Source organism: Gymnoscopelus braueri (assembly GCF_963280865.1).
Source record: "Gymnoscopelus braueri genome assembly, chromosome: 8".
Taxonomy (NCBI): domain Eukaryota; kingdom Metazoa; phylum Chordata; class Actinopteri; order Myctophiformes; family Myctophidae; genus Gymnoscopelus; species Gymnoscopelus braueri.
The window spans coordinates 33,630,874-33,775,052 of NC_137609.1; the positions used below are offsets into that span (position 1 = coordinate 33,630,874).

A 144,179-nucleotide genomic window follows, 5' to 3' on the forward strand; every position below is an offset into this window, starting at 1 on the left:
GGAAGAGATTATCTTACATTTATTACAGCGGAGCAAATTAAACAACGGGAGGTCATTATTTTTTATCTGGAGAGGAGAGGAGAGGAGAGGGAGGAGGAGGAGACAGGAGAGAGAGAGAGAGGGTGGGGGGGAGAGGTCTATTCTTAGCTCTCGTCCTATGCCTGGTTGACGTGATAGATAGATCTATACTTTTTGCAGGCCTGTAATGCACTGTATCCGGAGTGTTAATTTACTCTGAGTGTGTCATTTGTACACACTCAGATTTAAATTAAAGGAGTAGTTCACCGAAACAAATACTTATTTTCTATCAATTACACACACCATGAAGCCTTGAATTCATGGAGATTTCTTTTGTTTTTGTCGCATTCCTAAGCCAATAATTCGATGACCTGGTGGCTGCTCAGTACCGGATAGACTCGGCCGGTCATCAAATTATTGGCTTAAAAAAAATAATCTCCAAGGCTTCATGGGGCGTGTAATTCATAGAAAATATGTTTTTTGGGTGAACTACTCCTTTAAGTCTTTTACTATGCGAGCACGCACACACACGCACGCACGCACGCACACACGCACACACACACACACACACACACACACACACACACACACACACACACACACACACACACACCTAGCTCCGTGCACAGCCAACACACACGAAGGCAACGTATGCAAGTGCATAGACACACATGTGAAGTCTAGATATAAATACTGTGAGGACAGAGAAACCTGGCTCTTGCTCTTGGTACGCGGCCCCTTCTAACGGCTACACCATGCAGCAAGGCTGACTCCTGTACTCTGTGCTCTGTTTTATACAATAAACCAACTTAAGGAACTTGTACTTGTCTGGACCTTCCAACTATGTTTCACACTTGTACAATATACTACACATATCTTCATATAATTTAATTGGTCCTCACTAATGCTCATTACAAGATGCCATGGCACCATTTCTGTCTATTCCCACCAATGAGATGCAGACTAGTGAGTAGATGGGAATTGTGCCATCTTACAACGGCATGTGTGAGATATGGCTGATTAGATTTGACCTTGATGCTGACCTTATTGTTTGTTTTCCTCCGGGACAGCACATGGGATCATTCCCACAGAGGTTCATAACAATATACCCAATCGTCTTATTTTGTTCACACACCTTTCTCAAAAGCACTTTAAGGGACAGGTCAATTTTTAAAGAAGGGTACCCCTGGAGAAAATGTATGTGCCCTGATCTAAAATGCCATGACCCTCCCTTTGACAAAAAAAAAATCAATGACCCTCCCCAAGTGATTAAAAAAAAAAGATTAACCCTCCCTGCCTATAGTGTCACGATATATTGTCCCACGATATAGCCTATTGTGGTATTAAAATGTGACGATAGGTATTGTCATGATGTCAGACTGTATCGTAATATTTTTTAAATTATTTTTTTAATTAAAAAATAAAATCTTTTTTTTGCTGGTGAAAGTTATAGGAGTTCTTACTGTATGGTGTATGATATGAAATGTAAAGCTTATCATAATCACAGTAATTGTTAATCATGTCTTCCATCATATTCAAGGTATTTTGGAGAGAAATGAAACAGACTCCAGTCACTTTCAGTTTAAAGCACTGCAGAGGGGAGGTGTTGTGTGTCAGCTGATACTTGTTGACGCTCGTTAATGTGACATGCATCAAAGCAATTATGCCTCTGCACTCTCAAATAGGCCTACATCTAATCTAAGATTGTTTACTGTATCTGGTAGTATAGACCTACATCTAATCTAAGATTGTTTACTGTATCTGGTATTATAGATTTTTTTTTGTGTTATGTTAACACCCCTCCAATGGCTTCCAAATGCTTTTAGAATACATTTTAAGATTTTATTGATTGCTTTGAGTTAATTAAAGGGGACTGGGCATTTGCCCAACCATTCATATTTCATACAGATCCATCTGTATCTTCTTTTACAATGACCTACCATTCATAATCATGTGTTGTTGTGAGGGTGGGGTATGGGTCATGAATGTATGGTTGGATGGTGTTTATATACGCTTCTTATGTGTGGGTGGAGGGTAGGAGGGGGAGGAGGTACAGTACTGTATGTATGTTTGTTGTAGTTGTTGTCTTTTAATGAGAAAATGACTTATAATCCCACATCATTTTATTATTCCATACATGTATTGAAATATATTGAATGTTCTTACAGCATTTTCACGATGGCAAGCGAAATCAGTTTTTGCAACTCACTCATACAGTATACTGTGTTTTACCCAGTATAGATAGATCGATCCTTGTTAATGGTCAGTACCTGATATGATTTATACCAGTACTCATGACCCTTCCAGGGGAGGAAAAATGCCTCATGCTTAGTATGGACCTTGCCAAGTCCATACTTGTTTTTCCCCACATAGACGCCTCTTCCAGGACAGGTCTTGACGGAGTGTGGAGGCACCGAACCATAGGAACCTGCCCTCCACTCCAGGAACGCAAAATTGTCCTTGTTGGCCAGGATCTCGAATTGACTGGAATAGTGCTCGCGGTTTCCCAAAGGGTAGTGACAGTGAGAACCCAGGCTTGGGTTGTAGAACCCAGCATCGCATCGGTATTTACAGACGTAGTCAGTGCGTTTAGCGTAGTCGTTGTAAATGGCCACAGCACCTTTGGGGAGGAAACCGGTCCAAGTCAGCCACTCCAGATTGTGGATTGACATGGAGGTGCGCTGCAATTCTGGGTTCAGCAGGGACAGACAGAGACGACATGGCAGGGTGTTTCATTTGCAATCAAATCCAATTTACCAACATGGAAATAAATCAGAATGAATCTCTCCAAATATAATCCCTTAGAGGGTCATTTACCTCTTCTGTGCCGTGAGCTCCGCCTCACAATGTCCTGCAGGCTGGCAGAGAACAGCCCCAACAGGGATAAGAGCACCAATGCTGACAGCTTCATCTAGGGACAGGCAGAGTTTTTTCATAGTCTTGCAATATACAGTACATATAAGGAAGCTAACCAGAAAGCCAATGTTAGGAAGTTGTTTTTAAATAATGTCAAATGGTAAATGGTAAAAATCCATCTGTCATTGTGGTCTGCACTATACTAATACTTTATATTGAATTTGTCACTATATGCCATGATATGATGCCATCATATAGATGTGTTTTTTATGATATATTTAGTATTGCAATATTATAAACATCTTTACTTAATATTTTATCATAACAAGGGAAGACAATTCAATGCCATCTTTCTATCTCTGTCGGTTACACTGTTAACTGTAAATAAGTAATTACAGAGAAATGTAACAATATTAACTTGTGTCCATTATGTCCATAAATATCGAGCACTTTTAAGTCATATTCTTCGGCTCTAGCGAGCAATTCTATCTCTGGCACACCAAGCACATACCATTCTAATCACAGAGTTATAGAATTCCATTATCATTATACACTGTATCTCTCTCATGGGCCTAATACACAACCCTTGGAGCTAAAAAATACAGGCAGTGCACTCACCGTTACAGCTGTCCCCCAGTGTGTCTACCTCTTGTCAGCAGCAGGTTTATATAGTTGCTTTATGGCCAACCCATAAATCACAGCATGTTACTCTCACTCTCTGTTCTGAGGTGGACCAAACTAACTGGTGGGTTTGTACACACACACACACACACACACACATACACATACACACACACACACACACACACACACACACACACACACACACACACACACACACACACACACACACACACACACACACACACACACACACACACACACACACACACACACACACACACACACACACACACACATGGATGTAAGGTGGATAAGAGAAGGAAACTGACAACAGTAAATAAGTCTGTTGGAGTTTTGCCTAAAGGAGATTGGAAACCACCTCTGTCGTGTTCCATCTGTGAAAATGAAGTTTAATATCTAGTTTGGGTATCTAGTCAACCTACAATGCTCTCATTGTAGGTTGATAAAGTCATGCTATTGCAATACTTTCCTCAAATTTCCGCATTGTCATTTATTGTGCATAAATTATAGATACTCTTCATTGATCCCTGTGTGTCATCACAGCCCGCAGTAAGTGTGAAAAACACGACAGGAACAGCTAAATAACTTAATAACAATAGAAGTACAAAAACACAGTGGTGTAAAGTGACTAAGAACATTTACTCAAGTAGGCCTACTGTACTTAAGTACACTTTTTAGGTATTTGTAGTATTTCCAGTTTTCAGTACTTTTACTTCTACTCCACTACATCTAAGAGGCAAATATTGTACTTTTACTCCACTACAATTATTTGAAAACTTTAGTTACTTGTTACTTAGATTTTGATTATTATTACAAAACATACATTAACAACTTCATCTCTATATACATTTCGGCCATTTGAAAATGGCCGGTCTAAAAGCTCACAATGCCTCACATTGCGACGCATTGTGAGCTTTTAGATCAGCTATTTTCAAAAGATTTTTATACATTTGAAAACTTTTATATTGAGTACTTTTTTACTTTTGGTACTTTAAGTACATTTTGATACCAATACTTTTGTAGTTTTACTCAAGTCAATTTAGAATTCCAGAATTTTACTTGTAACAGAGTATTTTTCTACATTGCAGTATTGATACTTTTACTTAAGCAAAACATTTGAATACTTTTTCCACCACTGCAAAAATTTAATAAAGACAAAAATAAGAATAAAACAGGTACTTAGTGTCACGGTCCGCTCCTCGGGCCGTGGACTTTGATGTTATTATTTAGACCGCCATTGCCCTTATATGGTCGTGGACACTTTAGGCCTGTCACGGTCCGCTCCTCGGGCCGCACACTCTGACTTTATTATTTAGACCTTCCTGCCCTTATAAGGTCTTGGACTTATTAGGCCTTTGTTCTGTTCTGTATGTAGTCTTGTTATTCTGTTACTCTGTTGTTGTTGCCCTGCTTTTGTTCTGTACCTTATTTTGTAGTATTGTTTCCTGTTGTGCCTAGTTACTGTTACCTGTCTTGTCTCACCTCCCTGTTGATTAGTCATGTTCTCCTCCTGTGTCCTCTTAGTCCCTCAGCCTATCCCAGTGTTGATTGTCTGTTGAGTTCACCTGTGTCTTATTATTTCCCTGTCTATTTAAGCCCTGTGTTTGCCACCTGTCCTTGCTTGTTCATTGTATTATGTTGCGTGTTGTTCCATCGTGAGTTCAGTCCCTTGTTTGTATACCTACCTTTTGAGTTATTAAACCCCTTAAACCTACCCGTTATGCCTCCGTCTCTCCTGCTCTTGGGTCCTACATTCCGTCCGGACTCAAACCGTGACAGAATGAACAAGCCATTTGGACCCAGCGGAGAGAGGTTTTTTCAGTTTTTAGTTTCTTGCCAGTCTGTAAGCCAGCCTAGTAGACCAACTGCCATGGCAGACAATCCATGGTCTGCCTCTGCTTCTCTTCGATCCTGCACCTCTGTTGACCCCGCGTTCCCTGAGCCAGCCTTTGTTGAGACGACTTCATTCGTTTGTTGGGTCTCCTTTGGCAATCGTCAGGGGGAACCGGGCGAGGGGGCGTCTTCGTCATCATGGCTTCCCACACCGCCAGCTGCCGAGCTTCCAGGAGCCACCGCTTCCCAGCTCGCCGCTGTCCTGCATCCGGGAGCCTCCGCTGCCCAGCATCCAGGAGCCTCCGCTGCCCAGCATCCAGGAGCCTCTGCTGCTCAGCATCCAGGAGCCTCCGCTGCCCAGCATCCAGGAGCCTCCGCTGCCCAGCATCCAGGAGCCTCCGCTGCCCAGCATCCAGGAGCCTCCGCTGCCCAGCATCCAGGAGCCTCCGCTGCCCAGCATCCAGGAGCCTCCGCTGCTCAGCATCCAGGAGCCTCCGCTGCCCAGCATCCAGGAGCCTCCGCTGCTCAGCATCCAGGAGCCTCCGCTGCCCAGCACTCCGCTGCCCAGCTTACCGCTGCCCAGCATTCCATCGTGGTCCACCGTGGTCCTCCGGTTCTTCGCCTGCTGTCCGGGCCTCCCCAGCCGCTGTCGGCTGGACCCCGGCGGCTGTCCTGGCCTCGAACCGTTCTTCTCCGTCCCTGCCTGCTTGTGCCCTCTGCGCCGGTGTGCGCAGAGCCCTGGCAGTGTCCCCCCCCCCCCCCCCCCCGGCTCCTCGCCTGCCGTCCGGGCCTCTCCGGCCGCCTTCCGGCTGGTTCCTGGCGGCCGTCCTGCCTCGAGCTCCTCTTCTCTGCCCCGGTTCCTCGCCTGCCATCCGGATTTCCCCTGCCGCTGTCCGGCCGGACCCGGGTGGCTGTCCCGGCCTCGACCCGCGCCTCTTCTTCCTGCCCTGCCTGCGCCCTCTGCGCCGACGCCCTCTGCGCAGAGCCCTGGCAGCGCTCCGCTCCGCCCCCCCCCTGTCTCTGTCCTCTGCCGCTTGCGCCCTCTGCGCCGGTGTGCGCCAGAGCCCTGGCGGTGGTTCTGCCCCCCCCCCGTTCCTGTCCTGGGACGCCTGGAAGTCGTCCCGTGGAGGGGAGGTACTGTCACGGTCCGCTCCTCGGGCCGTGGACTTTGATGTTATTATTTAGACCGCCATTGCCCTTATATGGTCGTGGACACTTTAGGCCTGTCACGGTCCGCTCCTCGGGCCGCACACTCTGACTTTATTATTTAGACCTTCCTGCCCTTATAAGGTCTTGGACTTATTAGGCCTTTGTTCTGTTCTGTATGTAGTCTTGTTATTCTGTTACTCTGTTGTTGTTGCCCTGCTTTTGTTCTGTACCTTATTTTGTAGTATTGTTTCCTGTTGTGCCTAGTTACTGTTACCTGTCTTGTCTCACCTCCCTGTTGATTAGTCATGTTCTCCTCCTGTGTCCTCTTAGTCCCTCAGCCTATCCCAGTGTTGATTGTCTGTTGAGTTCGCCTGTGTCTTATTATTTCCCTGTCTATTTAAGCCCTGTGTTTTGTTTGCCACCTGTCCTTGCTTGTTCATTGTATTATGTTGCGTGTTGTTCCATCGTGAGTTCAGTCCCTTGTTTGTATACCTACCTTTTGAGTTATTAAACCCCTTAAACCTACCCGTTATGCCTCCGTCTCTCCTGCTCTTGGGTCCTACATTCCGTCCGGACTCAAACCGTGACAGTTAGTTGAAGCAGAACATATTTTAAAGCAAAAGAAAATAATAATAATATGGTCCAAAGTTCCAAACTCCCTTGTGGTATGTGTCACTATATATATATATATATATATATATATATATATATATATATATATATATATATATATATATATTATAACAGTTATATGTTCTCTGCATTTAACCCATCCTAAGTAACGGGAGCAGTGGGCGCTACAGAGCCTCAGGGAGCAGTTAGGGGTCAAGTGTCTTGCTCAAGGACACTTTGACACATGGCTGAGGCCTGGACTCAAACCTGGGACCTCTGACTTCCCAGGCAGGCTCTATAACCAGGGAACAAGGAATAGATTTATGCATATACTTATTTATTTATGAACGAGTACTGTACATGCTGTTTTTCTACAACTGTTGTCCTGTACCTCCATCAAATAAAATGAAATGTAATAAAATAAACTGGTGTTAAATAGCTGGTGGAAAAGAGAAGTAAACGGGCACTGATAAACACATCACAGTTGAGGTGAAGAAATCGTGAACTTATGAGGAAGAGAATCAAACTGATGGTGGAGGTTGAATGAACAAAAGTCAAATAGCCAGTTTGTCAAGAGAGAGAACTCTGTGTAAATCATGCTGTACAGAATGTCCATGTTGCAAGTGTGAAGCGTGTGAGGTTGCGTGACAAGGAAACAAATACATTTTCCAAAGGTTTCCCCTCTCTCTCTCTGTATCTTGTTCCATCTGTGAACATCAAGTTGATCTAGTTTTGGATAGACAATGGTCTAATTGTACAGTACAGTACTCAAGTTCTGTACTTAAGTACACTTTTTAGGTATTTTTACTTTACTGGAGTATTTCATTTTGACCAAGAAGTCTGTGCCCAATATATTACGGTCCCTTGCCTGCTTTTGGGTGCCGACCCACTGGTTGAGAAACAGTGCCGTAGAGCAAGGGTCTTCAATGTTTTTTTGTTTTGTTTTGTTTTTGTTTGTTTTTTGGTGACCTTTTTCATCCCGCCGGGGAACTTGTTTTCAGCTTCACCCAGTTGAGTGCTGCCCACAGACTAGCGCGGAGGATGAAGCAGTTCAAATCAAATCAAACTTTATTTATAGACTAGAAAAAGTGCTCCTCGGAGCCAGGTCAGGTAGGTTATTGTTACCTCCTGGTGGCGCTATAATAGGCCAATGTGAAAAGGGTTGCTTCTTAGGCCATTCACGGCAATCGGACACTGCATTCATGATTTGAGGCATTTTGTTCCAAATGTGTTTTGCTAAATTAGACCTGCTGGTGGAGCTATAACAGGCCAATGTGAAAAGGGTGGCATTTCTTCCTTGGCCTGGTGGGAATATGCATGCAAAATGTCACTGAAATTGCATGCTGCGTTCATGATTTGAGGCATTTTGTTCAAAACGAACCAATCCTGCAAACTTTGGAAGCCAATCTTAGGCAATCAGGATGGAATATGGAAAATCGGACAGATCCGTGTTGATAACATGACTATAGAGATACTGTGTACCGATTTGTGTGATGTTTGGATAAATTCTGTAGGAGTACTATCAACATTTTTTGTTGTTGCACAAATCGGCCTCCTGGTGGCGCTATAACAGGCCAATCTGAGGCCAGAGGTTCTGAATTGGCATCCAGGGAGTGTGTGTGCACAGTTTCGCAGTGACCGGGCCAACGGTGCTGGAGATCAGCTGCTCACAGACAGATGGAAACACGGACGGACGGACGGACGGACAGGGTGCAAAACATACTCTCTCGCCATGCCTTTCGGCCTGGCGGAGACAAAGATCAAATGTATTATTGTTTTCCTTTAGCCAATTATGAGCAGACAGTCAGGGAAGAGCAAGTCAGTCTATCTGTTTGCTTTGTTAGTGTAGGATGTAAGTGTATGTTCTGTGACTGTTACAGCGCTGTAAATAAATCTTTCTATTATCCTCTAATATTGTATCTGAGTCAAGGTTTTGCTGATCTTTTGAGAGTTTCAATTCCACTAGACTTAAAGACTGGAATCAATAAATTAAACAAGGATTTCTGATCTTAGATTACTGAGGCACTACACTGTCTCTCTGCATTTGAACGTGTTTACCTTGCTTACTGTAAGTCGCTCTTGATAAGGAGTGTCTGTTAAATGCCTAAATTGTAAATTATAGTTGAGAACCAAATGGACCCTGTCCCTTACAGGATCCTTACAGGTCCATTTGTCAGCTACAATCAGTTTACATTTTGTCAGCTACAGTCAACACCACAGATTCATATGTTTTTATTTCGCTACATCAGCCTGTGTTTGTCCTTGGACTGTGTTCAAACGGTCAAACTTTTGTTCAAGAGACTGGGGAGTGTGTGGGGGAGTATCTGTCTGCTCTCTCCCAATCATCTGCATGCATGAGGTGAGTGTAGGAGGCTGGAGCAGAGAGTGGACGCTGGATGCGTCCTGCTTACAGTCTGTAGGTCCTGCTCTGTGGGTCTAGGTCGGTTTGCGGAGTCGTGTACGAATAATTCTTATTATTAACTCATTAAGTCGTTCATTACCATACTGAACTTGATCAAATGTTAAGTACATTCAGATCCCAGCTGGTAAAACCCTGTCTGATATATCAACTATCCAAATGGACTGAAGATGAACTATTTAGGGTTTTCAGAAGAAAGATGGCCTCCAAAAGCTTTTCAACAGTGTCAGAAGAGGAACAGCAACAGATCTACCATGGACGCAGGCTGCTCGAAGCAATGCTGATGCCCGAAATGATGTTACACAGAACAGGTATGTGCTGCTTTTATGTCACTTTCAAGTCTCCCTTCATCTTCAATAGGCTACAACCAACAGATACAGAACTGTTATATTAACACTGGACAGAGTAGTGGAGTATGCTTCCTTCCAGCAGAAAATCAACTGTAGATAAGAGCTGCAGACCACAAAATTGAAGCAAAATGTCCTCCCATCTCACCAGAGAATTTATATACAGGAGAGAAGGAATGTGAAGGGAGTATTATAGTGTGTGTGTGTGTGTGTGTGTGTGTGTGTGTGTGTGTGTGTGTGTGTGTGTGTGTGTGTGTGTGTGTGTGTGTGTGTCTGTGTGTCTGTGTGTCTGTGTCTGTGTGTGTGTGTGTGTGTGTGTGTGTGTGTGAGAGAGGAGTTTAGTCTGTGTGTGTTTGATTAGCATAGTACCAGTACTATATAAGAGCATCATTTCATGGCAGTGGTGGAAAGTAACTAAGTACATTTACTTGGGACAGCAGTGGCTCAGGAGGTAGAGCGGCCGCTGGGAACTGGAAGGTAACTCCCCCAGAGATACGTCCTTGACCTTGAGCAAGACACTCCCCAGCCGTCAGTGAATGTGTGTGTGTGAATGGGTGAATGTAATGCACATCACAATTTCCTTGTAGATCGGCTGTTTTCGAAAAAGTTGGACAAATTTAGAAAAATCTGAATACTTTGACGTTGGTGCGCAATTTCCGAACGCACCCTATGTAAAACATGTGTGCACTTCTTCCACCACTTTTTCCTTGCATTTTAATGGGCTGCAGGACAGATCAGTCACCAGGCTAATCTGGGCCTGGCAGTTCCTGTATAACAAATATTGTTGCCATCAGGCAGAAATCTCAAATCTCCATATTTCAACTTTTATTTCTTTTTGGAAATGAATGCCCTACTTTGACATACAAGTTACAACAGTGAGTTACACACAAAAGGATCTGCTAGGGTCTGCTCAAATAACTACATTGGATCTATTGGAACACAGGTTCTTTTTTCCATTTTCTGAAAAGTAACAGTTTTGGACACAAGGTTCCCACCCAACAGTGATGGTATGGTGTATTAACTGGTTAAATGGTGCATATGAAACAGCCTACTGTATCACCTACTGTATCAGTTTGAAGAAGGAAGTAGTGCCAGATGCTTTTACAATTAGAACACTATCAGTTGGTAATACAACAGCTTCCATGTTATTTCTATTCATTTTATGGTTTATTTATCTCCCCTCATTCTCCATTCCAGAGGTCTTTCCTGCCCAACTACCAGTGAAGAAACAATTCTGCTGTGACCAGTGTGGGAATAACTTCTTCAGCAACAGTCATCTCAAACAACACCAGAGAATTCATACAGGAGAGAAGCCCTACCACTGTGACCAGTGTGGGAATAAGTTCTTCAGAAACAGTCATCTCAAACATCACCAGAGAATTCATACAGGAGAGAAGCCCTACCACTGTGACCAGTGTGGGGAAAAGTTCAGCTATAGTAGTAATCTCAAACGTCACCACAGCATTCATACAGGAGAGAAGCCCTACCACTGTGACCAGTGTGGGGAAAAGTTCAGCCGAAGTAGTATTCTCAAACAACACCAGAGCATTCATACAGGAGAGAAGCCCTACCACTGTGACCAGTGTGGGACATGGTTCAGCACTGACCATGGCCTCAGATCTCACCAGATAATTCATTCAGAAAACTACTACTTCTGTGACCAGTGTGAGACATTTTTCAAACACCACAGCTCCTTAAAGAGACACATTCAAGCAATTCACACTTGAATGAACCGTGTAAGAAGGGTTTTAACCAATATGATGCTTTAAAGAACCATCAGAGAATTCACCCTTAAGAGAAGACCTTCTGGGCTATTGTGAATTATGTGGGAACAGTTTTCAATGGAGGAAAAAAATGTGCATTGAGCTACACCGATTGGCTGATATATCATACAGTATATCGGCCTCTGAATAAAAAAAAACTGTTTAACTGTATTTTGTATCTATCAAGAAGTTACTATTATTAAAGGGGTTCTAGGCAATTTCAGAGATAAAAAAAAAGAATAAAACTGTTGTCAAACAGCTGGGCTGGATTAGTACCGTTGACTGACAACCCCTTCAGCCAATCAGCAGTTCGTTCCCCTTCAGCCTTAATCAGCAGCTCATGTGCACACACGCACACGCACTTCATTTCATTTACGTCCCGGACACCTGGATGTCAAAACATAAATAGTAGGGAAAATACGGATTTCAGAAAGAGGACTGTGTTTCAATGCAGGAAAACACCCCAGCATCATTATATAGTGGCTGATAGAGGGGAAAAAATGCTAAATATAAATACATAAATAGTTTTTTAAATTTAGGTTTCAAGTTACCTAGAATCCCTTTAACTTTTATTTTGCTCATAAGTTAAATGTTCTCAAATAGCAACTTGAATTAAGTCAACGTTTTTTTTTATGATTGTTGCACATTTTGACAAAATATTGGTTAAAACATCAGTAATCGGTTGTCTGGGACTACAAAATCGGGATCGGCATTTTGAGAAATGTTTACTTTACTGGAGTATTTCCCATTTTCAATACTTTTACTTCTACTCCACTACATCTCGGAGGCAAATATTGTACTTTTACTCCACAACAATTATTTGACAGCTTTAGTTACTAGTTACTTCAGCCCTATATATATTTCGTCCATTTGAAAATAGCCGATCTACAAGATCACAATATTGTGAGCTTGTAGATCTGCTATTTTCAAATGGAACTTGTGAAATGGGACATTCTGCACAATGAGTACTTTTACTTTTGGTATTTTAAGTTTGAGAGCTGAGAACATGCATGGCCTAAAACAGATAAGGCCGGAAAAGGGAGTTCAGGTCGGCAGGTCACAGCTGCCAGCAAGTCAGTGGCCCCTTTGTTTTATGGCTTTGCAGGGGAGATATGTTTTAGCACGAACAAGCTCAGCAGAAAAGATCAAATGTATTATTGTTTTCCTTTAGCCAATTATGAGCAGACAGTCAGGGAAGAGCAAGTCAGTCTATCTGTGTGCTTTGCTGGTGTAGGATGTATGTATATGTTGTGTGACTGTTACAGCGCTGTAAATAAATCTTTCTACTATCATTTAATATTGTATCTGAGTCAATGTTTTGCTGATCTTTTGAGAGTTTCAGTTCCGCTAGACTTCAAGACTGGAATCCATAAATTAAGCAAGGATTTCCACGTCACGTGATCTTAGATTACTGAGGTACTACACTAACTCTCTGCGTTTGAATGTGTTTACCTTGCTTACTGTAAGTCGCTCTTGATAAGGAGCGTCTGCTAAATGCCTAATTGTAAATTATAGTTGGGAACCAAATGGACCCTGTCCCTTACAGGATCCTTACAGGTCCATTTGTCAGCTACAATCAGTTTACATTTTGTCAGCTACAGTCAATACCACAGATTCATATTTTTTATTTCGCTACATCAGCCTGTGTTTGTCCTTGGACTGTGTTCAAACGGTCAAACTTTTGTTCAAGAGACTGGGGAGTGTGTGGGGGAGTATATCTGTCTGCTCTCTCCCATGAATCATCTGCATGCATGAGGCGAGTGTAGGAGGCTTGAGCAGAGAGTGGACGCTTACAGTCTGTAGGTGCTGCTCTGTGGGTCTAGGTCGGGTTTCTTCTTAGTCAAAGTGTAGTGGTGTACGAATATTTTTTATTATTAACTCATTAAGTCATTCATTACCATACTGAACTTGATCAAATGGTAAAACCCTGCCTGAAATATCAACTATCCAAATGGACTGAAGATGAACTATTTAGGGTTTTCAGAAGAAAGATGGCCTCTAAAAGCTTGTCAACTGTGTCAGAAGAGGAACAACAACAGATCCATGGACGCAGGCTGCTCGAAGCAATGCTGATGCCTGGAATCACTTTACAAAGAACAGGTATGTGCTGCTTTTATGTCACTTTCAAGTCTCCCTTCATCTTCAATAGGCTACAACCAACAGATACAGAACTGTTATATTAACACTGGACAGAGTAGCGGAGTATGCTTCCTTCCAGCAGCAAATCAACTGTAGACTAGAAAAAGTGCTCCTCGGAGCACAGGTCTCCGCCAGGTCAGGTACGTTATTGTGGCCTCCTGGTGGCGCTATAATAGGCCAATGTGAAAAGGGTGGCATTTCTTCCTCGGCCTAGTGGGAATGTGCGTGCAAATTTTCACGGAAATCGCACGCCGCGTTCATGATTTCAGACATTTTGTTCAAAACGGACCAATCCTGCAAACTTTGGAAGTCAACCTTAGCCAATCAGGATGGAATATGAAATATCGGACAGATGCGTCTTACTCACATGACTATAGAGATACTGTGTACCGATTTGTGTGATGTTTGGATAAAATCTGAAGGATTAATATCCAAAAATGTATTTGACATAAGTCGGCCTCCTGGTGGCGCTGTAAAAAGCAGATGTGAAAAATGCAGTGCAGATGTTTTTCCTTGGCCTCTAGGGAGTAGGCGTGCAAAGTTTCACGCAGATCGGTGCAGTTATAGTTAAAAATGCAAATCGGCCTGTTATAGCGCCACCATGAGGCTGATGTGAAAAGTTTTAAGTGCCATTTCTTCCTCGGCCTAGTGGGAATGTGCGTGTGCAATTTTATGCAAATGCCAAGCTGCGTTCATGATTTGAGGCAGTTTGTTCAAAACGGACCAATCCTGCAAACTTTGGATGGTAACCTTAGCCAATGAGGATGGAATATGGGAAATCGGACAGATCAGGGTTGATCACATGACTATAGAGATACTGTGTACTGATTTGCATGAGGTTTGGTTAAAAACTGTAGGAATAATGGGAAAAAATGGGTTTTGCACAAATCGGCCTCCTGGTGGCGCTATAACAGGCCCATGTGAAAAATTTGAGGCAGAGGTTCTGAATTGGCATCCAGGGAGTGTGTGTGCACAGTTTCGCAGCGACCGGGCCAACGGTGCCGGAGATTTGGTGGTAACACACAGACAGGACGGACGGACAGACACACGGACACACGGACGGACGGACGGACAGGGGCGAAAACATACTCTCTCGCCATGCCTTTCGGCCTGGCGGAGACAATAAGAGCTGCAGACCACAGAATTAAGGTTAAGGTTTGCTTAAAAACACGCTGAATCACTACACTGTGTGAGAAAACTTGAAGCAGAAGCAAAAAGGCCTCCCATCTCACCAGAGAATCTATCCAGGAGAGAAGGAATGTGAAGGGAGTATTGTAGTGTGTGTGTGTGTGTGTGTGCGTGCGTGCGTGCGTGCGTGCGTGCGTGCGTGCGTGCGTGCGTGCGTGCGTGCGTGCGTGCGTGCGTGCGTGCGTGCGTGCGTGCGTGCGTGCGTGCGTGCGTGCGTGCGTGCGTGCGTGCGTGCGTGCGTGCGTGCGTGCGTGCGTGCGTGCGTGTGTGTCCACCTCCTGATTATGGAGGTGGGCTGTGTCTTTGATTTATACATGGACCAGGCTGGACCAGGCTTTCCAAGATAAGCATTCTAAGTATCAACCGCTACTAAGTACCAACCGCTACTGAGAATCATAACAAACCTTGGGTACAGATACAGATTCTCTGTACTCATAATTGGAAGCCTGGGCCATGTATAGAAGCTGACCACGCGTGGCCTAGCAATTGCTGGCATGACAAAAAGCAAAGCCAAACAACTTACTAAATATTGCTCTGTTTCAGCTGTTATAGGCAGTTTGTCTGTGTGGAGGAGAAGGTGCCATGTGTATCCTTAGGGACCATGAACCAGGGACGTGCTGGGCCCCTAATTCAGCCTGGGAATCTCAGATAGAGAGGCCCGTAAGGTGCGCGGCCATCGATTTTTTTAACTTAATTTCTGCCGTTTTTTACTTAATTTCGTCCGCTTTTTATCAAACGGCCGGCCTGGTCGGCCTGAAATGGAGAGGATAGTTCATGGCCAGCACGTCCCTGCCATGAACTATCAACCCCGCTATATTTGTTTCCCTGTAAATTAATTGTAATTTGTGGATTCAAATAAAGAATTAAAATGTGTGTGTGTGTGTGTGTGTGTGTGTGTGTGTGTGTGTGTGTGTGTGTGTGTGTGTGTGTGTGTGTGTGTGTGTGTGTGTGTGTGTGTGTGTGTGTGTGTGTGTGTGTGTGTGAGTGAGTGAGTGAGTGAGTGAGTGAGTGAGTGAGTGAGTGAGAAGAGTTTAGTCTGTGTGTGTTTGATTAGCATAGTACCGGTACAATATAAGAGCATCATTTCATGGCAGTGGTGGAACGTAACTAAGTACATTTACTTGGGACGGCAGCGGCTCAGAATGTAGAGCGGCCGTCCCGGGCTCCCCCAGAGTTACTGTCGAAGTGTCCTTGACCTTGAGCAAGACACTCCCCAGCCGTCAGTGAATGTGTGTGTGAATGGGTAATGCACAATGCACAAGTGCCTTGGATAAAAAGCGCTATATAAAATAGACCATTCACTATTTTCTTGAGTACTAAGTGCAATCTTGAGGTACTTTTACTTTACTTGAGTATTTCCATTTTTCAATACTTTATACTTCTTCTCGAATACATCTCAGAGGCAGATATTGTATGTTTTAAGGCCTTTGCAGACAGGGTGCGATTTTTCGCACGGAAAAAACTGACAATATCATTTTTTAAATGAACACATGGTTCTCAATGACTTCATGCACACCGGCTCCGAATTTACCGTGCGGCGATGCGTTTTTTTTCCAATCGAACCCAGTTCGATTTGTGCGTCTTTTCGCATGCGGTAAAAACTGATTGACTAATCGCACCCTGTCTGCAAAGGCCTTTACTCCACTACAATTATTTTAAAACTTAAGTTCAAGTTACTTTGTAGATTTTGACAATTTTGATAAAACATATAATAACCGATTACACCCAATTTTATACTTTGGCTATTCAAAAATAGCCCATAGCTCAAAATGTGCGTTGTGAGCTTGTAGATCGTCTGTTTTCGAAAAAGTTGGACAAATTTAGAAAAATCTGTATACTTTGACGTTGGTACAAATGAAAAGTATTAACAAGAGCTGGTGAATAAATAATACAATAGGGTCTGCTCAAATAACTACATTGGATCTATTGGAACACAGGTTCTTTTTTCCATTTTCTGAAAAGTAACAGTTTTGGACACAAGGTTCCCACCCGACAGTGATGGTATGGTGTATTAACTGGTTAAATGGTGCATATGAAACAGCCTACTGTATCACCTACTGTATCAGTTTGAAGAAGGAAGTAGTGCCAGATGCTTTTACAATTAGAACATTATCAGTTGGTAATACAACAGCTTCCATGTTATTTCTATTCATTTTATGGTTTATTTATCTCCCCTCATTCTCCATTCCAGAGGTCTTTCCTGCCCAACTACCAGTGAAGAAACAATTCTGCTGTGACCAGTGTGGGAATAACTTCTTCAGCAACAGTCATCTCAAACGTCACCAGAGAATTCATACAGGAGAGAAGCCCTACCGCTGTGACCAGTGTGGGGAAAAGTTCAGCCGAAGTAGTCATCTCAAAAGTCACCTGAGAATTCATACAGGAGAGAAGCCCTACCACTGTGACCACTGTGGGGAAAAGTTCAGCCAAAGTAGTAGTCTCAAACGTCACCAGAGAATTCATACAGGAGAGAAGCCCTACCGCTGTGACCAGTGTGGGGAAAAGTTCAGCCAAAGTAGTAATCTCAAAGGTCACCTGAGAATTCATACAGGAGAGAAGCCCTACCGCTGTGACCAGTGTGGGGAAAAGTTCAGCCTAAGTAGTAGTCTCAAACGTCACCAGAGAATTCATACAGGAGAGAAGCCCTACCGCTGTGACCAGTGTGGGGAAAAGTTCAGCCAAAGTAGTAGTCTCAAACAACACCAGAGAATTCATACAGGAGAGAAGCCCTACCACTGTGACCAGTGTGATAAATGGTTCAGCACTGACCATGGCCTCAGATCTCACCAGATAATTCATTCAGAAAACTACTACTTCTGCGACCAGTGTAAGAAATGGTTCAAACGCCACCGCTCCTTAAAGAAACACATTCAAGCAATTCACACTTGAACCGTGTAAGAAGGGTTTTAACCAATATGATGCTTTAAAGAACCATCAGAGAATTCACCCTGGAGAGAAGCCCTTCTGGGCTATTGTGAATAATGTGGGAACAGTTTTCAATGGAGGAAAAAATGAAAGTCTCTCCATGTGCATTGAGCTACACCGATTGGCTGATATATCATACAGTACAATACGCACAAGGACATGAATGCGGAGCTCACCGCAAAAATGCTGCACATTAGGGCTTGGGCGATATGACTTAAAGTCAATATCACCTTTATTTCAAACTTTTGCCTCAATATTGATTCATTAACCCATTAGGACCGGGAACACATCTGTGTCATTTTATGATTTCTTTGGCTATTCAAAAATAGCAGATCTACAAGCTCATAAAGTGGCACCGAGTGCAGCGCTATGAGCTTGTAGATCTGCTATTTTTTGAAAAATCGTGGAAACTTTGTGCAAAACTTTGAATATATGTTTTAAGACGGATTTTTTTTACTCAAATCTTTGCTTCTGGGGGTCCCTGGAACAACATATTTTGATATGGGTCCTGCGGCCAAATGCATATAATTGTGGGTGGTCCTTGACATGGAAAAGTTTGAGAACCACTCATATAGTGACATATAGTTTTTCAGGAAAATGTTAGGATTTGGAAGACATTTGTAGAATTCCCCAGCAGCTAAGATTTGAGTTACAAATGTTCGCCTTAGAAATATATATATGCACGATAAAAAAAAAAAAAGCAGATCTACAAGCTCATAGCGTGGCACTCGGTGCCGCGAAAAAAAATGACTCAGATGCGTTCCCGGTCTTAATGGGTTAAAGATGATTTTATACAATTTTTTTTAACACTTTTTACTTTGGGCTATCAGGAGTTTGTATGTTTAGTGGATATTTGGTTTTAATAATGAAATGACAGCTTGTTGGGTAATAGGTTCCAAGATCGGTCAAGTACGTGAAGAGTGATGTGTGCATAAAAGGTTATGGGTATGACAGCAGGGAACACCCACCGGTTAATTCTGGAGTTCCTTATTGGAGATTCAACTCCTCTTAGCAGGTGTCTGAAATACTGCACAAACACAGACAAAGTAATACAGAAGTAAGACAGAGGTAGCTAACTTGTAGTTCAGCTATTTTGGCCGAATGTTCGCCCGAGAATAGGGTCACTAGGGTTGATGTGATTTTAAGAGCATGCATGGTACCAGTCTCACCTCGTCACTGTGACAGAACATGGGTGTGAACACTCTCTCCAGCAGGGACAGGACGTGTTCGTAGGCCTGGAACAGACAGGGCACGGTCTGCAGCTTGACCACCTCGCTGTATGGACCCTCAGCAACTGACAACACAGAGATGCTCCGCTTATATCTGACAAACACAAGCTCAGAACTTTACGTCATGGTTTATTATAAATTATTATAATACACATACATTTTAAATTGGAACTCGAATAAAAAAAAATATCATACAAAAACATTTGGTGTAAGTGAGTGGCTGACATTATTAGTTTGTTCTACATTTCTGTCTGCTAATGTTTGACAAATGGTTAGTTAAACAGCATTGTTTTTCAATTTCTCCTCACAACTTAACACATTCCCTGCCATTGACGCAGATCTACGTCATTTCAAATCCCCCTGTGCACATCGTGGCTTCCGTGGGTCTCCGTGGATAGTCAAAATAAGGTAAAAACGCTGGCAGTTTTGGATGGATAAAATGCTTGCTTAGGCAATCTTCTTCATAAGAGACAAAATGTATGGAGTGAAACATTTTGTAGTTGTAGCAGAGAGACACATGAGAACAGGTTGGACAAAATGTAAACAAAGAATTGTTGATTCAAGTGTTTCTGTCATTAAATACATCAATGCAGAGCCAAACACTGGACATGAGGGGGTGTGTGTCCCCTTACTGTTCTTGATCTCCTCCACGATGGCGGGCTCAAAGCGGATCTTGTCGATGCTCTCCTCCAGGCAGTACGTCTCATAAATGTGCTCGACCTCACCGTGTAGGCTTTGCTGCTCATTGTCACTCAGCTCTGGACTCAGAATCCTATTGTTAAACTAGAAAAAGTGCTCCTCGGAGCACAAGTCTCCGCCAGGTCAGGTACGTTATTGTGGCCTCCTGGTGGCGCTATAATAGGCCAATGTGAAAAGGGTGCCATTGATTCTTAGGTCGTTCACGGCAATCGGACACTGCATTCATGATTTGAGGTATTTTGTTCCAAAAATGTGTTTTGCTAAATTAGACCTGCTGGTGGCGCTATAACAGGCCAATGTGAAAAAGGGTGGCATTTCTTCCTTGGCTTAGTGGGAATGTGTTTGTGAAATTTCACGGAAATCGCAAGCTGCGTTCATGATTTGAGGCATTTTGTTCAAAACGGACCAATCCTGCAAATTTTGGAAGCCAACCTTAGCCAATGAGGATGGAATATGGGAAATCGGATAGATCCGTGTTGATCACATGACTATAGAGATACTGTGTACCGATTTGCATGACGTTTGGATAAAATCTGTAGGAGTAATATAAAAAAATGGGTTTTGCACAAATCGGCCTCCAGGTAGCGCTATAACAGGCCCATGTGAAAAATTTGAGGCAGAGGTTCTGAATTGGCATCCAAGGATTGTGTGTGCACAGTTTCGCAGCGACCGGGCCAACGGTGCCGGAGATTAGCTGCTAACACAAGGACACACGGACACACACACGGACGGACGGAGGGTAAAACATACTCTCTCTCGCCATGCCTTTCGGCCTGGCGGAGACAATTACATTTATTTACAGCCAAAGATTGCCCAAAGTGCTGCACAGAAAGAAACAAAAATATAAAAAAATGTGTTTTACATAAGTCGGCCTTCTGGTGGCGCTATAAAGGGCAAATGTGTCTTGGGTTCAATTCCTACCGGGGGCGCTGGGGGCGTGTTCTCTCCTCCGCGTCATCAGTGCCTATACCCTAGGTGAGGTTCGCGAAAGGGCCTTTCTGTGTGGAAAAGATCCCCCAAAAAATACAAAATAAATGAACAAATGTATTGAAAAAAAACCTTACGCATTAGGACAATATCAGTCACTAGAACCAAGGACACATGTTTTCAATGAATCTAACATGGTTAAAATGGGCAACTTAAAAACTGTCTGCTCACAAAAGCCAGAGTAGACGTGAAAATGACCCCAAACATGTTTGAAAGTAAACATGCCTTTAAGTCCTATTTTAAACTTTGTAATATGACGTTATCGCATGGCTAAAATTTTCAAGTTTTGGAAGATTTTGAAAGCTATAGATTTTCTGTCTAATCCAGTTCTATATTGAGCTTATCAAGAGGTCAATGGTCACCGAATTATGGTCATTTGAAATGTTTGAAATTGCTCTAACACTGCTATAGTGACCCACATGTGTGCATTTTTTTAAAAGCTTGTTTTTGGTGTGACTATTATCATGGTAGATCCCTGACCAGTATTTGTGCCATGTTTGGTGATGATTGGAGCAACGGTGTGCCTGTGGCCCCTGGGGGACCCTGACATGGTCCCTGGTATGATTGTCATGGCAGACCCCTGAACAGTGTTTGTGCCAAGTTTGGTGCAGATTGGAGCAACAGTGCACTTGCAGCACCCAGGTCCACTGTCATACCTGTGCGACCTTGCATTCGGGAGATAGGGGCAAAGAAATGATCAAAGCCACCACTTCCGGTGGTCGGATCGACTTCCGGTCTTTACCGTTGGATTCCTTGTACGTGGGGGGGGAGGGGGGGGGGCACTACGGGAGGGTCACTACGACCACTTCCTTGTAAAACCAGAAGTGAACAGATCCAATTCCGGGTTGCACCATTGAACTCCTCCACACCCCTCAGAGAGTGTGTGGGTGAAGTGAAACTTCACCCACAATCCGACAAACCAGAAGTAGGAAGGAAAAATGGAAGGGGTTATTTTTGATTAAATATGAAGTTGGTGGGACCATCCTCCAAGTTTGGAGCCTGTAGCAATATGGGAACTGGAGTTATGGCTGTTTAAAGCCCAGGCAATAGGAACACAGAGGGGGCGGGGCGTCAGCAATTACAACCTGTCCCATAAGACCACCAACCAAGTTTGAAGCCTTTAGCATAAGGGAACTGGAGTTATGGCTGTTTAAAGTCCAGAAATAGGAACACAGAGGGGGCGGGGCTTAAGAAATTACAGCCTGTCCCGTAAGACCACCCACCAAAGTTTCGAGCCTGTAGCATGCTGGGAACTGGAGTTATGGCTGTTTAAACCCCAGCCAATAGGAACACAGAGGGGGCAGAGCAATGGTGCGTCTGAGGCCTATTCTGATGGCAGTGTTGGCGCCAAGTTTGGCCCGCCCACCCGTTAGACAATTTTGGGATGTTGTCAAAAATAGGGACCTAGTTCAAAGTGGTTAATTCTCAGAGATGCGACATTATCAAACATAAATTCAAACATATCAGATCTATCCCAAAAGGAAATGCATGTATTTAATACAGTCTGACCTGAAGCAGGGATAAAACATATCCCCACCGGCCATAAAAATGAATGACTTGAGGGGGATATCAAATGCGGATTCCCTGTCCTATTGCTCCCCATCGTCCCTGAATAAGACAAAAATAACATGGGTTGCGGTTGCTCAGCCACAAGTACAAGTGTGCCACTGCGCTCTACAAAGGTGAACAGAGTGTTTGAGGAGAATGATTGCCGTTGGGCTTGTCGGCTCGAGTGACCCTCACCTTGCCCTGTATGTACCTCGCTCGCTCGCTCGCTCGCTCGCTCGCACACACACACACACACACACACATACCAAATTTAGTAAGCCCCCTCCGCAGCTGAAATTACATCAGCTCTTAGAATACAGTAGCCTATGTGATTCTCGCCGTCTTTTTCTTCCAAAATTCAAATATTCAAAGGGGTTTATGCATTATGCATTATGCATTATGTATTATGCACTCTGCGTCAGCATTAATCATTTCTGCTATGGGCATATGCTCATGCTCGAGCATAAACATAAAAGAATGTAGGCTACTGTAAATGGGGCAGAAAAAAATTGTTTCCCTTCCAACAGAAGTGAAGAAACCCTGAGTCATGCCAAAGCATCGTTTATTTTTAACGTGTCACCGTATTAAACATTCAAACAGCCAGGCTTCAGCGACTATGATTTACTGCCAGACACCGCTGTGATAGTCGATATAACCTTGCAGATGTGGGAGAGCAATTGGGACGTAGAGGACTTTATTTTTACATGAGCACCTGAGGTATTCCTATCATCTGCATCATGTATCAGATGTCCTTCTCAGAAGAGAGGGGATGAAAGACAGAGTGAAGGAGGCGACTAACCAAGAAAACAAACCCCTTGAGGGCAGGTGTGGTGAGTAACACGGGGGGTGGTGGTGGGTGCATGTGGCGTTCAGGGATCTCAGGGGAACTGATGCACATCATGCACTGCAAAATTGTTCAGTGAGTGTTAACGCTGCAATCCGTGACTTAAGTTCCATGTCCCACGACCTCCCACCAGGATCCGAGAATCGAACCAGTGTCCGCCGCACAAGCGCCAACATTTCTACCGTTGAGCTAATACACAAAGCCTGTCTGGGAGGAGGAGGAATTCCACTTTGAGAGTGTGTTGTTAGAGTGTTAACATACTCATACCGTACAGATTGGTCAAAATGACATTTCATTCACAAAAACTAGGTTATGGATCGCAGCTTTAATTTAACTCTGAATGTAATCTATGTGTGAGGGCTATTACTGTACAGTACGATGATAGAGGTGGGGAAAGAGGTATCTTCTGTACCACAAAGGGCTGACAATGGGCTAGAAGGTTGATGGGTAAAGTGGTGAAAGGCTCCCCTCCCTTAAGGCTTTACCCCCACCTTTCTGCTATATTACGGTGACAGACAACAACCCCCCATGGAGTTCCTCTACAGCTTAGAAACCTCAGGCCACAGCAGAGAAATGTCACACATTGCTCCACACCAACAACTCATCCCACCAGAGGTAAGATAATCCCTCGTGTTTGGGGACGTGGTGCTAAACCTGTTCAAGCAGAAACATTGTTCCTAATGATAATGGGAAGACGAGCATGGTAGTGATTGGTTTGCTGTGGTCTTGCTGTTTGATAATTACAAGGTCACCTAGAGGTGTGCTAGCTGAGCCATGTGTCTCATCCTCTCATCCTTTGGGGTGCATGCATGGTAGGTAGTGTGTTACACACAATGTGCGTTTAGGCATTTTCAGCACCCTCTGGTGGAGAAATGTGTGGAATTTACATACATACGTATAAGTTACATACATAATACTGTAGCCTACATACCTTTGTACATACATACATACATAATTACATACATACATACATACATACATACATACATACATACATACATACATACATACATACATACATACATACATACATACATACATACATACATACATACATACATACATACATACATACATACATACATACATATACTTACATGCTGTACATACAGTATGGTAAATATACAAGGCCAAACAGCTTAATTACAATATTCACATTGCTTTGTGCCTCAACTAATAATAATGTAATAATGGCAATAAATATAGATATAGAATATCACCCAGACATTTGTCATTGCTCGAAGTTATCCAACAGAGCCCAGAGTGGATTATGAGGGTAGCGATAATTTGTTTATCACATACCCATAGCCTTATTTATTCACAACATTGCTGATTAAAGCTGCAATATATAACCTTCCTCTTCTACCCCGGATTTAAACCCGCTTTCCTGCGCAAGTGCTGATTTTTGTCTCCGCCAGGCCGAAGGCATGGTGGAGAGTATGTTTTACCCTCTGTCCGTCCGTGTGTGTGTCCGTCCGCTCACAGCTAACATTGGTCAAGCTTCAAGTGACATCACAATATGTAATATAAATAGGTAAGGCAGGATTAATCAGGAACAGTACTTTCTTTTACCACCTCGCCTGGCGGAGACCTGTGCTCCGAGGAGCACATTTTCTAGTTTTCCTTCTTTTTCTTTTTTTTTTTACTATTGAGCTAATAGAGCCTGCCCGCTTGCTCAGGGGATAAATTGCATCTCGACCTTCAGGTCAAAATTCGTGTCAGATCCTGTGTCTATGTGAGACGTGACCTTTGACACGATCTAAATGTCTCAATAGAAGAGCAGGGAGACCAAATACAACCACCCCAATTGTATAAATTATATTGAATTAACTTACTCTAACTCTACCATACAGACAACATGCCATTTTATTCATAAAGAAAAAGTTACATAGTGCCACTTAACTCTTTGACTGCGGACGACGCGATAACGCGTCAAGTGCTACTTTGTCCAGTTGGCCGTCGACGCGCTCGACGCGCTGGACGCTCGTTCATTGTTTAATCTCTGATTGCGCTATGCTGCTTAATATTCAATGTTATTCTCGAGTTCCACTTACTTCACGGACATCTGCATCCGGTTTCATGACCTGGATTCCGTTTCCGGTTTTTGATTCTTTTCCCCAGTCATTTTCGTCCAAAATAGGTAAATAAACGGTCTTTCACACGGTATGACGGACAAACGGACAGTTTCTCTTCTATAATCTATGGTCTGGGTGACGATCAGTCATCGCCGTCGTATATCACAACGTAATTTTCGCCGATCAAAACAATGGGGGGGACGTCACATCCGTTTTCATGTTTTTCCTTGTCTAATCTATGAAGAAGGGTGAGAGAGACCCAACGACATGATCAAAGCTGTCATGTGCTGCGCTCTAGTGGCGGATTTGTGCTGGGTCTTTACATTATGTGTCCTTAAATTATTTTCATGAGAAAAATTCAAAATATAAAAATAAAAAAACACGAAAATTGCTGGCACTGGGGGAGTACTTTATGAAAATACTCTGGCAGTCAAAGAGTTAACCACATAACCACTTATAACCTAGCATCTGTGGCAAACATTCAGCAAAAAGTAGCAGATCTACAAGCTCACAATGTGTCACATTGATCTTGTAGATTGTAGACTAAACATTTCAGCTAAAATATAGGTAGTGAGACTAGATTCCCCAACACTGGATAAAAGGACCAAGAGGGTGAAAAGCCATATCAGCGCTGTCCACTGACCCATCTGCACCTAGTGATGAGCAACATCACTGCTGAATCATCACCATGTCAAAAACGGAGGAAACTTGGCCGACTGCTGTGGACTAAAGGTTCACAGAATGACTGCTTACCAACAAGGGAGAGAGCCAGCAGCACATGCTGTGCATCCTACTCCAGAAAGCCCAGTGGGACTACATGTACCGTTTTGTTCGGTCAGTTACTTGTTGACAGTAATGTTAACCACTCAAACCCTACATGCTTTGCTGACCCCCAGGGCTCTATAGGTCATCATGACTCATTAGATTCCAGCAGGGCATAATTATGCAACCAGCGTATGACCCCATCACAGCCCCTTCATTATCTATGTCACTCATATCACAACAAGATTAACCACTTAAACCGTATAACTCAGATGGCCTGATTCCCAAGGGCTCTATACTAGGCCGGACCCCCTCCAGTTTTCACTCTATTCTAAATATCTTTAGGGGATGCTAAGGTTCAAGTGACACAGTCCAGAGTCGCCAAAAGGACGGTAAAATATTGCCTTCAGTGCTACCAGTTGCCACTGCTCACTGAACTGTTACGGCAAGAGACAGTAGGCTACTGCTGCAGGAACTTGACATGTCAAACATGTCGAAACTCAGTCGCCAAGATAGTTCACATTCTGGCGAGGCCGGCCGAGTTTTCAGTCAACTCCCCACACTTACATTCCAGTGGGACCACGCTGGGGCCGTACCATGTAGCAATGGTACACTATTTATTCAAAGAGTTAATACTATGCAGATTAGGCTATCTTTGTGAAAAGATAAAGGATAATCGGTATGTGATCATCATTACAATGATACACCAATTATTGTCTGGCTTCCAACCTCAGGCAGGCTGCCGCTGGCCCTTGGTTGGATAACCAATGGCCAGCGGATAACTATATTTATCATTATGACATTGACATGAGTTCATACTGAAAGTAAAAGTCATTATAACAGGCAATTCCATGTTACATAATAGCCTACCACCACCAGCACATAACTTAATTCTTTACAATGACTCATGTCGTTTCAAAAGTGGGACTCTCAAAGTAAGTGACTTGAGGTCAAAGTTCATCGCCATAGTGACCACTCTGTATGTATAATTCATGTAGTTACGGCTGTCATGTCAATGTCGGGTGACTGCCAGTAAAGAGTTTGTCAGGCCAAAGTGGCCAGCAGTAACTGTGTGGGTCTTTGTTACATATGGTGACGCACATCTTGTCATAGAATAGGCTACACACAGGGTAGATTTTCCATTTTAGTCGGACGATTTTAATTGCATTATAGAAAGACATCTGATAAGTCTAAGATCACAGCCGTTAGAAATGGCTTCAAGTAGCGGTGCACAGTAACAGATAAATCTTCTGAGATCTGATATCTGAGGACCAGGCACGTGGGTAGACCCTTTATGCGAGCTCTCCATTACAGTAAATCCTTCCTGTGTCTCATTTGCCCTTCCAGTTGCCTTCAGCTCTTCCTTTCACTGGCTTTCCTTCCACTATAATATGGATTTCCTGTTGGCTGTCTGGTGAATGTTCCACACAAACAAACTCACTCACCACACCACACCACACCACACCACACCACACCGCACGCACGCACGCACGCACGCACGCACGCACGCACGCACGCACGCACGCACGCACGCACGCACGCACGCACGCACGCACGCACGCACGCACGCACGCACGCACTCAACGCACGCACGCACGCACGTGTGTGTATACAGTATGTGGCTGTACTTGTGGGTGCACTTCTCGAGTACAAAATATTGAAGTACTCGTGTGTGTGCGTCCATCCATGCAAGAATGCATGCATGCATACAGTCGTGTGTGTGTGTGTGTGTGTGTGCGTGTGTGTGTGTGGTGACACTTTTATCCAGAGCAACGTACAAAGTGCAAGAACAGACTTAACGGCAGGTCTACAAATGACTAGAGTGCAAAGAAAACAATTCAGTGCTACAAAGTAACTACAGTAGGATACCAGGTATAGTCATCAAATGTTTTTAGACATATTAATAACATAATAATCACATGCCATCTCAATAACATACTGTACATAGCATATGTGGACAGGCAAACACAATACATCTATCTCATCTATTTATCACACATATCACTGAACTGAAATGAATGACCAAAACTCCTGATAGAAGAGTTAAATCTAGGAGTCAGTATGTATCTTTAGCTTTTTACAAAATGAACTAGGAGGAGAATATGAGATATGTGAGAGCACATTAGAGGAAAAGAGGGGAAGTTCGCGCATTGTTAGCTCCAAGTAGAACATTTGATTAAATATTTAATATATTTTTCTACTGGGAGCTAACAGTGTGCGGACTTCCCCTCGTTTCCTCTAATGTACGTATTGTTGTCCAGCACCTGATACGTTTTTTTGGGATGTGTGTGCTTACCTCTGGACTCTATATGTGAGAGCACAGGCATTGGTAATAATGTAACTATCAGGTTAAAAGGTACACATGTTACACTTGGAGAGTGTATGCCCATGGTAAAAGGGGTGTAACACAGAAGCTTTAGCCTGTGAATAGCTACATTATGTTATCTCTAGTTCTGTGCCCTTGGGGCAGTTTGATCTGCTTGAATGCCTCCAATAAATAAAATATCAGATATCTGATATGCTACACAGTGTACACACACAACGAATAAAGTGGATGACATGGAAAGCACTATATGTAAATACTCTATTTGTTCTTTTGGAGCCAAGGCCAACTCTATTAAGAGATATCTATAGATTAAATTAGATAGATTAGACAGACAGACAGGCATATCTGTTTCTTTCCTTATACTATCCTTAAATATAACTACTTATTGTTTTCCAGTGGCATCAGATGATTTGGTGTTCTCAAACAAAATGAATAAATTGATGAATACATAAAATAAAATGCACTTCAACATATCAAAAATGTAACAGGGTCCATGAGAAAATCCTTTTGCCAATTAAAAAAGTGGGCTCATGTGTTAACTATGCGTTAATTACTCTGAAAAGTTTAATAATGGCTTTGGGTTTCAGCCAGCAGCATTACCGCCAGAAGGTCCTGGAACCCTCCAGAGAAACTCCTACAGCGTTATCATCTCCTTCTGACTTTCAGTTGACCTTAATTTCAGCCGTTTTTAATGGCTTTACTACAGTAAATCCTGAGTGTTAATTTACCGCTGAGTGTAAAAATGGACACATAAGCACCTCTTTTTTACACTCTTGTACTTGCATTGACACTCATAATTTGGCACCGCAACAGTCTGATTTCACTGAAAGTTACACATTATCTACTTCGGTAGCTGCACCCCCTGCGTCTGCAACGGCCCCAAGTTAGCCTCTGACCTTGACTTTCCATCTGTGACCTGACCTCGAGGGACATCTGACTCTGCAACGGCCCCAAGTTAGCCTCTGACCTTGACTTTCCATCTGTGACCTGACCTCAAGGGACATCCGACTGGCAGCCATCCAGTTCGTCCGCATTGCTCAGCAACACTTCCTCCTCTTCTCCTCCTGACAGTGAGTGAAGGTTCATGGTTCAGTTCTCATTCTTTCATACTTACGTTAAGGCCTGATTTATCCTTAGTCGTACAACGGTGTCTCATGCCAAAAGTGCTTGTAGATCTGCTAGTTTCTTACAACGGTATATAACTTAGTGCTGACTTGAAGCGTTCATACATGCTTCGGTGTACCAGAGGCTTTTTGTGACTTGTATAAACCTTCATGTGCAGTATAAACAAAATGTACGTATTATGGACAGCAGCAAAAAAGGGACGACAATTATAAAACATTTAACACATTTTATTTAGCTTCAGAACGATATAAATTGTATAGGTCAGTTCAAGAAGCCATGCCATGTTCCAACCATGCCCCCTCTGTTAACACACTGGCAATAGCCCCATCCCGAAACTATGCGAGACTGAATTTGTCAATGGAGGCTGCCACCTCCTGGCCAAGAGGTGGAGCTACATGTATGTCATTTCTGGCTCTTTCCATATATCAACTCAAATCACTCATGTATCAACTCAATCACTGACTCCTTACCAGCAGGGTGCAAGAGAAGATTGATGTGTCCAACTTCACTAAAAATACAATAAAATACAAAAATATAACATTTCCATGTAATAGACTGTACACAGGTCTTCATCTGGGTCATCCCCATCATCCCCAAAAATAAACATGGTGTTGTATTTACATAAGACTACCCTTGCAGGCAGTCCTCCATGGCTTGTAGCTCAAGTAGCTCAGGGCACTGAGGGCCACAGTGGAGGCAGAGGAGTCTTCTGGCTCTTGGGATGACAGAGAGGGCTGCTCCTAAGGTGCCACTGAGAAACACAGAGACAAATTATTAACCACTTCAACCCTAGTATCCACCTGGAACACACACGCACGCACGCACGCTGGCACGCACGCACGCACGCACGCACGCACGCACACACACACACAAAAAGAGAGACATTGTTGCAGAACAGGGAAATGTTGATTTATTGTGATATTTGTGATTGTATTATTGTGAATAAATGAGAGGAAAATTAGGAACGCAAGTGAACGGTTCATGTCTTCATTCCTGGGGGGGGGGACATTAGCCAAAAATAATAAGAACGACAACTTGTGAGTTTTTATCTTTGACAATATACAATAATGACATGCCCAAAATAGGGAAGCCAGGTTGAAAGTGGTTGCATTTTTTAAAACACTGTTATTACGGTGATTCACAATGTCTGCTTCACAATGTGGGAGTTAATAGATTTTGTAAGACAAGGTGGACTGATATCACATTAAGTACATACAGTGGATGAAATCAAGTTTTGATTTTATGCAACTGCAATGTTGGAGTACCTCCTAACACATAGCTACAAGGCCTCACTGTCTGTTGGGAAACATGGCTCTGAAGGACACTGAGAGACAGACATTATGCAGTCTGTCTCTTTCTTTAGTATATTAGATTCATACTGCTTTGCACAGCTGAACTAATCATCATCTGTTTTTACGTCTGGCCACTCCCATCCAGGACAGGCTTCAGACGAGCCTCCTGCAGGAGACTTGGCTCAGATCTGAACCCATTTGATTTGGTGTTAGGGACCCGTTGTGACCGCATGTCCGGCTTAAACTAATAAGCATGAAATGCCATAATTTTTATCACGGAAGCAATACAAAAAGAAATGTTCCAATCAAGTCATACATTTTCAACTGCATGCTTGCACTAACATCACATATTCCTTTGGGGATTGTATGTTTGGATAGATTTCATTAAGACCTTATCAAATTGCTAGCCTGGAATCCAAACGTATAGGTGCTCATTCAGCATTTGGTTTTTGAGGGAAAAAAACCCAGCTGAACGGAGCGAATCAGTCTGGATTCCAGGCAATCAAATTGCCTCTCCATTGGCTTAATTTATTCTCAAGGAGTCCAAACGATTGGCACTCTCAACTCACAAAACTTTTAAAACTTAATGCCAGGTGCAGATTCTTAAATATACATATTTTAAAAAGGGAACATTCTGCACAATATAGCTTCTTTTAATACATCACTACAGCAATCACAGAACATTTGCTGCTGCGATGCACTAAAGGGGGAGGAAATCCTAGACGGCTTCTGTAAAGATATTATCCCTTAAATGTTACATAAAATGCTAATTTGCCTTTGGCACTCTGGCATACAGTATACAACGGACAATAAAAACACAGCTAATAGGCCTACATAAAATACAAATCTCATAAAAATACATCCCCATAACAACAGCAACAGTGATCATGAGCTGTGGGGGTTGGGTGGTTGGATAACACACCCGTTATTCATTTGTGTTAGATTTGCCATTATCTATTTGTGTTGATTAGCTGCAAGCTGCAAACAGCAACTTTGTGGCTTACTACCCTGCTATGATTTTATACTGTTGTAGTTTGTAGTACAATATATATATTGATATTCCCTTTTCTTCATTTATACGAAACCACTGGTTGTCAAAGTGGGGTCCGGGGACCCTCAGTGGTCCTTGGGGGGGGATTCCAGGGGGTCCCCAGCTAAATGAGGAAAAGTTTGAACACGATCTATAAGCTCACAACGCACTGTGATGCGACATGTTGCGAGGTTGTAGTTCGGCCATTTAAATGGTAGATCGGCCTTTTTTTTTTTTTTACAAATCTTCTTTTATGGGACCAAATATTTTCAAATGGGGGTCCTTGACATGAACATATTTGAGAATCACTGTACTAACCCATTGAAGTGTAGCTGAGCCAGTTTGAAGAGTTGTCGGCCCATTTCAATGCTGTCCTCTCCGTACTGGGAGTGAATGGCCACAGCACTGCGCTCCAGCTGCGAAGCTGCACTGTTCCAGTCACCTACAGCAACAGCAGAGTGGAAACAAGAAAGTGAGAGGACTGCAAAATCCCCGATATCCAGCAGCAGGCACCACTCAACTATTCATCCTCTCACCCCCTACGTGACACTGTGGCAGGGCAGAGAGGCTTCTTTAGCAACAGACTCATTGTCACTGCTCATGCAACTCATTGGGTCGTAGCCAATGTATGCAAATATCAATATTTGACATTGAATCTCTTAGTCACACGAACATTGCTCTTGTGAAGCACTTTTGTTGTTATCGGTCAAGTACTATTTCTATTTCCATTTTGGCCAAATAAAGCGTAGTAGACCATCACCACACTATGACTTACACGCAAGTAGCCAGCTTGTATAGTGCAGCTTCACCACTGAACACTGCATTGGGATTTGTGTGGCTTTGTACATAAACTGCTCATGGTATAGATAACTAAAGATTGGAGGTGGGTGCTATTTTGTTCCGTCAGTGTGACCTAAAGGTTAGAGGAGCGTGCTTGATGCCAGAAGGTTGACGGTTCTCCGGACCGGCAGGGGGAAAAAAAGGGCTGAAGTGCCCTTGAGCAAGGCACTGAACCCCAGACTGCTCCAGTGGAGACTGAGGTTAAACTTGTCAGCTCCCAGGTTTTAATGTGTGTGTGTCTGAGTGTGTCCGTGTGCAGGGTGCTGCTGAAAATAAGCACCCTAGCTTAGCTACCTCCCTGGGTAAATAAAAGATAAAAAAAGAAAAGAAAAATACACTCATGGAACGCGGATGGACTCTCTCTTTCTCACCCATTGTTGCGTGTGCTCTGGCCATGGCATCTGCGACCTCCCCCTGTAATGGATGGCACTCTGTGAGGATCAGCCCCGACTGAGACACTGTAGTCCTCTGCAGCAACCTCAGGGCCTCATCTGAGGTGAAAGCAAGAATCATAGGAAGCCGTTATGAGACACTTCCAAAAAGGGACTCATAGGGTACATTAGTGGTTCTCAAAGTGGGTTCCAGGGACCCTCAGGGTTCCTTGAGGGGGTTCCAAATGGACCATTACAGGTCTGTAACTATAGAGTATACAAATGGAACCATTGTACAGGCATTTGTATACTCTCAGAGCTACAGGGGTCTTTGAAATTGAAACGTTTGAGAACCACTGCATTAGTCCACCATTTCGGACATTAGAAAAGTACAGTAGCATTTGTCACCACGCACCTGGCCTGTCTCTCTCCATGAGGTTCACTGCTTTCTCCAAGTGTTTCCTCACTTCCTGCAATCTGCCACTCACTTCAGAGGAAGAGATATGCTGACCGCAGGATGACTGTGCACAAATATAGTTGACCCCTTCTCGCACATCACATTTCTGAAACGGCAAGATGGCTGCAAGTGAGTTGGCTGACGGCTGACACTTGCAATTTGAAAGACCCCTAAGGTTACTTAAAAAGAAAGCAACATTGGAGAAAGATGTGTACTAAGTGAGTGTTGTTCATGTAAAAAACCCAGGTACTGTATACATACACTGTATGGTATAAAACTAATAAAACAACATCCACCTTGAGAGGGCCTTTGCACTTGCCACACTGCAGTCCAGAGCCACCTGGCCGGCCTTGCGCGCCTGACCCCTGCCAACTGCCCTCTGACTTCTCCTCTACCTCCTCCTGTTGCTGGATACACGCCTCACACGTACACAGGAAATAGTACTGCTCCTGCAGGAGGCGCCGGCGTTCACACATAGCCATCCTGTTGCTGTGAGGACCTGAAGGACGAAAGATGGGGCTGGGTAGTGTTATAGTGTACCTATGACAAGACACCGGATCATGAAATAACACTGCATGAAGAGCACACATATTTAGACAGACAGACAGACTGACAGACAGACAGACAGACAGACAGACAGACAGACAGACAGACAGACAGACAGACAGACAGACAGACAGACAGACAGACAGACAGACAGACAGACAGACAGACAGACAGACAGACAGACAGACAGACATGTAGTGTTTTGACAGCATTTTTTTATTCAGTCTTAGTCATAGTCTTTTGAATCAAATTCCATTTAGTTTTAGAAACATTTCAGTCATCTGAAATGTTTTTTAATGTTAGTTAATAAATATAGTCAACTAAATCTAAAGTTGATTTAGTCGACTAAAAAAGTTGATTTAATCGACTAAAATGCATTTTGGTGGGCCTTGATGGCGTCGTAATGGCTGATTTTACACTTGGTTGCATGCTGAAAATAGCCGATCTACAAGCTCACAACGCCACACGTTGTGAGCTTGTAGATCTGCTATTTTCAGAGCGCAACACCTGAGCTCAACCAAACATAAAATTACTTGTCTTTTAGTTCTACTGGATTTCTTCTCCACTAGTCCCCCCCTAACATTTTAGTCTAGTTTTTATTTGTGGACGAAATTGTCAATATAATTAGTCTAAGTTTTAGTCATCATAGGTTAGTTATTTAGTTTTCTTCAGTGAAAATAGGTAGTCGACGAATATTTTTCGTCATAGTTTTAGTCGACGAAATCAACACTGCAGACATGGAAACAGTAGCAAACCTTTTCTTACCATAGCAGTGCAGGATCTCTTGTCCAGGAGCGATGTCTTTGGATGCTCTGACAGTGATGGTGACATCGCTGCTACTGAATTTGTCTTTGCGCTCGCTGGGGCAGGACGATACGTCTGGGCCAAAACCTACAGAGTGTGACAACCCGGGTGCACCGGCTCCTGGGCTGAACGCCAGGCTTGTGTTTGGGGAGCAGGAGTGATTCAGAAGACTCAGTGTCGGGAACATTGCCGTGGCTATCCGGATTTCCTGGCTGGATTGGACCGCAGAGTTTGTCACACCTGTGGGATGCAGAGACGAGACGAATACGAAATTTCAGTTGTATTGTAATGGGATGGTAACATCTCGTGTTTGTTTGGTAAAATGGGAAATGTACGTTCAGTTAAATGACCATACCGCTTTAAAATGCAATAAATCCCACGATTTTGTAACCCATATTTTTTTTCACCCAGTGCCAATTGCCTATGTAATCCTGGGCACTATTCTCCCTCTGTCAGCCTAGGGAGAGCCCAAGCTGAAGCTCATGCCTCCTTCAATGCATGAGGAGCAAGTAGGCCACTTCTTATCACCCGACAGGGAGAGTTTCCCCGGTTGGACGTAGCACGTGGAAGGAACACGTTATTCCAACCAGTTCCTTTCCCCTCCATCAGGCGCCCTGACTGACCAGGGGGAGGCAGTATAGAGACCAGGATTACTGCATGTTCTTGTGAGAGTACCTACCCTAGGAGACACGGGGAGAACATGCAAACTCCACACAGAGAGGCCCTTTCGCCAACCCCACCTAGGGTATGGGCACATGACACGGAGGAGTGTACACGCCCCCAGCGTTCCCGGCAGGAATCAAACTCAGGACCTTCTAGCTGTGAGGCGACAGCGCTACCGACTGAGCCACCCCCGGATGACCTATTTCAAGCAACATTCAAGTCAAAGGAGTAGTGAAATATATGGCTTTGGAAAATGATCAGCAGTAATGTCAAGTATTACTGTGAGTCATATGCCAGCCCATCCATCTGTAAATGGTAAATGGGGCATTTATATAGCGCTTTTATCCAAAGCACTTTACATAGATTTCACCCATTCACACACACATTCATACACCGATGGCGGAGGATACCATGCAAGGCACAGAACCTGCTCATCGGGAGCAATTAGGGGTTCAGCGTCTTGCTCAAGGACACTTCTACACTAACTCTGGGGGAGCCCGGGATCGAAACTGGGAACCTCGTGGTTCCCATCCGGCCGCTCTACCCCTGAGCCACTGCCGCCCTCTGTATGGTCCTTTAAGTGTAAAAGTCAAAACTAAGTATTCTCTTTTATGTTTGCTTGTATCTTTGACTCACCTGTATCCTGGAGCATGCTTATTGCCTGAGCATTACACCTCAGCTGCAGCAAGTGCCTCAAAACCACACTTCCCAGAAGCCACAGCTCTGGACTCCAACCTATAGATTCCTCCTCGGCTTCCGGGCCTTGTGATTGGCCGTTTGTCACAGAGGATCCCCTGAGGTCCCAAGACACGGGCGGAGGCCCTGCCCTGCTGAGCTTCATGTAAAGCACCGCCGCGGTAATAGCACAGAGGAAACGCAGACTGGGACTGTGGCTATTGAGGTGATGCAGCAGGTGGTAGATGCTGGGGTATGAGTCACCATAATGCATGGATGATGGCTGAATATTAATACTGTCATATAAAGTACCAGTGATTGAAGATCCGGTCCCGGGCTCTGTGACCGGTTTATGACTACCGTCCCCATCTTTCACAGGCTCCCTGGCACTTTGGACATCTTTTAACCCCGCCTTCAGGGTGACCCTAAGGGCCAGCTGTGACATCACACCCAGCGCCATCAGCTGCGCTCCAAGTGGACACTCCCAGCGATGATGCTCCTCCCACGCCTCTTGCCGACACTCGCTTGAACAGTAACGGCCGTAGCTGCAACCTTCACAGGGCACGGGACATAAAGTCTCACTCAAACACTTGTGACAGTGCCTGTCCTCTGTCCCAAACAATCCTCTCTCCTTGGTCTCTGTCCTCCTTTCATTCTTTCTCATCTCCTCCGTCCAGGGTATGAGGACACAGCTGTATGGCCTGTCTTCAAGAATCACCCGTCCAGGTGTTATTCTCTCCGTAGCCACCAGGTGTCGGCCTTTCTCTGGGCTGAAGGAAACAGCCACACCTGGAGAAATGCCGGACGGTTGATCAATGCCGTGATGAATGGATTCGTTGGCCGGTTTTACATTTGTTCCGTCTCCTGTTCCTCTCTTATCTCCCGAGTTTGGTTCAGGGTGATCTGGCTTTCCCCTTTGACTCAAAGAGAGATGGTCGAGGCATTGCGCACGACGATCCTGTAGTTTGTGTTGCAGATGAGAGGGATAGCCAAACGCCAGGGCCCTGTCGATATCATCAAGAGATTCCTGAGGAGACGAGAAACGCTGCTGTCAGAACTGCAGAGAAAATAGGAGCCTCGAGAGCTAGAAGTTTAACTTATTGATGAAAATTGTGATTTTCTGGATGCAGCTAAAATACTATGCAGTAACAATTAAAAAGCTGTAGCCTACAGACATGGAGGAACAGTACAGTGCTCGTTAACCACTTAACCTATATACTTGAAAAAGATGATTTACAAGCTCAAGCTTGATCTGCAAATCTAGCAATTCCTTTATTAAAATGTAAAAAAGTTAAAGTTCTTGAAAGATTTTGAAAACTTTTCAAAGTTTTCAAAAAAAAGGGACACTAGGGTTAATGCGGTTAAACAAACCATAAATGATGCTACATTACGAGTCTTAAATCATGTCTCACATCTTAGTAGGATAATTAGCAGCATGTGAAAACTCAACTGGAGAAGCATCTCACCTGGTAACGCTCCAGATGGCAGAGTGCTGCAGAGCGGTTAGCATAGCACAGAGACAGCTGCTCTGAACTTTGGGGCGCAAAACACACACCCTGTCACACAGAGAAGAGATGACAGACAGAGAGGCGAGTGTTGATATGTGTGTAAAATAAGACAGGGAGAAAGACTGACATCACACAATCACACAATTTCAGATTTACATTATCAAGAATATATCATGCATTTCTTAAAGGATCTTGTCCCTGGGCAAGAGCAACCATCACGATGAATGCATACATTAAGTCGTGTGACAGATTGTTATTACGACTTTTCAATATCCTATTAGTCACTCTCTAGTGAAATGCTAAAATATCAATAGTTTGCTCTCCAACATTGAGACTAACAATTGCCACAGGAACGGATCTGCCTATATCTAGTATCTGCCCTAGAATGGCTGATATTGCATACATTGCATGTGTTCCATACACAGCCATAGAATACTGAATGCATTTTAATTGAGGGATTAATCACAGTGGCATTCTAATTTGTCACACTGTGTGTAATCACTCTCACATTCAAAAAATGAATTGCTGTGACAAACTGACAGGGGTAATTATAATCACACCTGTCAGTTTGTGTGTGCCACATACATATGTTCTCATTGAAGGACACTTAAACGTGTTTAGTGCTGCCGTGAATGGCATCCCATCTTGTAAAGAGAATGTGGTCCATGTGAATCTCGAGGAAAAGTGGAGATATTTTACCAAATACACGTTTTCTGCCAGAACTTTACACATGGATATGACACTAGATAGACGAGGGCTGACCCCAAGTCACAGCAATTAATTATTGGGTGAGTATACATGGAGCGGCACAAATTAGAATGCTGCCGAGATTAATCCCTCCACGAAAAAGTGTTATACATGCAAAGTATGGAATATATATATATATATATATATATATATATATTCTAGGGCTAATCTGCCTCCAACTGCCCTTGACTAACACCTGCTGAATAATACAACATTTTGAAATGAACCCATTTTGAAAGAGCTTGGGTATTTAAATGGGGTGTTGAGGTCACTGGAGCTGGGCCCATTAAAAGATCATAGAAACTGAGGAGCGGTTAGTTGGAAATGCTCTCTTCTGTATGGTACAGAGGAACCAAAGTACTGTATCCACCTCACCTGTTTACAGTGCAGGGCACACAGTTCTAACTCAGAACGTAACCAAATTAAGGGTCAATTTGGTTCCATCTCTACTCTCTCAGAGTTGAAGATGTTGACTATGCAGCATTGCAGCTCATGTGTGTTCAAATCAGTGGTGGAAAAAGTACATTTTTTTTTTACTCAAGTAAAAGTACATGACGCATAGAGAGCTTGTAGATCGGCTATTTTCAACTGGCCGAAATGTATATAGACGAATCAACCGAGCGCTCCCCTGGCGCAATCATAACTGTGGTGTCAGAACGCACACCGCAGCAGGAGTCTGACACCACAGCGCTCTGTGGATTCGTCTATAGCAGGGGTTCCCAAAGTTGGGGTCGCGGGACACTGACGGTGGGGTCACGAAATTATTTTGGGTCATTAAAAAAAGAAAAAAAAAAGAAAAAAAAAGAAAAAAATCAACAGAATGGATGAAATACAATTTAAAAATGATTACAAATAGTACATTTTACCATTTTAATACATTACAAATGCGCACCAAACGTGAAAGTTTATGTGCATAAATTACCTCCAGGGTTAGGTGGGATCGCGAGTCAATGGCGCATTATTTTGGGGTCGCGGGCTGAAAAGTTTGGGAACCCATGGTCCCAAGAAGTGGGTAATGTATGTTTTCGTAATAATAATCAAAATCTACAAAGTAATTAGTAACTAAAGTTACAATAAAAGTACAATATTTGCCTCTGAGATGTAGTGGAGTAGAAGTAAAAGTATTGAAAATTGGAAATAAAGTAAATGTACCTAAAAAAGAAAAGTACAGTACTTTAGTCAAAGTTACTTTACACCACCGGTTCAAACCTGTGAATAGTGCAGGGCAGCTCCGGTGTAGTCTCTGGTCTTGAAGGAAGAGTTGCCCCTTTCCCTGCATCGAGCTGCTCGCTCTGGGTCCTTCTGAATGAAGTATGCCTCGGAAGTGCTGGAGAGAAGGTCCAAATCCCCTTGACTGGATGGGAGAAATAGACAAGAAGACCTGAATTGCAATGTCACTTTTTAAACGGTTCACTAGCATTGGTGGAAAAACTAAAACATTTTACTTAAGTAAAAGTATCAATACTGCAATATAGAAATACTAATTCAAAATGGACTTGAGTAAAAGTACAAAAGTATTGGCATCAAACTGTACTTCAAGTACCAAAAATAAAAGTACTCAGTATAAAGAATGTCCCATTTCAAGTTTTCAAATGTATAAAGATCTTTAGAAAATAGCAGGTCTAAGCTCAGATGCCACACATTGTGAGCTTGTAGATCTGCTATTTTCAAATGGCGGATTTGTGTATAAAGTGCTGAAGTGGTTAAAGTATAATAATAATCAAAATCTACAAAAGTAACTAGTATAGTAACAAAAGTTTTCAAATAATTGTGGTGGAGTACAAGCACAATATTTGCCTCTGAGGTAGTGGAGTAGAAGTACAAGTATTGGAAATTGGAAATACTGCAAGTAAAGTGCAAATATACCTCACAATTTAATTAAGTACAGTACTTGAGTACATGTACTTCGTTACTTTCCACCACTGTTCACTAGTAGTAACATACTAGTACATTTAAACTGTTTCATTGCCACATTCAGATGCATCAGGAGGATTAGGAGTTGGGTTAAGGCGTTAAGCAAAAGCAATTAAAGGAGTCTTACGAATACAGCACAGTCTTTACAATGTATAATAGTTCTAGAACAGTATGTGAGGTGAGATGAAGAGAAGAGATACACTATAACTCACTTTATATGAGTCAAGGCAAACTGGAAAACATCATCTATCTCCAGCAGAGACGTAAAACACTGTTTACGTGCAGGATCCAGTCCGGTCCACTTCTGTGCGACATGATCCTGCCACTGGACGCATGGGAGATCCATTATGGAAGCCAGATCGGATCCAGTAGATCTGTTGTATTTATAATATGATTATAAGTAACTCTCTGTGCTCGCTAAAGGCAGGATCGAGCAGCATGCGTGGGGTAACCAAGGCTGTGTGAAGAAGGAAGGGCCACAGTTACGTGTCTGGCTCTGGCACTGGGAAGCAGCAAACTGGAGAAGAAAAGTTGTCATCATGCAATCAGTGGTGTTGTAAAGTAACTAAGTACATTTACTCAAGTACTGTACTTAAGTACAGTTTTGAGTAATGTTTTACTGTACAGGAGTATTTCCAATTTTCAGTATTAACTTATACTGTCTCCACTACATCTCAGAGGCAAATATTGTACTTTTACTACTAATAATAATAAGTAAAGTAAAGTACACATGATGAACATGCACGATACATCATCATCAGACTTCATTTTATCCTTCAACTTCTTGTTTATGCCCCAAAATGACTGGATATACAGGTTTTCTAGCAAATTGGAGCAATTTGTAGAATAGACCTTAATTGTCGAATGTTTAAGCATGTTCTAATCATGTATACTTTACATTACTTAAGACTATTTTTCAAATATATATAAATATATTTTTACCATTTTGGACAAATTAGCCCATTTTATCGAGGTGCCCAGATGTCCCTATAAGTGCCCGCCTATCCTGTATCCAAAGTAAAAGACGAAGCGCACATAACGTGACGTACATGGCCATTCCTTCTTTAACTCCTGAAACCAGGAAGTGCGAAAGCTGTAAAGTCTCGCGAGAACCGATCAGCTGTACCACGCATGTCCAAACAGCAGCCCTGTAAAATAAAACACCAAACCAAAACACTAGAGACGTGTAACAACTAAACGTCAAGTTCAACGATTCCCCGTGTCTTTAAACGCCAATCAGATGAAGCATTGAGAGGATGGTGGTGACATTAACAGAGGGGGCCGTTGAGGTAGGCTGTCAACAATACAATAATGATGAAATTATGATTGATGGGAGTTTTTTCTTGCATGCTAATGTTGTTGAAGCAGATACAGCAATAACGTGCAGTACAGTAGAGTCTAGACTTGATAGATTGATTGAATACTTTGTTAACAGTTTGCACAAAAAAAAAGCACAGAAAGTACAGTTCTATACAAGGTCTGCTAAAAGGATTAAACCCAAGAAAGCACTATATGGCTTGTTTCCATTGGGGTCCATGCATGTAAAGAAAGACCAGGGATCTTCAACGTTTTTCAGCCCAAGGACCCCCTAGCTGAGAGGGAGATGAAGCAGGGACCCCATCACTACATAACTGTATACCATTGTGTTGCAGATTAAACCTTTTCATAGATTTCATAGATGGCTTCATAGACTTGTTTGACAGTAACTTGTATCATCAGTGTATGTTGGATTCATGTATTTTCAGACTGTTAAAGGTAGGGTAAGTGATATTTTTTGGTTAAAACAAAAAGTATTTTGTTAAAAGGTTAAAGCACTACATTCTGATAGTAATCATTGCTATAGAGTGTTTGTTCAGTAACAGGAGTCTCCATGTCTCTCCAGCTCTTTAATAAACAGAAAATACATTTTCCAGTAGGTGTCAAAATCTCAGCCAATCAGGAGAAAGCTTCATTTTTATAGTCTTCCAGTTCCAATTTTGCCTGCTCATTTCTTAGTGTCATCACTTCCAATTTCACTTGTTTAATCTATATCCTGATTGAGTTCTCTATCCTGATTGGATACAATTGGAAATGAAACTGAAACTGAAACGAAAATGCATTTTCTGTTTTATAAAGAGAGACTGGAGAGACAAGGAGACTCCTTTTACTGAACAAACACTCTATAGCAATGAGTACTATCAGAATATAGAGCTATTTAACACTTATTTTAACCAAAGAAAATCACTTACCCTACCTTTAACCACTTAAACCCTCAATAATTTGAAAACCTGTACTTGGTCTGCTGTTTTTCCCCCTCTACACCAAACCTCTTTGCCGAAAATAGCAGATCTACAAGCTGCGAGGCGTTGTGAGCTTGTAGATCTGCTATTTTTGGCTAAATTTCTCCTCAGGATAGGGAGGCTAGGGTTCAAGTGGTTAATGAAAAAAAAATCATCAGCCCCTCTGTAGTATATCTGAGAACCCCCTGTTGAAGACCCCTGTCAAGTAGACTGTTGCAGTAACATTGCAAACAGTGTGTTGAACAGTGTTGATTGGTGTGTCCTGTAGGCCCTGATGAAAGATGTGGAGGTGAACAGACCGGTGCTTCAAGTGCTGGTAAGTAAAGTGCTTTTAATGTGCAACATTGTTTTCTCACTCAAAAGTAAACAGACCAACATACAGTATAAGTGTATACAGGGTATATGCACATTTCTAAAATGACAGTTTAAGGACTTTTAAGGCCTTATACTATAGAAAATGGTCAAACATTGACCAAAAATTGTAAAATATTACATAAGAAAGAGGAAAACATTTTGAAAATAGCTGATCTACATGCTCACAACACCTCACGTTGCGAGGCGTTGTGGGCATGTAGATCGGCTATTTTCATTTTTTTTGCCTTGTTCTTAGCAAAAAATGGAATGCCGCCCACAACTCCTACAATTCCAAGTGCTTGTCAGGGTGGATGGGGGGTCCCCAGTTAACATATGATAATTTTGGGCGGTCGTGGCCCGAAAAGGTTGAGAACCAATGTTTTAAGAAGGCATTCAACATCAAGCTTTGCATGTCCTTGTATCAACATGACCCCCCCCCCCCCCATAACGGAAATTAAGCTGAACATAATATGCACATTATTTTCAACTCACACAATGTTGTCAGGTGTGTCTTTGTATGTTCTACAATGACAAACGGCCAAAAACTACAGTTTAAATCACAGGGCTTTAGGTCAGTAAAAGTTATAGCCATGAAACCTAAGCTGATACTTATTTTTACCAATAATTTGGCAGAGGAGATTTGTGTTCACAACATCACCCACAGGGTTTTTGTTAGTAATAGTATTTCACAACCAGACTTGCTTTACATCCTGCATAAAAAAAACATCCATATAGAAACTTTTAATAATAACCACCTTTCCCATTTGTATCTACATTGTCGAGGTTAGTTTTTTTTGTGGTGTTTTGGCAGAAAATCGGTGAGGTGGCTGCCAGTTCCGCCCGGCCCGGCCCGCCCAAGTTCCGGCTGATGATGAGCGACGGTGTGCACTCCAGCATCTGTGAGTAGCACACTCCAGACAGTCGACACGATCACATGCCATCTATTTACATATAGGCTAGCCGCTAGGCTGTATCTTGGTACAATGTGAACAGCTGAGCATTAAAGCTGTGATTCTGAACTTATTTGAATGAATAAAACATAATAAAACATAATTTTAACTGCTCAAAATAAGTTCGGAAACCTAACTTCTGTCAATTATATATCCCCTTTAATAATACCAATTGGTATTGTATTTTATATCATTTTTATCATTGATTAGTCACCTTTACAACGAGGTACAGCTTGTAAGGATCGGGCATTCGTGGAATGAGCAACACAGCTAAAAGTGTGGGTAGCGCCTCCAAAAATGTTGCCAAAATCACCCAATATGCTTCTGTTGGTAATCGCTCTTGTTTTGAGCTATCTGCCAGCACACACATGCTGAGAGGTGTGTGCCAGTAGTCACAGGTGTGTGACTGCCTCACAGGTGAGTGACTGGCACCTGAACATGGGTTCTGCAACTTTGTTGAGGTTGTGTGTATGCTCCAAGCAGCAACACTGCCCCCATGGAAAGATGCCACGTTGTCCCTTCAGGATAAGGCCCGTGCAATAGGGCAAGTGAAGCTGGTGCTCCGTTACGCATATTACGCATTATTTGATGTCAGCCGTGGTACCATTTGCAGGCAGGTGTGTGCCAGTCAGTGACTGGCACCTGAGCATGGGTCCTGCAACTTTGACATCTGTCTTTGGTACCATTGTGCAAATCTTGCCTGTAAATCTATGGTTCCTCAGTGAAGCAAGGGGTCTTGGGTTGTTGTCTTACTTGTTGACTTCACCAGTCTAAAAGAACTTGGTCTTAAGTTTGGAAATGGTACCAGGGCTGACACCAAATAATGCTGTCACTCTGCATAACGGAACACCAGCTTCACTTGCCCTATTGCACAGGCCTTATCCTGAAGGGACAAACGTGGCATCTTTCCATGGGCAGTGTTGCTGCTTGGATCATCAACACAAACTCAACAAAGTTGCAGAACCCATGTTCAGGTGCCAGTCACTTACCTGTGAGGCAGTCACACACCTCTCAGCATGTGTGTGCTGGCAGGTTGCTCAAAGCAAGAGCGATTACCAACAGAAGCATATTGGGTGATTTTTCCAAAAACTTTTGGAGGCGCTACCCACACGTTTAGCTGTGTTGCTCATTCCACGAATGCCCGATCCTTACAAACTGTACCTCATTGTAAAGGTGACTTATCAACGATAGAAATGATATAAAACACAATACCAATTGGTATTATTAAAGGGGAGATATAATTGACCGAAGTTCAGTTTCCAAACTTTTTTTGAGCAGTTTATATGGTAGACCGTATAGCAGGGGCTCTTCAACAGGGGGTCCTCAGAGATACTGCAAGGGGGCCGCCAAATCTTTGTGTGATAGGGACTTTATTATTTTATTTTTACATTAACCACTAGAACCCTCGCATCCCCATTCTGGGGGGGAACATTAGCCGAAAATAGCCGATCTACAAGCTCACAACGCGTCGCAGACGCGTTGTGAGCGTTGTTATTTTCGGAGCCGAAAGTATTGAGGGTTTAAATGTTTAAAACCCACATTTAACATGAATCCAATATGTAGTGGGGGGTCCCTGCTTCATCTCTCTCTCTCAGCTAAGGGGTCCTCGGCCTGAAAAACGTTGAAGTAGAGCATGTTATATTATTATTACAATAATGCTAGAACAACTGCAGTGCTTAGAGGTGGTCTGGTCTCCATACTGTTCCATTTAGACATTTTAGATTGTTGTGTTGGACACCTGCTGGGTTGACAACTGCCTGAAGCTCATAAGCCCAATAATTCCCCTAGCCAAGTGGGGATTCCCTCTTGCATGAGTGGTAGATTTACGGTCTCCCACACAGGAGACCTGGGTTTGATTCCCTATCCCAGGTCGGGAGAGGACATAGTTTTTTTTACTGTGTACATGGTTGTTGCTACCAGTTTGTCTTGCTTCCCTTTACTTTAATTAGAATTTCCCGCCTGTTAAATGTAAACTTTAAGAAAATCCTACATGGCTAACATTATGATTAAGCAAAATAAATATATAGCAGATGATAACATCTGTTTAAAAAGACTCAACTTCCAAGGATGTATGGGAGCACTGACCAACTTTTAAAATAGGGACACGGTAAATTTCACCAATTTATTTCGGCCAGACAAAATGTGAATGTCAGCCTTTATCATATCATTTAGCATGTATTTGGAACATTTGTTCTATGTTCAGTTGAATATGGTGTGTTTATAACCGTTTTTAATCTTACAAGTTTTCCATTTGTTTGTATAGTCTTTGAGATGGTACCTCAAGTGGGTCTGTTTGTGCAAGTGCTTATCCACTTGTTTTCTGTGTGTGTAGACTTCATGCTAGCCTCCCAGTTAAACAGTCTGTCTGAGCGGATGGCAGTTCACTGTGTGTGCCAGTTGAATAGGACAACCACCAACACACTGTCAGATGGAAGGTAGAGTATTCATTCATGCGTTATTTTCTCCTTTAATTCCCCCTTTTACTTCATTCGTATGTTCCTCTCTCTGTTTCTCCCTCCTTCCCTCACTCACTCCCTGGGCTCTCCCGCTCTATATTATGTATTAAAGTAGAAATGCCACATTGTGGTTGTATGCCTCCGCCAACCAGTTGCAGTTTGCAGCCATGTCTGTCCAGATTAATAATATATATTGAACTAGACTCATATACTATATTATAGTATATGCTATGTTATTTTATAGTAAAAGTAGTGATGACTTATTTTGTACAGTCACAATAACAATTTGAGCCTAATTTCATGAAATTCCCTCAAGGCGTTCCTGAGATATCATGTTCACAAGGGTGGGACGGACGTATGGATGGACAGACAACCCAAAAACATAATGCCTCTGGGCGTCCGCTGGCAGAGGCATAATTATGTTTTGTACTTTGTTCATGTTATTTATGTGTTTGTTCTTCAGACGTGTGGTTATTATATTGGACATGGACGTAATGAAGTCGGCTGAGGAAATTGGAGACAGGATTGGAAATCCTACCCCATATGGTAAGATTCTTAAAACATGCTACAGTGTCACTGTCTCCACTCTCCTGAGAGAAAAAAAAACAACTGCAAAAGTCATGGAATTTCAAAATGCCCCTTGTCCAGGCCTGGTTATGGTATGTAACATAAAGTCATGGAATTTTATTTTCAGCTGTTAGGACGCAATTGGCTGTATCCCCATTTGGTGGGTTCGGTCAACAGGGTTAATGACTCCCTCTAATCTATCCACAAGTTTCCTAGGGTGTTGTGGGCATCACTTCCTGTCGATTTGATCCCTAGATACCTGATCAAATCGACAGGAAGTGATGCCCACAAGGCCCTAGGAAACTTGTGGATAGCATGTACAAGTTTGGCCATGGACATGTATTTGTGGGTCACGGAGACATTTTTAAAAGTGAGGGAATTTTTTAACTTGGGGAAACTTTACACCTCAGCATCTACAACTCCTTTATGCAGTGTGTTCAACCTACAGGTACGACTAAATCTCCCCAGAAGTCCATGTCAAGCAGCTCGTTCTCTCCCCAGAAGCCCAGTCCAAGCAGCACATCGTTCTCTCCCCAGAAGCGTGCTCCAAGCTCCACATCGTTCTCTCCCCAGAAGCCCAGTCCAAGCACCACATCGTTCTCTCCCATGAAGTTCTCTCCCCAGAAGCGTGCTCCAAGCGTCCCATTTTCTCCCGAGAAGCGTGCTCGAAGCACCTCTTTCTCTCCTGAGAAGCCTACTCCAAGCAGCTTCACGTTTGCATCTCCATCTGCTACACGTCCTGGACCATCAAACAGCCCCAAGTCCGGTGAGTGCCAGGCAGTTGAATGTGTATCCTCATCATACCTGATACCGATAATAACATAGGCAAGGCAAGTCTATTTGTACAGCACATTTCTGAACCTAGGCAATTCAAAGTGCTTCACACAAAACATTAAGTAGTAAGACACATTAAGAGCAAAGTGCAAAAACATCTTAATCAAATTACAGTGCAGAAGAAATTATTAACACACTTTAATATAAGGCAGCACAGAAAGCCATGATTTAAAACAACGGAGTTGTAGCAGACCTGCACTTTTCTGGGATTTTGTTCCAGATATTTGGTCTATAAACACGGAGCGCTGTTTCTCCACGTTTAGTTCTGTCTCTGGTTAAGAATAAAATGACATAATTGTTGCGGAGAAAACTAACTAACGCATTGCCTTGCCAAAGTCCATTTTGGCATTTCCAAGATTTTCTTACTTATTTTCTTTGCCGCAGTGAACCCATGCGAACATCATGTGTAATTATTAGTCAGAAATAGGGATGTCAATGGTTAGCCTGTCTGCCGTTTAAAAAAATAAAAACAAAAACAGAATATGCTATCGACTTATTGATAAGTCTATTTGCATAATAATAAATACGCATTTGCGCACCGGGTACTAGTTCAGAGAGGGGGATCAAGAGTGAAGGTGTAGCTCTGTTTGGTACCATTTCACAAGAAAAGACGATGACAAAGCTGCATGTAAACTTTGTGAAACGGTGCTCAAATATAACAGCTGCACAAGCAACATGCAATCAATTAAAATTAGCACCTGTGTGTCCAAGCGATCCATTACTCATGGATGGGGGCTGGGGTACAAAGAAGAACACGATGCAACTGCTCTCGCTCGGATATAACTATGTTACTTCTGAGGGAAAAGGGCAAGTAAACAAAGTGGCGAGGTTTCCCCACCCCTGGAAATGACAGGGGTGGGGTTAACATCCGTGATCTCATTGTCCGTTTCCCCAGACTGCCTACCTTAGCCTTATGCTCTCTATGAGTGCCGGGGAGTCTCTGTGGTCGTGCCATTGGAGCGGGTGTTTTCGTCAGTAAACCTTACACTCAATAGACTGCAGTGCTCACTAGATTGATACCAAAATACGCTGACATGCTATGCTATGCTTTCATTTCAGTTTGGGTCATCGTAACTGTACAGTATTTCAGCCTGAGGCTACACTGTTAACACATTGGGTGCCAGAGGTTTATTAAAATATTATACTTTGAGTGCCAGGACTTTTTAAACATTTTGAACCTTTTTCAAGTAGTCACAAAATATTTTCAGTGATCACCGTCCTCACGGTGATCCCCTCATTACACACATACAGGTCTCGTACAATCGGGGGGAAAAAATTTAAAACATTCGGAAATCCATTCCATAGTTGCAGCCAGTTGAAAATAGTTAAATTAACATTGTAAAAGAAAAAAGTGCACAGGAGCCGAGATACAGGTTTTTGAAGTCATAAGTTAACCAGGAGGTGGATTGGAGTCTAAATCTTGTAGGAGTGATATTTCCTGTTGCTGTGAAGGAAAAAAAAAAAAAAAAAAAGTAATTTTTTTTTTCTTTTTTCAAAAACCGTATATATACGGTTTTGGCACTCAACGTTAGTATGCGCAAAACCGTATATATACGGTTTTGGCACCCAATGTGTTAATTCAATCTTTAAACAAATATTAGATTTTGTACTTTTTTTTAAATAACCGTTAAGTAACGGAATAATGATGTCGGCTAACCGATTGCAAAACCATCTGTTAGTGGCAGCCTCAGTCAGAAACTCAAGGTGGGCTTGTGATTTCTGGCGTTTTATTTCCGCAATGTGACTGCCAGCAACGTACCATGGACAGTTTTGAAGAAAGGTTGGCTGAGGAGGTTATAGAATCATCTCTAGAATCCCTATCTGATGGACCACAGACACAACCAGATGGCAATTAATTCTTGGAGAGAGATGGCACACACTGTGTCTATACTGTGTCTGTCACTAGAAATGGCAAAATGTCACAGACAAATGATGTCATAGCTTCGTCGTAGGTTGATGAAAACAAACAGTGGAGATCTCAGAGCGGAGCCTTATAGAGCAGTGATTCCCAACCTGTGAGCCATGAGGATAATGCAAGTGGGCCCCCAAATAATTTCTTTAAAACCTTACTTTTCATAGTGATCAATCATAAATAGGAACTCAAAGTATATAAGGTTAGATCCATTGATTGAAGCTGGAATACAATCGTTTGACCGATCATTATAATAAACATGAAAATGTGCGTGGACTCGGCTGCCGTGTTAAGTGGTCAGATGGGTGAGTGGGCTGTGAACGCCTTTTGAGATTTCCGAGTTTATGGGCCCTGATCCAGAAAAGGTTGGGAACAGTCAGAGTATAAAACAACTTCGTCCTCAGAGAACTTGTTTGGCAAGCTAGAGAAAGGTTCAACTTGGTTTGACTGCTGAAGGCGTTAATGCTTTTCAAACACGGCAAGAACAATGCACTCGAAGCTCCTCCAACATTTATTGCATGACATTTCCTGTAGCATAACCTAGCGCTGCACATGCAGAATTCCATAATGTAGTCATTATTAGTGTAAGTGGAATTAACCTCATGAACCCGAGCATCACTATTTCTGGGGCAAACATTTGACAAAAAGCAGATCTACAGAGCTCTATACAATTATAGAGGCCTAATCTAAGTTATAGGGTGTAAGTGGTAAAAAGTAAAGTTCACTCTTTTAAGGTTTAATGTAAGTATAAGCCATCTTCAAACTTAAATGGAACTCCATGAAATTCATGTCAAAGTCAGTATGACATTTCTTTTCATTTTCATCATATCACTCAGCTCTTTGCGTAGTGGTAATAACAGAACATTAATTCAAATTATTTCCAGTACTGGCTGTGCCTATTAACAAGAGTGTTAGTTTGTTTCCGGAAGTGAGTTAGCATTTTTGCGCTATAGATTCAATGGCCACATTTTCAATGCTGTTTTGTCCATGTGCTTTATAGCTTGAGACCCTGCCGCTAGTATAAGCCACTCTGTGGGTCAGTAGGTCTGTCCAAAGTTTTCAAACACGTGTCTGTTTATCATAAATTATTATATTGTTTTTATTGTATTAATATCAAATATTACATTGATTGCAAAAAATAACCTATAAACAGTGAGATCTTTGAACCACATACTGTATTGTTCAATATCAAAAAGTGTGATTATTGTTTTGCTGCATAGCCTACCTGTAGCTTATTTTCTTAACCCAATGCAAAACTGTTACTGGAAATCTGCCTCTAGGAACCTGTAGAACTTCTGCGTTAGCCTACCAAAAGACCTCATCATGATGAGAACGCTATTAAGAGATCATTTTGACATTGTTAATTGAGAATCTCTCTCCATTTGAAAATCCTTGTATCGCCAGCAGAGGGAGCCAGAGACTTGGTTGGAAAGGGGTACTGCATTATCATTTATGGTCCCGTTAACTTCATACAGCTGTTGTTACAGTGGGAGAGCAGACTGTGGTAATTATTTTTTTCATATAATATAAACAACTTGAAGTCACCTTTTAAGCTCTTAACTAGTGGGTGGCCTGTGCATACAGTTGAAGGCTTTTGAATGTGTTTACAAAGATTTCAGTATGGTAAATTGTCTGAATGCTGTTCATGCCCAGCATGTGCTTTTTTTTGCTTTCTAGTTGTTGTTTTCTCTTTCAAATGTCACTATTATACACTATATTTTCTTCACAAAATTAAACCAGGATCTGATTTATAGATTAACATAATGTTAATACTGCGGCCAGATGATTAGTCCTGCAAAAAAAAACAGCCCACCCCCAAACAACCCCTGTTTTTAGTTTTTGGTTGCTTTTCTGTTTTATTGTTGACAGTAACAGTGAGAGAGAGAGTTAGGAAAGGCCGGGAGAGAGGGAGGATGATATGCAGCAGTGGTCCGCAGGTCGGATTCAAACCTGGGCCGGCTATGGGAAGGACTGAAGCGTTACTTACTGTGGGGTATGCTCTCCTACTAGGTGAGCCCCACGTTGAGATACTGTAGCCTAAAGACAAAGAAAGAAACTAAAATGCACAGTTTTGTCTTCTAGTAATCATCAGCATAATAACACATCAGCAGAATGCAGCAGCGCCCCTTAGCCACGTTAATGAAATGGAAACTATAAAGTCCCAATTATCCCATTAGGCAATTTCTGCTATTTGCCTGCATGTGCATCGTGCAAGCGGCATGCGTGCCACATATGGGGCGGCAGTGGCTCAGGGGTAAAGTGGCCGGCAGAGCGGCCGGATGGCAACCGCGAGGTTCCCAGTTCGATCCCGGGCTCCCCCAGAGTTAGTGTCCTTGAGCAAGACGCTGATCCCCTAATTGCTCCCGATGAGCAGGTTGGTGCCTTGCATGGTTTCCTCCGCCAGCAGTGTGTGAATGTGTGTGTGAATGGGCCCAATCTATGTAAAGCGCTTTGGATAAAAGTGCTATATAAACTGCACCATTTACCACATCGACCACTATCTAGTTCAGGGGTTGGTTCCCAAACCTTTTCAGCTCGAGACACAAACATAAAATAAATGAATCAAGCACAAAACCCTATTTCAAAACTAGTAAACACATCAGATCTACATGCAGTCTCTCTCGCGTTGTGATGCGGCACATTGTGAGCTTGTAGATTGGCTATTTTCCCTAGTTTACTATAGTTTTTATTTTATTTTTCTGAAAATCTATTGATCGATTGCCTCCCTGGGGCGAGGGAGGGGGGAGGGTGTTTACTTGTGACCCATAAAAACGGGTCCGTGACCAAAAATAGGTCGCGACCCTGTATTTGGGAAACACTGATGGAGTGCCATGTATCATAGCCCAGGAATTGTACTTGACTTTTGTTATTCTTATCTTGGCCTTTGTCTCAGTCAAGTTGTTTTCTACAGCTGGCCGCTTTGAAGACAGACATTGATTTTGTTATGTGCCAGAAACATATCCAACAGTTCTCTGTGGAGAAGCTGGCTGTGTGGGCGTGTGGGGGATGTATAATGAGTGTTGGGCATAGTGTGTGTGTGCGTGTGCATTCACGCGTGCGTGTGTGGATGTGTGTGTGTGTGTGTGCGTGTGCTGTTTGAGTGTTGGGGCTAGTGTAGGCCGGCAGTACCTCTAGTTCAAGGCTTCATGAATATTGCGCTGAGTTTAGGCCCCTCATAAAGAGAGAGACAGAGAGGGATGGGTAGATGGGGGGGTACAGGGAGGGAGAGAGAGGGTGAGAGACATAGAAAGAGATGTGAAGAGGGAGATGGGTAGTAGGGGTGGTATGGGGAGAGACAGAAAGGGAGACAGACAGAGAGAGGGAGGAAATGACAGAAGGTGAGAGAGAGTAATTTGCCTCAACACTCAGTGCCGCATTAAGGAGCTCATCAGAGTGCTTCCTCGCTCTCTCCTTTGATCCGTGCGTGGCTACCTCAGAGATCCCTCCGGATACAAAGTGTCTCTACTGCTGCATGCCATTGTTCTGTTGACCACATAGAGCCTTGATCTTAATGACTGAGAATGAGCCTTCTGCACCAGGGCAGAATGACTCTGTTTTCACACACATTTGACCCAAAACACTTGACCATTTCCCGCATGTACTGTATGAATCTAAATTGTGTTATGATTGGATGCAGTGGTGCACCGTAACCAATTACATTTACTTCAGTGCATTGTTGTGTGTGTGTGTGTGTGTGTGTGTGTGTGTGTGTGTGTGTGTGTGTGTGTGTGTGTGTGTGTGTGTGTGTGTGTGTGTGTGTGTGTGTGTGTGTGTGTGTGTGTGTGTGTGTGTGTGTGTGTGTGTGTGTGTGTGTGTGTGTGTGTGTGTGTATGTCTTTTACTCCACTGCATTTCAAAGATAAATATTGTACTCCACTACATTTCTGTGAAGGTTGTTGTTAGTCATTACTCTTAAGCATATCTTTTGAAGTCAGCTGTTTTTTTGTTCATCACAGGAGTAAAACCAGTCACAGTGCCCGCTCTCATTTGGGGTTGATGTAAAAGCAACTGAAATACATGATCCAGCTTCTGTGAAACAAGTAGACGGTGGGAACACGGCGTATGGCGGTGTGCAAATCTGGTGTCAGTGAAGAGCGGTCCGTCTACTGTAACTGAAACTCAAGCTGCGTTCCCACCGAAATATCTTTCCAAAGTCGCTTGAAATCTTTTCACTTTGGCCGCTGGGTGTTGCCATGGGACAAAAGTGTTCATTCACGTGTTCAACCAATCACCTCTTCATCACTACACTTACTGTGGAAACACTCACTTTAACCCATTAAGACCTGAGGCCGATTCTACAAAGGCCTTCTAAATCAGTGGGTCTCAAACGTTTTCGTGCCCAGGATGTATCTGAAAACACAAACACTTTCAAGGTTGTGAGCTTGATGTTTGCTATTTTTGAAATCCACTGCTCTAAATCTTTTACAATCAAGCTGTCAAAAACACAGGCCAAGGCGGGCTTGTGTTTTTCCACCTTCCCAGCATGATTGAGCAGGACCTCCCGCTTAGTGAGATGTCACCTCGGGACTCAGGAGTAAATAGAACACAGTTTGTTGACTCTAATACCAATTCTGTGCGCTTGTTTTGTTTTGTAGGCACATACAACAGATGGAACAACAGGGAACCCTCCAGCGCTAATTTACGATGATAATTTAACTATTGGAGTGTAACCAAATCAACCCGTAAGGAGGAAGTATAAATAGGAGGCCAAGGCAAAACTGTATAAAAATAATAAACTCCAAAACAACAGTGTCATCACTGGGAGGCCTATTGCTGTCCAGCTTATAAATGATCGTTTTAAATATAGTACTGCTCTTGTTAAGACGATTGGCGTATAGAAATTGAAGTATTAGATCAGAAATGCGACAAAAACTAAAAGTAAGTAATTGATACGGTGAACGATCCCTTTAAGCAATTTTTATACGATCACAATCATCATCATCATTAGGCTTTTCATTAGACATTAGGCATTCATTAAGCATCATTAGGCTTTTTCTAAGTATGTCGTGTTTGATCCTCAAGTTTGCCTTCAATGGGTTGGGATGAGCATTCAAGTTTCATTTCTTTTTTTTTTTACCTTTTTATTCCAAAATATTTGATCATTTCAACAGATTGTTCTCAGAAAGTACGAAACAAAAATAAGGTTTCTCTCTTGCCGAGGTGTGTACTCCAAGGATTTTGCACTGTCACTCCAAGCAAGGTGTCTGTGTTCACGTTGAAATATTAATAAACGGTTGTCATTCAGATAGCCTGCAGAATGCTACCAGTGGGAGCTACTGCATGTAAATTCTGACCAGATATTTACATTTGCTGAAATGCAGTTGAAAAACGATTCATTATTCATCGCCAACCGTTCCTTGCAGGTTAGCTCTGCTAGCTTTTCTTTTTCCTTTTGTTCTCCTTATTCTCACTTTTTTCTCTCTTCATGAGGAGCCTCGAGTCACAATATTCATGAGGCCTTGAACTGGAAGAGCAGGCAGCCTACGTACTGTACATGCAATACTCCCACCACGTACTGTACATGCAATACTCCCACCACACATGTATACTGTACATTACACTTTAGTTTCTCTCTCTCACTCACACTCTCTCTCTCTCTCTCTCACACTCACACACTCACATATCAACCATTTTAGACAAATATGTGTTTTTTGAGGGTAAAGTTATAAAAAGAAGAAAATCGAAGCTACTCTTTGAACGGTAAACAGTAAAATCCTTACTGTTAATTTAGCCTAACTCAGAGTGTACACTACAAATGTAACCAAATGGACCCATAATGGCTCCCTTGTAATAATGATATTGCACTTTTCTGAGTACTCAAAGTCGCTTTCCAAAAAGGCAACAAATTAAAACCGTTATTAGGAAAAACGAATTACCGTAAAAGGTTAAAAGCTGGCCTCGGCTGCAGCGTGGTGGTCCAGGCACCCTAATGCCAGCCTGACAGCGTGTCGCGGGTTCGAGTCCCGATCCCGACGACCTTTGCTGCGTGTCACTCCCCATCTCTCTCTCCCCATTTCCTGTCAGTCTACTACTATCTCTATCATTAAAGGCAGAACAAAAAAATATATATATAATTTAAAAAAAGGTTAAAAGCTATAGAAGTAAAGGTAAAAAAAGGGGGGGATTAGGTAGAGAATGCAAGTCTGAAAAGATGGGTTTTGAGTGTGGTTTTAAACGTGGCGAGGGTGGGGGCATCTTTGATGTGAGCTGGGAGTGAGTTCCAGAGGGAGGGGGCGGCCGCCGAGAAGGCCCTGTCACCCCAGGTTAGTTTCTTTGTCCTAGGGATGTCCAGGAGGTCACCCCGTGTTAGTGTCTTTGTCCTAGGGATGTCCAGGAGGTCACCCCGTGTTAGTGTCTTTGTCCTAGGGATGTCCAGGAGGTCACCCCAGGTTAGTTTCTTTGTCCTGGGGATGTCCAGGAGGTTGGCATCACCAGACCTGAGGGAGCGGGAGGAGGCGGCGTGGCGTTGGAGGAGTTCAGAGGTTGTGCAGTCCCTCATTTCATTAGCTCCTGTCTCCTTAGGGCCCTCTCCCTAATTGTCTTCTGATTGGCCAACTTCCTTTTTCTTTTGGATGGGTGAGAGCCGTGTAGAGCCATTGTGGAGACCGTTATAAAGAAATCCTTCACGAGTAGACCTCAGCTCGTTCCGTGTAATATGAACATGACATTGTAAGTGACGGCCATAGCTGAATGGGTAGAGAGGCCGCCTGGGAATCAGAAGGTCCCTGGTTTGCCCCCCCCCCCATTCCCCCCTCCCCATTCGCGGTCTATGTGTCAAAGTGTTCCTGAGCAAGATACTTAACCCCTAACTGCTCCCTGGGCGCTGTATAAATAGCGCCCACCGCTGCGCCTAATGATTAGGATGGGTTAAATGCAGAGGACATACAGTATTTCACGTGTGAGCAGATGTACTTGTGACAAAAATACCCCCTTTCCCAGGCATTAACCCTGACCTCTAGTGTGCATGCAAAGTTTCCCGCTGAGCGGTCCAGCGTTGCTTGTAGCATGTTGTGCAAAATGAGCCCCACCTGCCACCTGCACATTTTGCAGGGGATTTATTTCTTTATTTGATGACCTATGGTTCAAGAGGCCGATTAGAAAGGTTTAGGGTGGCACACAGACGGACGGACGGAGAGATGCGAACGAAAACCTCGGCCGTCCGCCTGGCGGAGACAATGAGCAATCTTGTGTTTCCGCAGTCTGAGGGTTTGTTCTTCCTCACTCTTGTTTTATTTCTCTCTCTCTCTCTTTCTTTCTCCTGTTCACTCTTGTCCCGTCTCCTCTACCTCCCTCCTCCGAATCCCTCCATCCGGGTGGCGTGTGTGTATGAATATTGATGTTAATTACCCCTTGCCTGAAAATGGCTGCTAAGTCTGTGATTTCCCCAAGGACTGCTCTCACGCCTATGCACGCATGGACACACGCGTACGTACACACACACACACACACACACACACACATAAAATAGGGTTTTAAAGAGGTGAGTGTTTGCTGTGAACCACAACAGCAGCTTAAAACAAGAACATAATTCTCTGTGGAACTGTTTTTTGTTGGCTGTTTGTTTATACATGCTAAAAAGAGGGGGGTGGCACACACACACACACACACACACACACACACACACACACACACACACACACACACACACACACACACACAAATGACTTCACTTGGCTGACCGTGTGCACATGGCAGAGGTTTTATGATGTATTAGTCTTTATTCATTCAGGCTAGGTTGAGTTCTCACCTCACGTTCCTGGAAGATGAGGAATGATCTGATATTGTGCAGCTGTGCCGGTGGTCTCATGAGTACTTTGGGGGGACTTTCTGTTAATCCATGTTAATGTTAAAGACCTCAGGCTGATTCTACAAATGCCTTCTAAAAAAGTAGTTCTCACACTTTCAAGATAAAAACAATTATAAAAAAATACTAGATGTACAAGCTGTGAGCTTCAGAGCTTGTATATTTGCTATTTTTGAATAGCCAACGCTAGCATCTAGAAATGACATGTAGGCTTTCCAGGTTTTAATCTATGAATGGTGTCTACTGTCTACTGTGTATTTTAGGCTATACCACAGTTAGTTTCAGGTATTATTGGCTGAGAGGCATTCCATTTAGAGTGCCAAAATCTCACAATAAAGCACTCGGAACACATCCGCCTCGTTTATCTGACCTTTGATCTAACAAACTGCCGCCAGCCGCTGTTGCAAACAAAGTAGTTTTTGTTTTCTTCGCTTTGTAATCACAAATATTAATAATAAAACTGGTATGATAGTGATAATGCGCTCGAGGTCCTGCTATATACTGTTAATTTGTCCATTTGTTACTCTGAGAGTGCACAAATGTAACCAAATGGACCCATAACACAGGAGTTTAAAGTGTAGTATTGGCACCAATGCACTGTGGCTATTGGCTTGAGGCCAATATCACAGTGTGGTGCAATGGTGGAAAGTAACCAAGTACATTTACTCAAGTACTGTACTTAATTACACATTTGAGGTATTTTTACTTTAATGGAATCCAATTTTTCAATACTTTTACTTCTACTCCACTACATCTCGGAGGCAAATATGTTACTTTTACTCCACTATTATTTGAAAACTTAAGTTACTTTCTAGATTTTGATTAATATTACAAAACCACTTCAGCCGTGCTGTACTCGGCTGTTTGAAAATAGCAGATCTACAAGCTCAAAACGTGTCGCTTTGCGACGCGTTGTGAGCTTGTAGATTTGTCAATTTCAAAGGATTTTGATACATTTATACTTTTGAAAACTTGTGAAATGGGACATTCCCTGTAATGAGTGCTTTTACTTTTGGTACTTTAAAGTTGTACAATGCAGATTCACAAATAACGATTTTTAGCAACCTCTGCTGGTCACTACCGTCACTGCATACAATTTCCGTAGTCCTCGATTACCCAGAATTCCATTTGTTTTCACCGGAAGCGTTTCAAAAAGCGTTCTTTTAATTGTTTTATACTATCTGAGGATCGTTTCTCTTAGCCAGTGGAGCATTAGTTACCATGAGCTGTGCTTTCTTTTTCTGTTCTTTTTCGATCTTCCAATCCTACATTCTCTTAAAATCAGCGTGAGGTTCCTTTTTGTTATTAGCGCGGTAGTTCCTGGCCAAACAGGAAACCGTTGCGGCAGTTCCTGGCCAAACAGGAAACCAGTGCATTTCCGCCTCCGTTTTCCGGCCAGATGACGTCATTTTCCCGGGAAAGTCCCCCCCGACACCGTTCAATAGAAAATATATAAATAAAAGGCGGGGGTGAAATTCATGGAGTGGGTGTTGTGAAACTTTTGCCACTCACAAAAGATATACAATTTAACTTTAGTTTTGTTGAAAAAGTTACCTAGTATTACTTTAAGTATATGATGATGCCTAGACCTTTGCCTTTGCCTTTTGTACTTTTACTCAAGTAAATCAATTCAATACCGGACTTTTACTTGTAACAGAGTATCTCTACATTGTGGTATTGATACTTTTACTTAAAGTAAATAATGTGACTACTTCTTCCACCACTGGGTGCAACCTCAAGTGTATTATCAAATCCATTGGATTGTATGTTCTGCAATGTGAACTTGTGACCCCTGTACCGTGTTGGCATTCCTGCTGCTTTGTCACTGCAACACAGGCCAAATATCAGTTGCAAGAGCTTCACACTGCAGTGCAGAGTCGGAGTCGTTGAAACACATTGGAAATGCAGACGGAAAATGTTTTCTAATTCAGCTTGTGTAGAAATGAGGTGTCAAATTATTTGTCTCATAAATTGGATCGTTGGAACCATGATGATGATGTAATATGTCTGTCTCTGCGGTGGTGTTTCTATTTGCCTATTAAATCGACAAAGCAAATAAACATATACTTGAGTTACTGTGAGTTCAGTTTGCTTCTGGAGATTTATTGCATACACAGCCAGATATGAAATCGTGTCTAAGCATTTGTGAGTTATTATTGGAGCCATTTGTCTTTGTAAAATGCATAGTGCAGCTTTAACCATCACAATAATAATAATAACGGCGAGTAAGCGACATACAGTATAGGCTACACTGTAGACTACAAACTGCATAATGTATTGCCTTTCAACTCATTTATTTTCTTTTACATATTCAGACCAAAGACCTACATGGAGAATAAGCCTGGGATCTACATTTGAGAAAGTTTGCAAAATCAATGTTTATGGGATACTACTGTACCAAAATAAATCATTTTGCAATAGTATAAGCACAATGTAAGCGATGCACTAAAATATGTCTGATAGGTTTACTGTATCTTTAATTGCACAAAGCTCTTCCTCTCTCTCTTCGCAAGTGCAAAACTGTTGTTTGAGACATTTCTCTGATCGATGGACATAGTTTAAAAACAAAGTATGCAAAGTTTTACAACACTCAAGTGTATGAATTCTGTTTCCCAGCATCCCCTGCTCCTGACCGGGGCCGTGGCAGAGGTTCGGTGAAGACCCCTCCTCGTGACGCTCCACCTGATTCTCCAACTAAAGTGATTCCTATTGCCTGTCTCAACCCTTACCAGACCAAGTGAGTTACAGCCTGCTTGATTCTCTGCCTGTACTGTATATTGTTTAGAGATGTACCAATTTTTTCCTTCCCGATACCGATACCCATAACTTGCGTATCGGTCGATACCGAGTATCGATCCGATACCAGTGTGTAATTTAAACAAATCTAGGACAGTGGTTCTCAAAGTGGGGTCCAGGGACCCGCAGGGTTCCTTGAGGGCGTTCCAAATGGACCCTTACAGGTCTGTAACTCTGAGTGTGTGTGTACGAATGGAACCAAATGGACGCAATTAAAAGGTTTGAGAACTGCTGATCTAGGAATAAATCAAAATTCCATTAATAATTGTTAAAGTGCAGCTACAAGTTAGTAAAATAATAACGTACAGTAAGAGTATAGAGTCGTTCAGCATCAACTGAAGCATTCAAAATATGACTGTAAATGAAATCATGTGATAAATGACGTGTTATCGGAATGGCATAGAGTGGCATACTCGCTGATACCGGTACCAGCATTTTAAGCAGTAACGGCAGCTTTTCCGATACTGGTATCGGTATCAGAACAACTGTAATATTGTTGCTGTCGGGTGGAAAAATTGTGTATCCAAAAGCGTGACTTTTCATGAAATTGAAAAAATAACCTGTGATCCAATGTAGTTAATTACTCACAAGCTGTGTTTAAAATAGAAAACATGCTGATCTACAAGCATGCAACACGCTTGTAGATCTGCCATTTTGCTACTTTTGAGCGACACTCTTGTACAAGGAAGTAGGGTATTCATTTTTGAAGTAAAACAAAAACAAAGTTGAAATGGGGAGATACAAGGTTTTTGCCTGACAGCAACTAACTTATGTATATACTGATGTTCAGCAAGGAATTAAGCAGTATACGCAAATGAGTGAAATGAATCAGACACAAACTGCTGTAATGTTTCCTGTATTATAGCATTCTATGACAAAATGGACCACTTTCGATCTGTTGTCCCTATTTTGGTCATTTCATAATATGATAGTGAAAAGTGTCAATCTATAAGCTCACTGCGTGACAAGTTGTGAGCTTATAGATCAGCTATTTTTACTATTTCCGCTGATCCGAGTAAAACATTGGACTTGTGTATATACAGTACTTTGTTGACCAGTGTCTCCTGCAGGAATCTATTCTATGTCCCCTCCTATTCCTCCTCTACACCAAATCTATTCGCAGAAAATAGGCAATCGACAAGCAACGCTTGTTGATCTGCCACTTGTTCACTTATTTTCTTCAAATGTTAGCCTATTATATGACATGCTTAGAATAGGAACACTAGTATTCATATGGTTGTGTTTTGCATTGGGTGGTGCATTGGTGCAGTAGGCTACAGTATTTGTGTAGATGGCACACAATTGTCAGACTTCTGCAAGAACCACATTTGTATGCAGTGTTTTTTGCAGCTATACATGCATGTGCATTTGTGTATTTTCTTTGCGCAACGGGGGAGACTGTGTGTGGTTTTGTGCGCGTGCACACTAGTCTGTTGATTTGCATGGAAATGAAATGAAATGGCCTCAGAAGCCGACTCATTTTAATGGCTGGTACTGCTGAGTTTTTCTTTTTATAGTCCGCTGCTGCGTTTTTGATTCCCGGTTATTTGCACCCCGGTGGGGATTTGGCCTGACCTGCTCTTTTCCTCCTTCCCCTCTTCACAATCACTTCACCTCCTTCAGGAATCCATTTTACTGCCACCCCACCCAACCCCTTTCTTATCGTTTCATTAGGCTTAACACCCTCCCTGTGACCTTTTAAAAGTAGCCACAGACAGAGAGACAAGCACTGGATGGTGTAGTCGTCGTCCTTGTTAAGCTACAGGTATCCCGTCAAAAACAGTTTTTCAAGCTCACGACAACGTGGCCATGAAGTCTGAAATTGCAAGCTGTGGAGATAACTAGGCCCGTAGGTGTTGTAATAAACTGATGACTCTTCTAACTTGAAAGTTTGCAAGGAGCTAATGCCACTAAAACGGATTACTTCAGCGATGGAGCTTTGTTTACATTACGTGTGTGTGTGTGTGTGTGTGTGTGTGTGTGTGTGTGTATACCGTTTCCTTTGTGAACATGCTTTTGTTTCTCTATGTTAGTACGTATACATTTAACTCATGGGCCGGTACAAATGTAACAAAATGAACCCGTAAAGGGTCCATTTGCAAATGAATTTGACAGGCTAGTAGACACTGAGACTTGGATAGGTTTCTGCGTGGCGGTCTCAGCAACACGTTCTCCTTTATGTACGTCTCTGTATGGCCCTCTCATCCTGTTCTACCGCTGTTAAGTAATAGCATCCAGAGGAGACTATAATTGGTTTTTAGCCGCCATAAAGCCTGATGTAGCAGCCTTATCCATACGGAGCAGGGAACGAGGTTCACTCGGGGCCAGCAGCTGTTCTCATGATAGGGGATTTAATTGCTGGCAAAGTTATGGTGTGAATATCCTCCACTGCCTCAATTATCAACACAGTGGAAAAGCTCATTGCTGAATAACCCGCCATGCTTGGCTGGCTATTGTTGGAGGGGGGGGGGGGGACAGGGGGGACAAGGAGCACCTTTTAAAGCAGACCCACGGGTTGGAAATTGCTCAGCACCTAGTTCTGTCTTTGAAAATAGCTAAATGAAGTTGTTGTTTTTGTTTGTTATATTTGTCCTCCTCATTCTTTTTCTTTGTTTTCCCTAAGGAGCTGAAAAGACGCTTGTGTAGTTTCCACGGTAATTGTTCTTTTGCCCAATTTTGTCATACAGTATTTTGGCAAGTGATGGGAGCCAAGTGATTTTGGATGCTCATTTACCAGAAAAGGAAGTATTATTATTATACCTTTTAAGTATTATGGGTAAGTTATGCTTTGGCGAGTCGTGCCAAACTGCCAACACTTTTTTTTTGTTGAGGAAAAGTTTTTCTTAATTAGGCTTTGCTCTGTGGCATTCTTTACTATTTACCTTCAACTGGCCTGCTATACTTCAGCCTCTTATTTAATTGCTAATAAACAGCGTGCACTCCCCTTTCCTCGGCACAGTGTGCTAGTTCCACCAATCGAGCTTCTTCTCTCACTGTACATGCGTTGAAGGTTCCCATTACGAATGGTCTCCGGCAGCACAATAACATGTATGTTTATGAAACACAACTGTATACATTAATTATACAATATATGTTGCCCCCCCCACCCTAGGTAGGGGGTCGAGGTAGGGTAGGGGGTCCCTGCTCCATCCCCCATCAGTTTGGGAAAACGTTGAAGACCCCTGGCCCCCGGTGCTTCTTTTGGGCTTGTTTTCCTAGACCTGGTTGCTTATTTCTCTCACACAATCTGGCAACACTGCCAGAGACGATTTTTATACAGTCTATGGATGATACATGCCGCTGTTTAGATGCCTCAATAAAATTATACAGTGTGCTAAAAAAATCTGATTTGATTGGATAAAAACCTGTGATATGTCTTCTTTTATATTCCTGAACCGATTATCTGACAAAGGACTCAATCGTTCAGAAATAGTGTTTGTTCACAAGCTGGTCCAGCTGGCTGCCATAGACTTCATAGTATTTCACCAAACTTCCTGTTCCAGTTTTGGCTCCCATGCGCATCAATGGCGTCTGCCATGCAAGCAATGGCACCTGCCCGCCCCCTAGGCCGTCCGTCCCTTCTTTTCTAATTTCCTTGCTCCTAGATAGGTTGCCTTCCATGGCTATGAGCCCCATCTGCCCATGCTATTTGCCCATAGCTGGGACAGTGGTTGGCAGGCGCCAGGGCGTGTCCACACACCGGTGCGCCTGCGCGCCTTGCCTCTGGGGGCCCACTGTTGCTCCGAGATCCCCTACAGTTTAGCCTGGGACTAGCCGGCAGCAGTAGCTGATAGCAGAGTAGCAAGCAGAAGCAGCATGCACTAACTACAAGCACTACTACCACAGATCTACTGCACTACGCATCACACAGCCCTGCATGCAAGTGCACACACCAAATTGGGGGACATTTTTGTGGCGCCTTTGAGCCAGCAGTGGAGGTACAGCAGTCGTAGAGCTGAATTGACTACTGTGTAAAAGGTACAGTCGACATGCCATTCTGACTTGTACTACTTCCTGCTTTCTGATCAATTCTCACAGGAATCCACCATTGCAACGTTATGCATCATCAACATGTTGTCCCTCTCTCTTTTACACACACACACACACACACACACACACACACACACACACACACACACACACACACACACACACACACACACACACACACACGCACACTAGTGATGTACAGACCTGCTATTTTTTTCTGTGAGATATTTAAATGAATTACCCTAAATAGTAGGCCTAGTCTAAATCAATGACACATATTTTGAGTATGTATTATGTTAGATAAATGCTTAGGCGTAAATGTGTCTACCAACAGCTGGCATCTCATGTTCGTGTGCTTGAGAGAGGAAGAGAGCAAGTGAGTGAACAATAAAAAGGGAGAGAGGGTGAAATGATGTTATAAAAAGTGATTTTTGTAACTTTGGAATGATCTTTTTGACAACTTGGTGCAGTATTCAACTTCAGCATGCTCTATTTATTTTGGGGAAACAGCCATTCAGTGAAGGAAAATGCTTCAGTACCAGAGCCTGTGTGTCTGCGGTCATATTCTGTCTGTATTTTCTGATATAAATGCGTAGGACATAGTTAAAATACCTTATAAAATCTACTGACAACAGCTGTCTAATAGCATTAGAGAGCTAATGTTGTGTTACATGTCTCCAGGATGGTGCGTGCAATGTGAAAGCCCACACAGAGGCATTCATGACAGCTCCTCTTCACACCATTATTGCGGGATCTCTGTATAAACGTGGCTGTAGATTGTAGACTGTCACCACACTAGTTGTTGTTGCCCACAAGCACCAGTTTGTCAATGTGACACCACATAGTGCAGCTTCGTTCACAAACTGCCCACTAGGGTTTAACACCGGGAATCCCGGGATGCGGGAATCCCGGGAATCCCGAGGTTATTTACCGTCCCGGGAACTGACTTTGGTTCCCGGGATCCCGTTTTTTTTTTTTTTCTTGTTAGAAATGAATACTAATTTAGAAAGGCCTATCTACAGCGCGGAGGAATTACTATTATAATTAGCCAAGTTACTTGCCGCGTTGCCGACCAGGGCAGGGTCCCATCGTCCCTTTGTGAGAACCAATATGGGACGCACTGAATGTAACAGTAATGAACAAAAGTGGCCGTGATGCCCCCCTGCCTGCCCTGAGCACGCTGATTTCCTCTGCTGTCAAACAGTAGACACCAGTTGCCTAGTTGAGATTCAACATCAAGTGAAACGCTGCATAAACAGTGGGTACTGGATAGGTTTGATTTCGAGCCTATATTCCAGCTTAAAATGCGCGCAAGCCAAGCAATGCTTTTGATAGAGAGAGAGGAGAGACTGGAGAGAGAGAGAGAGAGAGAGAGCAAGAGAGAGCGCGTGCGAGAGAGAGAGAGAGAGAGAGAATTAGACCGATGTGGTCGGTGGTCCGATTTTTTTATCATCATTAATGTAGCCTACCCTACCTACACTTGCATTTTAGAACGTTCAAACTACCATTTTACTAGAACTACCCAGTAGAACAAGTGAACTGCACAACAGCTGTCTGACTCATTGATTGTCAGTGGCAGCGCATGCATGTGCACATCAAAATCACACTACAAAACCCGACATTTGATCAACAACAAAATATAGATTAATACATTTGACAACATACAGCCAACATCCCAAAATGGAGTCTTAATATCCAGCAAGTAGCCTAATATAAATTAATAACTGCAAACAAATTACAAGTTTAGGCTATCAAATCAATATCCTACAAAAGTAGAGATAAGCTGTGACCTCACCGGCGCTCTGATGGACAATAAATAAATAATCCTTTTGCAAATTCTCTTGTCAATAATGATACAAATGGAACGTTTATTTCAGCAGCTAGAGTTTGACATTGTTTGAGTGCTGTTGGGTGCACAGCGCAGCTCCTCGTTTAAGTTAATTGTCTTCACCCGCTGCTGCGCAACAGGGCAGATCTCCGCCAGGGCACTATATTATATTTTATATTATATTTATATGATTTAAAAAATCAACTTAAGTCATTATTAGTGCAAGTTCATAGGTGGACACAATAGGGACATTTGGGCACCTCAATATAAAATTGGCTATTTAACACATTGAATGCCAAAAACGGTCCGGACCGTTTTTGAGGGTCCAAACGAGAAGTGCCGAAAACGGTCCGGACCGTTTTTGACCCAATTCTATTTTTATACATGTGGGCCACGTGGGGCGCTAAAACGAAACTTTGACATCACCCAAGGAGTTTCTGAGAAGAAGAGGCTGGATCTGGCTCCATGTAAAAAATCCTTCCGGTCGGCGTTTTCAATGTTATCTCCTTGATTAAAAGCTTAATATCTCCATTTCTTTTTAATGTGGTGGAAACGAGCCGTTTTCGATCGGCGATCACGCTGCAATGGAGGGTCGCGTTGGAAATATTATTGTTCCAGGCGTTAGTCGGGACCCTCCGCCGTCTCGCACGCACGCTTTGTTTACATGCACTTCCTCGTCGGGGCTTCTCACAGCACGAAATGTATAACGCAAGTGGATGGAAGAAATGCTGGCACTCAACGTATAATATTTTAATAAACCTCTGGCACCCAATGTGTTAAGTATCTACATATAAATGCATTTTAGTGGGTACTTTTTTTTTTTTTTACCCTTTAACGGGAATTCCCGGGAAGCCCGGGAAAAGGTCTGAAAATTCCCGGGAATTAAAATTAGCTATTTCCCGGAAAATGTTAAACCCTACTGCCCACATAACTTCATATTGGTGGGAACAGGTTGGATAATTATGGAGGCCACGGAAATATTAAACTCTGGGCTCTACATGTAGTTTGAAGGTGGTAATCTGGCGTATGGGGACTGGGGACGATAACTCGTTCCAAGTGAAGCGTTTTCTCTTGAGTTCCATGCCAGGCTTGCGGACATTAATGATATATTCCTCATGAATATGCTGAGAGTGAGCCGTCCCTACAGGTAGGATGTGATGTATGCGGCGCTCGCCGTGTAGAACAATGCCAGGGAAGACGAGAAGACGGTTCTGCCAGTGGCCTTTTTGGATACAGTATGTTGCTAGACAATCAAAATAAATAGTTTTCTGTCACAATGGGACCTTCATCAGACATACAGTATACAAACAATGACCAATATACTGTAGGCCACATATTGGTGAAGAAAACGGGTCAATTTAGCCTTGTTCCCAGCTTTTATTCACTTCCGAGGAGAAAAGCCTGGTCACGACCTAATGCAGACAGGTCGTGACTTCCGTCGTATGTATTTCCCTCGAAAACAATATTTTTCAACCAATCACCACACTCGTTTCATTCACAAAGAATGTAAACAGATTTTTGTCATTTCCATGGGCGGTGCTTCCGCCAAATTCCGGTACTTCCGCCAAATTCCGGTACTTCCGTTTAAACACTCAACCGGCTAGGTCTTGCCCAGCGTGGGATCAGTTAGACTTGTTTGGATTGGATTGTGTATCTCTGATTGAAGGTCTTTCTTATGCCAATATGAAGGTCGAATGTAACTACCTTACTATCATAGTTAAAGTAATACTAGGTAACTTTTTCAACAAAACTAAAGTTAAATTGTATATCTTTTGTGAGTGGCAAAAGTTTCACAACACCCACTCCATGTCGTCATCTGGCCGGAAAACGGAGGCGGAAATGCACTGGTTTCCTGTTTGGCCAGGAACTACCGCAACGGTTTCCTGTTTGGCCAGGAACTACCGCGCTAATAACAAAAAGGAACCTCACGCTGATTTTAAGAGAATGTAGGATTGGAAGATCGAAAAAGAACAGAAAAAGAAAGCACAGCTCATGGTAACTAATGCTCCACTGGCTAAGAGAAACGATCCGCAGATAGTATAAAACAATTAAAATAACGCTTTTTGAAACGCTTCCGGTGAAAACAAATGGAATTCTGGGTAATCGAGGACTACGGAAATTGTATGCAGTGACGGTAGTGACCAGCAGAGGTTGCTAAAAATCGTTATTTGTGAATCTGCATTGTACAACTTTAAGATGTTATAAATATCTCTAGAATCATGGTCAAACTCATTTTGAGTGCTCTGACCAAAGCAGTCTTAACAGGAAGAGAACTATCCCTACATTCTATTTGCCTCCCCAGGTGGACTGTCAGAGCCCGGGTCACTAACAAGAGCAGTGTCCGTACATGGAGCAACTCTCGAGGAGACGGCAAGCTCTTCTCTTTTGAGATCATGGATGAAAGCGTGAGTACAGACGACTCTTACATATAAGGTGTCAGTGCAAGTCGTCAATATTATTTCTTTATAAAGCACTGTGTAAACTTTGATTTTAGAAAAGGTCTACATTAAAGTTGTGAATATTTATTATTATAATTGTTCCTTTTTGTTGGAACTGCTGTATCTCAAACTGTGTTATTTAACCACTTAACCAAAAAACACAATTACAGTACATGCACAAAATTGGGACAACAGAGGTTGCAGAGGTTGATACTACGGTCTGAAAAGCACGTGCCCATCGGGCAAGTACAGGTCATGTTGTACTTTGCCCAACAGTCACGTCCACTTGCCCGAAAAATAAAAAAGATGTGTGGAGCGGGACACGAAAGCGCATGTGTGCATACGTACACATTTGTGAGTGTGCTTATGTACTTCAGTGCAAGGGTTCCCAAACTTTTCAGGCCGTGACCCCCAAAATAATCATATTTGAACTGTATATTTGAAATTGTAGGCATTTTATTTAGTTTGACTCAGTTCCACAGATAAATATTGTGAAATTATAGCCGAACTACAAGCTCACAACGTGCAAGGCGTTATGAGCTTGTAGACTGGCTATTTTCACAATGTTTGCCTTTTTCTTAAGTAATATTTGGCAATTTGGTATTAAAAAAGGTCTTAAAAGTCATTACATTGTAACTTTAGAAATGTGCAGATGTATGCACTTATACTGTATGTTGGTTTGTTTACTGTTGAGTGAGAAAACAATGTTGCACATTAAGCTAATCATCTGGGGACCCCCCAAAATAATTTGGGGACCCTCCTGGGGGTCCCGACCCCCAGGGTGGGAACCACTGCTTTAGTGTACAAGTGAGCCTCTCCTCATGTCTGATAGTTTATACTTTACTCTTTAAAGCGATGCTGAACTTTGGTAGAACCCAGGGCTGTATGCAGTGTAGCTACCTGGGAATTAAATATTATTGTCTGACTCTGAATCTTGTTAAACTGTCCTCATTTGTATTCATGCCTGTCTTATTGAGACTAGCCTGAAACAATCAAATTAACTAGGAGTGTAAACAACTCCTCAGAATACCTCTGCTGCACCATGCTAAAGCAGTAGTGGAAAAAGTACTCAAATTTTTTACTTAAGTAAAAGTATCAATACTGCAATGTAGAAACACTCTGTTACGTAAAAGTCCGTTAATCAAAATTGACTTGAGTAAAAGTACAAAAGTATTGGCAACAAAATATACTTATTAATTATTATGTCTGGCTATGTTGTCCCATTGTTTTCAGTTATAAGTTATACAAGGAGTGGAGTTTTTTGCTATTTTTTCAAAAACACATGAAACACGTAATTGGCACGTTGCACCATAGCGGTAAAACACGTGAATAGCACTCAATGAGTTAAAGTATTAAAAGTAAAAGTACTCATTATGCAGAAGGTTCCGTTTCACAAGTTATCATGTGTCTAAAATGTTTTAAAAACCTTTTGAAAATAGCAGATCTACCAGCACACAACACCGCTACGTGTTGTGAGCTTGTATATCGGCTATTTTCAAATAGCCAAAGATGGGGCTGAAGTTGTTAATGTATGTTTTGTTAAAAATAATCAAAATCTACAAAGTAACTAGTAACTAAAGTTTTCAAATAATTGTAGTGGAGTAGAAGTACAATATGTGTCTCTGAGATGTAGTGAAGTAGAAGGATAAGTATTAGGGGTGTGCCGATACACTAATTTCACCAAACGATACGATACGATATTTGGCTCACAACTTCGATACGATTTCGATACAAAAATATATATATAAAATATATATATAAAATATATGGGGGAGAGAAAATGCAAACAAATAATTCTGTTTTTGCATTATTCAGACGCAAACTTGTAGCTTTTCAGCTACAATAGCCGTTTTGAATCCAAATAGGGCAATAGTGTGACACCTGACCCGAAAAAAAAACATGTTGTCACCCTTTTCACCTCGGGGCTGTTTGCATGCCTGATTATTTTTATTATTGTTTTTTCAAAACAATATTTTTTTTCTCCCAAAACGATACATATCGTCACGAAAACGTATCGCGATATATCGCGGGACGATATATCGGCACACCCCTAATAAGTATAGATAATTGGAAGTACTCCAGTAAAGTAAAAGCACCTCAAAATTGTACTTAGGGTACATTACTTGAGTAAATGTACTTAGTTACCACCACTGAGCTAAAGCGCGGGCACAGACAGACAGGGCAAGACCGCCACACATACACGGGTGGGTCGTTACACTCGCTCACCTACAGACACATTGAAATACATCACTGCTCAGTGTGTCAGGGTAGTCTGGTTTGATATAAATGCCTTTTAATCACTTTTTCTCGCTCACTCACATTTTTCAGCTGGTGCATATGTTTGCTTGTCAGAAACGGGGGAGAGAGAGAGAGAGAGTACTCTGAACAGAGCCCGAGGACGTTCATTCGTGTTTACGGACAGATAAATCTTAGATGGTGTGAATAGCCGACAAAAGAAGGTTGCTTCCAGTCCCTAAAAAATACTCTAAAAGGGGAAAAATAAATAAATAAAATACATGCCTGTTCGGGAAAACAGAAAAGCAAGCTTCACTTGCCTGAATGTTATTTTTTACTTGTCCCGGACAATAAGGCAACCTTTAGTGTCAGCCCTGGTCCCCTGCGGTTAAGTGTGTACTGTGTGTTTGACAGGGGGAGATCCGGGTCACAGCCTTCAACAAAGAAGTGGACACGTTCTTCACTTTAGTGGAGCAGGGCAAGGTGAGCAGCTTCCATGCATCATCCCACACAGATGTGACTTTTTCATGTCAAGGACCCCCAAATTGATAATGTATTCAGCCACGGACCCCCTTCTGAAAATGTTTTTTTTGCCAGGGACCCCCAGAAGAGGAGATTTGTGTTTATAAATTCAAAATTATTCAACATTTTCCAAACATCGAGATTTTTCAAATTGTCTTAAAAAATAGCAGATGTGCAAGCTCGCAGCGCGGCACAAAGTGACACGCTGTGAGCTTGTACATCTGCTATTTTTCAATAGCCAACGTGTAAATAGTTTTGCTGGACCCCTGGGGGTCCCCGGACCCCACTTGGAGAACCACTGTGATAATGATCCTTCAGCTTCTCCAGGTGAGGTGAGGTGGAATATCTAATGCATAGAAATCTAATCTATGTATACATTTTTGGAATGTATAGATAGATATTTTAAGTCGTTGCTGCATTTGATTGCTGTAATGTTTCTGTTGCACACATCCCCACTATACAATGATAGGGGAACACTGCAAAGTAACAGTAAAATCCTGTATGTTCATTTAACTATGAAAGGGTGTATGTATATGTCTGTCTGTCTGTCTGTCTGTCTGTCTGTCTGTCTGTCTGTCTGTCTGTCTGTGTGTGTGTGTGTGTGTGTGTGTGTCTCGGGGCTTTGTCAGAGTACCCATTGTACCCATCTGTCTGTGTCGCTTTTGTGCCCATATATGGAGATCTCTGCATATGTCTGTCTACCTGTGTCCACCCTTCGATATGAGCTGCGGTGTGGGGGTCTCCAGGAGGGCCTTATCTGAGGATCTGAGGCTGCGCACAGGCGTGTAGGGTTCCAGCATGTCAGAAATATAACGGGGGGGCCTGTCCATTCAGGTCCAAATAGGTTACGTTATTTTATGGAGGTCCTGGGGCTTTGAAGGGAGATGGCGACCCGCCTGTCAAAACTACTAAGGAGGTCCAACTCTCCACCCAGTGCATGTCCTGCACGAAACCCATTTAATTACAGACCGGCAGAAACACATGTTGAGATGCTGGCGCTCAGCTTAGCTTTTCTGTGGGCCGAAGTCCAGCCAACAGAGCTTAATAACTCAATTAACCCCAGCCGTCACGTGCCATACCCCGCCGGCTCAGGTAGCAACCACTGGCAATGACTTCGACACAGGCCCACATTTAATTTGTGCCCTCTGCTGCCTTCCAAAGAAAAATAAAAGAATGAATCCTACTCTCCTTGCTGATCCACATATTGACAGAGCGATGTGTGTGGGCGTGCCTGGCTGGCACTAACCACTTAAAACCTGGCATCCCTATTTTTGGGCATGTCATTATAGAGAAATGATTTTAAAATAGCAGATCTACCAGCTCACAATGCATCCTGTGTTGAGCTTGTGGATCGTCTATTTTCGTTGTTCAGAAAATATTTTCGTATCAGAATATATATCATATAAAAAATTATCAATTTTAATAAAATAATAGATTTCCAATCTATCTAATAAAAAAGAATGCAAAAAAGAATCTCACAATAATCGTTGTGAGAAAATAATCGATAGTTGCAGCCTTACTTATCTCTTTAGTTTCACCTACAGCCAGTCTGTGTGGGTAAAATGAGACAGAGAGCGAGACAGAGAGTGAGAGAGTGGATATGAGGAGATTTGGAGGGTGAAAAGGTTAGTAAATGCCTTACAGATTGACTTTAAATTGTTTTGGATATTTAGCAGCCGACTCTATTTTCTGGTGAATTAGAGAGCTGATGGTGCTGACAAGCCAGCACGTCTTATTAAGACCTTAACGTTCTCCTGGTGTTATTGTCGTATCCGAGGGTCATAAAACTCACTTGCGTAAGGGAATGTATATCATTTATCCAATGGGGTCTCTTTAGCTGCTTGGGTGGCATTTCGTTGGCTAAGTACCAGCCTAAATGGAAGCACAAAGTCAGGTAAATGCACCAGCCTAAATGGAAGCACAAAGTCAGGTAAATGCACCAGCCTAAATGGAAGCACAAAGTCAGGTAAATGCATGTGTAGTAGGCTAGTGCGTGAGGGTGGGCTTTGGTGTAGAAGGAAAAAAAGGAGCAGACCAAGTATAGAGCCCTGGGGGACTCCGGTCAATGAAGTATAGTATTATATACATGAGCCTTTTCATCAAATCTTTTGATTAAACCAGTATCGAACGTAGACAAACACACTGGAGCAGCTCGGACAATAAACCTCTTTATTAAGGTGCTAATAAAAGGCTGATGTTTCGATGCTACTGCATCTTCCTCTGAGGGAGATTCAGTACCATCCAAATGTCAGTCTTTTTCTTTTATTATACTTATAGCACATTAATAAAGAGGCTTATTGTCCGAGCTGCTCCAGTGTGGTGTTCTACGTTTGAGGCTGTTGTGTCCCGCTCCTGTAACGCACCGGACCTGTCGTCGACTAAAACTATGACGAAAAATGTTCGTTGACTACCTTTTTTCACTGAAGAAAACGAAATAAAAACTAAGCTATAAGGACTAAAACTAAGACTACATATACTGACAATTTCGTCAACAAATAAAAACTAAACTAGAACGTTAGGGAGGGACTAGTGGAGAAGAGATCCTGTAGAACTAAAAGACAAGTCATTTTATGCTTGGTTGCGCTCGGGTGTTGCGCTCTAAAAATAGCAGATCTACAAGCTCACAACCCGCCGCGCTGCGACGCGTTGTGAGCTTGTAGATCGGCTATTTTCAGCATGCAACCAAGTGTAATATCAGCCATTAAGACGCCATCAAGGCACCGCCAAAATACATTTTAGTCGACTAAATCAACTGTAGATTTAGTCGACTATAAGCTTATGATATTTAGTCGACTAAAACTAGACTAACAGTAAAACATTTCAGATGACTAAAATATGACTAAAACTAAATGGAATTTGATTCAAAAGACTATGACTAAAACTGAATCAAAATTTGCTGTCAAAATCAACACTACTTTCACCTGGCTGAGTCTCGTCAGAGTTCCCTTTCTTCTCAAGTCACAACAGTATTGGTAAATGAAATTCATCTGGAACCTCCGTCCCCTGTCTCCAGGTGTACCTCCTCTCCAAGGGAACACTGAAGCCAGCCAACAAGCAGTACACCACAGTGAAGAACGACTACGAGATGACACTGAACAGCACCACCACCATCGAGCCCTGTGATGATGACACATGCGTGACCGTCCCCGTGCTCAAGTGTGACTTTGTGCCCATCGCTGAGCTAGAGAACAGGGACCCCGACGCCATTATTGGTAAGAGCAGCGATTCTCAACCTGTGTGCTGTAAGGGATATTGCAAGCAGGACCCCAAATAATTGGCAAAACACTTAAGGTTTTAGTGATCGAACATAAAATTATGAAAAAAAAATGTTTTCCTTTAAAACCGTAAATGAGTTTTAATTGGTAAACCGATAAATAGGAACTTAAAGTATATTATGTTTTTAATAGTTCCATTGATCCAAGCTGGAAGACAATCCATTGATTGATCATTAAAATAAACTGTGAAAATGCATGGGGCCCATCCATTTGACCACTTAACTGTGTGTGTGTGTGTGTGTGTGTGTGTGCGCGCGCGTGCGCACGTACGCATGTTTATGCACAAGCCAACCGCACATGCATGCCTGTGGATTTGTGATGAATTGTGTAAATTTAAGTAATTTTTCAAGGCCCTCAAATATGTTTTTTATTATTAATTATAAAAGAGTTAGTTCCAGTGGAGTCATTTGATTAGACAAGAGGAATTCTGTGAGTGCTGATAATTAAAATAATAAACGTCCCCTTTTAGTTGTTTAGGTGGTTCTTGACAGGGTACATTTGCACACGCATGTAATTTGTCCTCTACATTTACCCATCCTATACCTGTTAGGGGCTGTGGATGCTATTAATAAAGCAGTTAGGGGTTAAGTGTCTTGCTTAGGGACACTTACGACCTCACAGTCTGGACGAACCGGTGACCCTCTGATTCCCAGGACGCCTCTCTCTCTAGTACCCACTACAGTACAGTAGCCCACTACAGCACAGTACAACAACATTGGAACGTTTTAGTTGCTAAATTATCACTGCTTTGTATGATTAACCCATTCAGTCCGGGAACGCATCTGTGTCATCTTAGATTTGAGCTATAGCCATTATTTTATACTTTGGCTATTGAAAAATAGCAGATATACGTACAAGCTCATAGCGTGGCACCGAGTGCCACACTATGAGTTTGTAGATCTGCTATTTTTGAAAAATCATGAAAATGTGTGCAAATCTTTCAATATATATATTTTTTTTAAGCGAACATTTTTACTCAAATCTTTGCTTTTGGGCGTCCCTGGAACAAAACATTTTGAGATGGGTGTCCGTGACCAAATACATATAATTTGGAGGGTCCTTGACATGAAAAAGCTTGAGAACCACTGATATAATAGCAACATACAGTTTTCAGAAAACTGTTAGGATTTAGAAGACATTTGTAGATGCGTTCCCAGATTGAATGGGTTAAAACCTTGCCGATTTGCTAGTGGTTTGTGTGTGTGTGTGTGTGTGTGTGTGTGTGTGTGGAGGGGGGGGGGGGTGGGAAAGAGTGTGTTGTCCATTGTAACTGCATTGTTGGCACTGTACATTGTGACTACCACTACCTTTACTGTACCTCGTCCCCAAGAGGAGTTGTTTGGATGCTTGTCAGACATTAGGGTCTTGTGGGACTCTATTATGCTAATTTGGTCTTACTCGATGACAATCTGAGAAGAATTGTCTGCAGTACTAATGCAGCATGGAGGAGAAATAAATGCACTTCCGTAATTGCTACCACCTGTCCTACATAAAGGTCTTGGATGCAGCAGAAAGCTCATCTATGGGGAGATACTGTACACTCTGCAGAAGAGATTTCTAATTGTATCGTCTATCCTTGCTTCCTTCATGCATATAATAATGACATTTGTGAGAAAATTATATATCCTTTGTTTATATAGATAAGATATATATTTTAAAAAAATCTGGGACCCCAAATCTATGATTTAAAGTCCTCAGTGATAATTTAACATTGAGAGACCGTCCATCCGTCCGCCCGTACTTCCTTCCTTCATTTACAAACTTCAAAATGATAATTCTCCGATTAGTTTCAACTACGTCCAATTGATTCTTGTAGAGCAGGTCACATTTAGAGTTTACTCACTCGTATAATAATGGCACTGGTGAGAAAATGAACAGACATCCTTCGTATAGATAAGAAATGATTTAGGCGAATGCATTGACATTTAGCAGACTGTGGCAGATCAACGTGGATTCGCTACATTTTTACTGGGTCAGAGAACAAGTTAATGCAGACATCAAGTATTGAAAAGAGATTAAACCATTCAATCCGGGAACACATCTGTGTCATTTTAGATGTCTTTGGCTATTCAAAAATAGCAGATATACAAGCTCATAGCGTGACACCGAGTGCCACGCGAGGGTCCCTGGAACAAAATATTTTGAGATGGGGGTCCGCAGCCAAATACATATAATTTTGGGGGTCCTTGACATGAAAACGTTTGAGAACCACTGATATTATAGCAACATACGTTTTTCAGAAACCAGTTAGGATTTAGAAGACCTTTGTTGATGCGTTCCCGGATTGAATGGGTTAAAAAAAAGGGGAAATATTCATCCCAGTATTTCTTTTTAAGGTTAGTTGGGGTGCCTACTCTTCCTGCTTCCTACCGGTGTCTTATCTCCAAGGCAGGTAAATTGGGGATAAGGGTTTAAATTGGCTATCAAGGTTCGTTCGGAGTCAGTCAATGCTCAATCGTATTACGATCACAATTAGGGATTGGGGCGCGTACACAGGTAACCATGTACATGAAAAGAAATCACTATCAGTTTAGGACTGATTAACAGAGAATTTAAAATGTATACTATAAATGATTAAAATATGCTATTTCATTGTAAGTCATACAATACTCCAGTAATGTTACACGCTTGCTCTGTTTTTCGGAGTGACTGTCGGCAATTCTCAGACTGGATTCAACACATTCATTAGTTCTACAAGTGCTAGGTTCTAACATGGGATCCACTATGTATTCTATATACCCCAGTTAAATGGATATTTCACTTTCAAACATGTTTGGGGTAATTTGAACGTCTACTCTGGCTTTTGTGTGCACGCCAGTCAGTTTTTAAGTTGCTTGATTCAGTATTTAGATATTTGATAAGACACGCCCCCTTCCTATATAAACCCATTGTAACTTCAAACTCTATTTTAGACTCATGTTTAAAACATGTCCCTGGTTCTGCTGACTGATATTGTCCTTCTAATGCGTGAGGGGGCTGTTTTCTTTTTTACTTTTTTCATTTCTTTTTTATAATTTGTTGAATAAAATACAAATTTAGAGTATATAAAAAAAGGAAGGGGGCATGTCTGATAAATATATTATATATTTTTATATCAAATATCTAAATACTGAATCAAGCAAACTGTCTGGGGTGCACACAAAAGCTTGAGTATACGTTAAATTGACCCTAATTGAAAGTGAAATATTCCTTTAAGTGTCACTTTAGTTTTTATTGGCTTGTCTTTTAAGATAAACGAAACGCTTTGCTCTGAAACTGTAGTAGATAAAAAGACGACTAGGAAAGCACGAGGCAGTGAAAAACATTTCCAGAAAAAGACAGAGGACTTTATTTGGATGCTATTCACCTTATAGACTCTGTAATGAGACAGTTGTCTTTGTTCTCTGAATTTAAGTAATGATAACTGTGCTACACAGTACTGTATAATGCAGTTTCTCTGTCCAAGGCTCGTGAGGTGCTCTTCAGTGTTAATTTGTATGTAAATATGACGTCACGCCACGGTTAACCACAGATGACCGCAAACACTGTGTACACACGTACAATAAATTGGACATGATGCCCATCCCTTATGATAATGTACCAGTGTGACAGCGGCAGCCTGCTGTTAGTGTGTTAGTGTTAGTCTTTGTAATTGGTTGGTAATTGGCACTTGCTGTGCTTTTGTTGTGACTAGCTGTAAAGAACAGAACAAAAGGCAGAGGAGGATGTTTTCATTTTATCTCAGATTTAGTCATTGCCAATTCCCCCCCCCCCCACCAACGCCCCCGTGTTTGTGTATGTCACAGCTGACCCGTACTCTTTGATCGAAGGTGTAGAATATGCCTCCTTCGATACACATGGAGTCACCAGCTGCTTAACGGTATTTTCACCCGACAGTGAGGAGTTTGAACGGGAGGGTGTAACGTGTGTGGAGGAACACACGCTATCCCTCCCAGTTCTGCGTCTGTAGGAGTTGCTAGTGCAGTCCACACATTGACTGCCTGAGATTAAAACATTGTTTTTCATCCCCATGCCAGCGTTTTTGACCTTAAATTGACGATCTTTGGAGAGCCGCAGAAGCCACGTTGTAGACACGGAAGTAAACAAAAAATGTCTGGGGGGTGGGGGGACGGTCTCCTCCTCATTTTTACCGCGATTGGCCATTTTGTTGTTAAAAAGAATCAGAGCTAGATGTGTTTTTTCTACAAATCTTAATATAGGAGTGGACGGAGGTGACGTTTTTTGGGATGACGTCACATCCGTCCATTCCTTCTCTCAACGTCAAGGGATCATGCCTAAGTTGTGTTAGAGCGCCCTCTTGTGGAATTTATTTTGTTGAAAAAAACATATGTTTACATCCTTGGCGGGCAAGTGTTTTATTTAAAAGCACGTAAGCATACGTCCTTGGCAGGCAATGTGTTAAGTATAAATCAACCTTTTATTTGCAGTTCATTTGACTTCTCCACCTCTCCCCCCCACCTCCCCCCCCACCCGCCCCACCAACCCGCCTCTCTCGTCCGTCTCTCTCTTGTCTGCCTGTCTCGTTGTTAAATAGGGGATTATAACATGGTAATGAGAGCTGTCAGCGTGTTCCCGTGGTGATAATGGAGTTCAGAGGTGAATGACATCGTCTCGATCATAATGGAATTAAGCAAGACTGCGAGAGCAACAGACAGGGACAAGGGTGGGTTAGAGGAATAGTGTTTTTCTAGGTGGTGGGGGGGGGGGCAATTTAGTGAGACGAGAGGGATAGTTTAGGAAACGGTTGGTGCAGTTAAGGCAAATTTAATTTGTCATATGAAATGGAAAATAATATATATTTTTCTTATAAAATAAGTTATTTCCAGTGACGTTGTTGTTGTGTACGTTTAAAAAGACGGAAGAGAAAAGTTTTAGAAAATGGTTTTGGTCATGTTCCAGCACTCCCACCCCGTCGTCTTTTCGCATCTTTTAATGTCAGCCATGCTAGGCTATATCATCACCCGGATTCAATTCCTCCTCCGGAGCCACGCGTTGGCTGCTCTTCAGCGCAAGTAATCCTGAATGAAGTGTTGTGGCCTTGAGCGTGACAAGGAACATGACTGAGGAGTGTGTGCATTTGTTGTGACTAGGACTGTGGGGGCTGAGGTTCTTGGCATCATGTCTGTGGAATTGGTGTCATTCTGCCTGTAATGACTTGCCGTTAGACACCAAGTGTCAACTCCCCACCATGTGGGATCTTTACCATTTTATGATCTGGTATCAACTGGCATCTTGTAAAACTACATCTGAGGGCATTTCACCGATCAATATAGTAAAAGAAGCATATGACTGTAAAATGTCCCCTTCCTGTCATACTTTTTACTACCTGGCTTTAAAGATGGCTCCGTCCGTCCGTCCGTCCGTCCGTCCGTCCGTCCGTCCGTCCGTCCGTCCGTCCGTCCGTCCGTCTTCTAGCAAAACCATTAGGCCAAGATTTCCAGTTGCACACAAAATGTCAAAAGATAAGATGGGAAAGTTGCATTGAAACTTGCAGAGTGCATTTGCCTTTCGGATGCCATTTAAAGGGGAATTTTGGACCACGGTTTTATTACCTTTTCTATGATGTTATGATATCCTAGGATGAATGGTACAGTATAGAAAATTCATAACTCCATCCCGGGTCCCCCACAGCTAAAAACGTGCACCAATAGGCCTTGCGCTAGATCTCAATATTTTGATAGCTTTCTTTTTCGGTAAGATCTGACGTTCATAGTGACAGAACACTATGCAATGTGATTGTCTTGAATGCGCCACACCGGAATTCTCGCTAGACGAGATTTCAATCTCGTCTAGCGAGACATCATAGAAAAGGTGAGAAAACCGTGGTCCAAAATTCCCCTTTAAGTAAACCTCATGACTCCATATACTAAGCCCCAAAATGTTCATTTGATTTATTTGTAAATGTTTAATTATAGTACTATTATTTGTGTATTATTATTATTGTTTATAATAAGTGCAATGAATGTGGCCGTTCCAAGTGGGCCAGTTCTGGAGAGCTGCTCATGCGATGTGCTTCACACTCAACACTGCAATCCTTTGGGTCCTTAGCAATATGTTTATTTTGGCTCTGTGGCTGGTTTGATTGACAGTGATTGATCACACATTCCTTTCATGTCAGTTTCCTACATTGCGTGCCTTAAGCACACTTCCCCATATTTCATATGTGATGTAATGTCATGTATCATGTGAGAGTGCATTTGAGACTGGTGTGCGCATTTATATGTTTAAGCACCTTATAGCACGTCAGGACTGTAAATTGTTTGGCCATGTGTATTTCACAGGCACTGCCATTAGGGTTCCGTCACGCATCCGCGGTCGGCCCTGTGATGTCCGATTAAGCCGCTTTAGCACAGTTCAAGGCTGCAGTGATTGTTAGTGGAGCAATTGGTTTGTGTTTGATGTTATTGAGCAGCTTGTATGTAACGGTGTATTGATTACTTATGTGTATGGTGAAGTTAATGCACTTATTGTAGATGAGTGATATTCATATCTGACCATGTACTGTGATGTTATATAACCTGTATAGTATACTGTACCGTAAATGCTTACTATATTGAATACTATATTCCGACATGTCTATGGGAATTCAGAATGGGGAAAAATGACGTGACCCAGGTAGGATGCGTAAATTACGTCAGACTTCGGTGCTCTATTAGTTGATGCCGTAACGTCAGCTAGTCTTCCTGGGGTCCAAGACATTAATTTACCTTAACAACAATAGAAAATATTACAATCACAGTGTACTGTATCAAAATTTGTATTTATTTTTTTACAAAAGTCAAGTATCACATGAAAAGTAATCTCTCAAGAACAAATTCAGAGCATAAATGCAAAAGTGAAAAACGCTGGGGGCGCTGTTTTTCCTTTTTATTTGACGATGGATTCCCAGATTGCATTAAAAGAGATACCAACAGGGATACAGCAGATTTTAAAGAGTATCACCATCAATCTGTAAGAAAGATGTTATTGTGTGATGATGTTGTTTGTTTCGTCGACATACTCACCATTAGATGAAAATGTATCTCTCTCTACATAGATGTGATTGGAGTGTGCAGGACTGTTGAGGAGGTGTCTCGAATCACCACTAAAGCGGGCAGAGAGGTCTCCAAGAGAGAACTCAGCCTGATGGACTCCAGCGAGAGGGAGGTGAGAGTCACCTTGTGGGGAGAGCAGGTAAGAACCACACCCACACTCACACACACACACACACATGCACGCGTGCGCACACACACACAGACACACACAGACGCACGCACGCACGCACGCACGCACGCACGCACGCACGCACGCACGCACGCACGCACGCACGCACGCACGCACGCACGCACGCACGCACGCACACACAGGCAGGCAGCTGCACACATACAGTCACATATGTGCAGCAATCACCCTCGCCCTCACACTCCTCCTACAATATTTAAACACTCATAGGCACCTGATACTCGCACATTAAGACTGCACCCGCAAACATACATTATGCACACATAAGTGTACATTCACATGTACTGTATAGATATACATACACACACACAGCCCACACAGCACCTTCACGCTTCTCAAAGTGTACCATGATTAATGTAGAAACTGCAATTTTTCTTTACCGTCTTACTACTGTTGTTATTCTTGCTGCTTCAATGTTGAGGGACCGAAACCAAATAATTTTACGCTTGTGCACTCGTATGTGAGATAAACAAAAGTAACAATAACAATCTTGAAAATATATGCATGACGACGCACACAGAGACACATAGGTAATGTATGCACAAAGAAATGCACAACCATGGATACTCAACCTGAAACTCGACCTGAAACGGACAAACGCATATATCGTTGCTGTCGGCTGGAAAACTGTTATCTCCATATTTTAACTTTTTGTTTTTTTCGTAAATTAATGCCCTACGTGATCATACTACAGCGTCACACAAAAGTAGCAAAAGTAGCAGATCTGCAAGCTCGAAACGCGGCGCAAAGCGACGCGTTTTGAGCTTGTACATCTGCTACTTTTGCCGTTTTTGAATTTGAATCCTGAAAACAACCTCAACCTCACAGTTTTGGACATGTGAGGTTTCCACCTCATTTGTCCAAAACACGGAGACGATGTGGAGTTACAGATAACACAAAGATGGTTTGTACGCCCGGATAGACACTGAGCCGTATGCATATAGACACAGATGAGAACACAGGTTGGTCCACTTGAACATTTGCAGTTTTAGCGTGGAGCTGCCACCCACTGATTTAGACCGGGAAATAATCGGTGTCAGTTTTAGATTTCTTTGGCTATTCAAAAATAGCAGATATACAAGCTCATAGAGTGCCGCGCTACGAGCTTGTAGATCTGCATTTTTTTTTAAATCGTGAACATTTGTGCAAATCTTTGAATATACATATACATTTTAAAGCAAACATTTGTAACTCAAATCTTTGCTTCTGTTTATTATTTTTTTAAACAGTTTTTAAAAAAACGTGTGTTTCTATATCAGTGGTTCTCACACTTTTTCATGTCAAGGACCCCCAAAATGATGTATTTGGCCGTGGACCCCCATCTCAAAATATTTAGTTCCAGGGACCCCCATGAAGCAGAGATTTGAATTCAAAATGTTCGCTTTAAAAATATATATATTCAAAGATTTGCACAAATTTCCACGATTTTTCAAAAGATCGCAGGTATACAAGCTCATAGCGCGGCACAGAGAGCTTGTATATCTGCTATTTTTGAATAGCCAAAGAAATCTTAAAATGACATCTGCTTTCCCCGTCTTAATGGATTAATCCCGGAACATCTGGAGGTGATGGTGCAGCGTCAGCGAAATATCCCTCGTACCGCCCCTTCCAGCCAGCCCTATAGGATCCTGGCTTTCCCCATTTCATATTCATGCGTGTCTCTGTAGTGTTGGCTACAAGGGGCAGTGGATGCATGTTGAAAAAGTCCGGGAGGGTAGGGTACAAAAATAACCATACGGACCCATAATTAACACTAAGGATTTTACTGTGCATCAATTGCCCCATGGGACTATGCATGGCAGGGGAGTTCTCTTCCTCTTGGGGTGGCTGTAGCTGGGTGGGATAGAGAGGCTATTTGGGAATGGGATTGTCGACGGCTCGACCCTCGGCTCGCCCAGTCTACGTATCAAAGTAGTTACCCTGAGCAAGACACTTGCCACCTAACGGCTCCTCCCGCAGTCCACTCATCAGAGCCACCTGGGCAGCCTTCAGCTGGCTGAAGTTGTAAAAGCAATTTCCTCTCCTCCCGGGGGCCAGAAAATACTCCCTTTCCCTAAGCCTGGCCTCCGAAAACAACTTCCACCGTATAGGTGAACGCTCTCTCTCCACCCTGCTTGTGCTACCACACCGCTGCCAGCTCTGTGAAGCCAGCCTCCGTTCCATCTTCCCATGGGAGAGTCAGTGCAGCCGTGATGACCGTCCTGGTAGAGACCAGAGTACGGTATCTGGCCGTAGGGGAGGTCGCGGTGATCTCTTGAGGGAACTGCAACTGGGCGGTTCGAGGTCAGCCCTTCACGCTGCACTCACCTCCGGGTGACAGAAGGGACCCCACCCGTGTGCTGCTGCTCCGAGTCCCATAAAACCTGGACAATGCCACGTGAAATGCGCACACTGCACAAGGGCACGCGCGCAGACCCAGAGATAACACCCAGAGAAGCTCATATACGCCCCGGTACACACCGAGCCCATATGCATATAGACACAAAGATCACAGCCGTCCTGCTCGCCCCGGCTTTCTCCATCTCGTCCAGATGGATTTGCACTTGCACCGCGAAAGCCTCGAAAGCTATTAATCCGTGTGCGTACGTGTGTATGGTACACGCGTTCTCGCGGGTGTTGACGTGTTTGTGACGGTTGTGTTTGGGTTTTCTGGGCTGTAAAATCCCAATCAGCCAATTCAACCATGGGTCCTTCAGGAGGCCTTAGGGGACCAGTGCGTCTGGCGCGTGTTTGCATTGGCAGACAATTTGGAGGCTGACGTGCTGAGGATTTTGGTACTACACTCTGTGTTTAGTATCAATCGCCAATATGTAGACATTTTGGATTTCGACGCTGTTGGGCAGAAACCTTGTATCTCCATATGTTTTAATGTATTTTTATTTTATTTAACCCTGTCAAGTAGGAGCGTCAAAAGTCTTGTAGTCTGAACATTTGGACTCCGTCCCAACCCTACAAGTCACAGACGCAGAGTTGACAGAAACGCACAACCCCATGACCATGTGTATCGCCATCTTGCCTTTCCCCCTTTCCTTCCTGTCATCTATTATTGACTCCTGTTCACTTCCTCACCAGGCAGAGAAGTTCGATGGCTCTGCCCAGCCCGTGGTAGCTGTCAAAGCAGCTCGCCTGTCAGACTTTGGTGGCCGATCTCTCTCTGCGCTGTTCAGCTCAACGATCATGGTCAACCCAGATATACCAGAGGCCTTTAGCCTCAGGGGATGGTGAGAGACGCACACACACACACACACACACACACACACACACACACACACACACACACACACACACACACACACACACACACACACACACACACACACACACACACACCACACACACACTACATTGTTCAAGAGCAACCAACCCACATTTCACCTCAATACTGCTGCTATCAACACATTAATACCTGTATATATTATGTACATGCAAGCACAGCATGCACGGCAGATGCTCTGTCTCTCTCTCTCTCTCTCACACACACTCTGACACCTCTCTCACACTCTCTCTCTTTCTCACACACACACACACACACACACACACATACACACACACACTATAGCCACACACACCACACCTCAGGTATCGACTGTACTTGCATGTGATGTGCATGTGATGCTCATGCATACATACAGAAGTACATGCAGATGCATGCATAATGGAGGCATTCATATAGATGTCCACACATTATTCACGTGAAGCAACACACAGCGATCAAATGCACAAACCGTGCACACAGCTCCATCGACTGACAGAAGGTATATACAGTATCACCACGCTGCTGCAAAGACAGGCTGCGGTGTACACACACACACGCTGGACACACAGTACCACTGAACTGAGTTATATCACCACTTTACCAACATACACAATACACGCAGCACTACAGACAGATACACACACACACACAGACACACACACACACACACACATACACACACACACACACACACACACACTCTACAGCACATGCAACACGAGTGTGCACAAGTCAGTCACGTGTACTGTAGAGTAGCAACATGCCTGCTCGGGCTCCTCTGGGACCAGGCATAGAATAAGAAGAGCAAAGATATTTCTGGATTCCAACACTTTATCTTTTACCCCACACACACACACACACACACACACACACACACACACACACACACACACACACACACACACACACACACACACTCCCTCCCGTAGAGGGATTGGAGTTGGTGATTCATTCGCTCATTAAAGCTGTTCCCAAGTCCACTGCTTAAATAGGAATACATATTATTTTCAGTCTGAGCACACGACTTAACGGCCGATATGCGCTTGTGAGCCATGTGACTTGTCACAGCCGTACCAAGCAAGTGTACTATTCTTAGGGACGGAATTTGCGTCAGAGCTAACAGGTTTAGGCTTTGTGTCTCTCGCCGAAAATAGGCGCTGCATTGCAACGCGTTTTGAGGTTGTAGATTGGCTATTTTTGGCAATTCTGTACAAATGGTATGGTAAGTATAAATTCAAGCCCCACTTTCCCAAAAATGCGGTTAAATGTTTGGTTAATGTATTTTTGAAGCTTACCTGCGATTATCCTGATAGTTTCTTGTGCTCTGCATATCTCTAAAGCATTGACAAGTAAAATCTCGTTTTCAGACTAGCACTCACTGTAAACGGATTTGAAGCATGGAACGCAACTCAGACGAGGTGCGATATCACACACCGAGTGCCAATCAAAGCCTCACTAAATGCATTAATGAGGAAGTGTGCAGGGACATTGACTGATGAAACACCGATGTGGGTCCCCGTAGTGAGGAAGGGAGTCGCTTGTTGTTTTGGCTGTGGTATTTTTGGTGTGGACTCTCTTTGGAAACTCATTGAAGTTGAACCCACATTCTGAAGGTACATAATTAATGGAATTAATGGAATATGGAGTAGTACTAATTGAGGGTAAAGATAGAGCAAAGTAAAAGCTATCGTAAAGCAACTTAAAGGGATAGTTCACCCCCAAAATGACTTTTTTCCTATGGATTAGTCACCCCATGGAGACTTGAATTCATGGATATTTTTTTGTTTCTGTCTCATTCCTAAGCCAATAATTTGATGACGAGCAGCGGTTCCGGTAGGAGACACAAAGAGTCTCCTTTGTGTCTCCTACCGGAAGCACTGCCTACCGGTCCGCTGGTCAGCAAATTATGGGCTTAGGAATGTGACAAAAACTAAAGAATATCCATGAATTCAAGTCTCCATGGGGTGACTAATCCATAGAAAAAGTCATTTTGGGGGTGAACTATCCCTTTAACACATTGAGTGCCAAAAACGGTCCGGACCGTTTTTCATAATCCAAACGAGGAGTGCCAAAAACGGTCCGGACCATTTTTGAGATTTTCTTTTTTTTTTTAGAGGAGATATCATTTTTCGAAGATTTAGACTCCAATCCACTTCCTGGTTAACTTATGACTTCAAAAGCGAAAAGCCTGTATCTCGGCTCCTGTGTACATTTTTTTTGTATTTGTATTTTTGACTATTTTCAACTGGCTGCAACTATGGAACGGATTACCTACGGATTACCTACCCCTGTGTGTGTAATGAGGGGATCACCGTGAGGACGGTGATCACTGAAAATATTTTGTGACTACTTGAAAAAGGTTCAGAAATGGTTAAAAATCCAGGCACTGTGAGTACCCTGTCTTAAAAAAAACCTGGCACTCAATGTGTTAAGGGATGTTTTTGGGGGGAGAAAAATACTGGGACATGGACTTGGAAGCATTATGGTGGTATATAATTGGAATCAAAGGTGTGTGTTAGTCGATACACTGGTATTTCTGTAGTAGCCTTTATGGTCTGATGTGTCAACAAGATCTGTCACTCAATAAGACATTGATTTGTATTTGTGCATCTGACAGGTTCAGACACGTTTAGAAGCTAGACATTTGTACACACAAGGGATGGGATAATATGAACATTTCATGTCACGATTATTGTGGCCAAAATAATTATATTATTGTGGTAATAAAAATAAGCTTAAACCTCTTAAAATACCACTTTTGTTAACCACTTGCACCCCAGCATCCATATTCTGTGGGGACCATTAGCCAAAACTAGCGATCCAACTACAGAGCCAACTCATGTCCAGTGTACAGTATGACGAACAATTTCACGATAAATGAAAATATGATTGAGATATGATTATTGTGAGCATTTTTTGTTGCAATAAATATAACGATTCTCGTCCTATCCATAGTACACACAATAGATGCAGAGAGAGAAAGATGTAAGCAAAGAAATGAAAGTGTATGAGAGAGAGAGAGAGAAAAATGAAAGTGTGTGTGTTAAGAGTGGAGATTCACCTATACGAATCGGTGAATTGATATAAACGTGCGCGATGCGACTGCACTGGTTGACTCAGTGTGCATCAGATACAATTGGTGGCTGAAATCGCGATACATCGTTCATTGCGTGTCTGCATCGGTAAAATCCATGGTTACATCGGATTTTTCATGTTGTACAGTATTTCATCCTATGCTGCGTTTCTGAGGCGCCTTGAATGCACCATTAAAACATCTTGCACAGGGTCCAGGGCCGAGCTCATGCTTCCTTCAGGCATGAGAGCCAACTGACCTTCTTGTCACCTGACAGGGGGGAGTTTCCCTGGTTGGACGTAGCGCGTGGAAGGAACACGTTATTCCAACCAGTTCCCTTCCCCTCCATCAGGCGCCCCGGCTGTCATGGGGGAGGCGGTATAGCGACCAGGATTACTACATGTTTTTGTGAGGGTATTAACTACCCTAGGAGACACGGGGAGAACATACAAACTCCACACAGAGTAGGCCCTTTCGCCAACCCCACCTAGGGTATGGGCGCTGATGACGCGGAGGAGAAGACACGCCCCCAGCGCCCACAGCGTCCCCGGCGGGAATCGAACCCAGGACCTTCTAGCTGTGAGGCGACAGCGCTACCGACTGCGCCACCGTGCCTCCTGATGCGATGCGCATATTATGCGATGTGATGCGCCCTTTTTTGAAAAAAAGTGTTCCCTGCATAATTTTTGGGGAGGTTCTAGAGCTCTAGACTATGTACCCACGACTACAGATGTATAAAAATTTATAAAATCCCTCTCCGCTGATCAGTTGTTTTGTCACTGTAGCACACATGTTCTTCTTGCAGAGTCTCGACACAATCGATTGAGACCATTTATTTTGTAAATAACGAAAGCTTCTGCGCTTTATTAACTACACACACGTATACTGTTTGAACAACAACAACAACGTTGCTGGGTGTACTGCTTGCGTTTAAATCAGTATTTTTCTCTGTTTCACAACTTTTTACTGTTGATGCAGCTTTCTCTCTCTGCGACTGCTGCTGCTGCTGTTCTCTCTTGGCGAGAAGGGCCTAATTTATACTTCGTAGCACGACGGTGTCGCGCGCCTAAAATATTAGATCCACAAGTTCACAACGCGCCGTGGATGCAACTTGTTGTGAGCTTGTAGGTCTGCTATGTTTTTTTTTTTAAATGTAAAAACAAAATGCATTTTCCTGGATTATATTCATATAATAATACTGTACAGGGGTCTTCAAAGTTTTTCAGGCCAAGGACCCCCTAGCTGAGAGAGAGATGAAGCAGGGACCCCCACTACATATTGTATAAAACTGTTGGAGATTAAACTTTTTCATAGACTTGTTTGACAGCACTATCATCAGTGTGTGTAAATGTATGTTTTGTTTATTTGTTTACACATTATCTTTTCTATTAATATGTTGGATTTATGTTAGTAACATTAATCCATGAATTAATTTTCAGACATTTAATATCTTAAACCCTCAATACTTTGACCTTTGGCACTGTACTTGGTCTGCTCGTTTTTCCATCGACATCAAACCTCTTTGCCACAAGCTCACAACGACTCTCAGCGCGAGGCGTAGTGAGCTTGTAGATCTGCTATTTTTGGCTAATGTTCCCCTCAGAATAGGGATACTAGGGTTCAAGTGGTAAATGTAAAAACAAATTAAACCACTCCTATCACACATGAGTTGGGACAGAGATGCAGAGCCTGCTAACCTACAGTAAAACGATACATTTCTTTTATTTGAAATGTTTTGCATTTTTAGTACATGTTTTGGGAAATTAACGTGGGATTTAATCTATATCCTTTGCATTGTGTTGAATCGCATCGTATTGCATTGTGTAGAATCACATCGTTATCAAATCGCATTGCATCGTGAACGGGTGAATCGTATTGCATCGTATCAGCATGGTCTTCAATGTAATCGTATCGCTGCCAGTGTATCAAGAGGCGTAGCGAATGGGCCTCAGTGATGGAGATTCACATCGTGCGTGTGCGTGTGTGTGCGTGTGTGCGGGGCTCCAGCTTTAATCTGAGTGTTATTAGTCTGGTCAATATATTGTCTCATCCTGACATTTCAAAGGACCAAATCACAAACTGCCGCCTTTCATCCCTTCTTCTATACTTCTCCAATCCCCTCACCTTTTTTTTCTCTCTTCTTACTCACTGATCTCTGCCGACACTTTGGCCTCGCTCCAGTTTACATGCTGACAGTCAGCTACCCGCAGAATGAATGACAATGAAGATCATTCATGAATTTCAATATCAAGAACCGAGAGAGAGCAGGTGGGAAATTGGAAATGCTCTCACTGCTCTTTTATTTGTTTTTCAGGTGTCTCAACCCCAGCTCCCGTGGCGATACAGTGCATTGTGGGATATGTTTTGGCCTGGCTCACTGGCATAATTGAAATTCTTAATCAGTGTGGATGATGCCTTGATTAGATTGTGCACTGCTGGACCAGAATGCAGAGCGGAAAGACTTTGTCGTCGTACGACGGTGTTGCGCGGTGAAGGTGGCCGATCTGCAGGCTCGCTGTGATGCCTGGCGAGCAACACCGTCGTACAACAGTGTAAATTAACCCATTCAATCCGCGACCGCATCTGTGTCATTTTAGATTTCTTTGGCAATTAAAAAATAGCAGATATACAAGCTCATAGCGTGGCACCGAGTGCCACGCTATGAGCTTATAGATCTGCTATTTTGGGGGGAAGAAATCATGACAATGTGTGCAAATCTTTGAATATATACATATACAGTACACTTTTAACTCATCTTTGCTTCTGTGGGTCCGTGGAACAAAATATTTTCTATAGTCTATCCGTTGCAGCTGTAAAGAGGGATGCTAGATAGACAGACTGACAGACTAGATGAGTCGGTAAAGAAAGACGAGAGTTTGAAACCCCATCTGTATCACACAACCGCATTATTCAGCAAAAGCGGCTCTATGACACTATACAGCTCTATAAGGGAACAGATAAATACATATCGTGGATGATATCTTCAGGTAATACCCGATATGGCACTCTGTATCGAGGGAAACGTCTTATCCCTTCTACACAGGAGAAAATAATGTGCATACATGCAACACATGCACATACAAACATGCACAAATGCCCTTACATTTGCACACTCTCTCTCTCTCTGCCTCCCTTTTTCTCTGTTTTGCTCCTTCTCTGTATGTGTCACCAAAGTCTGAATAATGTATTTCACAATGTCATGTGTGCGTGTTACGTGTGTTGATTTGTTCCAGGTATGACAGGGAAGGCCATGCCCTAAGCCACCAATCCCTGACACAAACCTGGTCGCCGGGGGGCGTATCCAAGGTCAACTGGAGATTCCTGAGCGACACAAAGGAGGGACCTCAGGGACGGGGAGAAGTGGTACATGAACACACACACACTTTACTTGTTTACTCACATTGATTTACTCACGTTAATAACCTCTCAATCTTCAGAATCTAAATTACTTTGACAATTCGGATCAAACAAGGTATGTTCTTTAGGTATTTTCTTTAGTAAGTAGTGCTGTGACACAACAAAACATTTAGGAAATCCTAGTAAAATATCAATCATTTACAGTTTTTGTTTTCCTTCCTCAAACCCGTTCGGAGTGCTGGCTGCATTTACGATTTACAGACTCTATTTTCCAGAGCGAGTAAGTGACATGAACCCTAGTCAACAAACCACAGGGTAAATGGTAAAAGTTAATGGAGTGCAAATAAATCAATTTAGCGCTATACTAACTAACTAGGATACTAGGTGAACGTCAAACCTAGCATCTGTCTAAACAACATGCCATCTAAATAACATACCTAGCATTTGTGGGCGTGCAAACAGTACATGTCTAGCTAACATAGCATAGTAGAGTAACAAGTGCCCAACGTGCATCTGCATAGAATGACTAGCATCTATCACAGGCAACAAGAAACCATACAAGGGATGAGGAGTGGTAGGGTGTGAGGTAGATTGTGAAGAGTTGAGTTTTCATACTGCAGCGGAAAATAGACTGACAGTCCTGACTGCGAGCGGAGGTCATTCCAAAGCTTGGGAGGAGAGAGAAGAGTCTAGTACAGTTGGAGTGTTGGCCAGGGTGTCGTAGGCAGTGGTGGAAAGTAACTAAGTAGCCTACATTTACTCAAGTATTGTACTTAAGCACAATTTTGAGGTATTTTACTTTACTGGAGTATTTCCAATGGTCAATTATTTTACTTCTACTCCACTACATCTTAGCGGCAAATATTGTACTTTTATTCCACTACAATTATTTGACAACTTCAGTTACTAGTTACTTTGAATATTTTGATTATTATTACAAAACATGCATTAATCACTTCAGCCCAATGCATACTTAGGCTTTTTGAAAATAGCCGATCTACAAGCTTGCGTCGCAATGTGACGCGTTGTGAGCTCGTAGATTTATTTATGCTATTTTCAAAGCATTTTTATAAAATGTTCCAAATGTATAAATGAGTACTTTTACTTTCAGTACTTAAGTATATTTCAATGTGAATACTATTGTACTTTTACTCAAGTACATTTTTAATACCGGACTTTTATTTGTAACAGAGTATTTCTACATTGTGGCATTGGTACTTTTAAGTACAAAATGTGAGTACTTCTTCCACCACTGGTCGTAGGAAAGGGAGAGGCTGGGAGATAGCTGATCTAAGTATGTGGGAATCGAAGACATGCCCTTGATTGCCTTGTAGATCATCACCTGTGTTTTTAAATGGACGCAGGCAGCAACCAGAAGCCAAAGGAGCACAGAAGTGGGAGACATACATGGGCATACATAAGACACAGAATGGTGTCACCCATCTCGAGCCATTTACTACACAATAGAATCCAGATCTTCAATTTAACTCTGGACATTAAAGTCTTGACACACCGGGAGTGTGACGGGAAATAAAACGATCCGAAAATGCATTGCAGAAATGCTACTAATATAGTTGATGCCTCATTCATACAGATTGGTGCTCTCATTCACGGTTAAAAATCAACCTCGTTCCAGATTAAACTTGTGCTTTATTACTGCGCAATATTGTCGTGTGTATGTACTCATGACACAAACAATAGTTTGAAAATGTTCGGACAAATTAATCACATGAAAAGAACATCCAAATGTGTAACGTCCTTTACACCGTAAAATGTTAATTAAATTCCTTCAGAGTTAAATTAACGCTTCAGATTTTACAATAGTAGTGACACTCACAAGAAAACACTACACCACAACTAATTTGTTGGGTTTTATCTCCATTCAATCTAGCTCATCTGAGTCTGTTTCTTTTATTTTTTTATTTTTTTTAAGGTACCCGTAAGCGCTTGCTAATTAACGTAGTTTCTAATAAAAAAAATCTAATTACGTGACAGAGGCAGAGGATGCCTGTGGGACTTTTAACACTACTAGAAGGGAAGAAGGCTGGACGGAGTGAGTGGAAGAGACAGTGGAAGAGATCAAGAAAGGGTGGGGGTTTGAGTTAGCATCTATAGAGACAGAGGGAGAGAGAGAGAGAATCCTTGAGTTTTGTGGCTTGTTACAAAATACAGTCCTCTGTTAACCCATTAAAACCTGAGGCCGATGCCACAAATGTCTTCTGAACAGTTTTCTGAAACACTTATGTTGCTATAATATCAGTGGTTCTCAAACTTTTTCATGTCAAGGACCCCCAAAATGATGTATTTGGCCGCGGACCCCCATCTGCAAATATTTTGTTCCAGGGACCACCCCTCCCCCCCTCCCAGAAGCAAAGATTTGTGTTACAAATGTTTGCTTTAAAATATATGTATATTCAAAGATTTGCACACATTTTCATGATTTTTCAAAAATAGATCAAGCTCTGTAGATCTGCTTAGATCTATATCAGCTAGTATATCTGCTAATTTTAGCCAAAGTATAAAATAATGGTTAAAGTGATTAAAATCTAAAATAACAGATGCTTTCCCGGTCTTAATGGGTTAATTCACCCATTTATAACTCCATCTCCATATATATACAAAGTAACACAGAGGTTTTAATGTGTTAAGTGTGTGTCAAACCATAATGAAGTACATGTCAGTTTTAAACACCTGTGTTCAAGCAGGGATGGAAATGAGGCCATTTAGAAAAGAGGGGTGGGGGGGCAGGGTGGGGGGGGCTTGACAGGAGCGACGAGGGAGAGAGATGGCGAGATCGGGGGTGACTTAGAGAGAGATGAGCAGGGAGGGGCGGATGAGACAGGAAGAGTGCCGGAGACTGACATGAGGAGAGGAGTTGACAGGTGAGAGAGTGTAAATAATTGAGGCTAAGGTTCTCTTCTCCACTTCTTTCTTCACCTTGCCCTCCTTCCTTTTTGTCTTCCAAACGAACCAACCCCCTCACACACACACACACACACACACACACACACACACACACACACACACACACACACACACACACACACACACACACACACACACACACACACACACACACACACACACCACCTCCCCCCTCGCTTTGTAATTGACTGGCTTTTAAGGAGGTTGTCTCTGTTACACGCACACACGCACGTAGAGACCCGATAAGTGGAATGCAACGTTTAACAAAGGTGTGTGTGCGTGCGTGCGTGCGTGCGTGCGTGCGTGCGTGCGTGCGTGCGTGCGTGCGTGCGTGCGTGCGTGCGTGCGCATGAATGTGTGTGTTCAGGTTTTTGTAACTCAATCTGTGTGTGTCATTGTGTATGCATGTCACATGCTCATGGATATGTGCATTGTGTGTGTGTTTGTGTGTGAGGGTATTGTTGTGGGAAGTATCTTAAGCCCATGCAATGTGTGCCAGCAATGTGAATGGGATTCTCACTTCATCACCGCCACACACCAAATTTAATTGCATTTGGGTGCCAGAGAGTGGCACAGGGATTTACTGTGATGGGAATGCTAACCATTTTTAAAATGTGTCACGCGCACTTCTTTGTATGTGTGGGTGGGTGAGTTTGTATTTGGGTAGTGTGTGTGTCTTTGTTAGTGTGTGTGTGTGTGTGTGTGTGTGTGTGTGTGTGCGCACACACACGCATGTGTAGAGGGTAGAGGTGCCTGTACGTGCGCGGCTAGTTTTGCACGTCATATTAGTGATGCTTTTTCTTATTGGCTCTCCTCAGTGTACTTAAGGTTAAGACTTTGCCCAAGGCTCTTGTATAACGGAAGTGAGGGAGGGAGGATGAGAGAGGGAAGGAGAGAGAGAGAGATGATTATGAATACTGGGGGCTGTAATGGAATCTCCAGAGTGCGCGTCCCTCTCTCTCTGACCCCCAGCCTTCACCTCCCTCTACCATCTGTACATTCGTGTTTGCCCACGTCACAAGGGCTATTCAAAAATAGCAGATGTACAAGCTCGCAGTGAGATTGCACATCTGCTATTTTTGAATAGCCAACGCAAAAATCTAAAATGACACAGATGCTTTCCCGGTTTTAATGGGTTAATGTAACTTTGAGTGTGTACAAATGTAACCAATTCGTTACATTTGTACACACTCAGTTATACATGAGTTTTTATTGTTTCCTTTGCTTGATAATTTGTGTAAAGCACATTGAATTGCCTCGTTGTTGAAATGTGCTATACAAATAAGATTGCCTTGCCTTGCCTTACTGTGTAACAAGGCTCATGAATCAAAGTTTGATCCCTCCTTCCCTCCCTCTCCTTTCTTCCTACCGCCAGCCTGCCTCTACCCGTCACCCATCGCGTTCCCCACCTTGCCAGCCTTCCAGCAAACCCATCTGGCCCAGGTCTACGAGATCTGATGAGGCAGGCAGGCAGGCGGAAGCGCGGTGGGGGAGGGGAGTTGGAGAGGGCTGTTGCTGATGGGCAAACGTCTCCTAATTAAAAAATAAACCCCTCTTGGACTGTTTTTTTTGGAGGGAAGGTTTGTTGTGGCTGTGGGTAAATGGAATGGATGGATGGATCTGAGGCTGTGAATCAGTCTCGGCAATGCTTTGTGTCTGTGACCTTCTGCCATTCAGTCACGTTGAGAAGCAGGCATCTCAAAAGAGATGGTAAAGACTGCCACGTTTACACCGTCACTGCCATGGATTAGATTTGTATAGGTCTTTTTATACATGGTTGCATGAAGCACAAGGGCAAAAACATGACCGACATACTACCGCTTCATCTTTGTAGGATTGATCTGTGGCTCTGGACAACCGGATCTCTGTATCTGTCAGTCCATGTTCCTTTCATGCCCATATATGGAGATTGCTGAAGTCATCAGTATATGCCCAATGGGCATGCCCCTTTTTGTGCAAATATATGGAGCTGACTGATTTGTTTGCACCTGATGCCATGATGACACATTGAGGTTAGACAACACTACACACTCCATATTTGGGCGTAGCTGCATTGGGAACTCCTTATATGGTTATGGCTGAGTCATAATGACATGAGTGTTAATGACGTGGTCCGCCGGCCGAAATATGTCTTTTATATAGCTCAGCTGTGTTTACCTCTGTTGTCATGATGATGTCACAATGAGTCATCGGGTTTGCATAATGATGTCACAATGAGTCATAATGACGTGGCCGTGGGTTGTTTATGGTTATGTTGTAATAGTGACGTGGCCGTGGTTCATGGTTATGTCTAGTCGTAGTGATGTTGCCGTGGTTTGTCTATGGTTATGTTGTAATAGTGACGTGGCCGTGGTTTGTTCATGGTTATGTCTAGTCGTAGTGATGTGGCCGTGGTTTGTTTATGGTTATGTCAGAGTGACGTGGCCGTGGTCCGCCCACTGGCCGGCTGGCCGGCCCACCCTTCCAATAGCCAATTTTAGTATAGAATGGGAGAGGACACTAATTGGTGTAATTCATGTTATGCCCCTTACTTTGCACCCAGATTATGCACTGTTTAACTGGCAAAAGTGGAGTTGGACACGCCCTAAATGCACTTGCACCATGCACTTTAGACCACTATAGATAGTTTTAAATAGGGACCTCTGAGTTAAATGTATACTCCAGATGTTTCTGTGTAAAAGACCAAGGCCCTACAGCTCTGGCGGAGCACGGTGTGGTGCTAGATTTGGCCTGAATCCTGCAGAGTTCCTTTGATAGATTTATTTAGGCCAACATTACTAATGAATGAGTCTGGTCCCGCTCTAGCTTGTAGTTGTTATTTAAGATGCTTTCCATCAGATTTCTTTTTAACTCTCACTGCCAGACTTATTCCTGGCCGCGTATGCCCACTGCCAGCGAATTTTCGATTTTCTTACCTTTTTCAAGTAGTCACAGAATATTTATCTCCATTATGATCGATCCCCTGATGATTGCTAATCACTGAGGGTTAAACTGTGTGGTTTCACAAATGTCAACGAGGTCATCGCGACCTCGTTTACATTAATTGTCTGCCTTTGAAAATAGCATGTCTGGGCCAAAAATACATTGTAAAAAAAAGTGCTCAGGAGCCGAGATACAGCCTTTTTCAGTAATAAGTTAAACAAAAAGTGAATGGAGCAGCAAATCTTTGGATCACGATATCTTGGTTTCTGAACATTTTTTTCCTAAAAATAAAAGAATATTTATACATTTTTATATATAAAAAAAAAACTTGTGATAACTCGTTCTTGGCACTTAGGGCATTCAGAAAAATACTTGTGATAACTTGTTCTTGGCACTCAAAGTTAACTGACTCTAGTTTTGACAACAATTTACCACAATCACATGCCTCTGTGTTTAAATGTGTACTAGCCTATCTATGGACAATTTCTAAATAATAATAACAAAAGAATAATAATAAACTTTATTTGTATAGTGCTTTTCAAAACAAGATTGCAAAGTGATTTACTAAATAAGAAAGGGTTAGCAACATAATCTATGGAAGAGCTCAAAGACAAAAAGTACAAACCCTACTATCATACTATAAAATGAGGACCTGATGAAACCTCTGTCTGTCCTTCCTTTCTCTGTCCTGTCCTCATCAATTTCTCTCTGCAGTGGGTTGACCAATCTATCTGAACTTGCACATGGTCATAGACCATACTGCTATATGAAGGGAGTGAGGAAGCGTTTTATTTATTTTTCTTTCAGTTCTCCCAAATGTAAGCTGTTCATAAGCATTTTTGTAAACTCTCACTCAATTAAGACTGCTATGGGCGGAAATGCCCTCATCCCTTTTTCTCCTAAGGGTTGGCCAATCGATCTGAAATTGCACACAGGACTTAACCATTGGCATATGCAGGGAGGCATATGCGATTCTTTACTTTTCTCAAATTTAAAGGGGTAGTTCACCCCCAAAATAACTTTTTTTCTATTGATTACTGACCATCTGGAGCCTTGAATTCATAGATATTTTTTTGTTTTTGTCACATTCCTAAGCCAATAATTTGATTATAATAAATGTGTCCCCATTGATTCCGGTAGGAGACACAAATGCATTTTGTGTCTCCTACCGGAATCAATGGGGCTAAATTTATTATAATCAAATAATAAAGGAAGGAATGCGACAAAAACAAAAAAATATCCATGAATTCAAGGCTCCATGGGGTGAGTAATCAATAGAAAAAAAGTTATTTGGGGGGTGAACTACCCCTTTAAGCTGTTTATTAGCATTTCTGTGAACCCTCACTTTAAGCTGTTTATTAGCGTTTCTGTGAACTCTCACTCAATTAAGATGTGTGGAGATGGGGTGGCAGTGCCACGGTTAATTGATCGGCAAGTGTTTCCAATTGTCTAATTGCGTTATCTTTATAGTAGCATGCTGTACCTGGGCTCGGGGGTACATGCACGCACGCACGCACGCGCACATACTGTGCACACACACACACACACACACACACACACACACACACACACACACACACACACACACTAGAGAAAATGCCAGCAGGAAGAGAGCTGGATCAATGGGGCAAAGTTATTAAAGGACTTTGATTTAAACGCATAGCAAGCAGCACACCCAGCAAGGCAGGGCTACATGTAGAGTATTTAGACTTGGTGCACCAATATGTATGTGTGTGTTCAGTAAAGCACAGATTGGCTGTAATTATAAAACGGTCTCATTGTGTCGACGAAAACACACAGTGCAGCTGCACTCAGCGTGCTACAGCAGTGACATAACGGCCAGTCGGCTGCGGACTGGAACTGTTGAGCAGTACACGTGGCCATTCTCATGCATTTTTCTCCTCAGTGGGTTGGTATATTGATCTGAAAACTTTTCTCAAATTTAAGCAGTTTTTTTGCTATAGGATCTGTAGTGCCAGTTGCAATCTCAAGTCTACACATTATATTGGGTGCGAGCATTGACTGCCTGGTATGGATTGGTATAAATATACTATACCATATAAACATCAAATAAAAAGAAGTAAAGAAATGCCATGAAATAGCCTAGAGATAGATAAACAAGGACTAGAAGTAGACACATGTCACCAAGCCAGGTGACTTACCCAGGGCCATGTAAGTCATGGATTGCACTAAATAGATCTACAAGCTAAAAGAATATAGCAGATATGTTGCAACGTGACACTTTGCGAGCATGTTGATCCTTTTGCTGAATTTCATCCCAGAATAGGGACGCTACGGTTCAAGTGGTTAGCAGAATGGCAAATAGTTATTGCTTTCTGTTAAATTATAGTTGTGCTTGTCAAATGTTTTGGTTTAGCACTTTACAGATCACCAGGTTACACAATTTGTCAATGTTTTATCATTAAACATAATAAAATAAATGTTTCCATTTGCCACTTTCTCTCACATACCCCCTGTTGTACCTCTGGGTACTTACATGCACCCTCATTTGGGGACCAGGGAGCCTGGCCCTTTAAGGCTTTAAAAGTAATCAGTAAAATAATCAAATCAATTCTGATCCTCATGGGCAACCAGAAGCAAGGATGGGTTTAAAATGTTTGAGTTTCGTAGAATTAGCTAACACTCTAGCAGCTGAATTTTGCACCAGTTGGAGATTGGAGATTGCTTTTTTTTTACTGTGTGCTGATTACAGAGAATTACAGTAATCTAATCTTGATTAAATAAAAGCATGGCTGTAAATGCACAACAGCTGTGCCAAAGTAATAATGGAAATCTCCTTAATCCATGGTATAATTACATGTGATTCATAATTTAACTATACATTTCTGAAGACACCTGTTACCTACTTTGCTAAAAGTCAGTCAAATGTCACTGAAGTTAATTTAAAAATAACATAAAACAATACTTGAATGCATCCAGGATAGACTGCTTTTCTGTTAATTTTTCACATATTTGGAATATTATCTCCGCCAGGCTGAAACTGCTGGGGACAGGGGATTATAGTTTCACCCCTGTCCGTGTGCGTGTGTGTGTGTGTGTGTGTGTGTGTGTGTGTGTGTGTGTGTGTGTCTGTGTGTGCCTATGAGCTGCAAAGTTTCGAATCAGCCTCATGGTGGCACCATCACAGACCGCTTCACGTTTTGGCCTATAACTCGTGAACCGGCGGTAATACAGTCAACACAGCCATTTACAGTAAACTTTCTCATGTGATATATGTATCAGTTAGATTCTTCATATTCCATTCCGACTTGCTGTTTGGCTTCCAAAGTTAACAGGAGTGGCCCGCTTTAAAAAAAAATGCCACTAATCATGAACACAGCATCCAGCAATATTATATCTTAATCACACATTGAGAGGCCTCTATACAATGCAGAGCAAGAAGTGATTTCCAAAAATGCTACAAATGTCACTGTTTGTTTCATAATTTTTTTCCGCCACCAAATCAGTCACTAATGGTCAAGTCAGTCATGTGACAATGGAGGTATGGAGTATCACATTTCAAAATTGCGATTTAGCCATTAGTATGTAGTATTTAAGATAAAGAAAATGCCCCCCCCCCCCGGCCCCCATCCTCTTTTTTTGTCTGTTTTGCTTTTACAAATATAACCCTGTGTGTAACTAACCTCTGTGAATAACATATGCTAGGAAACACTCTATTCTCCAGCCGAGGAGAGGATAAAAGACTGTAGATTATTGATCCATGCAGCTCTATTTTTCTAAGGCTTATCTGCATTTGTGTACGTGCCTCTTTGTGTTTCCCTGATGGTGTTTGTGTGTGTGTGTGGGGGGGGGGGGGGGGGGGGGGACTTGTATTAGTATTCTTGTGAGGGCCAAATGTTACCACGTATAGGAATACACTTTTTGAGGAATTTTTTTTAGGTTTATTGAGGTTGGGATTAGGGATTTAGAGGTTAGGTTTAGGGGTTAGGGCTGAAGTGCTGCCTGATGTATACTTAGTTACTCACTGTCGCGATCTGAAAATAGCCGATCTATCAGCTCACAACATGTGGTGCTGCTGCGCTTTGTGAGCTTGTAGATTTGCTATTTTCGGCTTTAGGATAAAAAGTGACAAATGAATGCCATGGTTTTGGTAAAAATGGCATTCATGAAATTGCCTTCCTACAATGTTGATTTCCTCTCTGCAGGAAGGTAATTTCATAAATTTTGATTTCCTCACAAGTATGGATATGTGTGTGTGTGTGCGCGTGTGCGTGTGCGTGTCAGTCGATTGTGTGTTTATTTGTATCTCATCCCTGTGAGACTTGAGTTGATGTGCTGTGTACATTCTATGTATTTATATTTATGGAAATGGGGTAGCAAGCCCTTTTTCCCTCTTAGAATTAGCATTTATTTTCCTCTTTAGCTGTTGACTGTACCAGCGTGAGCTCTGCCGCCTAAGGTGCTAATATCCGTTTAAATTACTGCAACACCGCTGCATTTTAATTTGATTCAAGTCGAGCACGCGCATGCTTTTAATTTTAATTCATAACCGGGAAACAGTGAAGTTTGTTCCATTCTCTTTTGAAAGTGTTTACATTTGGGGGGGATCTGCGCTCAGTCTAATTAGTGTGTGTGTGTTCTGGTGTGTGTGTGTTGTAGAGGAACAGAGATTAGGTCCATCCAACATGTATTATGCATAGATTTCTCAGTCTCTCTTTTTAAACTGCTTTCTTGCAACATTACTTGGAAGTCAAATTGAACGTGTACCCCACATGCATCTGTGGAATGGACCCACTTTGTAAGATTTTTATTGATTGTTTTCCTCGATCCTGGTTCTATCTTTACCCTTCTCTCTCCCTCGTTCTTTTTCTTTACTCCAATGTACTTATTTTCGTTTTTTTTTGTGCAGCATACATACTGCATGATGATACTGAAGTTAAATGTTTGAAATGTGAGATTCATTGTTTCATGTAGACACCCAACGGTCTTGGCATTTTTCCCAGCACCTGCAAAGTGCTACATTGCAGGTGAAAAATGACAGGTACCTGATGTTATTTTCTTGAATCTAACACAAGACGTCAGATCCAGCAAGCAACTTGATTTTCAGGCCAGACATTATACATAACACAAAGGAAACATAAATTCAGCAGCCCATCTGGAAGAAAATGTATCTGTTCCACGTCCAATTTAGAAATTGCAGTTTTCTATGGGGATTTGCGAGTGAGTTTTGATGAACCAGTTTCAACCTGTAATTCCTATTTTAGCCATGTCATTATACTGTAGACTTATATTTTCAAAACTTTGCAAAGATTGAGAAAATAGACCATCTTTAAGCTCACAACGTGTCACAATGTGACTCATTGTGAGCTTACAGATCGGCTATTTTTGCAGTGCGACACCATCGTACGACGGAAATTAAAAGCGACGCTTATGTAGTTAACACCTTGTTCCGTGCTCTTCCCAAATGTCAGTCATCTTGATCTCATCTCCAGGCGGATTACTTCAGCTGTGTGGCAACTGTGGTCACCATTCGCAAAGAGAACTGCATGTACCAGGCGTGTCCCCGTGCAGAATGCAACAAGAAGGTCATAGACCTGCAGAATGGCAAATACCGATGTGAGAAGTGTGACCAAGAGTTCCCCGACTTCAAATACAGACTTTTACTGTCCGTGAGTATTAAGAGAACAAAGCACGCAGTAGATACAATATTTCCAGTGGTGGAAAGTAACTAGTCTCAAGTACGTACTTAAGCACTAACCCTAACCCTTACTTTTACATGAGTATTTCCATTTTTTTAAATACTTTATACTTGTACCCCATTACGTCTCAGAGGCATATGTTTTACTTTTTTCTTTGACTTCTTTAGTTACTAGTTACTTTTCAGATTTAGATTATTAACTCTCTCAGTGCCAATGAAATAAAAAAAAGCGAGATACAGCCTTTTTCATTTGTAAGTTAAACAAAGAGTGGATGGAGCTGCAAATCTTCAGATAATGATATCTTGGGTTCTGAACATTTAAAAAATATATAATAAATAATAATAATAATAATTTTATTAAAAAAAAAAGATTAAACTCAGGATTTCTCGTTTTGGCACTGAGGGCATTCAGAAAAAAACTCGGGATATCTCGTTGTGTGGCACTGAGAGAGTTAATACAAAATATTCATTAAGCCCAATTTTATACTTAGGGTTAGTTATGCGAAAATAACTGATCTACAAGCTCATATCGCGTTGCGACGAGTTGTGAGCTTGTAGAGCTGCCATTTATGAAAAGGTTTGACAGAATTAATGTTAAAACATTTATATGTAGTATTTATTTTGGTCCTTTAAGTATAATTGCCTTCTGTACTTTTCTTGCTCAAGTAAAATTATAATAATAATATAAATAATACATGACTTATTCTTATACTGTTGAATTACTACTTGAATACACACCAAATTGTCCTTATATCTGAGGTGTGCTGTGATGATAACTTTTCTTCTGATTACACGCACACTGCCCATATGTTTCTCTTTTTCTGTCCTCCAGGTCAATTTAGCAGACTTTGGGGACAACCAATGGGTGACATGCTTCCAGGACACCGCTGAGGTGCTACTGGGTCACAATTCAGAGGCACTGGGACATCTCAGAGACACAGTGAGAGACACACACACACACACACACACACACACACACACACACACACACACACACACACACACACACACACACACACAACGTTCTGCCTCCTATCACTATCTTCTGGAAAGAAAACTTACTTACATTTGTCCAAAAGGCCTAATTTAGGGTTGCATCTCCATATATCTGTTTTGTTGTAAATTCATGCCCTACTTCATCATACAAGAATGTCACACAAACGTAGTGGAAATAGCAGATCTAGAAGCTCACAACACCTGTGAGGCATTGTGAGCTTGTAGATCTGCTATTTTCTCTATTCCTGAAAGTTTTTTTTTGTTCCGTTTCCTGAAAAGTAACGGTTTTGCATGTCTTTATAACGTGATAAGGTATTTTCTTATCCTGGTTTTAATCTCTCATGCCCCATTTATTACTTTCCAAAGTTTTCGAAAATAGGCTATAAGCTCATTAAAGCTTGAAGATCTGCAATTTTAGCTATTTCTGAACTTTTTCTTAAATTAAAGAATATATTGATATTATCCCAATAAGATATCATCGTTACAATTTCGAACCAAGCCATCCAGGCTCCTGGTGAATCATGACCATAAAACATTTGATTCTGTGTCAAAAATATTTAGAGAACCGCAATAAAAAAAGGGTATTTATTAAATATAGTACATAATATAATTAAATATTCAAATATTGTTTGTAAGCAGAATGAAATGTTTTATGGTCATGATTCAGCAGGAGCCTGGATGGCTTGGTTTCAGGCTTAAAACAATTTATATAAATATTTTCGGAAATCTCTATGGGAAAAATGTATGAGGTTTCTATCTGTGGCACCACAAAATGGCCACCACTGCTCTGCCCTATTGAGGTATTATTGTGATATTTGGTGACCCAGTCTAACTCCAACTGACTACGTCCTGTACAAAGCTGCTGTCTTGTCATGTGACAGCCCTGACTTTGTGTTAATCCTGTCCTTTTTGTGTGTGTGTGTGTGTGTCTGTCCACGAGGATGAGGCTGCATTCGATGACGTGCTCAGCAAAGCCCACTTCACAGCTCACATCTTTAAAAACAGAGCCAAGCTGGAGACATACAATGTAAGTTGCCGCTCAGGGGAACACAATGGCATATGATGCAACGCAATTTACTTTCCGGGGAGAAATAGGTTGGAATTGAACGACATGCAATGGAACTCATCATTGTCCTCTTGTCAATGGGAATTGTGTCTCTGTTTTCTGTGGGACTATTGATTTAGCTGCCTATTACAACAAAACGGTGTTCAATATGAATGCAATAACAGACGTTCACTATTTCAGCTATGCATAACGGCACATGGTTTTAACCACATGACCCCTAGTGCACACTATTCCGGGGTTGCGAACATTCGGTGAATGTTCGGTGAAAATAGCAGATCTACAAGCTCACATCGTGTCGCGATCTGCTGTATAGACCCCTGGGGGACCCTGGTGAACTACAGGGTTTACGTGTTAAATGCACTGGCTTTCAAAATGGTTGCAAAGATGTCATGTTAACAGGAAATTGTATTGTTCATTGTTCAACATGACCCTCATCTAGCTAGCAAACATAACTTTGACCTCCCACAGATGCCTTTATCAATATTTAAACTAGAAATAATTCATAGCCACACTATAGGTTATGTACTGTTCATAGCCAATATAATTTACAACATAAGATAACAAAGCAGTTTTGTGTTTACACTTTCAGTATTTCAATTACCACAGTTATCGCAATGGCAAGCACCAGAAATCACCAGAAATCACCTTTTAGCATCAGCTAGGCGTTGGCTGAATTAGTTGGTGTGGCGTAACCAACAAGTTAGAGCAACATTGCTGTTGGTAATAACGGTAAAAGAATACGGTAATACGTCTGTTACTAATAATTCCTCAAGTGACTACTTTATAATATATATATTCTATTTTATTTTAATTTTTTGGCCATTCCAGCCTCCTAGCAGTGATAAAAACACAAAACATCGCAGTGTGATGACATACATCTGAAAACATCTCAATCTGATAGATTGAGATTTGTTATGTGGTCATTGCAGCAGGGATAACAGAAAACAAGGCTATGGAATCATTTCTCTTGATTAGGCGCTAATTAGCATTTAGCTACAGTCTGTCTAAGCCTAATTAGCTTAATTATTGAGAGGCTAATTTGCTACTGGGTCTGTGCACCAAGCATCTGTGAGGAATGTTTGGACTTAAGCATGGGCTCAGAGCTGTTCTTACCATGGCCTCATGAAAATTCATTTTGGGATATTATGCAGGACATACAGTAAGTACGGAAAATGTAATCTGACATTTGGGAGCTGCACAAGATGTCTGTAAAATTATGAATACATATTTTGTAATTCAACCCTGATATAAATTGCTATGCATTTTACATTCCATTTGAAACCTACATACTTCATTGACTGGAGTCCCCCAGGGGTCTACATTTGGTCCCCTCCTTTTTTTCCCCCTCTACAACGAATATCTTCGCAGAAAAAAAGCTAGTAGATCTGCTTTTTTCGCCTCTGCTTTGTTTGCCAAATGTATTCCTATTATGACATGCCCAGAATAGGGACGCTGGGGTGATCAGCAGGATGATTTGCGTAAATGAAATGTACAAAACAATATTCTGCAACTAATCATCTTAGTGGCCTACCCCGACCACACTGAGGTCCAGGCCCCGTTAAGTTCAATTAGGCTACATGCTGAAATTGGACTATTCATGAAGAAAGTGGCAGAGATCACCCAGACTGGCTTCAAGGTCTTGCATTTTACTGGTTCTTCTGTCTTTTGACCACCTGAATACCCTTATTATAATCACATACTGCCACTTACTAATGGATGGTACGCATGCTGGGAAGCTGTGCACAGTTGCCCCCAGTGCCACCTTGATTGAGGAAATCCTGCAAAATGATAGATTAATTTGGACCACACTGCCACCTTAGTTTGGATAGAGTGATTAACTGCTACATATGAGGCCAAAAAGCATCCCCACAGAGAAATAGGGAGCATTAATGAGTGGAGCAGCAAAAGTGTACGTTTTCTCTCCTCTGAAATGGTTCTTTGGTACGATTAGAATGTACATGTGTTTGGAAACGTGATCAGGTATTATGCTGATGTGGCTTACTGTGGCCTTACGGGTATATTTGGCTCCATTTGTACAGAGTTATGGGGGTCTGTGTGCCCTTATATACAGTATACCAAACTGGGGGTCCTTGCAATTAAAAAGTGTGAGAACCACAGCTCCAACCCGTCTCACACTCTCTCACTTTGAGAGTCTCGCTATCTGTCTCTCTCTCTCTGTACACCTTGCAGAGCCAAGGTTGTCAGACAAAATGTACCAGTGTTCAGAAAGGAATAGATTTTCACTGCAAAAAAAGTGTCGATCTTTACATGCTCTGAGTTAAATTTGAAACTCAGGATTTTGCTGTGTTGGGCTAGCCTGGATCCAGACCATAGGCCCCGCCCCCGTCCACTCTCTGAGTGGACTGCATGCAGCTTCAGTCTGATAATCAGGCTCGTGTTGGGCTGAATGTCTCAAAAGATAGTAATGGGGCTAGTTCTAATTGCATTTGCCATGTAAGGGGAACATCCGGACAGATAAATGTTCACACCATTTTTGGAGGTAGAACAAATCTCAGCCGGCAGCCGGTAGTCGTGTGAAATTGAATTCTTGCAAAGCTTTCAGTCTTTCTGACTGAGAGTAGAAACATTGGAATGCTGGGATGTTTTTATGACATTGCCCAGAATATGGACAATGTCATAATATGGTACGATTGTCTACTCACTCTGAGTCTCAGAGAAGGGCTGTGGACAGTTCAGAAACCCGCCTACCAGTGACATCATCGATGGGGAATCAAAACTGCAGGCTTTCTATTTCTGGAAAGTTAGCATGCTATAATAAAATCCATTGTTCTCGTGTTAATACAAATACAAATAAGTCCTGTTAAAAAAAAAAACGACCTAACGATGATGTCACTGGTAGGCGGGTTTCTGAAGTGTCCACAGCCCTCCTATGAATGAGACACAGAGTGAGTATAAAAAAGGGTCCAATTGTATCATGAGCATTAGTGAGGAACAAGTATATGAAGATAAGTTGAAAATGGGTGAAGTCGTCCTTTAACGTAATGCCAGGAATGGGGTTCAGTCCTCTTGCTCAAGGGCACATGGCTGCAAAATGGGATCGAACCTCTTCCGTTATGGGACGTTAGGGTTTATGTCGTGCCTCTTTCTGGTATTTATAATGTGTGTGTCAGAGGTTGTGCTGACACAAAGCCCTGCATACATACGGCGCTGTGTGTGTGTGTGTGTGTGTGTGTGTGTGTGTGTGTGTGTGTGTGTGTGTGTGTGTGTGTGTGTGTGTGTGTGTGTGTGTGTGTGTGTGTGTGTGTGTGTGTGTGTGTGTGTGTGTGTGTGTGTGTGTGTGTGTGTGTGTGTGTGTGTGTGTGTGTGCACATGCAGCACGCAGTGGTGGAAAAAGTACTTGCATGTTTTACTTAAGTAAAAGTATCAATACTGCTAAATTGAAATACTCTGTTACAAGTAAAAGTCTGGAATTCAAAATCTACTTGAGTAAAAGTACAAAAGTATTGGCATCAAAATGTACCTAAAGTACCAAAAGTAAAAGTACTCATTATTCAGAATGCCCCCATTTCAAGTTTTCAAATGTATTAAAATCTTTTGAAAATAGCCGAAATGTATTTAGGGCTGAAGTAGGTAATGTATGTTTTCTAAGAATAATAAAAATCTACAAAGTAACTTGTAACTAAAGTTTTGAAATAATTGTAGTGGAGTAAAAGTACAATATTTGGATCCAAGATGTAGTGGAGTAGAAGTAAAAGTATTGGAAATACTCAAGTAAAGTACAAATACCTCAAAAGTGTACTTAAGTACAGTACTTAAGTAAATGTACTTAGTTACTTTCCACCACTGGCAGCACGTGACACATGGTGGTGGGTAAATGAACCAGTTGTGCCTCGGTCAATACGCTGGTGTCAGATAGCACCTCCTTTATACTCCTCTGTGTTAACAGACCAAACAGTCAGCATCTTAACACACACACACACACACACACACACACACACACACACACACACACACACACACACACACACACACACACACACACACACACACACACACACACACACACAATTAACATTCATGGTGTGTCAAGCGTAAGACCAGTTTGCATGGGGATGAGACCTTGTACCACTACAGGGAGACCCTCTCTGTCAGTGCCTGTAGAAATGTTTTAGAAAGTCTGGCATTTAGATATTGAAATTCTTCATTAGGAATAACCCCTTGAGATCTCTCGCATCTCGTTTTCGAGGTCGGTCCTAAAGACAGTAGTACAATATACGGTAAACACACAAATACAATACGTTTAACAAAAAACTAAATATCAAACAATCAAACGGACCACAACACATAAGACCACACACAATCTGAGTGTTATACTCTAAGCAAGCACAAAAGATGGATCATTTTGTTCAAAGTCAAATATCATTGTCAGTGTCGATGTCAGCGATAGCATACAGTCGATTTAAAAGCATAATGAGTTATACTAAAGTATAGTTATTATGATGGGATATAGGTTATCATTATATAGTTATTAATTGTTTATGAAAGTGTAATAATCATGGACATGTACAGGAAATCGTATAATAAAAAGACCGGGAACGCATCTGTGTCATTTTATATTTCGCAGGTCCCTGGAACAAAATATTTTGAGATGGGGGTCTGCGGCCAAATACATATAATTTTGGGGGTACTTGACATGAAAAGGTTTGAGAACCAAACCAAAGACATTTGTAGAATCGGCCTCAGGTCTTAATGGGTTAAAGATGATATGGATCGAATATTTACAGGTACATTGTTCCAATCAGAAGGGGCTTTAAACATAAAGGCTTTCTTACCTAATGATTTGGAGACTGAAGGAACAGAAAAATAAATCTGTGTGGAGTGCCTCAACTGGTAGTTGTTTTAGAATGGTACTAGAAGTTGTTTGAGATATTGAGGGTAGTTGAAATGTATACATTTGAAAATAAACAGTAACCAGTGACACCGTCGTCTTATTGTGGGGGAGGGCAACTGAAAATGTCCATACATTGTACAGTGATTAGTTGTAAAAGGGCAACCTAGGATAAATCTGCAAAGTTTGTTATAGACCGTATTAAGAGTCGTCAGATTGGTTTTAGATGCAGCTTGATACACAATATCAGCATAATCAAATATTGGTAAAACAAGCTGTACAATGAGTGATTTCCTAACAGATTGTAAAACAGTTTTTAGAGGGATAGTGAACACCAATACTGAGGTTAACGTTTCTAATAATGTGATAAATATGACATTTAAATGACAGTTCAGCATCAAGCCACAGGCCCAAGTATTTGGTGTGTTGTGTTGGCATTTGAGCCCAGGAATGTGTAACCAGGGCATGCCAGTGACTACATGGTATGCACAGCAACTGGGAAAGCCTCAGCACACCCTGTTGTTGTCATACAATAACTTCTTAATTGAACCTGTGGAATTTTAACAACATGACAAGCTTTTACCTACAATCAAAGTTTTCTTGTCGCTCATCTTATAGTGTACCATAAACATGTGAGCAATTTAAACTTGCATCTCATTGGATTCATTAATGTGACACCTTCTTTTTTTTTTAGATATGTTTTGGGGCTTGTATGCCTTTATTTCACAGGACAGTAGGCTGATAGGAAATGGGGAGAGATATGGGGGGGTGACACACAGCAAAGGTCGTCGGGATCGGGAGTCGAACCTGCGATACGCTGTCAAGCTGGATTACCAGCGTATGTGGTATGAGCCTGGACCGCTAGGCCAGCGGGCGCCCCCCAATGTGACACCTTCTGATTGTATAATTAGCTGCTGCCATGCGAGCGCAAATTATGCACAAGGAACAGTGCCATCAAATCTGGCACTCCATTGTCACACAGGATCACACACACCGCAACGTGTAAAGCCCTATATGACTTGACACAACATGCTAGGCCTGCATGTGTTAAACAGTGATATTAATAGCCTAATTAGCAGTTACCCTGGTTCAGTGTTAAACTTACCCTGGCGCATCTATTCCTGCTTGTGCCAGATGTTATTTCCTTCACTTTTCCTGCATGTAAGATCAGTTACATAAGTCACTGAAGTCTCGTCCCCTGATCAACTCCAACTCTATAACCATCACTTAACCTGTTAAATCCTATATTCTTTGTTGACAGGGGTCTATCCTTGGTCCACTCCCTTTTTCCCCTCTGCACCAAATCTCTTCACCGCAAATAGGTGACACGTTGTGAGCTCAAAGATGGGCAATTTTTGAGGAATATTTGCCTGCTATGACATGCCCAGGATAGGGACGCTAGGGTTCAAGTGGTTAAAGGGATCTCAATCTCTGTTGTCCTATAGTAATCATCCATTCATTGTTTAATACTTGACCTTAGTTGGTAGGGAGGGGGAGAAGAAGTCCAAGAGCAACAATAATGATAGGTCAAGTTTGTTGAAGACCATTTACAGTCAATATCTAAAGCCCTCACACACACACACACACACACACTTTGAGTGGCAGGTACTCCCACACATCCACTCAGAGACTTCTTCACATGTGCCCAGGGACACATTAGCACATCATGGACTATACATTTCTTGCACTCACCAGCACCACATGACATGATACACACCTTGACATGCTAAGGACCACGATGGAAACGAGCTGTAAGCTTCTTCTTTTTTATCCTTTTGATTATGGTGCATGTTACATGTGACATATGTTTTATTACATGATCCATAAAGATATCAAGCAATCAATCAATCAAGTTCTACTTCAGTAAGGCAAGAGAATGTGCAAGCTCCCAATAGGGAAATCTGCATTTCGTTGTGTCCTGATATCATCAGGAGATGCATCCAGTCCTAACAAAACTACAAGACCTTGTGTAGTGTACTTTGTTCGAGACATGAGACATAGTCAAGTCAATGATAAAATACCTACTTGAAATCGGTGCAGTCAGTGACTCAAGTAGAGCAACGGCACTAAAAAGATCAATGTCACTTTTTTGTGCAGCACTGGTAGACTGGTGGCCGTGGGCATCCTTGAAAGCGATCAGGGAAATATGGGTGAAATTTTGCAGGGCTTTTGCAAGTACCTAATTATAAGTAGCTCAGTGAGCACGACTTTGTACCGGCCCAATTCAAGCACTGTAACCACTGTCCATGAACAGTCTAGTCTAATTGAAAGAAATGTTTGAGCACCGCCCCTCTGCTCAACCAGCGGACTTCAGTGATGCAGGGTAGGCTGTCTAAAATGTTATAGTCTGGCAAAAGAGCATATTTCTGGTGGTTAGTCTACTCTATTGGCTTTAATAACATTACCGTAAACGTTTTGTTTACTACTCTGGCATTGTCCATTTTCAGGCTTTTTTCTATTGACACTAACTCCACAAACTCCCCAGTGACAGTCAGAGATACAGCACTCAAATAAACAGTGCGGCGCTAAGCCACCAATTATAGTGTCTTTTTCCACATGGATAATTGCCATCAGATGCAAAACAAAGGCAAATTGCACTCGCCTGCACAAATGTATGGGTGTGTTTGCACTGTCATATCATTAATTCAGTATATTTTGTGAGTTTTGTTTACTCCTGATTGATTACCTGTTGCTCCCAATCCCAATCTGGGGCCCTACATTTATTATCACGTTTTTGATTGATTGATTGCTTACTTTATTAACAGGTTTGTTAACGGCACTTGTACATGTAGTACAGTCAAAAGTTATTCTAAACACAAAAAGCTGCAGGGACTTGTTGCCATTGTGGTCCATTAAATGTAACATTCCATCAGCTACCTGAATAAGGCCAAATACAATATAATGGTATTGATTGCAGTCGGCTCCTTTTAAGGAGCTTTCTTAAAGACTTTACACACCGGGAGCGTTCATTTCGTGCGATTAATTTACATTATTTTAAACTGCTGTTTTGACATGAAGACATCCACACCGAACGCATATACTGTATAACGAGGCAATAAAGCAATGTAATTATTTTTCAAAACAAGCTTGATTTCTTTTTACCGCAGATAATCGCATTACCTGTATGAATGAGGCATCACCGAATTAATACTTTGATGTGAAATATTTGCATACGCATATCATTTATTCATCACGCTCCCAGTTTGTAAGGACCTTTACTCTTTCGGTAAGCTTTTTTTTTTTGGTGTTTTATTTAAATGAGTTGTCATCTGTGAAGTAGACCACCTCTTTGATGGCCCCCCGTTTAGTTAAATATGCCTGCCGTCATCAGACAGGGGGAAATAGAAAACATTCATAGAACTGTTGGAACGCATTTGAGATAGATGGGTGAATACAGAACCACCCTCGCTGGTTGTGCACACTGTGTTTGAATTGTTAATTACGTATGATGCATTGTCCTGTGGATTAATTATCCTCATTTTTAAAGCGGAGGAATTATTTTGCTTCCAAGCGCTCATGCAAAAACAACACATTGTTTTGAATATTTATGTGCAGCAGACGCTTGTTCATCACAAACCCATAGAGATGTTTGTGAATTAGATGTGGGAAAGACTACTGTTTATACTGAGAACGATGACCAACTGTCTAAACGCCCCGCCCGGCTGTGATCCTTACACCCTACTGGAAATTGGCCTAAAGATGGCGCTAAAGGAAAAGCCTTGGGATCATCAAAATAATTTAGGGGGCATCGTATTAGGTTTGATGAGAAGATGTGGAATTTATCGGGAGGGGTTTTCCCAGTTTGAGGTTGATCGGGACCAATTATCTGGCAAGACTATCCTGTCGTCACTAGAGGATAGTCTTGCCAGATAATTGGATCTCTAGATCACACATTATTTGTATTTTTAAAAAAAATCTGCCTTTATTGATAGGAAAGTAGACTGACAGGAAATGGGGAGAGAGATGGGGAGGGGGGGGTGACACGCAGCAAAGGTCGTCGGGATCGGGATTACCATTCTAGGTGCTCAGACGGTTACGCCAACCGTCCGGGCCAGATCACACTAGATTCTAGTGTGTGAGGGGTTGAAAGATCCAATCTTAAAGGAGTCCTAAGCCAATAATTTGATGACCAGTGGAGTCTATCCGGTAGGAGACACGAAGAGTCTCAGTCTGAGCAGTCACCCGGTCATCAAATTATTGGCTTAGGGCCGCCCCGAAAAAATTCTAGAATGATTACGTCTGTCATAGTTGGACGGCACTGCGTGAGTTGCGTACGTCCAAGAGAGAGACAGACCAGTCTAAACAATCTGTGGTGCGATGGACAGCTGAGGCTTGTTGATGTGGCAAGAACACTGTCTATATAGCGTGTTTTCCCAGACATATCACAACCATTTGTCTGTTACCACTTGTTACCACAAGTTTCAAGACGTGGTGAAATGAAAATACATTTTCACACGTTTAAAGCATATCCGTGGTCATAATATGGACATACCTAACAATAGAAGCCAAAAAATACTTTCTCTCTCCCTTGGGGCAGCCAGGGTAAACAAACACTAGCCCTCTGCTGCACACAGCTGCAGTGAGTGAGATTCCAGCCTTCCTTAGCCTGAAGGGAATGGGACCTTCTGATTGGCTGAGATGATGTTTTCATTACTGAAAAGCCATTTCACCACGACTTTAACCCATTATCTGCAAGCCATTGTGGTGCAACCAGATTGTTTAAGATTTTAAAACTCTTGTCATGTGAGCCCAGCTTAAGTCATGGAACTAATTTACATTTCTTATACATTCTATTGTCAGAGGTATAGACTATACCGCGTCAACCTTAACAGTGATGGCATTCAACCACTATAACATTCTGATGAGCGGAATAAGCAAGTCACTCTGTCTGAACCTATATAATTAGTTACAAGCTCACGATTTGTGAGCTTTTATGTGGTTAAGCATTATATATTCTATAGCATTATAATTCTATTTTGATTTATTTCTTCCCCCATCTTCAGGATGAGAGTCGTTTGAAGACCACAGTATTGGAAATCCAACCGGTGGACCACAGGGAATACAGCAGGAGGCTGATCAGCAACATCCGCAGAATGGCCAGCTGCCATGCCGATCTCGGCCCCCCAGTCGTCAAAAAGGCTTCCTCCAGATAAGAGTATCTCTTTAACGGCAGATCTCAGAGCGGTCTCTTGGCTTTTCCCAGCAAAGAGATAAGAGCATATTGGACGGAAGCGGCGCAAAAAGCCAAGTAAAAGACTCATCTGACTAAATGACAGCCAAACAATAGTCTGATATTTAACTGTCTTCTTCACCAGTCTTCACACGTTGACAGTTTCCACAAAATGACTGTTATAACAATAACTTTGTAAAAAAAAAAAAATAGAAGTTTGACCTACAGTACTTTGATTACACGGTGTGCTGCAATTTAGACATACTTGTATTTTAGTTCGTTTTATTTTATTTGATCTTTTAATCGTTGATATATCTTGATTTGGAAATCCGTAAGAAAGAACATAGTAGATTGCTCAGAGGGCATTTGCTGCGTGTTAATTTATCTTACTCATATAATGAGCCCTTCTCTTTAAAGTTATATTTGTTTATGTTGACTCTGCTTTTAGAAAGCAGCGAGCCACGGACAATGTCTTTAGTTTTCTTTTTAGTTTAGTTAAAAAAAATATGATCACGTGTGTTGAGATGCAGGTGCATGTGTGCATTCATGCCGTCGGTCACTTGAGTGGTTCTTTTGTGTGTGTGTGTGTGCGTGTGTGTGTGTCTTGTGTGTGTGTGTGTGTGTGTGTGTGTGTGTGTGTGTGTGTGTGTGTGTGTGTCATTTATTTTTAAACACGTCTTGTTTATGTTCATTTCTCAGTGGGTGTTGTCCCTCTGGGCTCCCAATTATGTCAAACAGGGAGAGAAGTGAGTAATTAAAAAAAATACATGTTTAGTTAAAGTGTGTCTGTCTCTATCATCTGCCCCTCGAACGTAGCCATGCGCTTACATGTACAGTATGTAACTGTCTATTCGCAGGGTTTGATTTGTCAAACAAAGCAAAACCACTGAGGGGGAGACATTTCCTTAACCACTTAAGCCCTATATATGTGTATAGCGAGAATAGCTGATCTACAAGCTGGTAGATCTATTGTTGTATTGATTTATTTATTTCACAAATATCATTCTGACCAGAAGCAGGGATAAAACATATCTCCACCGTCCATAAAAATGAATGACCAGAGGAGGGATATCAAAAGCAGAGGCTTGCATTTTGTCCCCCATCCCCCAACATCCCCCAACAAATCGAACCCTGTTTATGTGTTTATTTGACGTGAAGTTCTCTGCTCCATCTAGTTGCACTGTAGAGGCAGAATGAACTCTGATGCCAATAGACGCTCCCTAGGGCACATACACACATATCCATTGTAGAAGTCTCGCCCCGTTCTGCATGCTTGCTGAGCTAATGTGCCACATTTGTCTCCGCACCACACAGGATTGTTAGGAATGAGCCATTCTCTCTTTTCAGCCAACACCAGAAGGATTGGAGTCATTGGCTCATTGGATGAGAGATAATGGAATCCTGTCCTCATCTTACAACAAAATACCTGTTTACAGTATGAGCCTTTCTATGATGCTATTTAACCCATTAAGACCTGAGGAAGATTCTACAAATGTCAGTAGTTCGCACGCATTCAAGATTTTTTTTAAATGTTGAAAAATAGCAGATGTACTGTACAAGTGACGTGCTGTGAGCTTGTATATCTGCTATTTTTTAATAGCCAACGCTAAAATCTAAAATGACAGCTTTCTCGGTTTTAATGGGTTAAAGAATTAAGATTTATTCTCATAAATGATACAAATTATGCTACTACTACCATTAATCACTTAAACCCCATCTACTTCATTGACTGGGGCCCCCTCCTTTTCCCCTCTACACCAAATCTCTTAGCAGAAAATGGTTTCACTGGGTGTTTATCTATGTGACATGCCCAGAATAGGGATGCTAGGGTAGTTAATTCAAGCAAGTGAATTCAAACCACGGTTGTTTTTATTGTGGCATGACAAAGAATTCATGCTTACATAATAATAGTAATGCCCCTTTGTGTGCACTTTATTTCGGAAGAACCTCTGCACATAAATCATGCAAAAGTACTGTGGTAATAATTATTTTCTTAAACGCAGTCAAAGAAAATAAACCTAACTCGTCTCTTAATCAACTCAACCAGCTTCCATTTCACCTGACAGCTGTATTGACAGAAGGACTGCTTGTGTTTTATTGTTTGATACAAAATATTTTTTTAAAAGCCAGCACACGCTAGACCTGTTGTTCCACCACTTTTATTGTGTTTCCCTGAGTAGATCTTTGTCAGGTAAAACAAACCAAAAAATAGCAATGTTTTTGGGCAAAGATATTTTTCTTCCTTTTTCGTTTATTTGTTTTCCTTCACATTTTTAAATCAGTGGATGGACAATTTATTATTACATGCAGGGGAGATCAAGAGCAAACCCTGTTATTACATTGGAGTGTTGGAACAGCAGGTGTACCGTTCAGGCTTGACATTCAACATTCAGGCTTGATATCACAGCTAATCATGCTGAATGCCCATTGGTACAGTTGGGTCTAATGTGTCAGTGTCACATTTAGACCCGCGTAAGAGTGGAATGTACTCGTTATTTCATGCACACCATATCTACTCACTCAACTCGCCATACACGTACATTTACTAACACTAGTCCATACCCGTGGGGGGATATGCGCCCCCCTGGCTGGCGCATATCCCCCCATGGCTATTCTTGGTAAAGAGATTTGGTGTAGAGGGTAAAAAAGGAGGGGGCCTAGTATATACTGTAGACCTCTAGAGGCCAACGGTGGAGTCAGCCACTTCCAATCATCTATGAAGTGGGCAGAAGACGGCACAACATGCGATTGCGGCGAGCCCGAGCAGACTGCCGAACATATGACTACCACGTATCCCCTATACCAATGGTTCTCAAAGTGTGTGTGTGGGGGGGGGGGTTCCAGGGGGTCCCCAGCGAAAGTAGTTAATATAGCATCAATCATTTTAACCACTTTATCCATTTATACATTGGCTATTAAAAAGATGTGTGCAAATCTTTGCTTCTGGAGGTCCCTGGCACAACATATTTTCAGATTGGGGTCCGCGGCCAAATACACATCAATTTGGGGGTCCTTGACAAGAAAGGTTTGAGAACCGGTGCCCTATACAGACCACCTTCAGAAGACCACCTTCAGAAGTCCTACGTCACCTTCTGTGACGTAGGACCGGAGACAAGGACACACAAGGAATCCAATCAGATGAGAATAAGGTTTAAAGAGGTTTAATTGTTTCGTAGGAGTACAGTAACAATAAGACGGGAGACCTTTTTTCTTTTTTTTTTTAAGTACAGGCAACAAAGTTTTCTGAAAATGTGCTTTCGCTTTAAGACGGAGCATCTCATCTATATTGGGAATCCCCCTCTGACTGTTTTACATTACTGTGGAAGATATTGTTCACAAGAATTATCTGTAGCCTAGAGGGAGAATGAGAGATGACTTTTTCTCTGTGTGCTGTTTACACTCAAGACGGCGGAGAGCAAGGAAGACCGTTTGGAGGTGACATTGTTCTTTAGTAAGGTGCGACTCAAGGGCATGACACTGATTCACGTTGGCAGGACTGTCTAATTTACAACAACGAAGTACTCTCTAGCATCAGTACCATCTCCTCGCTGCCTGGGAGCCATGCTGTGTGTGAGGAGGTTTCATCCCTATTTCACCTTTTGCTCAACTTTTTCCATTATCTCCTCCTGTTTCTACAGAGGACATTCTTTTTTTTTATATATATATTTTTAACGTTAAGGAAGGTCATCATTTCTATTTGTGTGTTTTAGTTTTTCTCTGAGGCAACAGCAATCAACATGTAATCTATCTGCCAGCATCTATCTCACCTATCATTCACTAAATCCAGATTTCACATTTAACCCATTAAAACCGGGAAAGCAAAGTGTCATTTGGGATTTAGCTATATAGCACATTTGTTGGCTAATTCAAAAATAGCGGATATACAAGCTGAAGCTATACAAGCTTGTAGATCTGCTATTTTTGAAAGATCTGTTTCTGAAAAAACATACATTTTTCTGAAAACTATGTCAAATCGGCCTAAGGTCTTAATGGGTTAAGCGTGATTTATACTTTGTTGTATAGCGGAGCATTGCACAGCACATTGGGTATTACACAGTACTAGTCTATGGGGTGGGGGGGGATGACGGAAGAGCTATCTGCTCCTGTGAGGAAGGCTGGAAATCACTAATAACCCAGATTAACGACAGCGTTTGACGTCTACGGCACTACGCCTTCAAAAGATTACTGGATCAAAGGTTGGAAGATTTGAATGGCCAAAGAAAAAAAAGATAATCTGGTTGTAGAAGAAATGTTCAATTACTGCTGATATGCAGAGTGCAGAGAGGGTATCTGTGCACCTTGTACTGAACCACGTGCAGCTCAGAAAGTCATTTCCAAGTTAAAGCCTCGTCCATGATTGAGACTTAAGATTGACAGAGATTGACAGAGAGGCATCAGTCTGCAGACCCCAGCGCACCACCACTGAGGAGGTCCCATTATGTGACGGCAGGGAACCCAATGAAGAGATTGCATTTGATTCTTTAATTCTCCCTGTATTATTAACCCCTCGAGAATTTTATCAAGTAGTAACGCAGTAGAGAATTGAATTGGTGAACTTCTTTTATGGGGATGTGTCTTTTATGTCACTCAGTCTTCCGTTCCCTTCTTGCTTGAGAACGAACAAACCAGGAGACTCGAGTTTAAATGACTTTGTTGGCAAATAAAGGGAACCAGCCAGGCTTGATTTATTATGGCTGACACTTGCAAGTTATTGATGCATCACAGCTCTGGACTGATGACACCGGAAAAAAATAATAAGACAGCAACAGCACAGTATTATGGAGTCATGTCACATCCAGTGGTGTACAGTACAGGTTTCTCCCATTATTGGGGCCTACTGTAATATTATATTATGTATACAATATGCATTTATGCATACTATCTTATCTCTCACTTTACTATACCGATCTGTCTATTTGTCTGTCTGATGTGCAGCAGCATATATCGCCGCTGTCGGGTGGAAACCTCATATGTGCAAAACCACTACTTTTTCAGGAAAGGGGGGGGGGCTGTGTTCCCAATGGATCGAATGTAGTTATTTAGTCACAAGCTCGTGTTTATACTTTTTTTTATTTTTATAAAACACCACTTCAACTTTAATTTGGACATTTCTCAAAAAAATTGGATCTACAAGCTCACAGAGGAACCTCTGCACGATACACAATTTGTCCGTTGTGAGCTTGTAGATCTGCTACTTTAGCGTCACACTGTTGAAGAAGTAGGGCATTCATTCCCCCCCCCCCGACCTCAAAAAAATTGACAAAATAAATAGTTGAAAAATGCCAACAGCAACGATCTCCTGTTGCATGATGGGACAGTGCACGCTCTGCATACTGTATTGACTTGCAGAGTTCTGTGGTCCAAGTCATCTCTGATAGCCCTGCAGCACATTTTAATACACAGTGACTGTCTGTCTCTACTCAAGGATTTTAAAGTGCCCACAAGGACACGGTACCCTTAAAAAGGTATTTATGGCTCTCTCTCTCTCTCTCTCTCTCTCTGTCCCTCTCTGTCCCTCCCTCCCTCCATGTGTCTGTCTCTGTCAATGTGTATTGGTGCATCTCTATTATCCCAAGCTATAGCACAAGATACTGTACCTAAATGCCCATGGTAGGGATATGAGCCTGGTTGACAGTGGTTACGGCTTTCTCCCCCCCCCTGCTTAATTAATTCCTTCCTTCATGTTATTATGTTATATGTGATCAGTTATCACCCTCATTTGTCTTCTCTCTCTCTCTCCTGATCTGATTCTGTTTCTGGACTCTCAGCCTGTAGCGGAGAGAGGAATAAAACCAATTTCTTTGCTGTCTTCATAGTCCATCTCTGAGGTCATGCCTTGATTTTCTTCTCCATTTCATTCTCGCCTGTATTTGTTTTCTCTACTGCAAACTATTATACTTTTAAAGGACCATCATACCGGTGCTCTGGCATGTTAACCCATTGACACAACATTATTGACGAGCATTGGATACCATTCATTTCACTACAGTATGGCCATCGTGTATATTTATTATTATTTTTATTATTATTATTATTGTTACCTTACTTTTTTATCTCTCTACTCTTATCTGTATCTGCTTTTATTTTATTTTATTTTATTCGATTACCTTTTAGCTCCGTGGAGGAAATTCAGTTTTCGACTGCACCCAGCTGATGGCTGCTCAGATGGTTATGCAAAGTGCTGGGGTGGCAGTTAGGGGTTAAGTGTGGGACACTTCGACACATAGATTGATTACCCACCAATACAAGCTATGAAACTTGCTTGAGCTAATCCAACATGCTAAAATCCATTCCGTTATTTTGACACCGTGGCTCCTCAGAGGCAAGCCGTCTAGAAGAGGGTCTGTGAGTGATTGATTACTTTATTTGTACGTTATGTTAGAAGAGATAATACAAGTAAATACAACAATGCATTGGCTGAAATAACACGTCAAGGATAAAAAGACACAAAGTCAAATACCCTGTCGAAGACCTATAGTGTCAGTTGCCTTGCTCAATAACACTTGAATTATATTTATTTCACTTGAAGACAGAGTGCCTTGGATTTCTTCTTGTTGTTCTGCAGTTTATGCCACTGGGGAGACAAAGCACTGGCAGTATACCTCTTGAACTTTGTGTTTATACCAACCTCTTCCACCAAAGAGCACCTAGAGAGCAAACAGTCTAGAGAGCCACTTGATCCACGTAATGCTTCCTCCCTTTGTTTCAAGTCAAAGACTTATTAGTGTGGTTGCCCTAACAGGGCAACCAGACTATAGTAATCCTCGCACTTTATTATTCAAGATAAACAATATTTTCAATCGCATCACAGCCCACAGTTTATTTTTCCCAATTTAGTGCCATATGTCAAAATGACCGGCTTCACCGGGAATCGTGTGCTTGTATTTTGCTAAGAGATTGGTTGCATAGTTTTATTGATATTGATTTATTAGTGCATTACATTTCCCCATCCACTTTAATGAAAAAGTGAAAAAACTCAAATTCAAGTATTTTTTTCTCAGAAACCGTAAGAGCTAGAGTTACCAGATTTGGAGGGGAGGTTCATAATTTAGTCCGAAATTATTGAAAAAATAATTACACTAATCGGCCTCATGGTGGCGCTATAACAGCCCCCTTTACGTTTTGGCCTATAACTCTTGAACCGTAGGTCATAAAATCTAAATTTTTCCCCTAGATTCCTTGGGTCATGACGCAACTCCCCATATAGGCCACGCCCATTTGCGTCAGGATAGATTTTCCGCCATTTTGAATTTTCTTCAAAACACACTTTTAGCTCCTCCTCCCATATATTTTGTCCAAATTTCACAAAAATCGGTACACATGATCTCTGGACCCATGCGATAATCTGGACCGAAACAGAATGTGATAGTCCATACCGTTTGTCCGTAAATGGCTTCCAAAGTTAGCGGGAGGGGCCCGTTTTACAAAAAAGCCCACAAATCACGAACGAAACGTCCAGTCAATCCCAAATTTGAATCACATGTCAAGTGTGGTTTACTCAACAAATCCCCAAAATAATTTCCACTTTGATCCATAGGGGGCGCCACAAATGCTCAAAATGTAACCGTTTGATGCAAAAACCTTATTTTGGGGGGATCAATCCTCTCAAAATGAAACGCAAGTGATCTCAGGAGTTACGTGACAATGTAATTGGCACAGCCTCCGACGGTATTCCTCCCAGCGTATTCCTCGAGTCCCGGCGGCAGCGACTCGCGACTAGCGTCGGTGCAACCACACTCTGCAATTGCCCTGAATTGCGACGCGTCTAGTTTCCATTGTGGTCCTCCTTGGTCTTGTAACAACAAAGAACAGACAATTGATGCTTAAGCCACAATAAAAACTGTACAACTATATAAACTACATTTATAAAACTAAGATCTTATTCACAGCATAGATAGCTGTGTGTCCGGAGCTAATCTCGCAAACAGCTGTTACCGATCGGAGACAGATTTATTTTACAAACTGCCAGTACGGCCCAGAGGTAACTTATTTTGGGGGGTCGTTGATCCATTGTAATCATTAAACCCTATATACTTCAGTTGACGGGGTCCCCGAAGGGGTCTATACTTGGTCCCCTCCTTTTTTCCCTAGTCTACACCAAATCTCTTCGACAAAAATAGTTCACCTATTACAGTATGACATGCCCAGAAAAGTGATGCTAGGGTTCATGTGGTTAGAGTGTCGATTAATTTGAAAGCTGAGCCGAAAATGGACAAAATTCAAATGTCCATGAAACATTGGCTCAATTATTCAGGTACAGTATGTGTGGTAGTGTTTTAATGACTTTGGAGAAATTGTAAATAAACCTGAAAATAAAATTCATGCTAAAATGTCTGTTTATGTACGATATATGGCCAAAGAATAGACAATGACATGTATTGATGGTGGTATGGTATGGTCTTCTGTCCATCTGTCTCACTCTGTCTGTCTGTCTGTCTGTGTGTGTGTGTATCTTTCTCTCTCTCCCCCAATCTCTTTCTTCTCCATCATACACACATATTGGCCAGAGGGGATTTATGTGTTGTTTCTGCTCCTGTTAAAATGCCAGAGGCTATGCTGACACAACGCCCAGCATACATAAGTATGTGTGTGTGTGTGTGTGGGTGGGTGTGTGTGTGTTACCCTTTAAAGCAAAAGGAGAAGTGACATCCCCGCCAGTGTTGACCACCAGTGCTAATTCAAAGCCAGTGAACATTATGCATACATATGTTCATCAATCAGCCAGTTTGAGTAGGATGGCCAGATGAAAGTCAACAGTACAGACAGTTATAGTCTCATCAGAGGTATAAAAGCTGTGTGGCTTTTATGAAGAAAGAAATATATAAAATATAAGCACAAGCAATTAGCAGGGTGAAAGTGCTGGATTCCATTGCAAGGTTCACTGTTTTGATAGTTGTTATGTTTCCAGGTCTATGTGTCATTCCATGTTGGACCAGGCTGTCTTTACAGCTAGTTTTCTCCCCCAACCACCTGAGGGCCTGTCTGTACTCGGTGGTCTGCCATGTTTAGCCCACTGACTATGAATCACAGTGTACTTGATTTTACTGCCAACCATTTTTCAAAGCATAACGGGATTTGTTTGCATTTCGAGGAAGCCACAGGATTCTGTTCATTTCACTTGCAGTTATGCAAATCAACTCGCAGAGACTTGAAACTTGCTTGAGATACCGTAGGTTATTCAGCGTGCAAAATTCCATTGCACGTTTTGTTATTGTAGCGTTTTAATGCATTTTTCAGTAGCAAATTCATCAAAAATAGCCCCTGTGGAAAAGAACGTATTTAAAATGTCGATGACTTATTAACTATGCAGTTGTGTTTGGTAGCATTTTAATGACTTTGGAGAGGATGTAAAAAAATATATAAATCTCAGCGTTTTTCGTGTACTATGAAGTATAGGCTATACCATATTCACAAGGCATGCATACATAATCAAGGATTTATTACACGATGTGAGTGCTAGGTAGACAAGCAGTGACAGCAAATAGAATCAGGGCGTAGAGCAACAGATTAGATGTCATAATTAACTCTGTCTGCCTTGGAAGTGATGTATTACACATGAATCAATTTGTTCACATAACCTCATATTACATTAGAGGAGTGTTTTTGATACATGGCTTACAGACTTGCAAACAAATAGAAACCCCATACCTTACCAACCCATGAGAATAGATACTGTGGACATTTATATGCAATATGCGCATCCTGGACGGTCCAAGTGCGGACAGCCAAATAACGACCCAAATCTTTGGTATTTTTGATACTTTATTCCTAATCCGAATATGTTACTGTACTTCCTATTGTATTTTTTTCCCCTGTCGTTGTCCAGTGTTTCATACTGTGGAGTGGTAGCATACTGCCATGTAAAACTGAATTTCCCTGGTGGGATCAATAAACGTCTATCCTCACACAAAAGCAAGAGGGCTAAAATGTCTTCTGACTGGAACCTTTAAAGCCTCGCTATGTAACTTTGTTTTATGAATAAAATGTAATTTTGTCCAATCTGTATGGTAGAATATGTTAACACAATACAACTTATACAATTTCGGTGGTTGTATTTTGTCTCCCTGCTCTTCTATTGAGACATTTAGATCGTGTCAAAGGTCATGTCTCACCTACACACAGGATCTGACACGAATTTTGACTTGATGGTCAAGATTAAATTTATCTCCCAAGCAAGCAGGCAGACTCTATTAGCTCAATGGTAAAAAAAAAAAAAAAGTCTGCACTTAAGCAGGAAACTCAGGGTTACGGATGTAACCCCGGTTTCTTTAGAATTCGGAGTAACATACTCACTATGGGATATCAGCGCCTCCTGGCGTGATGCAGAGCTACATACCATAAACTCCCGGGCCATTCATTGGCTGAGAAGGGTATGTCACGTGTCCGGTAAACCGGAAGAGGTATAAAACCTCTTGCGTGACGTGGCTCATCCTCTTTAACACGCTTCCTGCATGCAGATGCACACAAACAGGGGTGTTAGGTGAGTATGTTACTCCGAATTCTAAAGAAACCGGGGTTACATCCGTAACCCTGAGTTTCTTGTCAATTCTCCGTAACATACTCACTATGGGATGCATAAACCCCCCTGGGCTTATAGCCATACCGAATCTCAGGTCCGCACGCCCCCTAGCCATAAGGCCCCGTCCCCCTGGACGTGACCTTCGGCCTCACGGGCGCCCCAGCCCTCCGGGCCGGGGTGCGGTATATAATTGAAAGAAAAGGACCCTGACAGACCAAGTCTGCCTATTCATCTAATGAACAGACACAAGTCTGACCCATAAGTGAAAACAAGGAAACAGGGCCTCCTCCCCTGGAAACCTACCAACGGTGGTTCCGAGGGGACTCAAGAGAAGGAAGGTAGAGAAGGGAAAAAAGGCGGGTTACACAAAAGACCTGCCTAACCTCCCCTACCCTAACTAGAGACAGCCGCTATGTCCAGTACAGCGTGCGCCACTGACGCCGCTGCCACATCCAGGCTGTAGAAAACCGCAAAAGTCGATGGAGACGACCAGTTTGCGGCCGCGCACACCTCCTGGACCGACATTTCCCTGGAGAGGGCCCAGGAAGTAGCCACGCCTCTAGTAGAGTGAGCCTTCAGTCCTTCTGGAACTGGAGCGCCACTACTGACATAGGCCAGCCTAATGGCATCCAAACTCCATCTAGAAAGCGTCGCCTTAGTCACTGCCTTCCTCCGACCATCTGGGCCGAAGGAGACAAAAAGTTGCGACGACGACCGGCCGACCGCCGTCCTCTGGCAGTAGAGCTTCAACGCCCTCACCGGGCAGAGACAGTGCAGCCGCCTATCCTCTGCCGAAGCGAAAGGAGGCGGATGAAAAACTATCAGCTCAACCGGTGTCTGGGTCACCATTCCGTTCTTGGGAACAAACGCCACGTTGGGCTTAACCAAACCCTGCTGTCGTCTCCCAAGAACCTCATGCACTCCGAACTTACTGAGAGCGCATGTATGTCGCTGACCCGTGTAGCTGTAGTGAAAACAACCACAAGAACCGTTTCGAGACTAACGATCTCCAGATCCATAGAGTGAAAAGGCTCGAACGGTGGGAGGCAAAGCGCCCCCAGCACCACCGCCAGGTCCCAGGCCGGGAACAGAGGCCTAGAGACCGGCCTGGCCCGCCCGGCACCGTTCATAAAACTACGCACCAGCGGATGTCGGCCAACCGTCATGTCATCGAAACCCACGTGACAAGCGGAAATGGCCGCCTGGTACACCTTAACCGTCGAGAAAACCAGACCTTGGTTCAATTTGTCCTGCAAGAACATGAGGATGCTGCGTACCGAGGCCCGGAAGGCCTCAACCGGCGGTGACTGACCCAGACACCATGACACGAACAGGTTCCACCTGTCGTCGTACGCAGACCTCGTGGAAAGGGCCCTCGCCCCCTGGATGGTAGCTACCACCTCAGGGGGCAGGCCATAAGAAGTCAAGGTCCCCCCCTCACGGGCCAAGCCCACCGGTCTAGGTCCTGAGGTTGCTTGTGGAAAATTCCGACCCCTGCCTGCCGTAGCAGATCTCTGATCGGGGGGAGGGCCCAGGGCTCGTTGTAGAGGAGAGGATTATTCCTAACCTCCATGCGCCCCACGCCAGTGCCACCAGTGGCACTGACAGTCCGTGGAGTCTGACAAGATGAGAGGACCAACTCCAGTGACGGGAATGCATAAAGCAGTTCAGTCGGCCAACCTGGCCCAGATCTGGCTTGTTATCTCCGGAGGAGAGGCCAATCTGCGTACCAAAAAATGCCCCTGGACAACAGAGTCGCTCCACTGTTCAGGAGGCCCGGTACCTGTGAGGCTCTGGTTGACGTAAGGCGCGCGTCGCACCACAGCGTCAGATCGCCAGCTAGCCTGTCCAACACTGGAGAGGCCAGGCCTCCCTGCCTTTTGGCATAGCACACGGACGTGGTGTTGTCGGTTCCGATCAGGACATGACAACCTCAGGTGGACGGGGCTCCAAGAGCCCACATCCACCTCCGGGGAAAAAGGTCACACGTGGGGCTTGTCCAAACGAAACAGGTGTAAGGCCGAAGTCATGAGACCCGTCGCCTGCACGCATAGCCTGTATGCGACTTGTCGCCTCACGCGAGAAGACCCTAGGCCGAAACGCTGTCTATCCCGCCCGGGACAGACGCGCCGTGAGCCTGGTCTAGCCCAGCGAGATCCCCTATGAAGGTGGTCTGCTGAGACGGGACCAAGACGCTCGACGGACGGTGACGGTGAAAAACCCCTCGACGTCAAGTGGGGAAACGGCCACGTCTGTGTGCCGCGCCACCTCCTGACTGTGGTGGATAGAAAGGAACGTGGAAATAAGCATTGAACACAATGCTGGTCCACCCATCTCCTTAACGCACCGTCCGCAGAGAGGGTCATACACCAGTACAACCACAGTGTGTTGTTGTTGATCAGGGGAGCTGACCAGTACAACCACAGTGTGTCACTGCTGTACTGAAAAAAACCCTACACACACAGTGTACCACCGAAGTACCGGGATAGTAAAACAGTTCCGGACTGCAAACTCTCCAACAAGCTGCCTCAGCAAGCGAGTCAGGAGGGGCTCTGATGTCACCCAGTGCGGACAACGCACACGTTTCCAACTGGACCGGTGATGTCGCCACGTGATCCAGCGGACCCGCACATGCGGGGCCGTTAGAGACCGTGGAAGGGTAGCGGTGGAAGGTGGCCACCGTGGTGTTGCTTTAGCGGGGCTGGCTATGCACTGCACCAAAAAACAACACTGCAACGTGTTGTTGTTAGTGAGGCCAGTTAGCCGCCAATCGAAGCAACAGTAGCCTGACTGGAGGTTCTGCAAACCTAGCAGCTAACAAGCTAGTCAAGGCTCGTACCCCCCCCCCCCCTTCTTTTCCACCAGAAAATATTACGAATAGAAAACCAGTTGGTTCCTATTCATAGATAGTTCTCTGACTATGTTACTATGAATTCTAAGGAAACCGGGGTTACAACGTAACCTCGCGTTTCTTGACAAATTCTTTGTAACATACTCACTATGGAGAGAGAGTGAACCCCCTCTCTCAGAGACATGGTTGCCTTATCCTCTGCATGAGAGGAACAACACCGTGTCCGACATAGGAGATTATATGCATAAGAGCACGTGGAAAACACACCAGTACAACCACAATGTGTTGTTGCGGATCAGGGGAGTTGATCAGTACAATCACAGTGTGTCACTGCTGTACTGAAAAACCCTGTACACACACAGTGTAACGCTGATGTACTGGGATAGTAAACAGAAGTATCGGAAGTAATTCTTTAATAGCGCCCATGCTCAAGAGGAAGGAAACTTCCTCCCTCAGAGTATTGGCTGCTGGACCCCTTGCACGGGAAAACAATACTTTTCCTGTCACGGGGGGTTTTTGTGGAGAAATGCAGCCTGAAATCCTTCAGTATTGTGAGCAATACCTAAGCATTCGGCTTGCAAACCTCCATTGCTTCACACACCGAGCGAGTGGCTTGGACGATGACGTCACCGGCCGCTCGGAGAGTGGGAGCGTTGCCATGGGGACCGTTGCCATGGGGACCAGTGACGCTGCCACTGCCGCCGGCGGTGCTAACCCTCGGGCCAACGGAGGACTCGGAGGAGTCACGAGACTGGCCACGGGGAAAAACCCCAGCGTCAGAATTAAGCCCAAAGATATATACAGTGAAAACTATATATATATCAATGATTAATCCTACCTTGGCCGTCGCCAGAGTGTAGAAGAGAGAGTAACGTCACGCTTTGAGCTTGCCGCAAAGCGGGCCTCTATGGGCTATAGTTCCAACATTGGAACTATCTCATTGACGTAGACAGAGCACTTCCGCATTCCATTCTCACAATGGGATCGACGCTACTGGCATTACTCCCTCCCTAACTTACTCTGGCCGCCGCCATCTTGTCGACAAAGTCGTCCTCCCTAGGAGGTGCTTTGTCGCCCTCCAGCGGCGAACGTGAGGCGGTACGGCCAAGGGGTCATGTCTGACCGAAGTACTTCCGGTTCACAGTGGTGCGTGGGCACTTCCTGTGGGACGGAAGCCTGTGAGGCGACAAAACCTTCCTCCCCGTAGGGGATGCTTTGTCGCTCGTTAAAGGCGAACGTGGCCTGCAAAACATGAGGCGGTACGGCCAAGGGGTCATGTCTGACCGAAGTACTTCCGGTTCACAGTGGTGCGTGAGCACTTCCTGTGGGACGGAAGGCAAAAACCGGCGTGACCCCATTCCACTGGCGCATTTGCGCCCTCTGGCGGACAGGGGTGAAGTGGGTTTTTATATTACCTTCATATGATCCATTCATGTCTAGAACATCGGGACTCGGGTGTTTTAGACAGTGTGGGCTCATGTAATTGAGAACGTTGATACATTTACATTATGCACAGATATTATCCCATCAATGTCTGGGATACCGGAGTTCGGGCATCACAGACATTATGGGCTTATACACAGAGAGCATTGGGGCAGAGAAGCCCGCGGTAGGGGACTCCACTGCTCCGCTGCTGTTTTTATCCAACAATGTGTAGAACATCGGCTGACTCGGGTGTTCTAGACAGTGTGGGCTTATGTAAATGAGAACGTTGATACAATTACATTATGCACAGATATTATCCCATCAATGTCTGGGATACCGGAGTTCGGGCATCACAGACATTATGGGCTTATATACAGAGAGCAGTGGAGCAGAGAAGCCCGCGGTAGGGGACTCCACTGCTCCGCTGCTCTCAAGCCACGTGAAGAACGAGATCGTTTGTAACATGTAACACATTTATTTCTTTGGCAGAAAAAATTGTACTTTAAACACATTCGTTTTCATTAAACATGGCATTCTGGCAGTCGAGGAGCCGTCCATCTTGTCCATCGAGGCCTGTAAAGCCACGGTCCTCCTCCCCAGCACGGCCGGGGGGGGGGGGGGGGGGGCTGAACCGGTCTGTGCACCGGTGAGAGTCTGCTAATGTGCTAATGTGCTTTGTGTACTTGGAACATGTGAAATGAAACAAGAGCAGGCACAGAAACAGTAAACAGCATGAACGTTTTAACATATTCTTATGACAAAAACAACATGAGTCCCAAAGGCGCCCGATGAGCCTGTCCAAGGTCTTCAGAAGCCCCCGAGGTTTGCTCGATACACAGAGTGAGAAGGCTAACAAGCTGGTGTTATCCTAGCGAGGCAAGCTAGGCTAGGACAACGCTGTTAATAACCTGTTGCATGGGCGTTAAGCCAACAAAACACTGCCTGACTAAGGCGACGTTAACCTAGCGAAGCAGCTAACGTAGCTAGTCTGGGCTAACTCACTCACGAGCTTCTGCCTCGTTCTCCCCTCGCCTATGCTGCCGTCGCCCCTTCGTCGTCTCCTGGCGACGCACCGCTGACCCGGTACGCTTGCTGTGGCAGCGGAGTAGACGGCTGGGAAGAGGGGGAGGAAGTGCCGCTAGGTAGTTAGACACGGTGCTAGCGGCTGCTGCCGTGCTGCGTAGCACGGCTTGTGTAGCAGCCTGGAGGTGCTGCGAGCGGGGGCTAACGCCGCTCGCAGCCGGGACTGCTGGAGGGCCCATTGTGGACTGTGAGCGCACGTGGTGGGCCCCACCACCCACGGTCCCTGGGCCGGTGTCCATGCGGGGTGTTGCTGGATCCGCGACGACCGGGGACGAGACGTCGCTGCCTCCCGCAGCCAGGGCGCTGCCCTGGCTAAGCGGCTATCGAGGTGCAGCGTGGAGAACAGAGCAGTCCTCGCAGCGTCCCGGTGCATCTTGGAAATGCCTCGGCCCCGTAGAGACCGAGGCACGAGACGCAGAAACCACGAGGGTCATCCCCGGCGATCATCAAGCGGCAGAGCAGCAATACGCAGGGACGTGGAACCTCCATCTCGAGCTAACCTGTCAGCTTTCAGCCGCAAGGCTAAGAGCGCGGAAAACTCAAAGGAGGAAAACTTGCTTTAGCAGTAAAAGAAAGAAAGAGAAGATAGCCGCGGGAGCGGAAATAATAAAACTTTTTTTTTTAATAGGAGGAAAACCCGTTGGTTAGTACAAGTACCACCGAGTGGGCTAAAGCTGGTTTCTGTCCTGATCAAAGTTACGTTTGTTATTATTAAGGTATGTCTTGAGCTGTTGCATCTGCCATGCAGAGAAGCGAAAGAGAATGAGCCACGTCACGCAAGAGGTTTTATACCTCTTCCGGTTTACCGGACACGTGACATACCCTTCTCAGCCAATGAATGGCCCGGGAGTTTATGGTATGTAGCTCTGCATCACGCCAGGAGGCGCTGATATCCCATAGTGAGTATGTTACGGAGAATTGACAAGAAACCAGGTTCAAATCCGGGGTGGAAGAGGAAAGTTACATAGTGCTGCTTAAATGCTGGCTTTTATGAGCACTTTTGCAGAATGTCACTGAATAAATGAAAATGCATGCATTTGATGTCAGCATTCTGTTTCAGCCTTCTCATTTTGGTGAGTGGGTTGGTTTTCTCTTCTTTTTCAACTATTAGCCTCCACTCCAACCAATGCAACCAAGGTTGCTGTTTTTATTGCTTTCCTGTACTTTGTTTAGCCGCGGTTTGAACCCTTCTCTCAAAACAGATATTATTCATTCAGACAGAGTGCATTATTCAAGTCTAATTTATTTAGGCCCACTGTTTATTTGTCTCATTTAGGATAATAGGATTGGTCCTCATTCACCGATATCAGTTTTTTCCCCAAAAATGTGTTCTTTAGAAAACTGCTTGTAAAATTGCAGAATTGTTTGTACCTGTGTTCTTTCTTAACCACTGTATCTCTATAAACGTTGTCACGACAATCGTAAATGCGACACATTGTGAGCTTGTAGATGTATTAGTTGTGCTATGTTTGAAGATTTTGGGAATTTAATAAACATAGTAAATGCCCAAAATAGCGATGCCAGGTTGAAAGTGCTTAAAAGAGCACGAACATCGACATGAAAATAATGAGCCAGTTTTCACACAAATTAATGGAAACTATTCAGGTTTATTTTTTAAAGTTGCGAGGCCCATTGACACTAAACTCTCAGCTGAAGTCTTGACAAAGGTCGGAGGACCAAAACTAGAGTTGATACGATACCAGTATCGGAAAAGCCACATGATGATATGTCATTTACAGTAATCAATTATTTTGTATTTAATGCTTCAGTTGATGTTGCACTACTTTTCTATTTATTCCTAGATCAGAAGGTTCTCAAACCCTGGAACCCCATAACTCTGAGAGTGTACAAATGGAACCAAATGTACACGTACAGTAGGGTTCATTTACAGACCCTGAGAGTCCCTGGAGTCCCCACTTTGAGAACCACTGTCCTAGATTTACTTTAAATGACCCACTGGTATCGGATTGATACTCGGTATCGATATCGGTATATCGGAATCGGTGTTAGGAAAAAAATGGTATCGGTGCATCTCTAACCGAAACCTTGATTGATTAAAGCAGTACTTTGTGTGCAGGTGTAGAGTAGTCTGTGTTTATGTAGTTTGGCTAAACTCCCAGACATCTTGTTTGCCTTCAGTCAAATGAATACTTTTGTCTACGGTCCGAGGTGAAGAAGGTCGTGCTCTACTTTCCATGGGCTGCCAGACATGTTTCTGGGTTACCATGTTCCACACTCCTCCTGGGAGACGCTTTCCCTCCTACTGCCCTCCAGGCAGTGGTGGAAAGTAACTAATCACATTTACTCAAGTACGGTACTTAAAAGTACAATTTTGAGTTTTTTTTTTTTACTTTACTGGATTTCCAATTTTCTGCACTTTTTTTTTCTACTCCACTACATCTCAGACACAAATATTGTACTTGTAATCTACTACAATTATTTGAAAACTTTAGTTACTAGTTACTTTGCAGATTTGGATTATTATTACAAAACATACATTAACCACTTCAGCTCTACTATATATTTCGGCTATTAGAACTACTACTTTCAAAATATTTTTATACAATTTATACATTTGAAAACTTGTGAAATGGGACATGCCGCTTAATGAGTGCTTTATACTTTTGGTACTTCGAAGTACATTTTGTATTCCGGGCTTTTACTTGAAACAGAATATTTCTACCTTGCAGTATTGATACTTTTACTTAAGTAAAACAAATTAAATACTTTTCCCACCACTGCCTCCAGGACATTGTTCAGTTTAGAAACAATCTTTTTGTCATCGCTGCTGGTTGATGTTGTGGTAACACCATTGAGGTAATGACACTAGTGACCTAATCATTATATTCTCAATACGCAGAGCCGACGACTAGAAGAGGGTCTGTCTGGTGTGACTGTGTGTTTGTCCAGGGGAAATCTCGCAAGCTGCTGGATCGAAGCGACAATTTCTTATGTTTAACCCATTCAATCCGACAATACAGCCAAAGCCAGTGACATTGTACTGGCAGAACACGCTGGCAGAACCAATTCAGATGCCAAGAATAGTCGTGGTATTACCCTGATATGCACAATGTCTGACATTTAACAGCATTCCAATCCATCCATGTCCTTGCTATGCAATGCATCAAAATTCCATCCAAGATAGTCATCGTGATCCCGTCCATCTGTGCCTGTATTATGAGGCCTCAAAATGCCTCGGTACACTGTCAAATCCTGAATGTTCATTTAACTCATACAGTACAAATGGAACCAAATGGACCCTTACAGATGTGTGACTCTGAGAGTGTAAAAATGGAACCAAATGGACCCTTACCGATTTGTGTTACTCTGAGAGTGTACAAATGGAACCAAATGGACCCTCACAGATGTGTGACTCTGAGAGTGTACAAATGGAATCAAATGGACCCTCACAGATGTGAGACTCTGAGAGTGTACAAATGGAACCAAATGGACCCTTACCGATTTGTGTGACTCTGAGAGTGTACAAATGGAACCACACTCTCAGGATTTTACTGTGTACATGGGTGATTTAAAGCTCTATCTAACCCCTGATTGCTGGGGAGGATATGACTGCTATAATTCCTCTGCATGCACTGCTTATCTTCACTGGGATTAGATATCATCTTATTGGGATCAGATATAATTTTACAGGATATAGGAGCGATGATTGCTCTGTTACGCAGAGAAAAGCAGAGGAAGAGGTCAGGGCTGATAATGAAGGCATGATTGCACACATGTACAGACGCACACCTACGTGTTTAGCAACTGTTGGAGGGAATATGCAGGCAAATTGGATTGTTCTCCCCAGCCGCATGTCTGTTAAACACATTTCAAAAATCTTAATTGATAGAAAAGTGCATGCATGTAGAGGGTGCCTGTAATGAAAATATGTAAGCTACACACATGCGCGCGCAAGCACAAACTCTCTCACACACACACACACACACACACACACACACACACACACACACACACACACACACACACACACACACACACACACACAGGTTTTGAGGACATTACATTGATCACCTCATATCTCCTTAGCCTAAACCCTTAACTTAATACAAGAAAATACCCTTAACCCTAACATACACAAGATCAGTCTTATTGTTTTATCTTTTACCTTTTATCTTTTTGTTTTTTGACTTGCCTTCCCCATGTTCAAAATGTGGCCTACAGTATGTCCCCGACATACTGAATGAATTTAACTGAATTTAACTGACCCAACGTCAATTTAAACATAACCTACTGTAATCCTGACCTTAACCTTAATCTCAAAATCCATAATCCTGCAAATGAACCCTAATTATAGCACCTAAATGCCTAATCCTAACCCCAACCTGAATCGATTCCCCTCTTTTTTTAATCTTAACCATGACAATTTCCTTGTGACTTTCATCAGAAAACCAGTCCCCAAGGTCAATTTCACACACACACACACACACACACACACACACGCACACGCACACGCACGCCCACACGCACAAACCCACACCCACACAAACTCTCCTTTTCACCTATTTATTTTGCTCATAATAAGTCCTAATGGAGTGGAGGGAAGAACATGAAAGGGTGATGAATTGTTATTGTTTGTGTTTGTTCTCATTATGCTGCCGTGCGGTTTTGCAATAAACAGTTTATGGATTATCACTTCCTTCCTATATAGCATCCGAGTCAGCAGTTGCAATGCCGCATTACCTCTCTCAGAGGTAAGTGGAGACACAGGTAATTACCCAGTTTACAACACAAATGTAATTATACCCCTGTGGTAAGGTGTGCTTTGAGCATGTACTATAGTGCATGTGTGTTAAGCATTGTGTAACAGAGCTAATTTTAACAGAGTTAAATATTCTATTAAGTATTTCAATTTCCTGCGACTGAATTTCTTAATTGATAGGGAGGTAATGAATGAGCCTTCCCTGTATAGGCTACTCAGTAAAATCCTCAGTGTTAATGTAATCCCTTTGTAACTCTGAGAGTGTACAAATATAACCAAATGAACCCGTGCTTACGGGTCCATTTGGTTATAGTTGAACACTCTCAGTTAAATAAACACTGAGGATTTTACTGTGTTATCTAAAAAGCAAAAAAAAGCCATAATCGGAGCTCGGCTCTGCCTCGCAACAGCGTGTTCAAAAACTAGGTGTCTGACCTAGAATGAAACATTGTGGTTTGAAGCTCATAAATCTCTTTCCCAGAGAGACTTGGCTAATCGCACACAAGCCATATGCGTGTAGCTCAGTTGTTTTTGCCAGGAGATGATCAGTAGGTAGCTAGCTAGCAACGTTTCGGGCGGACGACGCACACGACCAGCTGTCAGGTGACAATGTTGGGAAGATGCAGATTTCTCAATCCCCATTCTTTTCTCCCCTTTTTCTCCCCAATTTAATCGTTTTGCCAATTGATTCCTCCCCACACACATTTCTGTGTTGTCACTGCTGTCGTATCCTACTGACTCACCTGCCAGTGAGGAGCCCCCACCGGGAGGACGTAGAGCCTCCGTCCTACTCCTCCCACCCAACACTCCCTGCTGACAGGTGCCGCCCCAGCCGGCAGGAGTACATGCAGTGACAAATACCCCCCTCCCCGCCCGGTTTACGCCCCCTGAACGCGGGCCAATTGTGTTTGTATAGACGCTCAACAAAGCCGGATGCGCCGCGGTCGAATCGAACCCCCGGTCACGCGGTGGAGGGCAGCTACTTTACCACTGCGCCACCCGAGCGCGGTGGTAAAGTCCCCTTCAAGTGAAGAGCTTAACGACGCTAAGGCCTGATTTATACTTAGTTGAGTGCCAGTGTCGTGCAGCGGAAATATCCGATCTAAAAGCTCACAAAGCTCTTGTGGATCAGCTATTTATTTTCTGTGCGTGACACTAAGTGCAACCAAGTACAACTCTGGCTTAACGCGTTCCCTCCTTTTTTCATTCATTATTTTCCCATCCAAATTAGGCACTTTTTTCCCTATACCTATAATTAGTGAGTTTGTAGATATTTTCAAATAGCCGATATATACTGTAGGTTTACTGAGGGAACTGAGGGCTGAGGGAACATACTAGGCTAGGTAGTATGTAAGTTATTTTCATCCTTTGTGCTCATCACATTTCAGCATCAGTTCATTAACAGGGTTAACACACTCTCTAATGCATAATTGTGCACTCAGGCTCTTTCACACAGCTGATACAGTCCAAGGTTGTTGTAATGATGTTGTTGTCAAGGCTTGACTATCAAATCAAGTATACACAAAGTAGCCTATAACCCTTTGAAAAGGTGAAGTGAAAGGGCCCTACCCAAATCTGCTTTACTCATCAACGGCAGTACATGATATATCTCCTACATAAAACACCTTTAAACTGAGAGAGACATTTACATGACGTATACATACTGTAGGTTACATAGGTATGCACACACACATGCACACTATGTCCTTGACAAAAAATAAATCGTAGTCGACTAATAATCATCGGAATTGGTTGACTAATCAATTCGTTGATTTAACCACTTAAACACTATATGCTTCAATGACCGACACATTCCTTTTTTCGTTCTAGACTAAATCTCTTCGCTGCAACAATGTGATCGCTAGGATTCGTGTGGTTAATCAAAACATCTGCAAAACAGTGTTTGCCACACACAATCATGCATAGACCAACCTTTTCAGGTTGGTGAAGTTGAGAACTGAACATTCATAATGTAGATTTCACAATGGCTACTGGCTGTTGGCCTCTATTGGTAGAATTAAAGGGTTATAACTAGAGTATATAAAAGCTGTGTTTATTTTTCAATAAATAATACTAACAAACTAACAAAGATCTTGTTCAAGAGCAAACCGATGGATTATATGTTTAATAGACTATAATAAGGGGCACACATGGACACACATGCGCACACATAAAGGCAATGTAACTCTTTGACACACTTTAGACACACACTAACGTCAACAAAGACACATTTTTTACATTATGGTTTCGTCTTTGCCTCTTATAAAACCACCGTCCTTGTCTTTCTGGATACAAAGTCCTTTATAATGTATTTAAAGTCCTGTTTAGCCAGTTCACACTCAATGGAAAGTAGTGCTGGCGTATTAAGCCTCGCCATTGTGGTTAGCTTTGAGAACCGCTGCTCTAGCGGCCCACAGATAGACAGACCCACCTGGGTTGAGGGAACACAGACATGCTCCCCCATTAGAGGGGGTTGTTGTCACAAAGGAGTTGACGTACAAAATGGTCCCGTTGCTGTCTTGTCAGTTTACCCACACTTGCATGTGCCATGCATGCGAAATCACTGCTTTCATCAGTCAGTGCATGTAATGTAAATGCATGGTTACGTACACCAGTGCATGTAAGTTATATACCTGTACATCTTGAACAGAATTGACAAGCAGCTATCACACAGTCAATGTTCTCAAAAACGCTGCAATTATCTCAATGCCATCACTGTTTTCTGACAGGGCCCCAGCAAGGCCTTATCCACCAATCACATCTCCCGGTCGCCGCTGGAGTCCGTCATCTCACCAAACACGGAAGAGAGAGAGAAAAACACTGAAACAACACAAATAACCACAATCACATAGAAGCAGTGGGAGAATTTTGTGGAGCGAATGATGCAATGTTAAGTGGTCCGTAATACTGGGGTGTGCCTCTTGACTCGAGAGAGAGAGAGAGAGAGAGAGAGAGAGAGAGAGAGAGAGAGAGAGAGAGAGAGAGAGAGAGAGAGAGAGAGAGAGAGAGAGAGAGAGAGAGAGAGAGAGAGAGAGAGAGAGAGAGAGAGAGAGAGAGAGAGAGAGAGAGAGAGAGAGAGAGAGAGAGAGAGAGAGAGAGAGAGAGAGAGAGTGTCTCTGCTCCACAATGGAGGTGGAGGAATGAGAGGAGACAATATATGCCCAGTGGTGAAAAGTAACTAAGTACATTTGCGCAAGTAGCCTACTGCACTTAAAGGAATAGTTCACCCAATAAATTAAATCGTTTACCTACCCGGTGTTGTCTTTGACTCGTGCTGAGTTTTAGTTTGTAAAACGTTCCTTAATGGTGAATCCACAATCCAGAAAACGTGATGAATGGAATTAATCAGAGACTCCACGTAACAACAGCAAAACGATTTTTTTTTTTTAATCTGTCCAAGTCCAAAACACAACCCATAATGCAGTCCGGTAGTGATGAGCGGGCCGACCCGTAACCCGCGGGTCAACCCGCGGTGCCGGTGCTTGAGTCAGGATTTCAGAGGCAATTATGCGGGCTGCGGGTGAGCGGGTCAGCCGCTCTCGCACAAAAAAAAAAGAAGCCCTATTTTGAACAACATGCTTGTTTATTTAGCCCATGACAATGTTGTGCTACTGTAGACATTTAAAGCGACTTTGGGTACTTAAAAGAGCGCTATATAAATCTGAGCTATTTTGATGATGATTATCTTTTTTTTCCCACCGCGGGTCGCGGGCGGGTTGAGCCATAGATTTATATATGGGTTCGCGGGGCAGGTTGAGGCGGGTTGGGTTCCGTGGCGGGGCGGGTCATGAAAAAACCCGACTCGCACATCACTACAGTCCGGAGTCTGTTCTATCTATTTTAAAACACTTGGACTAAACCGGCTCATGCACGCTCATGCACGCCTGGGAGCTGTGAATAAGCTGTGAATAAGCTCCGGTTGAACCCTACCGGATGCCCAGCCCATGCGTGTTCTTCGCTTGTCCATGATACCACCCATATAGGATGAAAAAGTATAAATCTCTCTCAGAGAGAGAGAGAGAGAGATAGAGGCCCTGAACATAGCACAGACTGTCTGTGGCTGCTGTCATTGGTTCTGAAGTAACTAACTGCTGTCCATGGTTCTGAAGTAACTGTCACTGCTGTCCATGGTTCTGAAGTAACTGTAACTGCTGTCCATGGTTCTGAAGTAACTGTCACTGCAGTCCATGGTTCTGAAGTAACTGTAACTGCTGTCCATGGTTCTGAAGTAACTGTAACTGCTGTCCATGGTTCTGAAGTAACTGTAACTGCTGTCCATGGTTCTGAAGTAACTGTAACTGCTGTCCATGGTTCTGAAGTAACTGTCACTGCAGTCCATGGTTCTGAAGTAACTGTAACTGCTGTCCATGGTTCTGAAGTAACTGTCACTGCAGTCCATGGTTCTGAAGTAACTGTCACTGCTGTCCATGGTTCTGAAGTAACTGTAACTGCTGTCCATGGTTCTGAAGTAACTGTAACTGCTGTCCATGGTTCTGAAGTAACTGTAACTGCAGTCCATGGTTCTGAAGTAACTGTCACTGCAGTCCATGGTTCTGAAGTAACTGTAACTGCTGTCCATGGTTCTGAAGTAGCTGTAACTGCTGTCCATGGTTCTGAAGTAACTGTCACTGCAGTCCATGGTTCTGAAGTAACTGTCACTGCAGTCCATGGTTCTGAAGTAACTGTAACTGCTGTCCATGGTCCTGCAGTAACTGTCACTGCTCTCCATGGTTCTGAAGTAACTGTCACTGCTGTCCATGGTTCTGAAGTAACTGTCACTGCAGCTGCTGTCCAGGGGGGCCCTGGTGTGGCTATTCTGATGGCAGTCCCCTGAACAATGTGTGTGCCAAGTTTGGTGCAGATCAGAGCAACGGTGCCCCTGTGGCACCCCTGGGGGCCACACGTGGTCCCTGGGGGGTGGCTATTCTGATGGCAGTCCCCATAAAAAAATGATTGTGCCAAGTTTGGTGTGGATCAGAATAAAGGTGCACCTCGTGATCAACCCACCCTCTAGGCACTTTTAATATAGGATTTGAGTACTTTTACTTTGGTAATTGAAGTATTTTTTGATACGTTTATACTTTAATTCAAGTAAGATTTTGAATACAGGCCTTTTACTTTAAACACAGTATTTCTATATTGATACTTTACTTAGTAAAAAAAGCCACCACCACCTCTGTAAATGCAAATCTGCATACTTGTTGGCTTAGGAAGGCGTGAAATCCTCCCATATGTGGTGTCCCTCAAAGCTGGAGTGGAACACACCAGTTAGCCGGTTATATAATTGACACTGCATTATGCAGTACAAAGCACATGCGTGCACCCACCCGCCCACACGTGCACACGCACACACGCGCGCACACACACAAATAAACACACAGGCAGCGAAATCCAGAGAGTAGAAATGGACCCACCAAACCAATTTTTTTTTTTAAACAAAACAATCAAAACAATCCACATAATCAATGATCAATGGTCATTTGAAAACAGTTTGAGAGCTTTTCTTTTTCCAATTACAGATGAGTAATTTCTAATCAGAAACCTATTATAGTGGATACTGGATGTACAGTATTGTTAGTACAAATTCAATAACAAAAACACCATAAGACAAAACTCATCATAGCAGCACAGTACACCGTTACAATGGTGGTTTGGCACTATATTATTTTAAGCACTTAAACCCTATGTACTTCATTGACCGGGGTATAAAGATAGACACCCAGGGGTTTATCCTTGGCCTCGTACTTCTTTTCTCCCTCAACACCAAATCTCTCTGCCAAGCCGATCTACAAGCTTACAACACGTTGCATTGCAATGCATTGTGAGCTTAATAGATCTGCTATTTTTGTCAAAATGTTCACCTATAATGAAATGCCCAGAATATGGTAGAGTTAGAGCTAGAGTTGAAGTGGTGCACCAATTAAAGTTGCATTAGCCACACAAGAAAGTGGAGACTCCTAGGGTTTAAAAAAAAGGCCAAAGATCCAAAGAAAAACACAAAAGGATGGAGACCACTGTACAATGCAAAAATGATTTTAATGCCTTCAAAAAGTGCATGCCTTTACAGTGTTATCTAGACACACGTTATAGAGGCTATTTTGCCTTGGTCTTGAATACAGGTATGCCTTGAGATTTTGACTTTCCCTTTGGTGTGTCGAAAACCACTGGTGTGTACTGTAGACAACCACATGCCTCCTCCGATACACATGGAGTCACCGGCTTTCTTCTTTTCACCTGACAGTGAGAGCGTAACGAGTGCATAGGTTCACGCTATCTCTCCCAATTCCCCTCCCCGCCGAACAGGCGTACCGGCCAAACAGTTGGAGTCACTAGTGCAGTGACAAGGACACAGTCCCCTGCCAGCCTTCCGCCCATCAACACCGCCAATTGTGTTTGTTGGAGGCACCACTGCCAGGAATTGAACCCAAATCATATAACGGTACACGGTTTAAAATGTCCTTTTAAACCGTGTACCTTATGTACATTATCTGCTATTTAACCGCCTCATTACATTGTTATTTTCAACCATGCACCTTATACAGTAGGCTGTATATCATACTCCTAATGTATATTTTACACCGCTCACATTGATATCTGACCTATTTTTCTGTTTCTTTCTTTCTCCATTTCTTTCCTTTCTTGAAACTACAAATGATGGAGCTTGTAGGACAGAATTTCACACACTTTTTTTTCACCCCTGTACCTGTGATGTGACAGTAAAGTTGAGTTGAGTTAAGTTATTCACTCAGCTCAAGCTTTTTGAAATATATTTCCTTTTAACACGGTCATTGAACGAAATAAGACTATAATCAATCTAGTTCCTCATCTGTTGTTTTATTGTCAGCAATCAAACGAGGATTGTGATATAAAGGTAGATTTTAATAGAGCTGGCTGCACCTATAAATGAGGCTTGTTACCCCAATAACTCTGTCAGCCATTCATTCTTTAAGAGAGCATCCTTTCTAATCATTGCTCTGTCTTTTGTAATACCATAGCAAAGATCCTCTACGGTATTCATGTCTCCCATCTAATTAGACACCCCCTCCCTAACACCCTCACCTTCCACTCTGAATGCCCGCTAATGAGCCGGGTTTAGCCAAGCGTTCCATTTCACAAAGAAATTCCTGAACATCATTCAGAACTGCCCCCCCTTCATTGTTTTCATTCATTTCTGTTTCTTTTCTTTAATTCAGACAGTTGGGCCAGTTCTAATAGATTACTCTGAACACAGAGCTCTCTCTTATGAATCCTTCCTGATCTCCCTGCATGCATTAAGTCTATTCACTTTTCATAGCCACTAATTCTCCAGTCATTTCAGATCCTGATCCTTTATGTGTCTGGCTTGTGGGTTAAACTTTTTACCTTTTCTGACTCTGATTTATACTTCCTCGTACAACGGTGTCTCGCCCTGAAAATATACGATCAATAAGCTCACAACTAAGGCTGTCAAGAATAGTTAATTAATATAGTTGATTAATTTATGGAATTAATGCAATAAAAATACTCAATTAACGTATTCACAGATGGGCCACCCCATACGTCACATAATTGCACCCGCTCTACATTAGTCGTTATCTGATGGCTGATAGATCCAAACAATGATCCAAACAAGATGGAAAGAGAACCAGTGCATGGCCCTATCTGGATGGGGGGAGAAAAAGGTTATTGCCAGAAAAGGCTGCACATGAGCAGCCACTCAAATCACAACGGGGTGAGAGCGAGAGAGACAGCAATGAGAGAGTGAGAGCGAGAGAGTCATTTATCTTTCAGTGCACAAAAACATACACAGAAAATTGGCATGCTGTATTTCGGGCATAGTTACGGATGGTGATTAATCATGATTAATTAAATTTTAATCTGTGGTTAATTTGATTAAAATGTGTAATCATTTGACAGCCCAACTCACAACACATCAAGAATGCATTAAATGTATGCTTTGTGCGACAAATGTCAAACAACACGTCGTGTCTCACGACATTCTGAGTTTTGAGCATTCATACTGTAAACATTGAGCATCTCTGTGGTTTACTTCGTCTTCCCAACAAATCAGAGTACGCAACATTTTATTAAGGCCTCTGTGACCATTACATTTTCCAGAAGTCACAACACCTGGCCTAGGCAAAGGTCCTCCATTACATGATGATTTTGACATCACCTTCATTGACAACACCTCTCACGCAAAGCATAAATTACACAGCCTCTCTCCAGTGGTGGAAAAAGTACTCAAATGTTTTTACTTAAGTTAAAGTATCAATACTGCAATGTAGAAGTGTACCCTGTTACAAGTAAAAGTCCGGAATTGAAAATTCATTTGAGTAAAAGTACAAAAGTATTGGTATCAAAATGTACTTAAAGTACCAAAAGTAAAAGTACTAAAATGTTTGAAAATAGCAGATCTACAAGCTTACAAGGCGTCGCGATGCGACACGTTGTAAGCTTGTAGATCGGATGTAGAAGCTTGTAGATCGGATATTTTCAAATAGCCTAGATATAAAATAAACTAAAGTGGTTA

The 144,179-nt window shown here is 42.6% G+C and overlaps 3 protein-coding genes across 5 annotated transcripts; 1 reads left to right on the plus strand and 2 right to left on the minus strand.

Annotated features, from left to right (window-relative positions):
* Positions 1-2,246: 2,246 nt before the first annotated feature.
* On the minus strand, positions 2,247-3,582 carry LOC308090789 (natterin-3-like; the record flags this gene model as incomplete). Its single annotated transcript, XM_080436052.1, has 3 exons — positions 3,493-3,582; positions 2,836-2,929; positions 2,247-2,677 (listed from the first exon to the last, which is right to left on the minus strand). Exons 2-3 carry the CDS (start codon positions 2,927-2,929, stop codon positions 2,247-2,249), a joined length of 525 nt encoding a protein of 174 aa, XP_080292178.1. The 5' UTR covers positions 3,493-3,582.
* Positions 3,583-29,713: 26,131 nt separating this feature from the next.
* On the minus strand, positions 29,714-40,754 carry smyd4 (SET and MYND domain containing 4). 3 transcript variants are annotated; one of them, XR_013933614.1, is made up of 11 exons: positions 40,549-40,754; positions 39,632-39,776; positions 37,634-37,723; positions 36,129-37,194; positions 34,791-35,069; positions 33,776-33,978; positions 33,438-33,585; positions 33,023-33,142; positions 32,130-32,253; positions 29,836-30,240; positions 29,714-29,801 (listed from the first exon to the last, which is right to left on the minus strand). XR_013933614.1 is itself a non-coding variant. In XM_080435533.1 (10 exons), exons 1-10 carry the CDS (start codon positions 40,680-40,682, stop codon positions 30,117-30,119), a joined length of 2,433 nt encoding a protein of 810 aa, XP_080291659.1. In that variant the 5' UTR covers positions 40,683-40,754; the 3' UTR covers positions 29,722-30,116. The 3 variants fall into 3 exon arrangements, 1 of the variants encoding a protein (XP_080291659.1); XM_080435533.1 differs by having other exon boundaries at positions 29,722-30,240; XR_013933615.1 differs by lacking the exons at positions 29,714-29,801; positions 29,836-30,240; positions 32,130-32,253 and having other exon boundaries at positions 33,741-33,978.
* Positions 40,755-41,479: 725 nt separating this feature from the next.
* LOC308089943 (replication protein A 70 kDa DNA-binding subunit-like) lies at positions 41,480-115,869 on the plus strand. The gene is made up of 17 exons (XM_080434918.1): positions 41,480-41,625; positions 42,884-42,931; positions 43,781-43,868; positions 46,252-46,354; positions 46,839-46,921; positions 47,391-47,708; positions 60,108-60,228; positions 68,408-68,510; positions 71,193-71,261; positions 74,314-74,512; positions 81,612-81,748; positions 84,869-85,017; positions 91,359-91,488; positions 102,783-102,959; positions 103,821-103,928; positions 104,925-105,011; positions 114,903-115,869. Exons 1-17 carry the CDS (start codon positions 41,593-41,595, stop codon positions 115,050-115,052), a joined length of 2,103 nt encoding a protein of 700 aa, XP_080291044.1. The 5' UTR covers positions 41,480-41,592; the 3' UTR covers positions 115,053-115,869.
* The last annotated feature ends 28,310 nt before the right edge of the window (positions 115,870-144,179 follow it).

Bases quoted from the DNA above. Each gene is read 5' to 3' on its own strand.
- smyd4 (XM_080435533.1), bottom strand. From the start codon at position 40,682: ATGGATCTCCCATGCGTCCAGTGGCAGGATCATGTCGCACAGAAGTGG. The intron at 37,195-37,633 runs GTGAGATGCTTC...TCGTCTCCTCAG, and splicing joins GCCATCTGGAGCGTTACCAG to GAATCTCTTGATGATATCGA. The intron at 33,143-33,437 runs GTGCGTGGTGAC...CTTTCACCTCAG, and splicing joins CATGGAGAGAGACAGGCCAG to ATGAGGCCCTGAGGTTGCTG.
- LOC308089943 (XM_080434918.1), top strand. From the start codon at position 41,593: ATGGTGGTGACATTAACAGAGGGGGCCGTTGAG. The intron at 46,355-46,838 runs GTAGAGTATTCA...TTTGTTCTTCAG, and splicing joins AACACACTGTCAGATGGAAG to ACGTGTGGTTATTATATTGG. The intron at 68,511-71,192 runs GTGAGTACAGAC...TGTGTTTGACAG, and splicing joins TTGAGATCATGGATGAAAGC to GGGGAGATCCGGGTCACAGC.